Below are 144,179 nucleotides of genomic sequence, written 5' to 3'. Positions count from 1 at the left end.
GGGAATGTTTTCAGCCTCTCTCCACTAAGAATGATGTTGGCCATTTGTTTTGCATAGATGTCCCTTATTATGTTGAGAAATTTATCTTCTATACATATTTTATTAAGAGCTTTTATCAGGAATTGGTGTTGGACTTTGTCGAATGCCTTTTCTGCATTGATTGAGATGATCATGTGATTCTTCTCTTTAATTTATGTGGTAGATTACATTGATTGATTTTGTAATGGTGAACCATCCTTGCATACCTGGTATGAATCCTACTTAGTTGTGGTGTATTGTATTTTTTTAATATGATGCTGAATTCTATTGGCTAGAATTTTGTTGAGAATTTTTGCTTGTATATTCATGAGAGATATTGCTCCGTAATTTTCTTTTTTTGTGGTGTCCTTTGCCTGTTTTTGGTATGAGGGTTATGCTGGCTTCATAGAAAGAATTCGGAAGCATCACTTCCTTTTCTATGTTCTGAAATAGTTTGAGTAGTACTGGCGTAAGCTCTTCTCTGAATATGTGCTAGAATTCTCCAGTGGAACCATCTGGGCCAGGGCTTTTTCTTTGTTGGGAGTTTTTTTTTTTTTTTAATTACCTTTTCAAACTCTTCTCTTGTTATGGATCTTTTCAGGTTTTCAACATCATTTTGTGTTAGTTTGGGTAGGTACTGTGTTTCTAGAAATTTGTCCATTTCCTCTAGGTTTTCAAATTTGTTGGAGTATAGTTTTTCGTAATACTCTCTTATGATCCTTTTTATATCAGTTTGGTCTGTTGTAATGTCCCCCATTTCATTTCTTATTTGAGTTATTTGCACCCTCTCCTGTTTTTCTTTTTTCAGTTTGGCCAGTGGTTTGTCAATTTCGTTGATTCTCTCAAAGAACCAAATTTCGGTTTTGATGATTCTTTCTACTATTTTTCTATTCTCTATTTCATTTATTTCTACTTTGATCTTTATTTCCTTTCTTCTGGTGACTGTGAGCTTCTTTTGCTGTTCTCTTTCTATTTTTTCAAGTTGTGTAGCTAATCTTTTGGTATTGTCCTTTTCTTCTTTTTTAATGCGTGCATTTATGGCTATAAATTGACCTCTGAGCACTGACTTTGCTGTATCCCAAAGGTTTTGGCATGATATGTTTTCATTCTCATTTGATTCTAGGAATTTTTTTATTCCACCTCTGATTTCTTCTATTACTCAGTGGTTTTTAAGCAGAGTGTTATTGACTTGCCATGTAATTAATTTTTTTTTTTTTTTTTTTTTTGCTCTTCCTGTTGTTAATTTCTGCTTTGATGGTGTTGTGGTCAGAGAAGATACTTTGTATTATCTCAATGTTTTGGATTTTGTTGAGGGTGGCTCTGTGGCCTAAGATGTGGTCTATTCTGTAGAACGCTCCATGTGTGTTGGAAAAGAATGTGTACTTTGCAGCTGTTGGATGGAGTGTTCTGTATATGTCTATGAGGTCAAGTTGGCTGATTGTGCCTTTTAGCTCTTCTGTATCTTTGTTGAGTTTTTTTTCTAGATGTCCTGTCCTTTACCGAGAGTGGTATGTTGAAAAAAAAAAAAAAAGTTGAAGTCTCCTACTATTATTGTGGAACTGTCAATTTCTCTTTTCAGTGCTGTTTGTTTTATGTATTTTGGATCACCGTCATTGGGTGTGTAGATGTTTATTATGGTTAAGTCTTCATGATGGGTTGTCCTTTTAATCATTATATAGTGCCCTTATTTGTCTTTTATGGTAGATTTCATTTTAAAATTTATTTTATCTGAGATTAGAATTGCCACTCCTGCTCTTTTTTGTTTGCTCAATATATTTTTTTTCCATCCTTTGATTTTTAATAAATTTGCATCTTTGTTTCTAAGCTGTGTCTCTTGCAGATAGCATATCGATGGATCTTGTTTTGTTTTTTTTATCTATTCTGTCATTCTTTGTCTGTTTATGGGTGTGTTTAGGCCATTTACATTCAGTGTAATTATTGATAGGTGTGAGTTTATTGCTGTCATTTTGTGGTGCTTTTTTTGTGTGTGTGTTGCTGGCATTTCCTTTGTTCCTCTTACTCTCCTGTGCTAAATTCCTTTTGTTTGTGGATATCTTTTTCATTTCTTTTGTTTTTGTAGATTCTGTTTTCATTGAGACTTTATGTTTTTCTTCTTTATTTTGATAGGTAGATATGTTAGCTTTCTTTCTGGTTACCTCGAAATTTACCCTTATCTTCCTAGGTGAGAACCAGCCTATTATTGCTTGGTATCGCCTTGCCTTCCTCTCCATTAGAAAGTTCTATACCTACACTCTTTATTCCCTCTTTTATTCTTCTGACGTTTTTGTCATTTAGAGATTAACCTCTCTGGTTCCCTATTGCAATTCTTTTGGTTTTGGATAGTCTTTGAGAGTTCATTTCCTACTTTGGTATCTGGCTGATACAATCTTGCATCCTAGATTCAGGCTGTGACTTGATGTTGTTTGTTTTCAGACCAAAGGGCTCTCTTTAACAATTCTTATAAGTTTGGTTTGTTTTTTACCTATTCTCTTAACTTCTGTTTATCTGGAAAGATCTTAATTTTACCATCATATTTGAATGAGAGTTTTGCAAGATATAGTATTCTTGGTTTTTTTTTTTTTTTCTTTTAAGGTTTTATATACGTCATCCCATTGCCTTCTTGCCTGCATAGTTTCTGCCAAATAATCAGAGCTTAGTCTTATTGTTTCCCCTCCATATGTGGCTTTTTGTTTTTCTCAAGCTGCTCTCAGGATTTTTTTCTTTGTCTTTGATTTTAGCACATGTGCTTATGATATGCCTTGGTTATTTTCTTTTGAGGTTCTCATGGATTGAATTGTGTTCCCCCCAAAATATGTGTCGAGTTGGTTAGGCCATGATTCCCAGTATTGTGTGGTTGTCCTCCATTCTGTGATTGTAATTTTATGTTAAAGAGGATTAGGGTGGGATTGTAGCACCACCCTTACCCAGGTCACGCCCCTGATCCAATGTAAAGGGAGTTTCCCTGGGGCGTGGCCTGCACCACCTTTTATCTCTCAAGAGATAAAAAAGGAAAGGGAAGTGAGCAGAGGGCGGGACCTCATACCACCAAGAAAGAAGCACCAGGAGAAGAGTGCATCCTTTAGACCTGCAGTTCCTGTGCAGAGAAGCTCCTAGTCCGGGGGAACATTGATAAGAAGGCTAGCAGAGAAAGAATGTCTTTCCCCTGGAGCTGATGCCCTGAATTTGGACTTCTAGCCTACTTTATTATGAGGAAATAATTTTCTCTTTGTTAAAGTTGTCCACTTGTGGTATTTCTGTTATAGCAGCACCAGGTGACTAAGACAGGTCTATCCTATATGGGGTTTGATGAGCTTCTTGGATGGTCAGCTTTTCATCTTTCATAATATTAGGGAACTTTCCTGTCAGCAATTCTTCAATGATCCTCTCTGTGCTCTCTGCTTTCTCCCCCTGTTCTGAAACTCTGATCACTTGCAAGTTTTTTGCTTTTGATTGTATCCCACATAATTCTTAGGGCTTCTTCATTTTTTTTGTCATTCTTTTTTCTAATTTTTCCTTGGAGTTGTATCCAAGTGTTTGTCTCTAATTTCTAATTTCACTGATCCCGTCTTCCATCATTTCAAACCTGCTCCTCACCCCCTCTATGACACTGTCCATTTCTGAAATCTTGTTGTTTATTTTTGGATTTCTAACTGTTGTTTTTGTGGGATTTTTAGTTGTGATTTATTTTGACATTTTTTTTCCTTATTGGTTTCCTGAATTCTTCCATTTTTTTTGTCTGTATTTTCTATGCATTTGCCTGCTTTTTCCATGAATTTGTCTATTTTTTCCTCATTTTTGTCTGCTTTTTGCTTCAATTCTTGGATAGCTCTGAATATTAGAGACTTGAATTTCATATCAGGTAGCTCTAGTGCCTTTTATTCTACTGGAAAGTCATCTGGTGTTTTATTTTGGGCCCCTACTGGAACCATCCTTCTTTTTTTTTTTTTTTTTTTTAATATGTTTTGATATTGTCTGCTGTCTTCAGGACATTCAGTATTTATTTTCTTCATTTTTTGATTGTAGATCTTTTTGTTTCATTCTTTTTTTGTTTTATTTGCTTGTGTCTGAGCAGATGGTCTGTGCATTCTTTGTTTTTTAATTGTCTGTGGTCATGATACTTTTCACTTCTTTGGCCAATGAGCAGGGCCAGTCATTCAGCTAGGGTGCAGCAAGGCAGATCCAGCTGCAGGGGAGGGGCTGAGATGGGTTGTTTGTAGCATGTATTAAGGTAGACAGGGTGGACCAGGAATCAGTGCTGGGCAGGTTTTGGTATGCCATTCCTGTGCTGCTCAGGGGTGTGATGTTCAGCACACAGTGCAGGTAGGCAGAAAGGAGAGGAGAGGTTGTGATGTGTGGAGCTAATATGGGTATGGGAAAGAGGAGAGAGAGGAGAGAGAGAAGAGCCAAAAACAAACAAACGACAACAAAAAAAGAGTGCTGTTGGAGCTTGCCTTTGAAGTGGAGAGATGAGAAACTGAGAAATGAAGAAAAACAAAAAAAGAGGGAAAGAAAAAATAATAACTAGATAAAAATGTGGAAGAAAAAGAAAAGAAAAGCCCCCCAGGGGTCCCACTGGTGCAGCTGCAAAAACCATGGAAGTGGGTCCTAGGGTGCACAATATAGCCTGGCTAGAGGGGGAATAGATGTCACACAGCGCCAGGTATTCAGGAGACAGGAAAAGATGGTAAGCATAGAGAAACAAGAACTGAGAAATGAAGAAAGACAGAAAGGAAAAATAGGAAGAAAAAAAGAAATGCCCCTAGGCATCCCACCTACACAGATACACACAGGTTGGGGGAGTGGCTCCTAAGCTGTGCAGTGCAGCCTGGCTAGAAGGAGCACCCAAGACTCAAAAAGAAAAATAAAGCAAACAAATAAACAAAACAAAGTGAAAAAAAAAAAAAAGCGTCGAGGATCCCATCAGCATGGTGTTATGGGCTGGGCGAGTGGTTTCTCAGTTGAGCGGCACCTCACAGCCTTTCAAGAGGAAGCAGAGATGGCACACTGAACCAGGTGTTCAACAGAAAGGAGGGGGAGGTGGTGGGAGGCACAGGAGAAACCAAAAGAAATGGAAAAAAGCAACACCAGCAAGAGAAAAAAATGCACTCAGGGAGCCAAAACAGTTTCCTCCAGGCTGAGAGACTGTGGCTGGCAGAAAGCAGAGGAGGCTGAGTTGGTGGGGTGGGGGGGAAGAAGTGTGGGGGTCAAGAAAGTGTATATCGCTGGTTACCAGGTCCTCTTGTCTCCTGCTGGGAACTTCTTGAATCTGCTTTCCCATGCTCTGTCCACTGATCTCCAATGTGGGTGAGACAAATCCAAGCAGCATGGACGCTTCACTTCCCAGTTGGCCGAGCCACCACTGCCAGCCAGAAAGCATGGAGGTAGAGAAGCAGGGATAGGATGGGGGATGGGAAAGTGTGTATTGCTGGCTACCGGGTGCTCTGTCTCCTGCTGGGATCTCTGTGAATCTGCTTTCCAGTGCTCCCTGCCTGCTGATCTCTGACAGGAGTCCAAGATGGCAAATCTGTGCTGTATTAGCTGATACGGGACCTCCACACATTTCTCTCCTTGCTCTCTGTTCCCTGTCAGTTTCTTACTCCATTCTATACTTGGCTGAGTTCTTTATCTCTTCATTTCACACTTCAGGTTCCAGGACAGATATTTACCTCTGTTTTGTTTGTTTTTTTTGGTCTTTGGTGTGGAGCGACGGTGTGGTGCTTCTGTCTATGGTGCCATGTTGGCCAGAAGTCCCAAATCCAGTTATTTAGATCCAACAAACAATACAGCTTTTTTTTTTTTTTAAGTTGGGCTTCATGAATGTGGGAGTACAATACAGATGATCCCTGATACACTGATGTATGACATAATTCTATAGTACAATCCAATGCCTGCCAACAACTCTCATATCCTGGGTGCCAATTTGTCATTCCAAGCAAATATTTTTATCCCAGGAGAAGCAATATGAGTAGCAAGGCCACCCAAGCTACCTGAATTCCATTTAGTACTATGCTGTCCTCTCAGCAGAGCTGCATGAGAATGGCTTCTGAAATGCTCAAAGAAATTCTCCTAGCTTCCAGCAGCAGCAGCAACTGAGAACTTGGTAAAAATGCAGATTCTTAGGGCTCCACCCCAGACCTGTTGAATCAGAATCTGGGAGGGAGGTAAATAATCAAGCCCTCCAGTTGATTTGAATCACTGATTTAGGACACCGGGACTTAATTCTTTTAGAACCTGGTGAAAGAAGCTATGAAATTATAAAATGAGTGGATGGGGCTTTTCTACTGTATGTTCTTACAGGGCAAAAGGCTCAAATACACCATTGGCTTTGATGTATGTTCCACCAGGCGCTCCTTGGAAAGTCTTTGAGGCAGTTCTACTCTGACCTATAGGGTCATTATGAGTCGGAATCAACTCGACAGCACTGGGTTTGCTGGGTTTTGATGTATGTGTGTGTTTTTAATTGGCCATGTGTTTCCATATGTGCACTCTACTTGTGCCCAGGCAAGAAGTCATTGGTCAACATGTCCTTGTATCTGACGTCAGCCAAATAATAATAACCATAGTCGTGCAGATGATAGTAGGAAGACCTTATATTCCTGAAATTCTTTATTGAACCAACATACTCTATCATGAATCTGCCCATTGAAGAATACATCCTTGAAGAAGCATGAAATTCAGCTTTCACCCATGAGTTCTAAAATATTTTAAGCTAATTTGAAAATCATTCCTTTTCTTAAGAGAGTGATATAAACTAAATCAGAAGGGTGGCATTCATTCATTCAATCGGTATATATGCTAAGTGCCAAGTTCTAGCTATTAAAAAAAAAAGAAGAATTCTTCAGAGAAGTGTTTCCAAACTGTATTGGCTGATTAGGTCCAGTTACTAGGCATTTTCAAAACCCTCTGCCATGGTCCCACCCCAGCTCCTATACATTCTGTATGTTTAACCACATACAAGGTACCTACCACACGGGTAACAGGGAGTTACCTTTTTATAAGGCCATTTTTTATGACATTTATTATATTTGTAATTGTGCGTCTGTGCATGTGTGTGTGTTTATAAAATGATCATATCACTTACTGGGAATAGAGATAATAACTTGAGTTTACAACTTTTTCGGCCACATCTAGAACAATATCTAAAACTTAATATGTATTTAAATAAATAGGTTTTAATGAATGAATAAAGGAATAAACATAAACACTGAGAACCTCATAATCTAGGACTAGGGAATAGAGGAGACAAGCCACCTTCTATGTAAAGTGTTATCTGGCTCTGTTACTTATGAAGCTCTTTAGAGAGTTTTACTTCACCTCCCTGAGTCTCAGTTTCCCTTTACTTTGATATACCTAAGCCTAGGCCATATTAAGCTATCTTACATAGATATAAGCTATAACTGATGCCTTTGAACTAGGGTGTTGGCAAAGAATATTTAGTATACCATAGACTGCAAGAAGAGCGAAAATGTCTGTCTTGAAAGAAGTACAGCCAGGGAGCTCCTTAGAATCAAGGATGGCGAGACATTGTCTTACACACTTTGGACACGTTATTGGGAGGGATCAGTCCCTGGAGAGGGACGTCATGCTTGATAAAGCAGAGGGTCATTGAAAAAAGAGGAAGACCCTCAATGAGACGGATTGACACAGTGGCCGCAACAATGGGTCAAACATAACAACAATTGTGAAGATGGCACAGGACCGGGCAACGTTTCGTTTTGTTGTACATAGGGTTGCTTTGAGTCAGAGCCGACTCAATGGCACCTAATAACAACAACAACATGTAAATGTGCTTTTTATAACCTTCTGGGCATGTTCATTCAAAATCAGGATGTAACTTAAGAACACATAAATAGCATCAGTTAAGACTTTATTAGTAACAGAAAACTCAGCTAAGAGTGGCTTTAATCATAAGGGCCTTTATTGTTCGCTTAGTCAGAAATCCAGGAGTGGCAGTCTAAGTAACGATTCAGCATCTTGATGACATTCTAGAGGAGCACGTTACTTTTCATCCTTCTCCTCTGCTATCAAAGCCATGGTGGCACAGTGGTTAAGAGCTAAGCTGCTAACCAGAAAGTCGGCAGTTCAAATCCACCAGCCACTCCTTGGAAACCCTACGGAGCAGTTCTACTCTGTCCCATCAGGTTGCTATGAGTCAGAATCAACTCGACAGCAAGAAGTTTGGTTTTTTGGTTACTCTGCTATCAGAAGTCCTGCGGTGGCGAAAACAGTTAAGAGCTAGACTATTAGCTGAATGGTTGGTAGTTAGAAACCACCTAGAGGCACCTCAGAAGACAGGCCTGGTGATCTGTTTCCAAAAGTTCACAACCTTAAAAACCCTATGGAGCAGTTCTACTCTGCACACATAGGGTCACCGTGAGTTGAAATCTACTGGATGGCACCTAACAATAAGGATGATACTCTACTCTCCTCAGGTCCCTAGCTTTCCCTCTCAGGCGGCTTATGTCCTCATGGTTACAAAATGACTACCACAGTTCCAAGCTGCTTCTCCAGCCTTATTTATATTTTTCTTATGTTAAATATAATTTACACAGAAAAGAGCCCTGGTGGCACAGTGATTAAAGCACTCGGCTGCTAACCAAAAGGTCATTGGTTTGAACCCACCAGCTGCTCTTTGGGAGAAAGATGTTGCAGTCTGCTTCTGTAAAGACGATAGCCTTGAAAACTCTACAGGGCAGTTCTATTCTGCTCTATAGGGTCACCGTGAGTTGGAATCGACTGGACAGCAGTGGGTTTGAATTTTTTTTTTTTTTTAACACAGAAAAAGGGCAGAAAGGATAAAGAGCATGGTAAATATAAAACAAAGGCAAATCCACCAATGTAATCACCACCCACCTCAAGAAATACACATTGCCAAAACCCTCCTCATGAGTCTCTTTTCCTAATAACAACTTCCTCCTCTTCCGTAAGACATAATCATTTTATTTCCTTATAGATTTTCCACTTAGGTAGACAGATCTAAATAATATTGCTTAGTGTTTTCCCTTGGGTTTAAACCTCATATACATGGAATCACACATTATATATGTTTTTGTAAACTGCTTGGTTCATTCAACATTCGTTTAGTTGTGTTTACCCATGCTATTTTGTGTAGGGACCCTTGGGTAGCATAAAAGGTTAACGCATTCGGCTGCTAGTTGAAAGATTGGAGGTTGGAGTGCCCACCCAAAGGCACTTAAAAGAAAGGCCTGGCAATCTACTTCTGAAAAATTAGCCACTAGAAACCCTATGGAGCACAGTTCTATGCTGACACACATAGGGTTGTCATGAATTGGAATTCACTCATGGCAACTACGTTTACTGTTTGTGTGTGTGTGTGTGTGGCTGGAGGAAAATCCTTTTCATTGCTGTATAGAATTTTATTTTAAATATATCCCACAATCTGTGTGGATTTTGTCTTATTTGGGGATGTTATGAAAAATGCTATGGGCATTTATGTGAGTCCTGGCACATATATACAAGAGTTTCTCTCACAGATGGCTTCCTAAACCAAACCCACTGCCCACAAGTGGATTCTGACTCGTTGTGACCCTATAGGACCCTATAGGGTTCCCAAAGCTGTGAATCTTTACAGAAGCAGACTGCTACATCTTTCTTTGGTGGAGCAGCTGGTAGGTTCAAACCGCCAACCTTTTGGCTAGCAGCCAAGTGCTTTAACCACTGCATCACCTTAGATAGCTTCCTAGGAGTGGAAAAAAGGATGAAATGGATTAAATGAATATATAAACCCAGAAAATATATATATGTATATATTTTTACATTTTTACGGCAGTTTTTCCCAGAGGTTCTACGAATTTGCACTACCACCATCAACATTTGAGCAATCAATTGTTTCATACCTAAAACGTCATGTGATGTTTTTAGACTTCCTGAAGCAACTAGGTCTTAACTGTGGTTTTCATACACATTTCCCTGAAAAGTAAGGATGTTGAGCAATTTTTTATTTTTAATAGCTATTTGGCTTTCCCTTTATATGTGAAAATACCTGTTCAGGTATTTTGTTTGTTTGCTGGCTGCTCTTGTGGTTGTTTGCCTATTTTCCAAAGGGTTATACTTTTGTCAGTGATTTGTAGGAGATATTTATCTGTCTGGGTGCTTATTGTTTTTGGCTATGCAAACTACAGATACCGTTTCATACTTTGTGGCTGCACTTATCACTGTCTTTTTGGAGTCTTTGGATGAACAAAAATTCTGAATTTTAATGTAGTTGAAACTATTAGTTGTTTTTATGGTTTATGTTTTTCATATCATGTTTAAAATACCCTCTACTACCCCAAGCTCATGAAGACATTCTCACATAAGCTTTAAAAGCTATAGAGAGAGGGATGGGACAATGGCAAGCTAAAATGCCACAAACTCATATTTCTTACTGATATTCAGCTGTTGTTCTTGAATAAACAATCATCAGATGATTGCAAGCCTTGGATTAATCTCCAGATTCTAGAAAAGTTGATTTTTACAATTCTTGCCCAATTCCCATTGCCTTTATGGATAAGTAGATCTTCAGAGGCCCTTATTCTACCATTCTTAAAGTCCATCTCTTGTCCTATTTTTTTTCTTTGTCTTTTTTGTTTTGTTTTGAGGTAAGATTCACAAGACATAAAATTCACCATATTGCCTGTTTTGTTTCACTTTCTTTAAGGAATATTTTAAGTAATAATTCTTTAAGTACAAATTAAAAATTATTAGAGCCTTTAATATTTTATTATTATGAAATGACCCTCGGTACAACTAAGCTTATTTTTGCCTTGAAAAGCTCTAAATATAATATAGCTTTATACCAGCTTTCTTTTCATAACTATTTACATGATATATTTTTTTGTCATTTCACACCCAATTTTTCTTTGTATCTTCTAGCTTGCAAAGTGCCTATGCTCTGATAGTCTTTCTCTTTTAACTGGTTTGTTCAGCTCAGTTACATTTGGGTTTAAATTTTGTATGTTTTATCGCAATTTTGATTTCTCCTACGTAGACTATGTTTTATTATTTCCCTTCTTGTTTATTTTTGTACCATTTTTTATTTTTATGTTTTCCATAAAAAATTTTTTTTTAATCTATTATATAAAGTTTGCATTAGTCAATGATTAAAAGTTGATACAACTCCAATTAGCTTAATTTAATGTGAGTTTAATAAAGTAACTATTTAAAAAGCAGAGGCATGTTTAAGAGAAATGAAAAAAAAGTCATAACAGAGGCAACCTTTGAAGAGAACTTAAGCATTTTTCAGAACAAATGAGAAACATTAATCCACAATGTGATGTAAGCTTATAATGCAGTGATCCCAAGTCACATTTGTGAGGGGGATTGTAATCAAACGTATATTAGACCTTCTTATTCTATTTCTGGAAACCCTGATGGCATAGTGGTTAAGTGCTGCAAGTGCTAGCCAAAAAGGTCAGCAGTTCGAATCTACCAGGCGCTCCTTGGAAGCTCTATGGGGCAGGTCTATTCTGTCCTGTAGGATCGTTACGAGTTGGAATCAACTCGACAGCAACGGGTACTCTATATCTACGTTTCTTTTTCTTCTCCACATTTTTTTTTATCTTTATATGCTACATTCTAGAAAACATTAGATCTTTTAGTTCATGCTTCCTTGCTGTATCTAATCTGCATTTTATCTTTAAATTATGCTTATTATATATTTATTTCAAGGTATTCTAAATGGTTAACAAAGCTGCTGTATTATTTTTGTAGTTTCCTGTTCCCTGCAGATATTTCAAAGCTTATCTGTTACTTTTTTAAAAAGAGTAAACATGCTATTGTTTTGAGTTGCTACTGTTTTCTAAAGTCTGCTAAGTTCAACATCTGATGACTTTGCAGCTATTTTTCAATTATGTGCAAGATATAACACACCCACACCATTTTGTCTTCCAAGCAAGCATCTCTATTAGATCCGTAATTATTAGAACCAGGTAGAGAAAATGTTGGCTTCAACCAAATCCACTATCTGCTTCTGATTCAGCAAAGTAGCTCCTTAGAAATCAATAAAATATCATACAAGTTAAGTGTCCAGACAACAAAGATTGGAATGAATGAATGCAGATATACACGAATGGAAGAAACAAAAAGCCATCTTCAAGTAAACAAACTCGATTGATAATCCTAAAGTAAAAGACTCTTTTTATGGCAATGATGAGTGTTTTGCAAATTAGGTTAATATCTTACTCATCTAGTGCTGCTATAACAGAAATACCACAACTGGATGGCTTTAACAAAAAGAAATGTATTCTCTCACAGTCTAGGAAGCTAGAAGTCCAAATTTAGGGTGCCAGCTCCGGGGGAAGACTTGTTCTCCCTGTTGGCTCTGGGGGAATGTCCTTGTCATCAATCTTTCACTGATCAAAGAGCTTCTCAGTGCAGGAACTCCGGGGCCAAAGAACACGCTCTGCTCCCAGTGCTTCTTTCTTGGTGGTATGAGTTCCCCATGCCTCTCTGCTTGATCCTCTGTTTTATATCTCAAAAGAAATTGGTTTAAGACACAACCTAATCTTGGAGATTGAGTCCTGCCTCATTAATATAACTGCTTCTAATTCTGCCTCATTAACATCATAGAGGTAGGATTTACAACACTTGGGAAAACCATATCAGATGACAAAATGGTGGGTAATCACACAATACAGGGAATTATGGCCCAGCCAAGTTGGCACAGATTTTGGGGGGACACAATTCAATCCGTAACAGTTAATATTCACCAAATATCCAGTATGGGCTAGTCACTTTGGATAAAAAATTAAATTATTCATCACTTCTCTTCAAGTAGGGAATTTCTCTAGTTTATGAATACAAAACTGAGGTTCAAGTAATTGAGATGATTTGCCTAGGGGCCTGGGTGGTTTAAGCAGTTTGCAATCCATTGCTAACCCACCCAGCATCTCTGTGGAAGAAGAACTTGGTGACCTGCTTCCATAAAGATTGCAGCCAAGAAAACTCTATGGTGTAGTTCTATTCTTTAACAAACCAGGCCGCTCTGAGCTGGAACTGACTCTACGGGAGCTAACAACAGCCTAGGGTTGCACAGTAAGCCCCCAAATCTAAAAGGACAGTTTCCTGTTTACTATTCCAAAGTTAAAGTTAGATTAAGGTGAAACCAAAATTATGAATCACTTAAAGAAAATATAGAGATTAGAAGGGAAAGGTACGTTGCATAATTTAGGCAATTTCTTTGTTTGGCAAAGTCTTCACTTTGTTTCCAAGGAAAATGTAGTTCCTTTTGCCTCTGGCTGACTGCAGCATGCTTCAACAAGTTCCCGTGGCCTCTCTCTCCTCAGACTGGGTTTGGAAGAAAGATGAAAAATAATGAAGTCTTACGAATGAAAGAACGTAAAGCATTTTGACATATTACTCATTTGCTCTCTTCTATGGGTTAACATTTCAAAACAAACCATACAGTTTTCTGATCCTTTGAACCACTTCATACCAGGGCATCAAACCCTTTAGTTATGGTTGGAACCCCTGCTAAGAATTTGCATTTCTAACAAGTCCTCAGGCCATGCTAAAGCTGCTGATTGGGGACCAATTCTAAGAACCACTAGAAGAGCCCAATCAAACCAAACGCATTGCCCTTGAGTTGATACCGACTCAAAGTGACCTTATGGGACAGAGTAAAACTGCCCCATAGGGTTTCCGAGGCTGTAATCTTTACAGAAGCGGACTGCCACATCTTTCTCCCGAAGAGTGGCTGGTGTGTTCGAACTACTGACCTTTTGGTTAGCAGCTGAGCACTGTAGCCACTGCGCCACCAGGGCTTGTTACTACTAAACAGTGGGTCTCACAATTTATTATACTTAAGAATCACCTGGATATCTTGTTAAAATATAGATTCCGATTCAGTGTATCTAGGGTGGAAATGTTAATTTTTAGCAGGGGTTCAAACCGCACTGAACTGGTCCAAAGCCCTGCTTCATATTAAGTATTAAAAAAAAAAAAAAATTTTAAGTATTATAAACATGCAATTTCAGGATTATAGAGCATAAGGGATAATGCTTCCTATTTTATTGAGTGACAAGCAGACCCAGAGAGGTTTAATCACTTGTCGAAGTTGTCTGTCTAAGCATGTGTTTCTTTGTAGATCACATTCAGTGTAAAATGAAAAGAGTCCTTGATTCTACATTTTTGAATCTTTCAGAATTACACTGATTGCGATGGTTAATTTTATGTGTTAACGTGGCTAGGCTATGGTGCCCAGTCGTGTGGTCAACTACTTGTCTATCTGTTGCTGTGAAGGTCTTTTCTTTTTTTTTAATGTGATTAACTTTTAAATCAGCTGACACTAGATAAAGGAGTTTACCCTAAAAAATGTGGGTGAAGGCCTAAGGAGCAAAAATTGAATTTCTAACAGGAGAAGGGTTCTGCCTCAGCGTTGTAACATAGATACCCTGGTGGAGTTTCCTGACTGCCTGGCCTACAGATTTTGAACTTACCAGTATCCACAATTGTAAGAATCAATTCCTTAAAATATCTGTCTTCCTATCTACCTACCTACCTACCTACCTATCTATCATCTATCTATCCGTCTGTCTGTCTGTCTATCTATCTATATCTATCATCTATCTACCTAATCTACTGTCTAGAAGAGAAAAAGAGAGTATAGAAGCTGGGTCTTCTGCATGGAAGGTGAGAATTCTACCACTGAATCACCAATGCCCTCAAACACACACACACACACACACACGTGTATATATATATGAGGGCATTGGTGGTTTAGTGGTTGAATTCTCACCCTCCACAAAGGAAACCCCGGTTCAACTACTGTCCAATACACCTTGTGCACAGCCACCATCCATCCATCAGTGGAGGTTTGTATGTTGCTATGATGCTAAACAGATTTCAGTGGAGCTTTCAGACTAAGGTAGAATAAGAATAAAGGCCTGGCAGACTACTTCCAAAAATCAGCCAATGAAAACTCTGTGGGTCACAATGGACTGATCTGCAACTGATCATGCGGATGGCTCAGAACCATTGTGCATGGAGTTGCCATAACTCAAGGGTAGCTAACAACAGCTATAAACGCATACACGTGCACACGCACATACAAACACACACATATACATGCATTTGAGTTGATTTTGACTCATAGAGACCCTATAGATCAGAGCAGAACTATTTCATCGGGTTTCCAAGGCTGTAAATCTTTATGGAAGGAGACTGCCACATCTTTCTTCAGCAGAGCAGCTGGTGTGTTTGAACCGCCGACCCTGCAGTTAGCAGCCGAGCTCTTAACCACTGCACCACCAGAGCTCCATATATACTTATATTGAAAGAAACCCTATATATACCCATGTCCCTGGGTAGCACAGTTTATATATTTGGAAACCCTGGTGGGGTAGTTGTTAAGTGTTATGGCTGCTAACCAAGAGGTTGGCAGTTTGAATCCTCCAGGCACTCCTTGGAAACTCTATGGGACAGTTCTACTCTGTCCTATAGGGCCGCTACAAGTCAGAATTGACTCCACGGCAGTAGGTTTTTTGGTTTATACACATACATATATCTACATATAGCTTATGTTTCTCTGGAGAACCCTGGCTGATACAATTTTCAGTGTCACTTCCAGGTGAAGGGAATTTCCCACCCAAGGCCTGATGATTCCTATGGTCTCTGTTCTCAGAAGGTCAGGGCATAGAGTTAAAAAGCAATGTGCTTTGCTCTCTGGCTTCAGTTCTTTCACTAAACTCCTATGAAAATCAACCTTCAGTTTTCTCGTTTATAAAATGGCTACATGAAACCAGGTGATTCCAAAGACCCCTTATTTTCTGTGATGATTACAGGAGTTTGAGTTCATTTCAATTAAACACGTAGTTGACGGTATACATTGTAGTAGACTCTGTGATAAGCAGCGATGGCCCAGACATGAATGATGTACATTTCCTGCCTTTGAGGGACTTGAATTCAAGAGAGGAAGGGAAACCTGAAAACAGATCATTTTCGTATGCTAGATTCAATGTCTTTAGGTAGTAAAAACTGATGCAATTTCTCGGTATTTGTCCCTTTGAATGTTCTTATCTCTGATTAAAACGTAAGCCCTTAGAAAGTTCACTGGAGGCCAGGGCACCCTGTTTCAAAATATACCAGTCATAAAATGAAAAGTTTACCGTGAAACCCTCTTTTTTCAATGGGCTAAGACTTGCCAGCTCAGCGTAGGGCGTGGATTTCAGATAACAGGATGTTGCAAGTACTTTGTACACAATGCCTTTAATATACCAGCAGAATGATAGCTCCCCATTGGGAAACTTCTGCCGACCTTGCAGCTGCTCAGTGGCCAACTTCTCCACCAGCTCCTCACCATTAGTGTAGACCAAGTGATTGGAGAAACTTATTGTCTGGAAAGGATGAGCTCATACTTCAATGACTGAAATGAATCCCAGGCGGTTCTCAACCCGCACAAACAGGAGCACTTCTTGGGAGATGTTTATGTAATACCTATTGTCACACCTTGGCCGGATCTAGGAGTGAGGCTTAATATTTGTTTTGTGTATTTATGGTTCAACTCCAAGCGAGATCTAATATAGAATATATACATGTAAAAGATTTCATAACTAAAATAAATCCCTGCTATCGTTTGATTGGAAATCCTGGTGGCATAGTGGTTAAGTGCCAGGCACTCCTTGGAAACTCTATGGGGCAGCTCTACTCTGTCCTGTAGGGTCGCCATGAGTTGGAATCGACTCGACGGCACTGGCTTTATTTATTTATTTATTTATTTGGTTATCATTTGATTAGGTCCCTGGGTGTCAAAACATTTTCTCTCTGCTACCAACTAAGGTTGATGATTAGAACCCACCCTGGTAATCTGCTTCCAAGAGATTACACCTTCTTCCAACGACAACAAAAAACAAGCCTGTGGAGCACAGTTCTACTCTTGAAGCACATGGGATTGCCATGAGTTGCAATTGACTGGACAGCAATGGGTTTGGTTTTTTACTTCATCGTTTGATCCAAACTCTTTCATTCACAGGGGAAACCGAGGCTCTGAGAAGGTTCGTGAGTTCTAAAGTCACATATCAAGGTAGGACAGAGCCAAAACTAGAACCTCTGTGGTCTTGCTTAAATTTGAGTGCTCTTTCCAAAGCTCTCCAGTGAAACAGCTTCAAGAACATCCCCCTGGAATTCACTATTATTTTAAGGAAGAAGGCTTTTAACTGGAGCTTTTCTCAACCCTTCTGTCATAGATTGAATTTTGTTCCCCCAAAATATGTGTCAACTTGGATAGGCCGTGATTTCTAGTATTGTGTGGTTGCCCACCATTTTGTGATCTGATGTGATTTTTCTATGTGTTGTGGATTCTACCTCTAAGATGTTAATGAGGCAGAGTGAGAGGCAGTTATGTTAATGAGGCAGGACTCAAGCTACAACATTAGGCTGTGTCTTAAGCCAATCTCTTTTGAGATGTAAAAGAGAGAAGTGAGCAGAGAGACATGGGGGCCTCATACCACCAAGAAAGCAACACCAGGAGCAGATTTTGTCCTTTGGACCCAGGGCTTCTGTGCCTGAGAAGCTCCTAGACCAAGGGAAGATTGACAACAAGGACCTTCCCCCAGAACTGACAGAAAAAGCTTTCTCCCAGAGCTGATGCCCTGAATTCTGACTGCTAGCCTCCTACATTGTGAGAGAATAAATTCCTCTCTGTTAAAGCCTTTCACTTGTGGTATTTCTGTTATAGCAGCACTAGATAAGTAAGCCACCTTCCTTCTCCTTCTCAGTGTTTGCACTCTGAGGACCAGTGGAGCAGAGGAAGGCATATAGGGATGGGTGGGCAGGCAGGCCACTGCACTGGCCACTGGTTTGACCTCAATTTGCCTGAGTTCAGGGTACAGCCTTGGCAAACTCTCTGCCATCTCTACCTCTTCCGAGCCTGAGAGGGTTCAATAGCTTTGACTTTTAATCACTTCGTTGTCTGCTTCTGCCTTGAGAGTAGGGTCTGCGTCTTATTCCACTCCTTATTACTAGCCTACCAAAAAAAAAAAAAAAAAAAATCCATTGCTGTCCAGTCAATTCTGACTCATAGTGACCCTATAGGACAGAGTAGAACTTCTCCATAGGGTTTCCAAGGAGTGACTGGTGGATTCCAACTGTTGACCTTTGGTTAACAGACTTAATGCTTAACCACCGTGCCACCAGGAATTCAGTCTAATGATTAGTAAGCACTTAATATGTGAGCCAAATGCAGATCAGCAAACTCTTTTTGTAGAGGATCAGGAAGTAAATATTTTAGGATTTGTGAATCATATGGTGTCTCTCATAACTGCTTTGCCCTTGCAGAGTGAAAACAGTCATAGATAATAAATAAATAAGTAAACAGCATGACTGTGTTCCAATAAAACTTTATATATGGCCACTGAAACTTGAATTTCATACAATGTTCATGTGTCACAAAATATTATTCTCTTGATTTTTCTAACCATTAAAAAAGCATAAAAAATATTCTTAGCCCATGAGCCAGTTTACCAACCAATGAGTTAAACTAACAAATCTTGTACTGTCCACTCTCATTAAAATCACTGTTATTTTTCAGTCTGAATTTAAGCCATTATGTCACCTTTCCCATAAAGATTGGTAGTTCAATAAAATAAGAATGTCTAGAAAAGGGAAATAATTATGAAGTAAATGGTAACTTTCTATTAACAGGATACAAAGACCAGGCAAAGAGACATTCATTAAGGCAGAGCTTTGTTGGGAATTAGATTATTTTGTTGTGGAATTTGCTATTTTTTGGAAGGGGCTATTTATTTACTTATTTTGGTATAAAAGGAGCCCTGAAGGGGCAATGGTTAAGCGATCAGCTGCTAACTGAAAGGTCAGCGGTTCTAACCCAGAGGCCACTCCATGGCAATCTACTCCCATAAAGAAGCCCTAGGAAAATCTATGGGGCAGTTCTGCTCTCTCATATATGGTTCCTATGAGTTGGAATTGACTCTAGAGCACACAACAACACTTTGAGTTTTTTTGCAAGGATGACCTGCCAGAGCTAAGGAATTTCATGAATTCAATACATTTCTCCAGCAATTAAAATCAAAACTCATTACACAGGGTTTTATATTTTATGGAGGCCCTGGGTGGTGCTAATGGCTAAACGCTTGACTACGAACCAAAAGTTTGGTGGTTCAAACACACCCAGAAGTGCCTCAAAAGGAAGGCATGGTGATTTACTTATTAAAAGGTCACAGCCTTCAAAACCTCATGGGATCATGTGGTGGCCATGAGTCAGAATTGACTCAACAGGAATGCCTTTGTTTTTTTGTTTTTTAAATAGCTATAAAGTAAACAGTTTTTTCATTTAACCTTTCCAAAAAGCCCGCAAAGTAGCCAGAGCCAATGTTATCAGTAGTATATCTAAGTTATGGATGAGGTGTGGAGAGGTTTAAATAATTGATAAAACCCATAGAGCTAGCATAGCTTTGGGCTGGCATTCTGCCCCAGCCTTGCGGTTAAGAGTTTGGTGCTGTTGCCTCTGTGTGCCCTGGCCACACTCTGTGATAGGTACTGTGGAAGATACAGAGGTTGTGAGACAGGAGAGACACACAATCATACATACAACGTAAAAGACGCAACAACCAGTGAGCAATTGTGCCAACCCTGCGGTTTATGAGAATGTTGGCCTCCATGATGTATGTTGGTAGTTGTTTTTAGTTCCTGTCGATTCTGACTCATGGTGACCCCACATGGGCAGAGTAGAACTGATCTACAGGGTATTCAGGCTGTGGCCTTTCAGAAGCAGATCACCAGGCCTGTATTCCCAGGCACCTGAGTGGATTCAAACTGCCAACTTTTCAGCTAGTAGTTAAGAGCTTAACCATTTGCATCACCTGGGGGCTCCTCAGAGATGTATCATGGGGGCTAAACCTGTGGGAAGAGTTCCTGGTGGTCCACAGCCCACAGACATTTGCAGCACTGAAGTGATGTTGCCACAGTGTGGAAAATAATAGATGCAAAACACCCAGGTAGACAGAGTTCCTAAAACTTTTCGAGTCCCTCCTATTCCAAAGGATTGAACAGGCCAAAGAAAAAGTAGGCAAATGTTGTCTATAATGAGCAATATCTCCTACAACATTGACATAGCCAAGGGGAAACATTCTCCTAAAGCCTTCAGAAGTAGGACAACTTGTCCTTCAGGTGTGTGTGCATGTGTCTAACGGAGATCAAGGATATTCAGTGTGTAGTTGCAATGATAACTAGCTGTAAATGTTTATATTAAATGTTCCTTCCCCAAGGTTTCTAAACCCTTTGAACAGGAAAGCCAAAGGCATAACTTTTTTGATTCACATTTGCCTAGAGGAGAGTAAACCACTCGCTCCTTCCCATTTGACCCTGCAACTCCTAGTTGGTATAAACTAACATCATGTCATATTGAATATTTATTGTGCCAGCTCATCTGTATCTCTGAAAAGTAAGCAAGGGAGCCCAAAGTTGGAATTTTGTCATGCCATTCCAGAGGCTTTAATATTCTTCTGGTTTGAAACCCTGTCTTCTTATTATCTGGTGTCTGAATTCAATGGTGAAGATGATTTTTTTAGTCAGAAGTTGTGTTAACTAAAAGATTCATCAAAGTAAGCAAAGGCATCAGCTATCTGAAATTGGCTATGGATTCCACCATGGAATTTGAATTCCACATGTTAAATAAACAACCATCCTGAACTTGACTAATAATAGATGTAATAATAATAAAAGTTACAGTGTTTTAAGATCCTACTATGTGTCAGGCACAATTCTGGGTGTTGAGCATTGAGTCTATAACAATGAGTCTATAACAAAGCCAATGTTGTATAAAAGTTTAATTGCATAGACTCTGGAGCTAGACTGCCTGGGTTTGGATCCTGGCTCTTCAAATGAAGACAAGTAGAACTCATAATAGTAATAATCATTTACCCATTGTAATGGTTTGTACAGTGGCCCCCAAAAAGATATGTCCATATTAGATTCCTGGAATCTGTGAGTGTTATCTTATTTGGAAAACAAGCCTTCATAGATGTAATTAAGTTAAGGATCTTAAGTTAAAATCTTCTTGGATTATCCAAATCAAAAAAACCAAACCGTTGCCATTCAGTTGATTCTGACTCAGAGCAACCCTATAGACAGAATAGAACTGCCCCATAGGATTTCCAAGGAGAGGCTGGTGGATTTGAACTGTTGACCTTTTGGTTAGCAGTTGAATGCTTAACAAATACAATTACAAGTGTTCTTATGGGGAAAAGGCAGCGGAAGATTTGAGGAGGAGGCCATGTGACCAGAGAGGCTGCTAACTGAAAGGTTGGTGATTGGAATCCACCAGTTGCTCCATGTGAGACAGATGTGTCAGCCTGCTCCATAAAGACTGTGCAGCCTTGAAAACCCTATGGGGCAGTTCTACTCTGTCCTATGGGGTCTCTGTGAGTCAGAATTCAACTTGACAACTATGGGTTTTTTTTGGAACTATAGGCCAGAATTCAAGAAACACCCACAACCATCAGAAGCTGGAAGAAGCAAGGAAGAAAATACCCCCTAGAGCTTCTGGGGGGAGTGAGACTCCACTGACACCTTGATGAAACCCCTCTGGCCTCCAGAACTGGGAGAGAATACATTTCTGTTGTTTTAAGTCAACCCGGTTTGTGTTAGTTTGTTACGGCAGTCCTGGGAAATGAATACACTTCTAAAGTCATTGTGAATATTGCATGAGTTAATACATACAAAGCACTTAGACCAGAAACTGACACATAGAAAATACTAAGCAAAATTTAGCTATCGTGAATATCATCGATCTCTTTAAAAGACACAAATTACCAAAACTGAAGCAAAAAGAAATACTGCTCTACAGCTGGCAGTATTGTAGGGGTTGAAGGGATACACAGACAGTAAAACAGGGTGCTGAATGTAAGGGGCTCAAAATCTGGCAGGATAGAGACACAATTACAGTTGATTATATCATGGTACCTTGATTTATGATATTGTAGAGGGTAAAATACATCCGTTCTTGTTTCTGGGAGTTGGAAAAGACTGGCAAAGGAGAAATCGAGTGATGAAGATATTGCAGAATGCATGACACAAAACTGTGTGGAAGTAGAGTTCTTCCAGTGGGAGAGACTGTTTGCGAAAAAGAACAATTTAGAGGACACCTCATGTTGTTTAATAACTAATTAGAAAATATAATTGGAATATTTGGCAATGGGGATATTATTGCCTCCTAACTGGTCTTCTGCTTCCACTTGGGTTTCCTGTTGTAGTTGTTGACGGGTGCCATCATCAAGTGGGTTCTGAATCATAGTGACCCCATGTACAACAGAAGGAAGCATTGCCTGGTTTTCCTCCATCCTCACAATTGTTATGCTTGAGCCCGTTGTGTGTAGCCACTGTGTCAATCCATCTCATTGAAGGTCTTCCTTTTCTTCGCTGACTCTCTACCAGGCATGATGTCCTTCTCAAGGGACTGATCCATTCTGATAACATGTCCAAAGTAGGTGAGGTGAAATCTCACCATCCTTGCTTCTAAAGAGCATTTTGGTTGCACTTCTTCCTGCTCCTCCATATTTATTATTTATTTCTGTGTAACACACTACCTCAAAATTTACCAGCTTAAAAGAACACATACTTATTATCTCATAGATTCTGTGGACCAAGAATCCAGGTGCAGGTTAGCTAGGTGATTCTGACCTAGGGTCTCTAGCAAGGCTGAAATCAAGGTGTTGTCTAGGGCAACAGTCATCTCAAACATTAAATAGGGGAGGGTTCATTTCTAGCTCACTCATTGATAGTTGTCAGGCCTCAATTCCTCTCTATAGGGTGAGTCACAATATGGGAGCATTTTCCCTCAGAGGAAGGGGAGAAAGAGAGAGGAAAACATGGAAGTCACAGTCTTTTTGCAATGAACCACAGAAATTATATCTTATCACTTTGCTGAATTCTATTTCTTATAAGTGAGGCTTATAAGAGTAGATTTTAACATGCTAATGATCATGAAGATGGAGTAGAACCAGACAATATTTCATTCTGTTATACATAAGGTTGTCATCAGTTGGATCCAATTTGACACCAACTAGCAACAAATGTGGAGCCCTGGTGGTGAAGTGGTTAAGAGTTCAGCTGCTAACCAAAAGGTCAGCAGTTCAAATCTACCAGCCCTGTGGGGCAGTTCTACTCTGTCCTATAGGGTTGCTATGAGTCAGAATCAACTGAATGGCAACAGTTTGGTTTTTTGGGTTTTTTTTAAACAACAAATACTAACAACAACAACAGCACAAGTACAGTAGCTCCAGCTCTCATTCAACGGTTGAGATTACACAGGTGCATAAATACCAGGAAGCAGAGATAATTAAAAGCCATCTGAGAGGCTGCTTACAGTGATCTATGTCTTTCCCACATGCAAAATATCTTTTCTCAAGGTCCCCCAGAGTCTCATCTCTATTACATCATCATCTCAGAAATCCAGAATCTCATAATTTATATCAAGTTCAGTAATGGATGAAGATCCTCAGATATAGTTTATTATACACAGCTCTTCAAATACAGTTTTTCTCAAACTATGAAGAGGTAAGTTTTCTGCCCTGAAATACCCAACATTCAGTGATGAGACAGGCATAGAATAGCCCCGTAAACTTTTCTGCCTAAAGTAGGGGAAAATAGGAGGCACGAAGGTGGCACTGGTCCATAGAAATTATAAAATCCAGTTGAGTAAATGATAGAAGTTCTTTGATTAAATTGCAAGGCCTGGGAAATTTCTCCATGATTCTCAGCTCTTGAGAGTTGAGTCACCACTCTTTACAAATGAAATGTTCCAAGTGTTTGAAGCAGAGTACTTTTTTCAGGCTGCTTCATGCCAGTACTCTATTGGACTGAGTGGGGGTGAGATGAAGGATGGGGGGGCGGAGAGTTGAGCATCCAACAACTCCTTTTCATTTTGTGCTAGAAATACATTCTTTAGTCCAAGTTGATAGCGCTCATGTCAATACTTTATCTCAAATAACGTGTCAGCCTCCTGAGAATATCAAAAATATTAGACAAAAGTTATACCCACGAATCTCTTTACCTCAAAGATACACCTTATGCCTTTCTTTATCTTGGTCTTTTGCTGAGATGATGGATGGTCAATGCCTTTAAGCTTCCTAGAGACCAAATTGTTCAATTGAAAGGTTTTGTGAAACACAACCTTAATCTCATTAAAGGGCTTTTTGTGTGACTGAGTAATACTCTCAGGCACCACATTTAGTTTTCCTAAGGCCTTAACAAGAGGTCTGACAGTCACGCCCTCAGCTTTATCTGCAGGCCATATTTTTCTGGCAGAGCGACCAAAGTAAATTAAAAAAATAATAATAAATTATGTTACTTTAAAATTGAAAATTAAAACATGACTTCATGGTCCTCCAAACTTCCTTCTGTGACTTTAAGACACCACGTGATTGGACTTCTGCTTAACTCTTTCTCTTGCTGTATCACTAGCGTATCACCTTTTTTATTTTTCAATTCCTCAAACACATCAAATTCATTCACAACTCAGAGAACATGCCTTCACTTGTCTTTCTGCTTGAACAATCATCCCCAGATGTTCTCAGAGGTTGCCTCCCTTCTACCAGATCTCAATATCACCTCCTAAGAGTGACCTTCTGCAGATATTCCAAGACCGTTGTTGCTGCCACCCAACAGGGCACTTCTTATTATATTATTTATATTCTTAATAGCTCTTACTTGTTTGCTTGTTCATTGTTAGACACTCTCATATAACATATGTTCATGTATATTCAGTTGAACATCCTGGTACCAAAGGTTGTATCCTTTCACCTTACTTATTCAATCTGTATGATGAATAAATAATCGGAGAAACTGAACTATACAAACAACGCGGTATCAGGATTGGAGAAAGGCTCATTAGCAACCTGAGATATGTGGATAACACAACCTTGCATACCGAAAATGAAGACAACTTGAAACACTGACTGATGAATATCAAAGACTATAGCCTTCAATATTAATTACACCTAAACATAAAGAAAACAAAAATCCTCATGACTGGTCCAAAAAAACAACCTTGTGATAAATGAAGAAGAAATTAAAGTCATCAAGGATTTCATTCTACTTGGATCAACAATGAATGCCCATGGAAACAGCAGTCAAGGAATCAAACAACGCATTGCATTGGAAAATTTTGTCTCAAAACCTCTTTAAAGTACTGAAAATTAAAGATGTCATTTTGATGACTAGGTGCTCCTGACTCAGGTCATGGTCTTTTCAATTATATCATATGCATATGAAAGCTGGACAATGAAAAAGGAAGATTGAAGAATTGATGTACTTGAATTGAGATGCTGGTGAAGAATATTGAATATACAGTGGACTGCCAGAAGAACAAACCTGTTTTAAAAGAAGTACAACCACAATGGTCCTTAGAAGTAAGGATGGCAAGACTTCATCGCTCTTACTTTGGACTCCCCATCAGGAAAGATCAACCACTAGAAAAAGACATCTTTCTTGGTAAAGTAGAGGATAAAAGAAAATGAGAGAAACCCTCAATGGAATGGATTGACACAATGGCTGCAACTATGGGCTCAAACATAGCAACAATTGTGAGGATGGTGGAGGACTGGGCAACGTTTAGTTCTGTTACACATAAGGCCACCATGAATCAGAGCCAATTCCACAACAACTAATAACAACAACCTGGAGCAGTGCCTGACCATGCTAGCCATTCACCAAATATGTTTGAACACTGCATGGATAAACTGGGTCAGTTTAGAAGGATCTGAATGCCAACATGAGGAGCCAGTATATTGTAAGTTGTGGGGAGCCATAAGTCATATCCGAATAGAAATTCACATACATTTTAAAGAATGATCTAAAAGGATGTAGAAGCAGGTGAAAGTGGGGGAAGAGCCTGGAGAAAGCCCAAACACAGAAACAGGATGGGAGACAACTTGGGCAGTAGCAGTGGGAAGGATGGGGTCTATGGATTTTTGTCATTAAAAAAAAAATTGTGACAATATCCCTACATGTTTGTGCCTGAGTATACCTAGCAAGAATCAAAAAAATTTCCATTTTGAATATCACAGTGTTCATGCAGTTCTATTTCTAGCCAATTCTGACTCTTTTAAAGGAGAATGCCTATAGAGATTTGTCATGAAAATAGAAGGGGCTTTTGCCACAAAGAATAAATCAACTTTCTTTGTTTCAAGACACTTTTAGGTCTCCATGATTCCAATACATTTGATACCTGAAAAAAACAAAATCAAACCTGTTGCCATAGAGTTGATTCTGACTCCTAGTGACCCCGTAGGACAAAGTAGTGCTGCCCCATAGGGTTTCCAAAGAGCAGCTGATAGATTCAAACTGCCAACCTTTTGGTTAGAGGCCAAACTCTTAATGATTTTACTTATCAAGTCTCCTCACTATGTAGTGATTCATAGTGCCTTTCTATAGGCACATCAGCAAGAACATGAAAAAAAAAAAAAGGTATGAATGCCCTGACCCTGCCACTCATTTCTCTGTTTCCCATTTCTCCGTTTCCCATTTCTCCCAGTCAGAGAGAAAGAGAGAAGTGCAGATCCTCTCTCTGCTGTGTTTCTGGCAACTGGAGATGAGAACTTCTCCTGGAATGGCATTATGAACAGGAAGCTTAAGCTGCATAGCTGTGGTTTTCAGCCTAGAATTGGGCCAACATTTCCTTCCTTTTGGTGGCTCAGATCATATACTGTTAGAACTAGAAAGAAACCCACTTCGGCCTCAGTTTCCTGATCTGAATAAGGAAGTGGTTGAAGCTTTAAGCAACCAAGACCTTAAAAGCCCTATAAAAAACACACACACAAATAAATTAATTAAGCAAGTTTCTGCTGCTGGGAACCCTTGGGCATTGCATACACTCAATAAGCATTTGTTGACTTGATGCTGTTTGATCTTATCTAATCCAGCGTCATCTGCTTTCCATTCTCAAAAGGATGTGGATAGTCAAGTTCAGTTTCCTATCCTTGTTAATTATTTCAATTCCTCCCTTTCGTGTATAAAACATTGTGAATGCACAGAGGAGGGAGGAATGACTATAGTAGGGGCAGCTAAAAGAGAAGCTTCACAGAAAAAGATATAGCTGGGTCTTGAGGCATAAGCAGGAGCTTGTCAAGCGAAGAGGGATGAAGAAAAGCATCTGAGGCCAAGAGAACAATGTGTGCGAAAACTAGAGATCCAAAAATCTGGTGTACTAGAGAAGCCTGAGTGTTGGTTAACTAAAGTGATCATGATCATCAGGAAATGAGACCATACAGAGAGTGGACATATATTGTTTTTGTCTACCCACCCCCCCTCCCCGATCTGTTCCCCACTCTGGTTACAGCACTTCAGTTGTACTTTGGGAATCCCGTCCTTCTCAGCTCCCATGGGTTTGGAGGGGTTGGCTCTAAGGGAGATTGCTTTCCAGACACAGTCAGTAAAAGTACTATATCCTCTCCATCCACTATGGTTTTCTAACCAAAGATGAACAAGTAACTCAAGTTGGGCCAATCCTACTCAATGGAATCAGAGCGAAAGGGAGAGGCTGTGATTCAGCTGGCATTGCTAAATGGTTAGCCTGAGGTTGTAGATGGCTATTTTACCAATGCCTGCAGTGATCCCATCCGAGAATGAAGCCACCATATGAACAAGCAGAGCTAAGAGACAGAGACTCTTAGGTGGAACTTTTTGTTCATCTGAGTCAGAGTTTCTCTACTAAATCATGTATTGCTCGTGAGTGCTTTTGTGTGAATGAATTATTTCAGAGGAAAGCAACTAACTGAAGGCATTTTGGGTAAGACAGTTTCTCCTTGGATGGAATGATCTGCCCATTGCAGGACATTCTGCCTTCATGTCCCCCAGGCACTAAACAGCACCCCCCAACCCCTACTGGGTTAGGAAAATTCCCCCATATATTTCCAAATGCCCCGTTATGAAATAGTATTGCCTCAGGAGAGAAACCTGATCTGGGTGCAGTCATGCGTGCCTACCTTTGGAGTTCCAAAATCCATTTTTGTTTCATTTTTAGTTTGGTAGTTTGGATGGGTTCCTATAAATTTCAAGTAAAACAACTACTTCAAAGAAAAAAAAAAAGCAGGGGTTAAATGGTGACGGTTTTCTGTACTTGTATCATGTACCATCTGTTAATGATTGTGTACGTGTGTGTGTGCGTGTGTGTGCGCGCGCTCACATGTCGGTTGTTTTGTGGTATCAAAGAGAGATTGATAGCAGATATCTTGCTTTGATTTTGGGATTCTCTGAGTCACGAAACCAAATATTCACTCTAAAGAAATTCCTGACCCAAATTAATCCTGCCAGTGGTTTTTCTCTCACTAAAACCCACCCAGTGCTGTCCAGCCGATTTCACTGAAAGTTGCAAATCCTTTCTTTCCTGTTGGAAGCCAGGCTTGCTGAATTTGAATTTCAAAAGACATGGCTGAGTGGAGGGCCAGAGGCCAGCCTGTGACCCGACACCAGTTGATTCAGTAAAAGGAGGGCAAGGCCCAGTCAATCATGTTAAGATTAGCCAATGGTTGACCTTCTATATTTCTCCCTTCTCTTCACTTTATAGGCCTCATTGTACCTAGCGTCTTTGTTTTTTCTGGAATCAAATTGGACTCCCTATATGCACATGGAGCCCTGGTGGTGCAGTGGTTAAGTGCTATGGCTGCTAACCAAAAGGTCAGGAGTTTGAATCCACCAGCGCTCCTTAGAAACCCTGATGGGCAGTTTTATTCTGTCCCATAGGGTCGCTATGAGTCAGAATCGACTTGACAGCAACGGGGTTATATGCACCTGGAATATCTGCTGAGAACAAACCCTATGTTCAAATTTCGTTGAGTTTTGATCTTTTTTTTCTCTCTTTTTATTTTTTTATTGTGCTTTAAGTGAAAGTTTGTAAATCAAGTCAGTCTCTCATACAAAAACTTACATACATCTTGCTATGTACTCCTAGCTGCTCTCCCCCTAATGAGGCAGCACAATCCTCCTCTCCTCACTGTATTCCCCACATTCATTCAACCAGCTCCTGTCCCCCTCTGCCTTTTCATTTCACCTTCAGACAGGAGTTGCCCGCATAATCTCATGTGTCTACTTGAGCCAAGAAACTCACTCCTCACCAGTATCATTTTCTATCTTATAGAGTTGCCTTTGGGAATGGTTCCAGTCTTGGGCTAACAAAGGGTCTGGGGACCATGACCTCCAGGGTCCCTCTAGTCTCAGTCAGATCATTAAGCCTGGTCTTTTTATGAGAATTTGAGATCTGCATCCCACTGTTCTCCTGCTCCATCAGGGATTCTCTGTTGGGTTCTCTGTCAGGTAACTGGGCACCATCTAGTTCTTCTGATCTCAGGCTAATGTAGTTTTTAGTTTATGTGGCCCAAGTTTTGATCATTTTTAAAAGGTGAGATAGGAAAATTACCACTTATGTTGAAGCTAAATATGAGGACTGCGAGCTGTCACTTTAGGTGACAGGACCAGAAGAAGTGTGGATATAAGGAAAAGTAAAAAAAAAAATAAGGAAAAGTAGGGAGGGCCAAATAAGAGGCAACTTAAGAAACTGCACTTTAGCATAAAATAAGCTTTAATAAACAGACATCCAGGCAGGATGATATTTAAAATATTCAACAATTGGTTTAGCAAGGGCATTGAAACTAAAAATGAACTCAATCGATCAGAATGGATGCCAGCTGGAAAGAAACAGTTGTACATTAGCCCGACACCCATGAAGTCTCAATATCCTTACAATCACTTAATTATTATAGTATATCTCTGCTTTTATAACTCTGGTTTTGACAATACTATCTATTAGGTTTTGTTGTTGTTGTTTCCTTCACTTTTCCTAAGCTACAAAATCCTTTATATTTTAGGCCAGAACCAACTGAGTGGATCCTGGGTTCCAGGCCAGGGTGATGGAAAATTCACTTCCATCTTTTCTCACTGCCTTTGCATGTGGGTTTTACTCTACTAGCACAGAGAGCTTAATAAAGAAACTGAGGGTGGGGAGGATAGATTTGATGATGATTAAATATATATATGTGTATATATATGCCATTTCTCTATCTTGTTTTCTATTTTCTTTCCTCTTTCTTTCTTGTTCCTCTGCATTCTTATAAAGAAAACACAAAGACCTCTATTTGCCTGGGAAGCACTAAACCCTGTAATCTCTTGTTTCCCCTCATTTAAAAATGTGTCTTACTACTTTCTCAAAGGAGAAAAAAATAACTATCTTTCCAGTTAGTAGCTTTCCCCTAAAATAATCCATTCACACAAAAGCACTCATGAGCAATATATAATTTGCTAAAGATTGCCTAGAGCCAGCAGAGGGTTTATGTTGGCCCAGTCAGCAAAAAAAAAAAAAAAAAGAAAAGAAATCTCCCTTAGACATCTCTGTACTGCCACAAATTTTCCATTGTGGAGTTTGAGTGGTGATTCCCTCCTGTTGTTTACCTCTCACCCTGCCTCTCTAGCTCTTTTTACTCTATCTCTAGTTTTCATATGATCCTCCATATTCCCTTCTCATGTAACAAAAAAACCAAACTTGTTGCCATCAAGTCGATTCCGGCTCACAGTGACCCTGTCGGACAGGGTAGAACTGCCCCCATAGGGTTTCCAAGGAGTGACTGGTAGATTTGAACTGCGGACCTTTTCGTTAGCAGCTAAGCTCTTAAACACTTTGTCATCAGGCCCCTTTCCTGCATTAGGCAAAGCTATCCTGTTTTGAATCGCCTTTACCTTGAAACTTGACTATCCATGCATGACATCACTTGCCAAAACAAAGACCCTTCCACTTATTAGGACCCATTCTATTTAGAAATGAAGGGCTGTAAGTAGTGAAGCACACTATCTTCTCTTATGCTGGACCTTGAAGTTTTCCTATTTATTACCTCAGACATTGGACAATGACACTCCATTAAACAGAGACTTTAAAGTATCACTATAATATACTTTTAAGCATACTTTTTATTGAGAGATAAGTAAAACTATTATCCATGACCTTGCCCTTCAATATAATATTTGCAATGCTTTCTACTTCTGCCTTTATTTTCTAGGAAAGGTGGTACAGACATTTTATCTTAGTGTTTAAGACAATCTCACTACTCCCCCCTGACTATAGCCTCCTACCAGACTCAACTGCTCTCTGTCCATGGAAGGAAATTTAAAAGGAATTCCATTTGTAAAACAGAAACGCAACAGAATTTCCTGTTTGATTCCCACAGGCAGTGGCCTTTGAGAACAGAGACGTATGTCTACTTTCCTGGTAATAAATTGTAGGTTATGTAAGAGAACAAAATATTTGGGTTAAAGGAGAATTAACTGTATCCCTGACTTCCTTCTTAAGCCCATCATTTGATTCCAACTAACTTTATAGAAAGCTCTATCTCAGCAGCATTCAGTTATTCATTTTTTTTTTTTTTTTTCATTCAGTCAGATATACAGAGAGAGTGTCTGTGCTGTTCTAGGCATTGTGCTAGGTGTCAGGGATACCAGAATGAATGTCCCAACTCGATTCAGCCATAAATGAAAAAATATGAGCAAAGCTCATCTACAGTAATTACAGGCCATAATTACTGTGATGATGATGATGATGGCTAACATTCATTGAGCACTTAATATACACCAGGCAGCATGCTAAGCAATTGACCCACATTATATCATGTAATCTTCACAACCATCCCTTGGTATATGTACGATATGTGTTACTGTCATTCTCATTTTATAAGCAAGGTAACTGGAGTTAAAAGAGCCGAATTAACTTGCCCAAAGTTGTAAAGCTAATATGTGGTAAAGCCAGGATTGAATCCAGGTCTGTCTGAGACTATGGTCCATGCTACTAACTCTTATAGTACTATACACAGCTATACACTACAAGGAAGGCCAAGGGGCTGAATCAGAATAGAGAGGGTAATACCTGCCTCTGCTGAGGTATAGTCAGGTAAAACTTCTCAGAGTTGACGGAATTTTTGCTACTTCTGAGGCTGACCACTCTGGAGCAGGATCTGTGTAAAAAGTGGGGAGGGCATTTCAGGTACAGGGAATAGTATGCCCAAAAACTATTCTAAAGTAATGTGCAAAGATGTATTTAGTTCAGGTCGTTGTTGTCAGGTGCTGTGGAGTAGGTTCTGACTCATAAAGCCCCTTTGTACAACAGGATGAAACACTGCCCAGTCCTGTGCCATCCTTATAATCGTTGTTATGCTGGAGCCTATTATTGCAGCCACTGTGTCAATCCATTTCAAGAGGATCTTCCTCTTTTTCACTGGCCGTCTTTTTACCAAACATAATGTCTTTCTCCAGGAACTGGCCCCTCCTGATTAACATGTTCAAAGTATGTGAGAAGTCTTACCATTTTTACTTCTAAGGAGCATTCTGGCTATCTTTGTTCAGAAATAGTGAATGTGGCAAGGGCTCAGAATGTTTAATATAAGTTTTCAGGAAAATTGTCCTGAAGGTGGTTTGGAATCAGGTGATAGAAGGCTATAGACAGCATAGCCGTGGTGATGCAGTGGTCCAGAACTTGGCTTCTGTGATGGTTAAGATTGTATGTCAATTTCGCTGGGCCATGATTCTCCGTGTTCATATGTGATCACTCCCATGATTGAATCTGCTGTGTGTAGCCTATCAGTTGAAAGGGATTTTCCTTGAGGGTGTGGCCTGCATCCGAATATAAGCAGACGTCCTGGTTTTTTGCTCACTGGTTCCTGCGGCTCCCTCTTGTTCACTTGACCTCCAGCTCTTGGGACTCGAGCTATCAGCTTATCCGCAGATCTTGGGATTCATCGATCTTAACAATCTGAGAGTGGGAGCCTTGCTCTCCGAACTGCTGATCTTGGGTTCACCAGCCCCTGCAGCTACCTGAATTGAGAGATACCTCTAACCTGATCAAAGGGCTTGCAAAGCTCCAGCCTCAACAATTGCATGAGCCATTTCCTTGATGTAAATCTCTCTCTATGTATATTTGTACTGGTTTTGCTTCTCTAGAGAACCCAGCCTAAGACAGCTCCTAACTGAAAGGTCGGCATTTTGAATCTACAAGCCCCTCCTTGGAAACCCTATGTGGCAGTTCTACTCTGTCCTATAGGGTTGTTATGAGTTGGAATTGCCTTGACAGCAGTAGGTTTTGGGTTTACTTAATTTTATCTATAAAAGTGTGTTTAATAATATCACATACCTCACAGGACTATGATGGAGGTAAAGCAGTAAAATACACTGACGCTCTTGAAACTTCCTCTCCATCACTCATTTATATTCATCACTAAGCCCTGACATTTTTAGCTCCAAAATACATCTCAAATACACTTAGTTTCCCTCAATCCATTTCCTGGCTCTCCCCCACAGTCAAAGTACCCTCATTTCTTATCGAGGCTGACATGATAGTTACCAAAGTGGTGACCTTGCTCCTAATCTCACCCTCCAGTACAACCTCTGCCACACCAGAATCAGGGCAAACTTTCCTAATACAATAATGTTATTACACCATTCCTCTGATTAAGACCTTTGCATTTAAGATAAAATTCAAAAGCATTAAAATGGATGCAGTGCCCTGAGAGGAGGGGCCAGCCCTAACTCTGCAGTCTCCTCCAGCACCACTCTTCCCCTTGATGTCCTCTCCACTCAAGCCTTGCCCCCTTTCTCTCAGTGCCCTGAGTATGCCAGGTCCCCTCCCACCACTGGCCTTCACCCACACTGTTACTTCGGGCCCTCCTATTCCTCCCAGACTCCACCTATTCAGTCTTCTCGGATTTGGCATCCCCTCCTGACAGAGGCCATCTTTCCTCTCCCATCTAGATTTAATCTCTCTCATAGTCTTTCACCAAAAGAGCCTATGTGGTGCAAGCAGTTTGAGATCCCCAGCTAACATAAAGGTTAACAGGGTGGCCAGCAGCTCTACAGAAAAGTCTGGGGGCCTGCTTCTATAAAGATTACAGCCCAGAAGAAAACCCCATGGAGCCGTCCTCCTCTGTAACACATGGAATCACCATGAGTTGAGAATCAACTCGATGGCAATGGGTTTGAGGGGTTATTTTTGTTTGTTTTTGTTTTGGTTCATAGACACTGGGTGTCACAAACAGTTAAATGCTTGGCTAGAAACAGAAAAGTTGGGGGTTCAGACCCTCCTAGAGGTGCCTCAGAAAAAGGCCTGGTGATCTGCTTCTGAAAGGTCACAGCCTTGAAACCCTATAAAAGCATAGTCGGAAACACATGGGATCACCATGAGTTGGAATGGACTGGATGGCAACTGATTCATAATCTGTCACATATTTTCTGTATTTTTCCTTTTTATATCACTTAGCACAGTATGAACTCACATTCATTTGAGTAGCTATCTGTACAATAACTCCCTCCTTTATCATAATCAGGGAAGAGTCTTTGTCTGATTTGGGTTCTTGCTGTGTCCTCAGAGCTTCTCCAGCACCTGGTACAGCACCTGGTACATGGGGAATGCTCAGTAAAGAGTTTTGAGTACATATCGATTGACTAAATGAATAAATAAATAAACTCTGGCGTTCTTGTTTGAAAAACGCATAGGATACAGTACCCTAAAGCCATTGTTACCACCTGCAACTAAGGGAGTTAACAGTAATCCTAGTCCCCTGAAGTGGATTTGGCTTTAGAAAAAAGCCAGGAGTCATCAGGAGGCAAGGCTGGAAAGCAAAGCAGTTGACCAGACCAAAGGAGGAAACCCTGGTGACATAGTGGTTAAGTGCTGCGGCTCCTGACGTCAGCAGTTCAAATCCACCAGGTGCTCCTTGGAAACCCTACGGGGCAGTTCTACTCTGTCCTATAGGGTCGCTATGAGTCGGAATTGACTTGAAGGCAATAGGAAGGCCAAAGGAGGTCACTGGACCTGCCAGTCAAGGGGCCGATGAACCAAGGGAAGGGTTAACCTGTGACAGTCCTAACTGTGATCTGGCACTGGACAGACCCAGAAGAGGAACTCTGGAAATATTTCTCCAGTGACTTCCCTACAAAATCATTTCAAAGCGTGGCCTCCATCTGCACATACGACAACCTGCCACAGTGAGTAAAGCATCAGGCTCATGATTTTTATCATTAGGTTGCCTTTCACATAGCCTGCAATTCTGTGACTTTTAATCCTACATTGTATTAGTTGCTATAGGGTGCTGTGCTCCATCTGCCTCTTCCCATCCAAATAAACGTGTTACCCAAGGTGCACATGTACAGGAAGTGCCTGAGAGCCTGCATTTGGGTAGGAAGTGAAGAACTATAAAGAGCAACTTGCAGTGGTGTTTCTGGCATTGTGTGCAAGGACTTGCTCCCTGGAGATGAATCAGTAATTTCCCTACATTTGATTCCTGATGTTTTTGCTATAGGCTGCTGCCATGACTGCCAACCGGCAGTTCCTGGAAGCCTTGTCCTTACCCAGAGACAGAACAATCCCTGTCACATGCAGCCAGCTTTGGGTGCACACTCCCTATCCATTGCCTGATCAGAGCAGATGAAACAAAGACAGCCTCTGTCAGAGGGCACATCTGTAACGTGAAAATATAACCCTTTCTTAGATTTTCTCTGTCTGTTCTGGAAAATCACCTCAATATTCCAAGTGATAGAGTGCCATAAACAAGGAAAAACAGCATCTGTTTTAGAATTGAAATAAGCTATGTTCCTCTGCTTTTATAATGGGAGACAGGGAAGAAACATCAAAGTATATGGGATCCAGTATTAGGAGACCTGGGTTCCCGAACAAGCATCTCTGGTAATGGCCTAAATCTCCCCATAGGCACAATGTCAGTTAGAGAGGATCTTGCCATGATCCCTCTCATTTGTAATAACAAAACAATAGAATAATGGCCCAGTCAGATATATTTTAAATTATGCTCCATGGAAAAAACAAGTGGGGGCATTTTTTTGAACCCTTGATTTCCCTCAAAACAAAGGAAGCAGTGTAACAAAAGTAGAAGAGAAATATAAATGACAGTCACACAAAAAGTATGTGAACCAATGTCAACATATGAAATTTGTCACAAGGCTTCAGCTTGTAGAATCTCTCCATGCAGCCAGGGAAGAACTCTGTCCCTCACTAATGCCCACTGCCACCCTCTTCTCTGCCTGAGACCAGGCCCTCGATGCTCACTTGATAGAAGACATTTTCAGTTCTGTTTCTTTGCTTGTGTTTCTGCCTCTTCTTGGAATGTCTCCTTCCCTGTCACCTCACCTCCATATCCCTCAAAGCCAATCTCAGGCAGCTTCACTTCCAAAGCTTTACTTGTTCCCCTTTCAACCTCTTCCTCCATCCAAGTAGGATTTCTACCATTTACTGAATCTTGGACCACCCTGTTTACACTACTGTTGGAAGAAATATGGTCAAGGAAAGATGTGGGCATCTGAAGACTCCAGCTTTAAAACCCAGCTCCAGTGGTTCTTGGCTACTTGGCACAAGTTACTTTGCTTCTTTGAGTCCCATTTTCCCCTTGTGTAAAATGGGGGTAACAATAGTTATCTTAATGGATGCCATGCAGTTTAAATGGAACAACATATACAAATTCCCTGATACATGAAAACACTCAATATATGGTGGTTTCTTTTCCCCTCCTCCTTTTGTAACATATTCCTTATTTTCTCTTGCATTATAATTGTGTCTTGTCTTTTTTCCCCCCCATACTAGATTGTCAGCTCCTTGAGATCCAGAAAACTGTTTTACTCAACCTAATAACTGCATAGTACATTATAACTAGAAATAGATTAATAATGTATAAACTGAATGAAACAATTTTAGTGCAAATTGCCAGTTAGAGACACTGACTTAAAAGGGGATCAAAACCTGAGGTTCTCAAGAGAGCCAGCTTCCCCCAATGATAATGGAGGAGTGGTAAGTCAAAAGAAAAAGGCCCATACTTCTGTCACCCACACTAAACACAAACATTCCACCCATTTTAATCAGGGCCTTAGCTAATGCATTATATACATATCTTTCATTCTCAGCCTCCTTCGAAAGTAGTCACAATAGCCCACTATAAAGCACCATTCACACATCCCACTCATTCCTTCCTCTCCTCATACCATGCAAACACATGAAGCCAAAAATGCCAACCCTGCAGGAGCTTACACAGTGACCTTTACTATTAAGTGACGGTGTTTCTTCTCACACATCCTCCCCTCCACCCCAAAGTCTTTGACTTATACCTGAGCCCTTTTGCACAGAACTATGGTGTTTTCTAACACATCCAGCATCTCTCCTCCGTACCTTTAGTGTCTTATCTATATGTTTAATTGAGAAGACAGACCCATGCTCCTTTGTAGAGGGAAACATGAATCCTGGCACAGGAAAACCAATTGCCTTCGAGAAGGTTCCAACTCATAGTGACCCCATGTGTGTCAGAGTGAAACCACGCTCCACGGGGTTTCCAAGGGCTGATTCTTTGGGAGTAGATCGCCAGGCCTTTGTTCCAAGTCCTCCCTGGGTGGACACAAACATTCAGCCTTTCAGTTAACAGTGAGCTTGTTTACCATGTGCGCTGCCCAGGGACTGCAGCACAGCAAAAGACCCCTCATATATTAAGTTGAGAGCTTTTAAACACTAGGCCCTAGATTTGTGGTTGGGCCAAGGTAGTAGAAGGCAGTAATGGTAACTGGTAATAGCAATCAGACGTATCTCTGCTTATTTATCTTAATTTCTTCAAAACAGGTTTTTAAGTACCTACTCCCTAGGTAATCGATGGGAGAAAAATAATACTGAAGTTAAATTGACATACCCAGTGAAAGAGGGAGGGGGTAGGCAAATAATTAAAAACTAGAAGACTTCTCCTTGGCTCTGATTTTGCTAGTATGTGTTTACACCTTTTAAGATGAGCTCCTCTTGTGATTTTAAGAAATAAATAATAAGATTCAATTTTTGATTGGGTAGGAGCTACGGAAGCTAAGAAAAGAGCAAAGAACTCAGTATCAGATGAAACGGTGAGTGACAACCCAGTTTTCCACTTAAGTTTTGCTTGACCTTGGAGAAGTTACTTAACTTCTCTGAGTCATAGTTTTCTATAAAGTGGGGATTAAAAAACGCCTACCTTGGCTGTATTGTTAGAAAGATTTGAGATGATGAATGTAAAATGGCTGACATGGCACCTGGAGTCGTAGGCCCTCAGGCAGTGGTGGCTACTACCTTTTTTTTTTAATTAGTTGCTCTTGACTCTGAGTCTAAAGAAATATAGATTAAAGGGGAGAAACCTATGCATTCTTCCTCTAAGTTGCTGAGCCAAGTAATTATTTGTTTGTGGACTGTAAGTGTCATTCTCTCTATTCCATGTTTTCCTATGCATTGCAGAGAGCTGTAAGTCTGCAAATTACAACCCCCAGGCTCCCCTTCAAAAGCCCTGGTGGCACAACGGTTAAAGGGCTTGACTACCAACTGAAAGGTCAATGGTTCAAACCCACCAGTGGCTCAGTGGGAGAAAAGACCTGGCAATCTACTCCCATAAAGATTTACAGCCTAGGAAACACTATGGGGCAGTTCTACTCTGTTCTATGGGGTTGCTATGAGTCAGAATCCACCTGATGGCACACAACCAGCCTCCCCCTCCAGCTGGTTTTTGGTTAGTTTCTGCCAAGGGGGAGCATTGCTGGAAGATTAGAAGAGATGGGAAGGCAGCACTTTTTTTGTTGTTGTTGTTCTCCTTTCTTTCTGGCTGACAGTGATACCTCTGGCGATGGAGGCATCAATAGTGGCTGCAATAACAGCCCCCAGTGAATGCCGTCCCCTGCATTCCTGCTCCTGCAGTGGCCTACTGATAATAGCCACATCTAACTCTCCAGCTGCTTGGGCACCACAGGGCTAGTGGGCTCTGGGATCTTGTGGTCTTTGTGGATGTGGGCTCCTGCAAAGTGCCTCATCAGTGGTGGTGATTCCAGCAGCAGAATGGCAGGAGCTGCAGCAGCCTCATTGGCACAGTGAGTTTGGGCTCTGGGTAAATTTTTTTCTATCTACTTCACCTCCCACTTTTTTTTCTCCTTACAACCCCGAGATGGTAGCATCTTCTTAGTGTTACTAATTTGAGGTGTTATTGTTGTTAGTTGCCATCGAGTCAGCTCAGACAAATGGCAATCTCATGTATAACTGAACTAAATGTTGCTCACTCCTGTACCATCTTCATTATTGGTGTTCGAGTCCACTGTTGTGGCCATTGCATATTTTGTATGTCTTCCAACCAAGGAGGCCTATCTTTCAGCACTGTATCAGACTATATACTGTTGAAAGTTTCATAAGGTTTTCATTAGCTAATTTTCAGAAGTAGAGCCTCAGGCCTTTCTCTCTAGTCTGCCTTAGCCCGGAAGTTCTGCTGCAGCCTGTCTACCATGGATTACCCTGCTGGTATTTGAAATACTGGTGGCATAGCTTCCAGCACCCTAGCAACAAAAAGCCACCACAATACAACACACTGACAGATGGGTGATGGAATTTTGGCTACTCGTCCCCTTTTTATTCCTTCAGTCCTTCCATTACTTTTGTAACCAATTCTCTACATTGATTTCCTATTTTTGAAGTAACTAGAGCAGTGTCTAGTTTCTGATTGGACAATGATTGAGACATTTACCACATGCTCTAATTATGGTGATTTTTAAATCGAAAATTTTTCCAAGGAGTCTTGAAATGTAGAGAAAGAGAGCTAGCTGTAAGATGTTTCTCAGAAGGATAAACCCTGTAAGTTACGAAATTAGAAATCATGATTTAAAAAAAAAAAATGAATGAATAGAAAAAAATCTTAGAGCTTTTTGGGGGGGACTAAATGGAACTTTCCTGAATTGTTAAGTTTCAATGAATTCACTTACTTGGAATTCACTTACTTGTACTCATTCTTTCATGGATTATTTTAAAAAGAGACTTGAATTTTTATTCCCACACCCCAAGGAGGAAGGATAATTTTATTTGCTTAAGTAAATTTTTTTCATTTATGTGTAACACAAACTGCTCTTGTTGTTTTGTTGTTGTTCCAGAGATATTCAGAGACCTAATGAGTACATTATGAAATGTACAGACAGATTTTTCTGAGCAATTGGGTCAAAATTCATATTCACTAAATTAAAAAAAAAAAAAAAAAAACCTGTTGCCATCGACTCGATTCAGACTGATAGCAACCTTATAGGACAGAGTAGAACTTGCCCCGTAGGGCATCCAATGAGTGGCTGGTGGATTTGAACTACCAACCTCCTGGTTAGCAGCTGAGCTCTTAATCATTGTACCACCAGGGCTCCATATTCACAAATATAGACCATTAATATGACATATAGGTCACTAGTAGATCACTACTGTACTCACTGATAGAGATTAGAGTTTTTTTTTTTTTGAGGGGGGGACTACATGGAACTTTCACTGATACAGCAGAGTGACAGGAAGCTGTGTGTCCTCTTCACCTCCGTAGATGTCTGCAGAGTTACTGTCACACACACAGCTCTGGTCTGGCCTGAACTGCTGTACCACAAATTTTCATCTGCCTTCATTTATTCCTTCTTTATAATACACTGTCCCCTCTTGTTCCTCCCCTTAGCTGTGGAGAAAACCATAAAAAGATCACATTCAGATACGATGGGCTTATATCCTAACAAACATCCACTCTGACCTCAAAAGCAAATTCCCAATGTTAGAAATGTAAGAAAATCCTTCTAGTGGCGATTCCTTAGCTAATTTCTAAGCCGTGAGTTTTTCTTATCTGGACCTCAAGTCTTTTTAGTTAATGTGTTCCCTTCTGTTGGCACAGAGAAAATCAAGTGAACGGAGGTGTCTTTTTTTTTTATTTTCAAGAGGGAGACAGAATTGACTTATTTCACTTACCAAGCAGTTTCAATTAACTGTGCTGAATTCTGTACTTCTCAGCAAAAAACAAAAAAGATGCCAGCTATTTTCCTGGCATCTTTATTATGTGTCATCAAACAACAGGCCTAATTATCTTTTCCATTGAAAATGTGATCATTTTCTGGAGAGTCTTGCTTACATGCCTAGATCTATATGCCAAGTCTCTTTTAAAGCCCACTGCTCCTTTTTATTCTTAGAGCCAACACCCTGCTTTCAGCTGTCATCTCTCATCTTAGAACAGGGTAGTAGCTACCCGATTGCTTTCTTGTCTCTCACTCTTACTTCCATAATCCCTTCCTGCACAGTTCTGACCAGGTCAGCATGGCGCTATCACTTCCCCGCCAGTGCCCTCGGGATAAAACCCAGACTCCTTAACTTGGCACACAGGCCTTTCATCTTCTGATCCTTCCCAGCTTTCAAACCTCATTTTTTATCACTTCCTTACGTTCACCCTGGTGGCATAGTGGTTAAGTGCTATGGTTGCTAACCAAAAGGTCAGCAGTTCAAATCCTTAAAAACTCCATGGGGTAGTTCTACTCCGTCCTGTAGGGTGGCTATGAGTCGTGATGGAACCTATACCAAAGAGTTTTGTTTTGGCTTTATGTTCACCCAAGTTACCCATCGTTAACTGGGGCAGGCCATGCCACAATTTCTCTTTTCTGGCTACCTCTCATTCATCTGTAAAGATTATGCTTGAACTTTGTTTCTGCTGTAAATCCTTAGATGACGTGTGCCCCCACACCCCAGAGATACCAGCTCTGCCCTCTTTGTGCTTCTAATACTCTGCACATTCGCAGGTTATAATACTTGTCTCATTGCATCATAAACTTTTGTTTGTGTATCTATGTTCCTATTAACCTGTGAGCCCCTTAAGAATAGGACCCATATACTTGACTCATCTCTGTAGCCCTAAAAACTAGCAAAGTCCCCCTTATGTAGGAGGAGAACTTCAAGGCTGAGTTTGCAAAGTCAATTTTTTATATGAATTGTCTTTTAGTTGTTGAAAGGCCAGATTTTAAGCAGGAATAAAAAATCTGAGAGATATTCTTTCTGCTATTAAATATCATATGATACAGAGAAAGGGAGAAAGGATAAGATACACAACCAAACACCTTCAATAGAAGACTGCATGGGGGAAGGAGCAAAAGTAGAGGCTGAGGCAACCCCAAAACTGACCAGAACTATTAGCCAAGAGACCAAGGGTATAGTTTCAATCCCAGGAACGGACAGTAATATTTCCAGAAAGACAACATGTCTTAGATCCCTTGGATCCCACTGCAGTGGAGGCAGGGATAACATTTTTCATTGAAAAGTATAGTAGAGCCATCCTATAATTGATTGTACAGCTGCAGATTCCCAAAATGCAAATAGCTTTGGGCTGAAAGGTGCTGGATAGTGATATTTCTTGGGAAATCCCTGTAGATTTTCGGTGAAAATTAAAGTGTCCAATTTTCTTCAGGTAGCATACATTAGGTATCTTATTATCCCTCCTCAGTAATTTGCAGCCTTTGGGCTTTTTAAGCTAAAATTACAGAAAAGTAAAATGGAATCTTAGCATTGTGTTACTGCGAGGAAATTAGAGAAGACCCCGTGGCATTTCATTGGCTGCATTTAAATTTAAGAAAGTAGTGGAGAGATACTTACACCTCAAAGGATAAGCATTAGTTTTCTATTGTTGCCGTAACATGCTACCACAAATGTAGTGGCTTAAACAACACACATTACCTGACAGTTCTATAGGTCAGAAGTTCGGATACAGTGTGGCTTAGTTGGGTCTTCAGCTTAGAGTCTAACTAGGCCTAAATCAAAGTGTTGGCAGGGTTGCGTTCCTTTCTGTAACTCTGAGGAAGATTCTGCCTCTAAGCTCATTCCTACTGTTGGCCAAATTCAGTTTCTTGCAGTTGTAAAATAGGTCCTTGTTATATCACTATCAGCCTGGGCTGGCCTTTGCTTCTAGTGGCCTTCTCCTGCTTTCCATGTGGCTTCCTTCCCACCCACATTTTGAATCTCTCTGACTTCTTCTGCCATATCTCTCTGACTCCAGCTGGAGAAAGAACTCTGCTTTTAAACTCATGTGATTAAAAAGTCCACCCATATAATTCAGGATATTCTCCCTATTTTAATGTCCATATTACATCTACAAATTCCCTTTTGCTATGTAACATAATTTACTCACACCTTCCAGGGATTAAATATTAGGTTGTGGACATCTTTGGGGTCTATTATTCTATGTAGCTCTCTCTCTTTCTCTACGTGTATATATATATATTTATACGTATATTTATGCATATATATGTATATATAAGTGTTATATAGTTTGTCATATTGTTAGTTAACATGTGGAGATTAGTTATTCAGGTAATCAATTAGCTTTTTATTTATGTATGGAGATCATTCCTACAGGCCAAGGATTCCCGGCTATAAATTACTACCTGTGTGAAAAAAAGGCAAAGTATTTAGTCTCTCTGATTCTTGGTTTTCTCATTAGTACAATGGGATATGTTTTACTTTGAAAAAAGTTTAAAGGAATAAAACAGGTAATGAATAAAGTAGATATGGGTGTAAAATAGTTGTTCAATAAATAGAATATTTAAGGATACCTGTATGACCATATGTCTGTCAGTCTGTCGTACCGTGGGGGCTTGCGTATTGCTGTGATGCTGGAAGCTATACCATCAGTATTCACATACCAGCAGGGTCACCCATGGAGGACAGGTTTCAGCTGAGCTTCCAGGCTAAGACAGAGTAGGAAGAAGGAGCTGACAGTCTACTTCTAAAAAGAATTAGCAAGTGAAAACCTTATGAATGGCAGCAAGCGGAAAAGAAGAAGACCCTCAACGAAATGGATTGACACAGTGTCTGCAACAATGGACTCAAGCATAACAATGATTCTAAGGATGGTACAGGACAGGGCAGTGTTTCATTCTGTTGTGCATAGAGTTGCTATGAGTCAGAACTGACTTGACAACACCTAACAACAACAACAACAATGTGTGACCATAAACCTCCAGAGGTAGTCAATGAACCTAATTAAGAGGTACACCGGCACTAATGCACAGTAACTGACTGTACTCCCTGTTTCTGATGTTTCCCAAGGTCTATTTTCATAAAGACTCCAGGTCAAGCGAATGTCCAAACATCCAAAATGAGTCAGATTTCTTTTTTTCTTCCATTGACTTCTGATAAACTATTCTATCAACAATTGGGGGGAGGGGTTATTTTAAAAAAAATTTTGCAAATATTCTTAACAGACAACTTTTTTTTTACCCTCAGTGATATGCATTTTTAAGCCCTCTGATTTCTAAAATCATTCCAGAGATTCTGAACAACAAACACTCCATCTCTCTAGAGCAAGTTAAAAATGATTTAATAAAGCCATTGATATCACTGGAGTGTGCTGTTAGCAATCAAGCTTATATCTTATGAGTGGCCATCCAGGATATAATTGGTTTCTATTCACCTAGAGCAACAGAGGAAGAAGGAGATCCAGGAATCAGAGAAGAAGGAAATGGTTTCAGGAACTACTATCTCCCTGCCATGGGAAAAGAAGAAATAGTTTCCAGCTACCACTGAACATTTTATTCAAAGACCCAATAGATCCTTGATCAAAAGGAGGAAAATTATGGAATGGAACTTCAAATTCTCATTGGAAACCAGATCTACTGGACACATTGAGACTGGAGGGGGCCCTGAATCTATTGCCTGGAAACAGGTTTTGCAACTTGAACTGAAACTATCCCATGAAGTCATCTTTAAAGTCAATGACAATTTAACTCAATAAATAATGTCTGCCTTAAGCATTGCACCCTATCAAAGAATTACCAGTATGAGCTTGAAATGGCAACAGTGAGTAACTCTGTGTAAATCTGTGCTTCAGAGATGAGAACTTTAAGGGGCAGTGGGTGGGGGGCAGAGAGCATAAATCAACGATAGTGAAACAATAGGGGCAGAGACTATAAGAATTGGGACACAGTGTAAAGTATTTAACCATTGTCAGTGACATATACATGTAAAAATTGTTGAATGGGTGGGTGTTTGGTTGCATGTATTTTTATTAAAAATAAAGTGAAACAAAAAAGAAATTAAGCTTATCAAACATGATGACAAAATTTGTAATGGGTTCCTTCTCTGTGCCTAGCACTGTATAACAATAAACAAATGTAATTGTCTTTATTATATTTTAACAATAATTGATTTTTGTTACAATGTCCTCAGGTTACTGTATTTTTACAAAAATAATGCATGCATTATACATTTTTTTGCCAAATGCACAACGCCTTTGTATAGTACTTTCCTAGGTGTGCTATGTGTGTGGTATGTGCGGGCACATTATTTACATGGCTGTGTTATTTGTGAAAAAATACAACATTACAAATGCAAGATTTCAAGGCCCACAACTTGCTAAAAAGCCTTTCTATTTGTCTGTGCTTCTTTCTCTCCCTGAACGAAGAACAGAGTTGCCACCCACATGTATGGTGGTGACTAGCTCACACTTATTTAGAGGCTGGGTGGGAGGAAGCATGGAAGGAAAGCAGGCCGCTTTTTCTCTGCCTTCATAAACAATATACACAGCCAAGGAGGTTTCCAAGGCAGTTATTTAAATAAAATAAACGATTGAAGGCTTTTCCCCTAGAGTTCAGATGTATAATATAATAATATTATACAGACCCAAATTTGTTTTGTTTTACCAAAAACATCAAAAAGTGATAAACACAAACCTCACATTTCTGTTCTCCCAGATTGACTGGTTCAGGAATTTGGTGAATCACACTGTATGAAAAACAAGCCCACTCCATTCATACCAGCAAATTGTTTTTACTTCTACTTTATCACTTTGTATGAAAAATAGGGACAGCCAGGTTGATAATTCAATTCTCTTTAATTCACTGCAAATTTCTTAAACTGATTTCTTGATATTGTTGTTGTTAAGTGCATTTGAGTCTGTTCCCATGCATAATGACCCTATGTGACAGAAGGAAACACTGTCCAGTCCTTCGCCATCTTCACAATCATTGTTATGCTTGAGCTCATTGTTGCAGCCACTGTGTCAATCCATCTTGTTGAGGGTCTTCTTTTTCAATGACTCTCTACTTTAGCAAGCACGATGTCCTTCTCCAGGGACTGGACTCCCTGATAACATGTCCAAAATATGTGAGACAAAGTCTCACCATCCTTGCTTCTAAGGAGCATTCTGGCTGCACTTCGTCCAAGACAGATTTGTTTGTTCCTCTGTAAGTCCATGGTATATTCAATATTTTCCACCAACAGTATAATTCAAAGGCATCAATTCTTCTTCGGTCTTTCTTTTTCCCTGTCCAGCTTTCACAATCATATGAGGCTATTGTATAATCCATGGCTTGGCTCAGGAGCAATAAGTCATCTGTTTTCTTTTTCTTTCTTGCTTGCTTGCTTTCTCTTTCTGTCTTCCTTTTTTAAGTGTTATTTAGGTGAAAGTTTGCAGAGCAAATTAGTTTCTCATTGAACAGTTAATATACAAATTGTTTTATGACACTGGTTGCCAACCCCTTGATGTGTCAACACCCTCCCCTTCTCCAACCAGATTCCCTGTTTCCATTTGCCCAGTTTTCCTGTCTCTTCCTGCCTTCTCATCTTTGCTTTTGGGCTGGCGTGCCCATTATCCTCATACACATGATTGAACTGTGAAGCACATGCCTCCTGTGTGTTATTGTTGGCCCCACAGAAGTGTCTAATCTTTGGTTGAAGGGTGAACCTCAGGAGTGACTTCAGTACTGAGTTAAAAGTGTATCCAGGGGCCATACTCTTGGGGCTTTTCCCCTCTATGTCAGACCAGAAGCCTTTTGTGTGTGTGTGTGTGTGTGAATTTGAATTTTGTTTTACGTTTTTCTTTCGTTCTGTCTGGGTTAAGTTGTCTGATTTCTTGACTGCTGCTTCCATGGGCATTGACTGTGGATTCAAGTAAAATGAAATCCTTGACAATATTGTCTCAGCTTATCATGGTGTTGCTTACAGGTCCAGCTGTGAGGATTTTTGTTTTCCTTATGTTGAGAAGTCATCCATACTGAAGGCTGTGGTCTTTGATCTCCATCAGTAAGTGCTTCAAGTCCTCTTCACTTTTAGCAAGCAAGGTTGTATCATTTGCATATCACAGGTGGTTAATGGGTTTTGCTCTAATCCTGATGCCCCATTCTTCTTCATATAGTCCAGCTTCTTGGATTGTTTGCTCAGCATACAAACTGAACAAGTATAGTGAAGGGACACAACTCTGATACACACCTTTTCTGACTTTAAACCACTCAGTATTCTCTTGTCGTTTGAAAGGCTGCCTCTTAGTCTATGTACAGGTTCAGCATGAGCACAATTAAGTGTTCTGGAATTCCCATTCTTCTCAATGTTATCTATAATTCTTTATGATCCACACTGTTCAATGCCTTTGCATAGTCAATAAAACACAAGTAAACATATTTCCGGTATTCTCTGCTTTCAACCGAGATCCATCTGACATCAGCAATGATATCCCTCTTTCCATGATGTCCTCTATTTGTACAACACTTTGTAATTTATAAAGCATTTTCATACATATGGAATCATCACAATACATCATATGATGCATGTTCTATTATTTCAATTTTACAGGTGACAAAATTGAGACATACAGGTTGTCTTGCAGGATTTTTATCTTTAGAATAAAAAAAGAAATGCTCAGGTTTGTCATGCATAAACTTGTCTAGTTTATTGCAAGACAGTCATGGCAAGGTACTCAAGCAAGACCTCAAGACATTCATTGAGAACTGGAGAATCAGAATTAACAATTACAGTGTAGTTTCAGTGATTAGAGTCGAATCTTTAGCCTTCAGGCTTTTACCTTTAACAAGTGATCCTGGGAGAAACACTTAACCACAGCTCAAGCTTGGAGGCGGTCCCCCGTAGCTAGGATCTGAGGTTGGATGTAGCAGGCAGCATTTGAGCAGATGCTCCATTGTTGTATGATATATTTATGTCTTAAGTTTCAATGACAAAGATTTGATTAATTAGAAATTAAGGGGATTGTTGCATGACATACTTATGTCTCAAGGCCAATTACAGAGATTTGATTAAGGTTACATTTCTTTATCACAGCATCCAAGTGCACAGATAGGTTACAGCAGTTATTTACAGCATACTTCTCATAGTTCCTTTATCTGTTTCCAAGATTAGAACAACTTTCTAATGATGTCTATTTATAGTTCTAATGCCTTACAGTTAATGACTAGAGAGCATCGTAGAAGTATACGTGCTTCCGTTTCTATGTTCAAAAATTCCCTATTTCTCACTTCCCATTATCATTGACTTATGCAAAGGTGTGTAAAAGCATTACAAAAAGCATAATAACGGTGTATACCTAATATACAGAAGTATACCTAATAGTACCTTATACCCAGGTAATTTGAAACCGTCACTAAAAGCAAACATAACAGTTGGCCTCTGCATGACAAGATTCAAATTGAGCTTTGTAGGAGGCAAAGCTTGAAGTCTCAATCATTCTGGTGTACTGGCTTCTAGAAGGAATTTTCTCTTTTTTCTCCTGGGTCTTCTTGCTTGTTTTCTTCCCTCCCACCTCCTGAGAGGAAGAAGCGAAGCATCCCTTTTCATTACCAAATGATCGGTGACATCCCATCTTTCCCAAGTCCATGTCCCTTCACCCTTACTCACTCTCATTCATGCTTCTGCTACCTCGTTGTGTTTCCTTGAGTGGGACTCATAGAGTCATGGGAAGACTTTCAAGAATGATTTAGACCGGAGCCCTGGTGGCACAGTGGTTAAGAGCTCGGCTGCTAGCCAAAAGGTCAGCAGTACAAATCCACCAGCCACTCTTTGGAAAGCCTATGGGGCTGTTCTACTCAGTCCTGTAGGGTGGCTATGAGTTGGAATCAACTCTGGATTTGGATTGGTTTTCTGCCAAAAATAAAAGAATACATTCCTTGAAATTATCTTCCCTTCAGCTATTCTAAATGCATTAGTCTTCTAGTTCCTATGGCTATGTAACAAGCTATCCCAAAACATAGTGGCCTCAAACAACCATTTCCTATGCTCACTGTTTCTGTGGGTCAGGAATTCAGACAGGGCACTTAGGGGAGGACTTGTCTTTGTTCTACAATGTATACGGCCTTAGCTGGAAAGACTTGAATTTTTTTTTTTTTTTTTTTCTGTTTGCTTGTTTTTTGTTGTAGGGGGTGACTTCATGGCTGGGGACATGATCACCTGGGGGTGTTTAATCACACGCCTGTGGGCTGGGACCTCAGCTTGGCTGCAGCTGAAACTCCCATATGTGACACCTCCATGCTTTCTCTCCAAATAGGCAAGTCTGGTCTTCCTCTCAGCATGACCTTGGGGTTTCAAAGAGCAAAGGTCCCAGAAGAACCATGTGAAAGCTGTATGGCATCATGTGATCCAGACTCAGAAGGCACACGTTGTCGTGTTAGAAATCTGTCTAAATTCAAAAGTATGGAGCGTGGACTCCACCTGTCAAATGGGGAAAGTGTCAAAGTCACTGCCTAAGAAGAGTATGTAGGATGGGCTATGTTGTTATGCTCCTTTTTGAAAATATAATCTGCTGCTGTTTTTACTGGAAAAGTGACCCACTAGCTACATCTATTTCTTCCCTAGAAATTCATACATTTACTCTGTGTCATCTGACTTTCATCTTTATCACTCTCTATTGAAATTCTTCTTTCAAAAGTCGAATGCTTTCTTTGTCTTCTAGTTCTTTGTTTTTGTTTTGTTTTTTTTCTCTGACAGTTGATACTTCCACTGCATATTCCCTCGTTGCACCTCTGGATCCACTCTCTAATCTTCCCAGCAGCTCTGACTTAAGGGTGGAAGCAGCTTCACAGTTTTCCCTGCTTAACCCTGTCCATAACTTTGTAAATAGTCCTTTTATTAAACTCGGTTCAGCTACTCCATCTGACAGTGTTATCTGTATTCTGCATTCAGGGTCCCGAATAATTCAATACTCTACATCACTTTGGTTTTCTTTAGATTACTTCTTTGTGGATTCTGTAATGAGGCATTATCATGGGTTTCCCTCCACTTGGACCACATTTTCTCCAATTAATAAGATCTTCTTATTGGAAATAGCCATCTATGTTGTCAAGAGGTGTTAGGCAACATTCCTCATTCTGCTCACTACTTTCTCAACTGTTCATGCCCTCCCGCCCTACCCCACTTAGGTGAATGCTCTGGAATGACAAGATATCTGGGGTGGAATGGTCATGTACGTATGTCTGTTACCAGCACCTAACTTTCTTTCATGGCACTGATACATGGGTTCTAACTGCCAACCGTTAGGTTGGTAGTCAAGTGCAAACCATTTGTGCCACCTAGCACTTGAGAGAACGTTAAACCCATTGCTGTTGAGTTGATTCTGACTCATTGTGACCCTATAGGCCAGAGTAGAACTACCCCTTAGGACTTCCAAGGCTGTAATCTTTATGAAAGCAGACTACTGCATCTTTTTTCCATGGAGCACTGGTGAGTTCAGACCACCGAACTTTTGGTTGGTAGCCAAGTACTTAAAGATTGTACCACCAGGACATTAGAGAAAGGTATTTAAGAGTTTACCACCACTCCAGCCCCATTTACAAGAGCTCTCTGAGTCACATTGATGGAGGGACTTAAAACTTGCATATAATTGGGGCGCTAGCATATCCAGACACATCGATGGAGGAGGGAGGGCAGACAGAAGCCAGATTGCAGAGAGGTGTCTGAAGCAAAAATAAGTAATAGCATAAGTGAGAACAGAGTGGGGACAGTAATGAGATTGGAGAATCACAAGAGTAAAAAAGTGGTCAGTCATGTTTGATACAATATGAGAGCCTACTTACACTCCCATCACCCAAACTCAGGCCCTCCTCTCCTCCAAAGAACATCTGTGTACCACTGGATCAAAGAGAGATAAAAGGTCAAACTCACTAGCAACCCTAGCTCCCTTCTGTGGGACTCTCTCTAAAAGAGGTAACCTGAAGAAGGGGAAAGTGTTTCTCTAAAAGTAAGAAAGGTAAGACACTGAGGTCCTTGGGCACAGGGAGGAGCTTCAAACAGGCAGCGGCAAGAAGAGCAGCAACTCTATGGAAATAGAATATTAAAGGAAATCGGGTGCTAGCAACAGATCTCCTGGGTAACACTGAGAAAATGTCAGTGCTCTGTCTCAGTAGCCCAAAGATAGTGTCTTCAGGATAGTGAACAGGGAAGGAAGCAATAAAGTTGTTTAGCAGAGGGACGGAGGGTAAAACAGAATACAAAAAAAAAGAAAAAGAAAACTTGTTGCCATCAAGTCAATTCTGACTCATAGAAACCCTATAGGACAGAGTTAAACTGCCCCATATGGTTTCCAAGAAGCCCCTGATGGATTCGAACTGCTGACCTTTTGATTAGCAGCCATAGCTGTTAACCACTACAGAATAATAATGTTAAAACAACATAGTATCAGACTTGCAGGCAGTAGATCATATTTACATAAGACACCCCCAACCCCATCTTTGAACAGTCTTAGAACACTCAAGAGAGGATGTTCTGCCATTAGGCAGATAGGGGTAATTTATCCCGTGATGGGGTGGAAACTGTTAAGATGACCTTACCTAAGTTTGCAAATAGGCAGAACATAGGAGACCTTGAATTCCATTTATGTTTTTCTCTTATTTCTTCTTCCCCTTAAATATCTCTCCCTAATATCCTTTCAGGTACCTAGGTGGCACACATGGTTTGCACTCCACTACTAATGTAATGGTTGGCAGTTAGAGGTCACCCAGCGGTTCCATGGAAGAAAGGCCTGGTAGTCTGCTTCTGTAAAGATCACAGTCAAGAAAATCCTGTGAAGCAATTCTACTCTGCAACACATGGGCTCACTATGAGTCAGAATGAACTCAATGGCAATGGGCTTGGTTTTGCTTTAATGTTCTTTCGTTAGCCTCTATGATCTTTTTCCATCAATCCATATCAAATTGTTTCCAACTGCATTTTTTTTTTCTGACACCCAGAATCCTAATTCAAACTCTCAGTTGAACACCTCAGTTGAATGTCCCACTATCACCTCAAACTCAGCTCTTCAGAGTAAAATTGATTGGCTTTACAAATTGGCTGTCCCTTCCAACTGTCCCCATCTCTCACTCTCCGTCATAATCTAGCCAAAAAAAAAAAAAAATCCTTCCCTTTTCTTCTACCACATCAAAGTAACTACCAAATCCTAGGAAACTGAACTTTATTATGCCTCTCTCACTGTATTGGGTTGAATAGCATTCCCCAAAATTGAACCTGCAATGGGACCGTATTTGGAAATGGGAACTTTGTAGATGTAATTAAGCTAAGATGAGGTCACACTGGATTAGGGTAGGCCTTCATTCCAGTATAACTTGTGTCCTTATAAAAACAAAAAAAATTTCAACGCAACACACGAGGGAGAACACTATGTGACAGTGGAGGCAGAGATTGGAGTAATGTGTCTACAAGCCAAGAAACACCAAGAATTGCTGGCAACCATCAGAAACCAGGAAGAGCCTAAGAATTTTCCTCCCCTAGAGTCTTCAGAGAGAGCCTGGCCCTGCTGACACCTTGATTTCATAACTCTAGCCTCCAGAACTGTGAGAGAATAAATTTATGATATTTTAAGCCATTGTACCCATTGCCATCAAATCGATTCCTACTTATGGCGACCCTATAGGACAGAGTTGAACTGCCCCATAGGGTTTCCAAGGAGTGGCTGGTGGATTCAAAGTGTTGACCTTTTGGTTTGCAGCCATAGCTCTTAACCACTGTGCCACGAGGGCTCCTTTAAGCTACCAGTTTGTGGTTATTTATAACAGCAGCCCTGGGAAACATATGTCCAACCATCCACTCGTCCATTATTTTATATTTTATTACCTTATCCATCAGCTTAGCCTGGGTCCTCTAGAAAACAGAATCAAAAGCAAAGATTAAAATGCTAACACTTTATTTGGAACATTCATACCCAGAGTGGTGAGGTAAGGAAAAAACAGATGTGACGCAAGAAAAGATGTCCAGTTGAAGCCCAACAAGTCACTTAGTAGTGTTTGCTTGGTGGATGGGACTTCCTCTGAAATGAGAAATTTCACCTCCCAGCAGTCGATTCCAGGGAGTAAGGAAGAGGAAATTATCTGCTCCCCACTGTCTCCTGCTTCTCTTTGGTCCAAGTTTATCCTTCATAGGGTTGTCATCCTCCACAATTCAGTTTGTATCATCCAGTCCATTAGTATCTGCTCAGGAAGCTAAATTCCATGTCACATGACTTGCCTTTCCATTCAAATCTGAAAGTGGAGGGAAAATTCGGGGCAGGTAGAGCTTGGTATGTGGGGTGTGAGAGCTATGAAGGCCGGGGTCTTCAACGATTGTCCAGACAAGTTGGGGAGCTTGGCAAGGGTGCCAGCAAAGCCACTGGAGGCAGCATGTTGAGAAGTCAAGAGGGTCTTTGGAAAGAAAAGAGTAGCTGAGGACATCTAAAAAGTAGTGCAAACTTTTTTCTTAATACACTCCCCTTTGGACCTTTGTCATTTGATCCTGGACCCTTGCCACCTTTTTAACTAATCGCTCTCCCTCCCTCAAGCCATTTTCCACATTGATGTTAGATGATCTTTCCAAAGCAAAAATCTGGCCACATCATCTGTTTAAAATCATTCAGCAGCTCCATTTTTGCCTATAAGAAACAGTCTGCAACCTTTGCTTTGATATACATAGGATGAGCAATAATTTATTGACCGAAACTCCTGAAAGTGAACAGAGGACCTGTCTGATAATCACACAGGGACAATAGTCATAAACCCAGACTATCCCAAGCCAACTACAGTAAATCTATAAGGTCCTTTGTTATCTAGCACCTGCTTACATCTGTTTATTCCTCTCATCTGCTGGTAGAAAAAAACATTAGTATCTGACAATCTGACTTCCAAAAATAAATCTTAGAAATACTGGCCCTGCCATGTAGCCCAGCCCAGGATTTGCGTTCATTTTGAAGTCTTTACCCCTGATTGTCTGAAAGAGCTTGGTCGGCATCCCCCTCATGAAGCCTTGGGTTTTTCCTCTATAAAATGAGATCAGTAGTTTCCAAAGCACATTTTGGGAAGCCCCCAGCTTTCTCTGGGTTTTCTTGGAGGCTGCAGTGGGTACAGAGGCTCTGGGCCTCCACCTCCATTTCAACAGGACCAACACTGCCTTTTCCATTTTATTGAGCGGGGAACAAAAAATATTGAACTGGCAAAAAAAATTCTATAAATTAAAATAGTCTCTCTTCTATTATGGATTTCCTTGTTAACAAGCGAGGAAGCACAAGCCCTAAATAGGCAAATGATTCACTCTGGAGTATACAGGCTATAGCAGAGACTCTGAAATAGATAAAGTGAAGAGTATTATAACTATGTGAAAAAAAAAAAAAAAAAGAGAGAAAAAGCCAAGGCTCAGAATAATTGTGACTTAAGCTCACTTACCTAGATAGTGGGCTGAGTCTAGGACTGTCTTCTAATTTCCAGTCCAGTGATCTTTCCAAATGAAAAGCATTTGGTGGTTCCCCACAGCTTTTGGGAAAATGTCACTCTTTAACTCAGTAGATAAAGCCCTTAATTACAAGGACTTTAGTCTATAAGTTCTCATCTACTTCCCCTACCACCCCAGTCTATAACCACGGCTACATCCTTTGGCCCAGTCCTACTAAGATATTTGCCTTTCCTCCCCGAATCCTCTGCTCTTTCATACCCCCTTAGGGTATTCTGTTGAGTCTACTCTACCCTAGTGGTGTAGTGGTTAAGAGCTATGGCTGCTAACCAAAAGGTCAGCAGTTCAAATCCCCCAGGAGTTCTTTGGAAACCCTATGGGGCAGTTCTATTCTGTCCTATAGGGTCACTATGAGTTGGAATTGACTTGATGACAGTGAGTTTGGTTTTTGGGGAGTTCTACTCACAGAAGAAGCAAAATCAACCCAGTCATCAACACTCCTCAGAAATGCACTGTCCCATATAGTAGCCAACAGCCGCACCTGAGTATTTAAATTAACTATAATCAAATACCACAAAAAATTCTGTTTCTCATTACCCTAGCTACATTTGGATTACTCAATTGCCACATGTGACTGGTTGCTACCATATTAAAAAAAAAAACCACTGCCATCGAGTCGATTCCAACTCATAGCAACCCTAGAGGACAGAGTATAACTGCCCCATAGATTTCCAAGGAGCGCCTGGTGGATTTGAACTGCCAACCTCTTGGTTAGCAGCCGTAGCATTTAACCACTATTCCACCAGGGTTTCCAGCTACCATATTAGACAGCACAAAACATTTCCATCATCACTGGAAAGTTCTATTGGCAGTGATACCTAGAAACCTTTAGGAAAGTGATTTTTTCAAAGCTTTAACATAATGAAATGGTATATGGAAGCATATCATGTGAAAGAGATATATATGGGCCAGAGGTTAAACTGAGAATGGAGGCACTTGGAGACCTTGCCACATAAAAAAAAACACATACAACCCCTGAAATCCCCCTTCGAAAAGGTAGAGTTTCACAGAGAACAATGAGAAAACCAATAAAGAGACCCAGCCCAGACAACTCAGCCATGCCCACAGGCATGTAGATCAAATATAATCAAAACAAAAATGACTCATATCAAATTAAGATCCTGCTCATGTTTTACCCAACTTATCTCTGACACATCTGCTTGTATTCACTTCAAATACAGCAAGATGGAAACAGTCTAAGTCAAAGGATTTGTCAATGGGACAAAAAAACACTTCTTTAAACTCAATCTCATTCACATTTCATTTCGCATTTGTGTTCGCAAAGCATTAGTTACAGAAACATCACATTTTCCTTTTCTAAAGTTAAATCCATTAAAGCTCTTATTTTCTTTTTGTTATTTTTATGCTCCCTAAATCAATTGAAATATGATTCCAAAGGCTACTGTTCCTTTCAGGTGACTGTAGAAGGTAAGCGGCCACATCGTCCTGAACATTTTCATCCCAGCCCTACTCCTACCAGGAAACCTGCCTTCCTGTCCCGCAAGGCTGCTTCTCCTGGAAGCCATGTTCCTAACAGAAGAGCCTTGTCCAGTTCCTAATAGGTGGAGCAGCTAAACCAGCTTGATTGATAAGATCATAAAATCACACACTTTTCTCACAGAAACTGCTGAGTGGCATGGAATCACTGGGGCCTTGGGAAAAAAAAATACATAAAAAGAGTTGCTGGCAACTCTGACTCATGGTGACCTCATACGTGTCAGGGTAGAACTGTGCACCATACAGTTTTCAATTGCTGATTTTTGGAAGCTGATCACCAGGCCTTTCTTCTGAGGTACCACTGTGTGGACTTCAACAGCCAAACTTTGGGTTAGCAGCGAGTGTGTTAACAGTTGGTACCATCCAGGGACTCCTTGGAAAGAAATATGTAATCAAATATCTGTTGAGGAGCTGACCTTTTTAGTTATAATTTTATCCTGGGCCTTGAAAAACAGGTGTAAAACTTTCATTAAAATCATAAGCACACTAGCGAGTTCTCTTTAACTGAATTTTTGGCTTTCTTGCTATCTCATCTCTTTCAAGGGTCACTTCTGATGTGCTTCCTTAGGATTCAGCTTGTCTTCCATCCTTTTGTGGTGTTGGCATCTCACATCCTTAATCATGGTACCCCTCCCTTTGTCCTACTAGCTAAACTATTATCTTAAAGCCAGTCGCCTTTTTAGGGCTCCGTGTGTCCCAGTCCAACATTTCAGGCTCTCCCCAGTGATGGCCTACTCTCCAACTCCCCGAATCCTAGAGAAGCTGAAGGTTGGAAATTGAAAGGTAAAAACACGTAGGGAGACATGACCACAGGACCATTTATTGCCCCATAAAGATTTCTAAATACTCATTCTTTTTCTCAAGGTACTCAATTTTTTTTTTTTAACTCAAATATTCATTGAGCAGTATTTTGTCAAGCACCTTGCATATGTTACATTTACATATTTTACCCTTAAATAGTACTTTCAATTCTATTTTACGGCTGTGTAAACTAAGACTCCTAAAAGTCCAACGGCTTGTCCCAGGGTTACCTAGCCAGTAAGGGGGAAATCAGGATAACAACTCATACCTGATTACAAATCTCATGACTTTCTCAACGTACCACCATCACTTTCATAAACCAAAAAACACTTCCCCATTTGGATATACTGATTAATCTTCATAATATCTTGCATTTGATCAGCTATCTTGGCAAGCATCTTACTGAAAGAAGGTGATTTCCAGAACTAGGCCATCCCTACTCTTTGAAGAATATCTGTGTTGCTTCATCAGCCATTTTAAAAAATGCCTTTAATGTGAGATGATTTCCAAGTTCTGGCTTTCAGGAAACTGGCTTATGATGAGGCTTATAGTACCCCCAGGTAAGCGGCAGTGAAGGGCGTTAGTCTGTTCTGGAACAGGACAATTCACACTCTCAGAGGGCGATCTTCCTTCTTCCTTTGCTCTTACCTTTGAAGCCAAAGAGATAAAAGCCTTAGGCATATTTGCTTTGGCAACTGGCTATTCTAGTCAAGATGAGCTAAATAATATCCTCACCTTGGGACTAGAAAAGAGCTTCAAAGTCATTTAATTCAACCTCCACCTTTTACAGAAGTTAAGAGGGGGGCTCAGTGGCTTGTCTAAGGTCATGGACCAAATTAGCAACGGAGTTAGTTCTAGAAATCTGGTCTGTGACTCCTAAAGAAAGTGTGTTTTCTACCATTTCAGACCACCTTCACAGATACCACAAAAAGGCTGTACTGAAAACTGGGGTCTTTTCTGACACGATCCCTCCATCTAGCCGGCATTCTGAGGCCAGCAAAAATCATTTTGAGTAACACTCTGTCATACAAAAGAGCATGTGCACTGAAGTCAGACAGACATGACTTAAATCAAACATGGCTGAAATCCTAAAGATGTCATCACTGGATGTGTGAATTGAAAGCTGGATTTCCTCATCGATAAAAGGGAAATGATAATAACCTCCTAATAAGTGTGTTGTGAGGATTTAAAAATCAGTATAGACAAAAATCCTTTTCATGTAGTAAGGTGTTCAATAAATATTTATGTTCCCACCACTTCAATCTGATTCTGAGATCCACAAAAGACTTAAAATGCTTCTTCACTGAGACATGTCTTGATTTATTTTCAAGTATTTTTTTAAATATTTGCTTCTACTGTACCTGTAGATTCATTTAGTCGTTGAACACATTTTTGTTTAGATCTTACCACGTGCTAAGGGCTCGCCTAGGCACTAGGGATAGAGCAGTGAACAAGGTAGATGATAATTCCTGCCACCATAGAGCTTTCATACTATTAAGGGAAAACAGATAATAAAGAAAATAATAAAGTAAACCAAGAGTATATTAGAAGAGAATGGTGATGGAGAAAAATAAAGCAAGGTAGGGGGAGTGGTAAGTGTGGTTGGAGGTCAGGATTTCAAATAGAGTAATCAGACTATGTCTCCCAGAGCCCGACTTGGAGAGGATGAGGAACGAGCCGTGTCAATATTTGGGTAAAGAGAATTTTAGGCAGAGGTTGCAGCCAGTGTAAACGTTGGGAGGCAGAAACATGACTGGTCTGTTTTAAGCGTAGAAGCCAAATGTGGTGGAGTCACACTGTGAATCATTATTTAATTCTTACTAATTCAGCCTCACTGAGTATTAAAATCTCATGCAATTTTAATATTTAGTATCACTATATATTAAAATCAGAAAAATTCTTAGAGGGCCTCTAGTCCAACTTCTATAGAATCTGAGACTCCAAGAATTGAAAGGCAGTTTGTCATTGGCAGAGCCAGAACTAGAATCTAGGCCTTTTTGAATCCCAGTCAATTCATTATTTGTCTTGCCTAGACATGGAATCACCATTTGTCTGTCAGTTGGCCGTACTGTGGTGGTTTACATGTTACTATAATGTTGGAAGCAGGGTAGTCCATAGCAGACAGGTTTCAGAGGAACTTTGGACTAAGATAGACTAGAAAGAAAGGCCTGATGATCTACTTTCAAAAATAAGCCAGTGAAAATCTTACGGATCCCAACAGAACATCGTCTAACTCTCTTGCTTTGGACACATCACCAGGAGGGATCAGTCACTGGTGAAGTAGAGGGCCAGTGAGGTCGAGGGAGACCCTCAATGAGCTAGATTGACACAATACCCACAATGGTGGACTCAGACATGCTGGCAATAGTAAGGAAGATGCACAACTGGACAATGCTTCATTCTACTGTGCATAAGGCCGCCATGAGCCTGAATCGACTCAAAGGCAGCTATCTATCGATCTATGTAGACATGGAAAGGCTGACATAAGAAATCGGTGCTTGGGGGTCAGTACATTCTAGCACAGCAATCTGTGGACATTTTTTTCTTGCTTGGTATTTGCCTGAAGCTACCAGTTTTCAATGCCAGTCTTTATCAATGTACCTACCACTTATGCTAGGAAATGAAGATATAGAGAAGATGTGGTCCACACACCTTTGAGCTCATTGATACTGGAGAAAGTGGTTGAAAATATTTGCTGAGCACATATTTACTGAACATTTACTATCCACCAGACACTGTACTAGGTCTTTACTCAACAGTGAATACAACAGACACAGCCCTTGAATTCAGGGAGTTAATTATCAAAAATCAAACCAAACCAGTTGCCATCAAGTAAATTCCGACTCATGGTGACCCCATGTACGTCAGAGCAGAAACGTGCTCTATAGGGTTTTCAGTAGCTCATTTGTCAGGAGTAGATCCCCAGGCCTTTCTGCCAAGAAGCAAGGCAGATTAAAACAGACATTCTGAAGTTATTATAAGGATGGAAGGAGATAACATAGCACACAGTGATGCTCACTCAGTAAATAATGGCCCCACTGTCATCTCTAACAGGTTGGCCAGCTACAGACCAATTTGAATACACCAATTTCAGATTGCTGTCTCGTGCCGTCAAGCTGATGCCAACTCATGATGATTAGAAAACATATATGTAATTCCTCCTGAGGAAAAAAATTAAACCATAGAATATATCACTGGTGCTGCTTATGTTTTTTTAAGTTGCAATGATAGAAATTAAAACATTAGCAACCAGTTTGGAAGCCTCTACTTTGTGCCTCTGGTGCTAGGTAATATATATGTTATTACTTCCTGCAAAAAACAATCTTGCAAGGGAACTATGCTTATCTTTCTGCATAAAAGGGGCACTAAGATTGAAGATTATGTAACTGGTCCAAGGATACATGATTTCACATGTTCCATTTGTGTGATATACATCCCATCAACACTGATTCTCTTTCACATGGTTGCAGCCCAGGCACACCCGGACACACAATTAAGCACATGCAAGTTCAAGTTCAAATTTAATGCACAGTAAAAAAACAAAAAGAAGGGAGAGAAAGAAAAGAAACTAACTACTCCTCGGAAGCTGAGAAGGGTAGAAACTACTGATGAATCACTAAGATCTTTTTCCCTTTTTATAGGAAACCCCATTTGTCAGAGAAGAAAAGGTAGAGAAGCATTTAGCTGTCTCCCCTCACCCCAATGAAGTCTGAGGAAATAGCTTCTAGAACTGCAAATTTGGCCTAAAAGCCCATGGCCTGACAAGAAAAGCTGTTTAGACTAGAGTAGAAAGCTCTGTTGCCTATTGTGTTGGTGTGAAAGTAAGATTAAGAAGAGATACTTAGGATTTCTATATATTGACTCTTTAACAACTCAGAATAAGTGAGAAGGTGGTTGAATGACCTCTTAATGCCCTGTTATTATTCCCTGTTCCGAAAAGCTAAGACTCCAGACTCCACCTGGGAACCTGGGCTACAGAGGTCCTGCTCCAGACTTGCACATGGTGCTTTTATAAGAGTCACTGCTATGGATTGAATTATGTCCCCCACCCCCAAATATGTGCTATAAATCCTTACCCCTATACCTGTGGCTAGAAGCTCTGGTGGTGCAGTGGCTAAGAGCTACGGCTGCTAACCAAAAGGTCAGCCGTTCGAATCCATCAGCCCATTCTTGGAAACCCTGTGAGGCACTTCTATTCTGTCCTATAGGGTTGGAATCAACTGAACAACAAGGGGTTTGTTTTTTTGGTTATACCTGTGGTTATAATCCCATTTGGGAATAGGCTTCCTTTGTCATGTTAATGAGGCAGCATTAGTGTAGGATATGTTTGAGTCAATCTCTTTTGATATATAAAAGGACCAGATTAAGAGAGCAGAGATGGGGAAAGACAGATAGATGCCATGCCACATAAAGATCACCAAGGAACCAAGGGATAGCAGCTAAAGAGACAAGGACCTTCCTCCAAAGCTGACAGAGAAAACCTTTGCCTAGAGCCGGTGCCCTGATTTCAGACTTCTAGCCTTGTAAACTGTGACAAAATAAATTTCTGTTTGTTAAAGCCACCCACTTGTGGTATTTCTGTTATAGCAGCATTAAACAACTAAAATAATCCTGAAAACGGAGTACTAGTTTATTAAAACCAGATCTGACTGAGTTCAACCTTACCTCTGCCCATGAGCAAGTGGGATGGTCTGGTGTACAAGGCACATCTTGCAGCCTCAATTTTGTCATCAACACATTTCCTTATCATCTATAAGGTTTGCCTGTTCATATTTTTTGAATTGGTAAGTAATATACATAGGGCTCTTCAAAGGAGCATAATATGTACTCGATACATGCAGCCATTATTAACTTTTCCCCCATTTGCCTGGAATGCCTTCACCATGAAGCTCCCTAGATACCATCCACCTCCCCAGAAACATGTCCGTGGAATAGGGCTCTTCTGCTTCTGAGTTCCAACAAAATTGTTTTGATTCTCCTGGAATCCAAATTTCTGGGTCCATGGAGTTAGGGTGACTTACCCAAACCATGCTCCCTTAGGTGTCCTTCAGAAACTGGAGTCTTTAAGGAACTGTGCCCTAAAGTCACCTTCAAGTCAAACAATAGCCTAAGCCTAGTAAGCAGCTTAGCCAAAATCGTTTTGCCTTCGGCATTGGGTTCTTTTAGAAGATTATCTATGTGCAGGCAGCTTTGAGAAGCAGGAACTCCAGGGTCTGGATAGAGGCTGTGTTTTAGGATGCATGGTGTGTCCCTAGTGTCTCTGTAACCCACAGACCTTGAAACCCTGCTCTTGCTTTGATGTTATTTCCTGAGAAATTAACAAAACAGTGACCTATATAACCCACTCTCACTGGCCCCTCCTTGGAGCATCCTCCAACAAGGGTCACTGCTGCCCCGTTCAAACTGTATCTACCTACAACGGATATATTTTGTAACACTAATGTTGGTGTTTCTCTAAGCTTTTGACAGTCCTATAGCATCTTATCTGTTCCTTTTCTATGATATTAACAGTTTCTCTCCTGTAATAGGGAGTCCCTGGGTGGTATAAACAGTTAAATTCCTTGGGTGCTAACTGAAAGACTGACAGTTTGAGTCCACCCAGAGGCACCTTGGAAGAAAGCCCTGGTGATCTATTTCCAAAAAATCAGCTACTGAAAACCCTAAGAAGCACAGTTCTACTCTGACACACTTGGGGTCACCGTGAGTGGGAATCGACTTGACAGTAACTGGAAATCCTGTAATATAGATATTTGGGTATGTCTCCTCTCTCCTAAGAGAAGAAAAACACACCTCAGGATTGTGAGCCCCTAGACCAGAATTAGAAACTCTGGTGGTGTAGTGGTAAGAGCTACGGCTGCTAACCAAAAGGTCGGCAGTTCAAATCCACCAGGCGCTCCTTGGAAGCATTATGGGGCAGTTCTACTCTGCTCTATAAGGTCGCTATGAGTCGAAATCAACTTGACTGCAATGGGTTTAGACCAGAAATGAAAGGTCCTGAAAGATGCTTGGTAAGTGAATATTGAATACAGCAAGGAGTTCACTAATAAATATTGCTCCCAAAAGTTAATATTTGTTTGCTTTAGATGGATATCACCTTTTTTTGTGATAACCTCGCTAATTCTCCTTAATGTAGTGTGTCAGGTATGTATTATTTCTGCAAACGTCAGCCTCCATCCAGAAGGATTAAACACAGTAACATATAGGCAGTAACTAGAGCAGTGCCTGGAACTCTGTTAATACACGACTGTTGAAAGAGCATTATAATAATTTCATATAATCACCTAGAGGCTGGAGAAAATTGTATTCGCTGGAATTTCTAGATTGATAAGGAAGGCACAGGGCCTGGCAAGCAGTGGAGACTTCCTGGGGAGCTGGACACAGTCAAAAAGTGTCCAGGCATTGGAAAACTGTAGGGCTGGAGGGGAGTGTCTGCAAAGAGTTGAAAAGCCACACAGGGGGTGATGAGATTGCCTGAATCCTCAGAACCATTTATTGGACTCATCATAGGCTTAGCTCAAGTGGATTTATTTTATTTTATTTTCCATGAAGATCAGTTAAGGGGTAGAACTATGTACGCAAGCCGGGGCACATAGAACCGAGAAAGTTGGTGTAGTACTGGAGGAGAAATAGAGGTGAACAGTAGGAAGAGAGGCCAGAATTATTGGCAAGAGTCTGGACTCATACTAGTCATGAAACTGGATGCTTAAGCCAAGTTTGCCCTGAGAAATGAGGTGATTTCCAGTCACATCTGGGATGCACATTTATAGAGCTCTCTACAGTGTGCAAATACTTTTCTTCAGTAAACACTGTTGGGCTCCTACTCAGTACCAGGGCCCCAGCTAGTGCTGGCAGTAAAGATCAGACACAGCCCAGTCCGGGAGGGTTTGACAGGGCGATCAGGCAGATGGCATTAGTGCATTCACACTATCATCCATTTTAATGTAAAAGAACTATTTGCATTATCACCACAGCACCGGACAGGGAGTGGATCAGGGCTCTAGGAGAAGTGTAGGCAAAGGGCACAGAAGAGGAGGAGGGTAGCACCACCTTCATCAAAAACCTGGGTGGGAGATAGCATCAGCATCATCAGCTCTATAATGGCCTAATAATAAAGGTAAGAAAACGAAGAACCAGGGGATGGAAGTGACTTGCCCAAGACCACACACCTTACCACCACCACTACCAGTTGCCATTAAGTCCTTTTCAACTCACAGCAAGCCCCTGTGTGTCAGAGTAGAACTGTGCTTCCTCTGGTGTTCAGCAAAGGCTGAGTTTTTGGAAGTAGACCACGAGGCCTTTCTTTCAAGGTGCTTCTGAGTGGATTCAAATGGCAACTTTTCAGTTGATAGTTCAGCACTTAACAGTATGCGCCATCTAGGGACACCCCACACACCTTCCAACCCCCAGTGGTAGCAATATTGAGATTAGAGGCTGCATCTCCAGACTGCTAAGTAATAGGATCTGATGGAGAGAACAGAGACCCTGATTCTACTACTAGTATTACCACTGTGAAGGCTAATGTTATATGTTGCCTTGGCTAGGCCATGATTCTCAGGGATTTGGCAGACACTGGACTGGTTGCTCTTCCGTAATGTAATATAATGTAATCACTTTCCATGATGCGATCTGATGTGATCAATCAATCAGTTGAAAGAGGAGTTTCCTTGGGGGTATAGCCTGCATCCAGCATATAAGTGGATGTTCTGCCAAAGCTCACTTGCTCTCTTTCCCTACCCTGCACTTTTCTGGTTGCCTGGCCTCCAGCTCCTGGGAGAAAATCTGCAGAAGTCTCTGGCGTACACCCTCATCTCCAGTTTTTAGATTTGCCAGCCTCTGCAACCCCATGAGCCAGCAGAAGTCTCCACCCTGCCACTTGACCTATGGATTTGGGGCTTGCCAGCCCCCACAATTGTGTGAGCCATTTCCTTGAAGTAATTCTCTCTCCCTATGTATTTGTTTTTTTTTTTTTTTTTTTTATGTATTTGTATATATACCCCGCTTTTTCTCCTCTGGAGATCCCAGACTAAGACAACCATTAAGTCACAGTCACATCTTTGCAAATCCCAAAATCATAGGAAAACAAGGAGTAAGGAAGTAACTTTTCTAGGACACCCAATATATGTCGAAATTGTCCATTCTTTATTAGTAGTTTTAAGGACACAGACATAACCACAATATATTCCAATGTAATCCTACTATCATGCTATTTTTAATGAAGTTTTTGTTTTTGATACTTGATTTGGCTTCCTTTCTTAATACTTTCCACCTCACCTTGCCACTTCCGTATTTTCCTTCATTTTCATAGGCATTCATTCACTTCATTCATTCACTCAGTTCATACTTTATTTACTAAGCATCAATTATGTGCCAAATACTATATTAGGTACTGGGGGAAGAGCAGTGAAGTAAAAGAAAAAAAAAATTGTTACCTCATGAAACTTGAATTCTAATGGAAGGAAATGAACAATAAATAAGTGAAATATATAATATATCAAAGGATAATAAGTGATGTGGGAAAAAATAAGGCAGGGGAGTTGGATAAGAAATATGGGGTAGAAGTGGGCAGGAGCAGACACGTGGTGTGCAATTTTAAATAGGGCATCCTGTGAATACATATACATACACGTGTAGAGAGCTTTGGGCACTGTTTTTCAAAAATGGGATAGTATTATACATATGGAAACCCTGGTGGCGTAGTGGTTAAGTGCTACGGCTGCTAACCAAAGGGTCAGGAGTTCAAATCCACCAGGCGTTCCTTGGAAACTCTATGGGGCAGTTCTACTCTGTCTTATAGGGTTGCTATGAGTCAGAATCGACTTGACGGCACTGGGTTTGGTTTTTTTTTTTTTTTTTTTTTGATTATACATACTTGTTCTACTCCTTTCTTTCCTCGATCAGTAATACCTCCCAAGTCAATTCGTATAGTATGTAATATTCTAAAGCTTAAGTGAACCAAATATTATTCAATTATTGATGGGCACTCTTGGCATTATCTCATTTAATTCTTACAAAAGTCTAGGGTAATGGATGAAAAACTTGTGAAGCTTGTGGTTAACGTTCGCATTTTCTTAAAATACAGATGAACACTTTTAATGTGACAGTCATGTAGACAAGGCTTGGAGCAGTGGGGAAAGTGGTCACTGCTTTTTGCTTCATGTGTTCCCTCCACTTTTGCCCCCATGAACTTGAGGCTTCCCTTGTTCATTGTTCTTGGGTAGAGTTCTTGGGTGGGCTAGAAGCATTAAGAGCATAGACTCAAGTAATATAAACATAAATAGCAGAAAAGATCTTAAAAGTTGGCTCATCCAGTTCTCTCAGTTTCTTAAAAGGTCTTAAAAGTTGTTTCATCCAGTTCCTTTGCTTTCTAGTTGGGCAAACCAGGGACCTACAAACAAATGATTCCCTAAGGCATTTTGTAACAGAGTCTAGGGTATACACACAAGTCTGTTGAATTCCTTTCTAGAGCTCTGTCCCCTATACCCTTGATGCTCAAAGAGTGTTCGTCAGGCGTTTACCACCTACATCAGGTTGGAGTTTGTTCGAACCCGAGGTCTCACCCTAGACCCGCTGAATCAGAATCTGCACTTTAACAAGATTCTCAGGTGATCCAAAGAAACACAACAGTATAAGTCCTTCCTAGAAGAAAGGGGAAAAGAGGGGCCGTTAGATCTCTTTGGGAATGGACCAGGAGCAAGCCAGGAGTGTGTGGGTGTGCGTGTGTGCGTGTGTGTGTGCACATGCACTTGCATGTGTGCACACACACAGGGGCCAGGTACAAAGCATAAGTGGAGGATCCTCAATCTGGTGTCATCTGGGAAGATGTAGGAATATAATAATAATAACTAGCTTTGACTCCTCTCCCATCCTTCAAGCCAAGGTCCTAAATAATACCAAGAGGCATAAACATTCCAGATGAATCTCTTGGATGAGATTTGAAATCTAAGCATGAACTCAGTCACACATGTATATGCTCTTAACCAAATCATCAGCCTATCAAAAGAAGAAAGAAGGAGCAAATTTCATTTCCTGTTAATAAAACTGGACTTTGCACCTTTGCTTTCCGAGTATCACAATGGACAAGAAATTGGAAGAAAATGCAGAGGAGGAGGCAGGAGATCCATGTTTCAGAGTAAATGCATTCCATTTCCTGAAGGAAGCAAGTTCCTGGTTTCCTCAGAAGGGAGATACTCAATGGCTGGGAGGCAAAAGTAAACACATTTTTCTCTTCTTTCAAATTGCCTGTCATGTGCCTTTTAGTATTAAACTTTCCCAAGGAGATTTTTCACTAAAGACGTGGAAATCTATTATTTTCTCTACATGAAAAAAAAAATTAAAAATCCACATTTTGTCGTGATTTGTGTCCTGTAGCAAAGCATTACTGCTAATAACATCTCCAATAACTCTTACCTCTTATGACTTGTATGTAGCTGAAATAATCAAGTCAAACCTAGCCTTATTAAAGGTATTTTAGCAAGTTTGGGCAAAATTAAGATTTGCAGTTTTGAAGCCTTCCTTTTGATTCCCATACAAATGGTAGGCTGAAAAACTGTTAATGGTGGGGCAGCCGGGGAGCAGAAAAAAAGCAACAACCCTACCGAAAAAAAAAAGAAAATGATGTATTTAAATTCACTCTCACCTGCTTTGTGCCAGCTCCTTTAGATTTAATGCAAATAATACTGTCTCGAGGAAATGTTCTTTTCATTCTGGGGGATAAAGAATTAAAGCTCAAAATGGTCAAATAACTTGTCAGGCAACCAACTCTGGAATAGAATAAAAAGCGGCCTATATGCAAGGTTCAGCCTCTCTCCACCTACAACATGCTGCTGGTGAAAAAGGAAGCATTTTGGAAATGGCACAATTTAAAGCTGGGTCCTGGGCACCTGACTTCCAACAGCACACCATCGAAAACCATAAAGGAAATGTAATCTTCTTGGGATGGAGCAGATGATAAGGCAAGGGAACATGGGCGTTTTCCTGGATGGGCCCCCTGGGGTTCTGGGAACCCATGACCACAAATCAGAGGGTCTGCCCAGCATTGTGTAACCTCAGTTCAGAAAAAGAAAGTTCTCTCCTTTCCCTAGTAAGGGCTGCAGGCAGGCCTCTGATGCAAAAGCACTCTTCTGACACGGTTTCTTGGGCTCAAGTTGTAGGGGAGAAGGGAACTTAGAGATCCCAGCTAGTTGGAGACAAGGATGGCCAGCAGGTTTTGAACAAAGCAATCCCACTTCCTCTCTTTAGAGTCAATTTGAACTAGACACAATGCTCATTTTGCCAGAGATTACTCCCTTGTCTAAGCTGGCTGTTTGGAAAAGCTCTCCCAGACAGCAGCTGTAAATCACTGGGCAACCTCTCTCTTTGCAAGTCCCACAGCTGCCAAGGTGCAAAGAGTGATTTCTCAGGCAGTTTCCAACACAGCTTAATTTCTGGAGGCAGGAAAAAGATGCCAAAGGCTTTAAAAGCTGATCTAAAAAAAAAAAAGTTGCCTGAAAAGAGGGAAGCAGGAGATCGTTCTTTATGCGGGAGACCCTTCTTTGAGGAGTGGTCCAACCAACTGCTGCAACATCTGTGGCTGTATGTTAGTCCTCCAGGGGACAAGGGGCCAGCATTATGCAAGCTTTCTTCCCTCTCTCCTGCTTCTGTATTCAGAAATGGAACTTCATGGAGAGGTCCTATCGCAAGACAAGAATGTTCCCTCTTTTTGTCCTCCCTACCACTGCCCCCACCACACACACACATGCTTCCTTAGACAGGAAGCTTTAAATTGCTGGGATGGGCCACTCTAATTGCTACTCTTTTAATAACTCGGTTCACTCCTTGAACTCTCCGTAAACACTTTGGAAGTTGTGTAGTATGGAAAGGAAAGGAAACATTATGACTCACAGAATGGCCTGCTTCTCCTACGATGGACTGGCTTCAGAGGAATCAGGGAAGAATGAGTCAATCAGCATAGCCCCCTTAACCTTCCTCTCCACAGCCCTGCAAAAGTCTCTATCACTTATGCTCACAGGTGTCCATTTAATCCCCTCCTACCACCATCACCTAGGAGATTATTTGTTGCCTTTCCCCTCATTACCACCAGAATGAGACATCGTATGGTAATGACAGACTTCTATACCCATGCTAGCAGACAGCTGCAAATGGAGCCCAGTACTTGAGCTTGTTCTTTACATTCATAATCCTGGAAAGGACCTATAGAAGGTATTTCATTTTATACATACGGATGCTGAGAGGACCCAGAAAGGTAAAATAATTTTCTCAAGACAATTCAATAAGGCAGTGTCAGAACAAAGACCCCAGCACCCACCTCCTGTTTGTCTAGCTGGGGCTGTCCCCACTACACCTGCCGCTCTCCCAGAAAACCCATGGTTTACCCGTAACAATCACCAGGCATAGGATCTGAGACTTTCAGAGCTAGTCTTTTTGTACAACATCAAGGAATTTCTTTTATATTTTTCCTAGCCTTTCTGAATGGAGTAAATAGGGAAAAGGATTATTTAAATGCTCGAATGGCCAATGTCAGGGAATAGGTTCTGGGGTGGCCAATGCCAGGGAATGAGTTCTTTCATAGCACTACCTGAGGCCTAGACAACAAGAGAGACATGCTTCCCATCCAAACACAGGAGTCAAGTTTGAAAAGATTGCAAGTCATGACCACAGAATCAGATAGACCTGGATTTGGAATGGAAGTACAACAGGAACTAGAGACAGGAGTTGTATGCTGGTCCTGAGCACCAATAGGTGCCTGAAGTTACCTTCAAGGGCTGATAGGTACCATATTTTTACACTAATAATGTGTGCCTTCTATGTTTGTTTGCCAAGTGCCCCCCCTTGAGAGGTATTTTTGTAGGCACCACTATGCCAATTTTTTTTTACATGTTGCTGTAAAAAAAAAAATAGCACAGCATGCTTACAAAAATACCTGGGGAGGCAAGGATGACAAATAAATGTAGAAGGCACATTGTTTACGTAAAAATACAGCAAATCAGATGCCTTCCCTGGCCAATGGCAGGGTGGATCAACTCAAGAAGGTAGCTTTTCAGTGAAGCAGTGTGCTATGCGGGAAGATAGTTAATATTGTTTTAATATAGAGGTTGTCTCCTGAGCATATTTAACTCTGAGAGGCTTGGGCACAGGGATTCTGAAATTTCAACCATGAAACCTAGAACTGGGTTATAAGGAAAGAGAATGAAGTTTTAGAAAGACTCAATGAAGGAAGATGGCAGGTGAGGAAGCTAAGCTTTTCATGAGAGTCAACCCCAGTAGAGCAGCCGGGGAAGTCCAGTGCCTCATCAACAAAAGATGTGGATTAGACAGATGTCAGTCTTAGATGGGTAGAGGAGGTGACAGTAAGGAGTGACAAGCCACAAGGCATAACATGAAAAGGAGCTGGTGGGCATGTGATTTGGGGCAAGTTATCTAAACTCTCCAAGTCTCAGTTGTCTCATCTGGAAAGGGAGGGTCCTTTCTATCTCCTAGTGTTGGTTTGAGGATTGGTCATGGTGGTGTTAGGGTTGAATATACTGGCGATGAAGCGTTAAAAGGAAAAGGAAGAGGAGGAAGACTATGATGACTGTGGCAGTGCTGGTGTGCACCTCAGAAGCTACATGGATTCTAAGGTCCATCATGATGAACACAGCGCGTGTCAGCAGGAGTAATTTCAGGTCACATCATCACACCAAAACCAAACCCATTGCTGTCAAGTTGATTTCAACTCACAGCGACCAAATAGCACAGAGTGGAACTGCCCCATAGAGTTTCCAAGGAGCCCCTGGTGGATTTGAACTGCTGACCTTTTGGTTAGCAGCTGTAGCACTTAACCACTATGCCACCAGGGTTTCCCACCTCAGGATAGGACTTCTAAAAACCCTTCCACTCTAGCTCAGCATAGGCTCAGGAGCTCTGTGCAGGAACGAATGGAAGAATCTGGGGAAGGGTAGAAGCTGACAATGTTTATCACGGAGATATTTGGTTGATGAATGCCACTGAGGAGTGATTAACCTCCATTTAATATTCAAGAAATGTGTGCATTTATACAATGTTTGAAGAACACATTGAAAAAATAGAAGCTTTCCTACAAGTGTTAAATGCTAGCCATATTTAGGGAGGAGGTTGGCTCCATGTTGTTATATAGAACTCATCTACTTTATAAATATTGGTTCTACACTTTATTTGATCATTACCACAAGGGGTAATGAAAAAGTACATATTTTTTGGAAGGAAAATCAGGGCTTTCATATGTACCTAGGAGAGTCCCTGGCACATAACCAAGAGAGAGTCTGGTAAAGAGAGAAAAGGCTTGGAAGTCAGACAAACCTGAATTTTGATCCTGATTGGCCAACTTAGTATTTGTATCATTTTATTAGTTGCTTAACCTCTCTGAACTTTATTTTTATCATATTTAAAATAAAACCAAAAAAACAAAAACAAATCCATTGCTGTCAAGTCGATTCCGACTCATGGCAACCCTATACGACAGAGTAGAACTGCCCCTTAGAGGTTCCAAGGAGCACCTGGTGGATTTGAACTGCCAAACTTTTGGTTAGCAGCCATAGCACTTAACCACTAAGCCACCAAGGCTTCTGTATTTAAAATAAGACATAAAATTTCCTAAGACTTTGTGAAATGTGAGTTATTTTGCTTAAAACACCTACCATAAAAAACCATAGAGCCTGGCAAATAATAAATATTCAGCAAATGTTTTGTCACTCAATGAGAGCTTCTTTGAGTAAACCAGATATATTTTCTAGATAACTAATGCTGACCCCTTTAAGCAGCAAAAGAATGTTTTCAAGAGAATTTCCCCATTCAATTATAACAGTTTCTAAGTGGTATCATGCATTTTTCTTAAATTACACAATGTTTCCTTTATGACTCAGGGTCATCTTATAAAATGACACATGCTTATTTAGGGTTCCAGAGCCCCTGGGCGGTGCGATCAGTTAAGCGATCGACTACTAACTGAAAGCTTGGTGGTTTGAATTCACCCTGAGGCAACTCAGAAAAAAGGTTTGCGATCTGCTCCTGAGAGGTCACAGCCATGAAAACCCTACAGAGCACAGTTCTACCCTGGCACACCTGGGTTCGCCATGTGTCAAAACCGATTTGATGGCAAATGTAATTGTAAACATTTAGGATTTCTCTAGAAATATAAATGTTCTCATGTTTTGTACATGTTTAGTTCGGGGACTTTGTGAGAGCTTAACTGTACCATTTATACCTTTACGGCCATACAAGAATTTCTTCTTTAAAAAGAAGACAGGAAGCACAATGCATTAGTGGAAAACGGGACCAGGAGAAGAGCTTGCTGGGCTCTAGAATCAGCAGTTCTATTGCAACAAGCTGCTGTGCAACTCTGGGCCAGTCACTTGGCCTCTCTGGATGTCACAGCCTTCACCTCGGAACATCTACCACAAAAACAGAAATGTTTCTGAGAGCCCTTTCTATATTCTGTTTTATTTAAGCTTTCTCTCTGAAAGCTTTTCACCAACCATATTGAGGATTTCGGAGTCAGTGTTCCAAAGGAAACCAAACTGTAGTTCAGTGTGTGTGTGTGTGTGTGTGTGTGTGTGTGTGTATGAGTAGCAGTTGTTTGTCAAGTGCATTTAGAGGGGTGTGATTTGGGCATTTGTAGAGAAAGGAGGGGTACAACAGGCAATTTGCCCTTCTCATTATCAAGACTATCCACCAGCTTGCTGCATATTAAATCATTGAGCCCTTTCTGTTTAACCTCCAATCTAAAAGCTTTCCAGCATGCAAAACTGCCACACAGACTTGTTACTAGTTTCTTCTTTTAAGGGGACTGGCTCAAGGCATTTTCCCACAACACAAAATCAATACCAAGGTTTGAATGAAAAACAAGGAGACATGTTAAAGTCAATACGAAAGAAAGAGAAGAGAAACAGAGAGATTTGGAGAAAAAGACCAAGTCACAGAAAGAGACAGAGGGGCAGAAAAGAGACAGATCCCTCCTGCTCCCCTCCCCCGCCCCACAAAAAAAGAAAGAGAACCAGAGTACAAACTGAAAGAGACCTTGACTATTTTGAAATTAAGCCTGTCTTTTTTCCCATATAATAACAGTTACTTCATATCCTCCCAAAGTTGGCATGTTTCTCTTGGGAAGATAAATCCTTTCTGGCAAGCTCACCACATTTGAGTTGAAACAGGAAGCCCCAGTCTTCATTGCATTATGCAATCGTGCGTCCGGCCAATTATTGCCTATCTGACATGCTAACCTCCCACATTCCTGAGATTCATCTAGAACAGCCAGAAGATTAGATTAGTGTGTATTTTCAGCTAGACGCCATCACTCTTAGCTGGTGTGTCTCCTCCTGTCAGCTGAACCAAGGGAGACTGTGAAGGGCAGGGAGGCTTCTGCCAGCTGAGCCAGTCCTGCATTGCCCTGTCCTGTCAAAGATGAGCCTTGGGCAGCAAGTTCTTCCTGCAGAAAGAAGGGTGGACAGAACTCCAGGAGAATTGGTTTTATCCTCAGCCCCTGTTACCAAAAGACGTTGTATGATGGAACTCCATGCACAAAACAACCAGAACGAACAGAACAACCAAGACGACCAAATCATTATTCCAGCTTAATAATACTAGTGACAGTTGCCATTGAGTTGATTCTGACTCACGGCGACCTCTTATGGATCAGAAGTAGAACTGGGCTCCACAGGGTTTTCGATGACTGATTTTTCAGAAGTACATTGCCAAGCCTTTCTTCGGAGGTGCCTCTGGGTGCACTCAAACCTCCCTCCAGTTGGCAGCCGAGCTCATTAACTATTTGCACTACCCAGGGTCTCCTAGTTACACAGACAATATCGTGTAACACAAAAAACACAAGTGAAGATTTAGAGAAGTAGGCTACATCCCTGTCTTTGCCACTTATTAGGTGTGTGATTATGGATGTTTCTTCATCTTTCTAAGTATCAGTCTCTTCATCTGTAAAATGCACACGATAATAAGGAGTTCATCAGGTTGTTGAAATGATTAATGAGATAATGTGCTTAAAAACTCTTGGACGCCATTTGCCCTTCAGTAAATGCTAACATCATGAATTTTTGTTAAGCGTTGCATCAATGCTGGCATTTCCATTCCTGTGTTCCCCAGAGCATCTATCATAGCATTTACCATGTTGTACTGTCATTGCATATACGAGCTCCTCAAAAAAAGCCACCATGTTGTATCCCTTTATCTGAGAGCCTATCAGAAAGTCTAGCATCTAGGGACCAGTCCCTAGAGAAGGACCTCATTCTTGGTAAGGCAGAAAGTCAATGAAAAACAAGAAGACCCTCTACAGGATGGATTGACACAGTGGGTGCAACAATGGGCTCGAACATAGCAACGATTGTGAAGATGGTGCAGGACTGGGCATTGTTTCTTTCTGTTGCACATAGGGTCACTATGAGTGGGAACTGACTCGATGGCACCTAACAACAACAACAACAAAGCACCTAGGTAAGCACTGCATTTTGTTCAATGATGAAGGAAAGAAGGAAAAAGGGAAAAATGGAGAATAAAACAAAAAAGGACGGAGAGAGGGAGGAAGGGAGGGAAAGACAGAAAGAAAGACAGAAACAGAGACAGAAAGAGAGAGAGAGAGAAAGAAGGAAGGAAGGAAGGGAGGGAGGGAAAGAGGGAGGGAGGAGGGAGGGAGGGAGGGAGGGAGGGAGGGAGGGAGGGAGAGAGGGAAGGAAGGAAGGAAGGAAGGAAGGAAGGAAGGAAGGAAGGAAGGAAGGGAGGGAGGGAGGGAGGGAGGGAGGGAGGGAGGGAGGGAGGGAGGAAGGAAGGGAGGAAGGGAGGAAGAGAGGCGAGAAGGAAGAAAATGGAAGGAAAGAAAATAAAGAAAGAAAGAAAAGTACCTGGAATACAGATACCCTGTTCATCTGTTAAGAAGCCCTCATGGCACAGTGGTTAAGCACTAGGCTGCTAACCACAGAAGGTTGGCAGTTTGAACCCACCAGCTGCTCCACAGAAGAAATGTGGCAGTCTGCTTCCATAAAGATCACTACCTTGGAAACCCTACGAGGTAGTTCTAATCTGCCCTATAGGGTTGTTACGAGTCAGAGTCAACTTGACAGCAATGGGTATGGGTGCATCTGTTATGAGCAATCTCATATGATTTAAGAGTCAGACAACCTATGGTAGAGTAAATGTCTTAGCCTTCAAAACTTAATTTTTTCCTACTCCCTATAACCTACCACTTGAGCCAGACAGAGCAGACTCGCTTCCTCACTGAGCCACATCTGCCATTCTTCTTTCTGCCTCCATGCTTTCACTCACGTGGCCTCCATACCTGAAATATTCTCTGTCCTCATCTCCAACTTATCAAAATTTCCTCACCTTTCAATAATTAGTGCTATTGCTTCTTTAATGGAGTCTTTCCTGAGTACTCTAGGCCACACAATGACTAACTTCAATGTTTCAACTTTTTTGTCTATCTCATGGCATCTGCCCAGGACATTATTCTGTAAGTCCCATAGCTACAATTCTTACAAGAATGTCCTTGGAATGATCTTTAGTCTTGTGACTCTGGGGTCCTTGTTTGCCGGTAGTTCATAGAATTTGGGCCTCTGATAACTGTCAGACACTCCAGGTGTTTACCCATGGGAGACAGTTTTTTCAGTCAATATAATCAACAGTCAACACCTGCACCAACTTACAGTGTTACAAGCTGTGCCTCTGATAAAGATGGGAGAATTTTAAATGACACCTGAACTTTAGACTGGGCTGCGGTGCCAGTACTGCCCTTGCCTCAGTCCCAGCCTTAGGCAGTAGCCTTCCTGCTATAACCTTGCATTGTCTAGCAAAGCCCAGAAGGTCAGGAGACAGGAAAATGTACATCAGAACAAGAAGAAAGGATAGGGGTTTGAGTAGAGTCAAAGCCACCAAGAACTTACTGTGAAAGGTCCTTGGGACAATTTTTATTAGCGTCCAGCTAAGTGGTTGGTAAGGTCTCACCTAATTGAAAGGAACAGCATGGGAGTACACATGAAGCTTCTTTTAATAAGCAAGAGCCTGTTGAAAGCAGATACACAAGACTAAATGGGTAGCTCCTCTCCGAAGGCAGAAAGGGACAAGAGCTGGTTGGATGCACAAGGGGAACCCCGGGTGAAAAGGGAAAGTGTGCTGTTACATTATAGGGCTGCAACTAGAGCCACATAACAATATGTGTATAAGTTTTTGTATGACAAATTAACTTGGGCTGTAAACTTTCACCTAAAGCACAATAAAAAATAAATAGAAAAAGCCTGTTGAAGGCCTTCTTTGAGCTACACACTGTGGCCAAACCTACCTGGCAGTATAAGCTACATAGGACCAAAGCCTGGGAGGACATGCAGAAAAGGGAGGACAGTGGATGGAGAGATGATGATTAACTCTCTTGAGTCCTGAGGGAGGAGGGAACTAAAAAGATCGTCTCGTATGTGTAATAAATTTAGAAAATTAAATGCACCCAACCACCCTTTATAAAATAATTTATTAATTACCTTGCCTTTAGAGTCTTACCTTACTGAGTCCTGCAATTTGCAAATTAACTATTGGCCCAACTCAGTCTATTGGAGGCATAATGAGTATTAAAGAGAACTTGGTCTCTGAAGTTGACTTATGAATCATGATCATTATTAATGGCTCACACTCTTTGTATCTTCAAAGGGCTTTCCCCTGATGTGCCGGCAGAGGACTCCATCCTGGGTTTTCCCAAGAGGTGCTTGGCCATGAAGGTGAGGACACAGGGCTCCCATGGGGCTGCTTAGGGAGGAGGGTCTTGGGTAACTCTGATGGAAGGGGTATAGAAGTCACATCTTCGGTTTGGTACATTTGTGATTTGTTCGGCATAACTTGAGGAAAGGTGTCCTTGGAATGTTCTCCTAGCACCAAGAAGAGGCTCAGTTGGAGGCCTTTAAAATGTGTTCCTTTAACTGCCTTGCCTTAGGCCAAGAGCCTGTGTCAGGATTTAACAGCACTTTGATCACAGTTCTGTGTTCAAAACATTCAGGGACATCAAGTTTCTTCCATAAGTGAGATATTCCAGGGACTAAACCTCATCATGGAAACCCTGGTGGTGTACTGGTTAAGAGCTACGTCTGCTAACCAAAAGGTAAGCAGCTTGAATCTACCAGGTACTCCTTGGAAACTCTGTGGGGCAGTTCCCACTCTATCCTATCGGGTCACTCTGAGTTGGAATTGACTCGATGGCAATGGGTTTGGATTTTGGTCTTTAAACCTTCTGAACTGCAGTTCTCAGAATGGAACAGTAAGCAGAATTCCTTCTTCCTTCCTCTAATAAAAACCACTAGGAGAGTCTTAGGGGGAGGGGATGGTCTTTGGAAGTAAAAGGGGAGATTTCCCTAAAAAGTATAACTACAAATGCAACTAAAATCTGCATTTATGGATATTAACAGAAAAGTGCTTTTTTTTTTTTGTATCATAGGCATATTTCAGGAACAAAATAATAAAAGTTGCTATTTATTGAGCACCTAACATGTGTCAAGCTTTGTGTTAGATATTTTACAGACCCAAATCTGGTGGTGCAGTGGTTAAGAACTATGGCTGCTAACCAAAAAGTCAGCAGTTCAAATCTACCAGCTGCTCCTTGGAAACCATATGGTGTAGTTCTACTCTGTTCTGTAGGGTTGCGATGAGTTGGAATTGACTTAACAGGAACAGGTTTGGATTTTTTTTTTTCTTTTGAACTCTGAAAGATTGATTTTTTTTTTTTTATTGCTGTTCATATTTATTGTTGCAGAATGAGGCATGTCTTCAAAAACTATGTGTTGAAATTCTAGCCCCTGTATCTATAAATATGATCCTGTTGGGAAGCAATTTTTCATTTTTAACTTTAATAAAGTCATACCAAAGTAGGGTGGGTCCTAAACGTAATCACTTTTGAGTTATAGAAGGACCAGGAGAAGCACAGAGAGGCACACAGAAGAAAGGCTCCATATGAAGACAGACATACACGACAGAAGTACCTACAAGCCCAAGAACACCGAGGATTGCTGGCAGCTACTAGAAGCTGAAACAGACAAAGAAGGACCTCTCCCTAGAACCACAACCTGAATTTGGACTTCTACCCTCCTGAACTGTGAGAAAATAAATTTCTGTTTTTAAAGCCACCCACTTATGGCTTTCTTTCTTTTTGTTACAGCAGCACTGGATAACTAAGATTAAAAAAAAAAACATTGCCCTTGAGTTGACTCCGACTCATAGCAACCCTGTAGGATAGAGTAGAACTTCCCCATAGGGTTTCCAATGAGTGGCTGGTGGCTTCAAACTGCTGACCTTTTGATTAGCAGCCTGAGCTCTTAACTACAGTACCACCAGGGCTCCAGGTAATTAAGATAGTTATCTTCAATTTTTAGTCATATTACACATGAGGATTCTGGGGCTTATACCAGTGATATAACTGGCCCAAAGTCACACTCAGAACAATTGCTGGAGCTGGGATTTGAACTCACCTATATCACTCCCAGGAGCCCTGGTGGTTCAGTGGTTAAAAGCTTGGCTGCTAGCGAAAAAGGTTGGCAGTTCAAATCCACCAACTGCTCCTTGGAAACCCTACGGGGAAGTTCTACTCTGTCCTCTAGGGTCACTATGAGTTGGAATCGACTGGACGGCAACAGGTTTGGTTTCGGTTTTGACATGACTCCCAAGCCTGTGATACGATGGAAAGAAATTGGACTTTGAGTTTTACTAATATGGATTAGAGTATGGCTTCACACATAGCAAGTTCTCAGCATATGTTCATTGAAAATTGAATGACCCAACTTGCAGACAGGTAATAGTGCTAAGTAGTAGGAGTTTCTAAAAACAAGGATAAGAAGCAGCCCAGAGAGGGAAAGTGAAATGAAGGTAAAGGCACTCTGTTGATATTTTTTTCTTAGTGCGGGCCAATGATTTGTTTATTTAACAATCAAAGGTGATATTTATCCTCTTTAAGCTAGACACAGTACTAAGGGGCAAGAATGCTGCACTTGAAGAGCTCACGCTGAAGGACATGTCGGGGAAGCACAGGATCATCAGGAACACACAGCAAGTCTTTCCTTAGAAATTTGCAGTGGCACCTAACTTAGTCATGGGGGCGCTCTCCAGGAGACAGAGGGCTGGCTAATCTGAGATTAGGAGTTAGAGAGAGAGAAGAAAGAAGAGAGTTTGACTGATGGGTTGATGGTTTGACTTGTGTTATAGAAAGTTCTTTCTTATCACATGGTATCCCCAGTGCTCCCTCAGTTCTGGAAACATCCCTCATGTGGCTGCTTTCCAATTTCACACACCATCTCCAATTACAATTCCCATTTTAGAAGAGGTTATTGAAGGGAGTGTATGAACACATCTATATGGCTGAGCAGATAGGTGTTTGGGGTGAGGACTTTTTGGCCAGCAAGGTGCCCTTAGTCTTAACTCTGAGAGATCCCCTATTATAAATGAAAACCATGATAAAAGGTTTCATGTCTCATCGTAGAAGATGGAGAAGAATGGAGAGAGGTGGTGAGAGGAGAAATAATTTTCATAGAATCCTCCATAGAAATAAAAATGCACACCTGACTAACGTGAAGGTAAAGCATTTGGACATTATAGCCAGAGAGACTCCTTTTGAACCCAATATGAATTGAGTATTTATGCACTGCGACTTTGCCCAAAATACTTAATCTAAGCCTTAGTTTTCCTGTCTAGAAAACAAATAAACCTAAAATGATCCCTACCCTGCTGGAAGATTGTGAAGATTAGAGATAAACACCTAGCACAAGGCCGGGCAGATAATAAGCTCTTCATGGACCATTTCTGTTAGAATCAAAAGCGTTAAGGAAAATCCCGTAAAAAATTGATCCTGTGACCATAGGCAATCCCTTCCCATACTGGACCTCTCCTACCTCATCAGCATGAGATGTGGGAGGAGAAGGTAGGTAAATACATGGTTTGGTTTATATGGGTCAGTCGGAAGAGTGAGTAGGGAGTAGAGATGAAAGTTAGAATAAAAATCTATTACAATAAAATAATAAAATAAAGCTAGAAGGGGGCTTGCTAAGACTCTGAATGACAGTGTGCCATGATCTGCAGAGTACGATTATTTCAACACTCCACATCTTAGGCCCATAAGGAAAAAGAAAAGTCCACATGTGGTTCACAGGATGGGACCATTTCTAGCCAAGTGTCTTTGGAGGGACACATGGCTGTCTGTTCCCCAGTGTACCCTTCATGCCCAGAGCTGCCTCCTCACACATTTCACAAGGCTTCCCAGATCCAGGAGGCTATCCTGCTGTAAACCTACAACTGGCTTACCCCTTCTAATTAGGAGTGCCGAGTCGAGAGCTCAAGTTTATGTAATGACCATTGTTAATACATGGGCTTTGCACTCCTACAGTGTTTTTCATCTTCAAAGTGCTTTATGAACATTATCTAATTAATCTGGGCTACAGATTGTGCCAAAGCCCAGAGAGTTTCAACTGCTCAGATCTGTGATGGTCTGGGTTGATGGCTGTAATTACAGGGCAATGCAGTGAGCACCCTTTCACTTGCTTACTGGTGAGTGGAGCACTTCCCCACAGGGCCATGGGCACCATGCAAGGCCGACTCAGCTCCGAGCTGATCCAGTGTTCTGGGCCTGTTCTTTGGGCTACAAAGAAGTGGAAGCCAGAGGTCCTTGGTGCAAGCAAGCAATGCAGTGACAGCTTGCTTGACCATAAAAAATATTCACTTTGATTTGTTCAAATGGGTGGCATTCAAATTTATATTTCACAAATAAAGAAATAGGCTCAGAGAAGAAAAGTAACCATTCAAGCGTAGTCACGGTTTAGGTCAGAGCTTTATTCCCTAACTCCCAAGCAGTATTTTTATTTTGTTAAGAACAATAACCGAAATTATTTACATAACCCAAAACTTGATATACGAATGGGGCATAACAAATTTGGAGGCAGGAGATAAAATTTCCTTTCAGTAGGTGAGGAAGGCTTTCTTGGTAATCACATTTATGTTGGGCCTAGAAAGGTATAAACCAAAAACCAAAACCAAACCCAGTGCCATTGAGTCGATTCCGGCTCATAGTGACCCTACAGGACAGAGTAGAACTGCCCCATAGAGTTTCCAAGGAGTGCCTGGCGGATTTGAACTGCCAACCTTTTGATTAGCAGCCGTAGCACTTAATCACTACGCCACCAGGGTTTAAAGGTATGGAGGTAGGTAAGTTTATTTACTCATTTATTTTAACAACTTTATTGAGGTATAATTTGCATACAACTAGCTACACATTACTGAAGTATACAATTCAATACCTTTTGATGTAAGTATACACTCATGACAGAAACCATCACCACAATGAAAATAATAAACAAATCCACCTTTTTTAAAAGTTTCTTGTGTCCCTTTATCAGTCCTTCTTAATACACTTTCCTGACACCCATTACTGGGCAATTACTAATCTGTTTTCTATCACTATAGATTAGTTAGCATTTTCTAGAATATAGTATAAATGGTATCAAATAGTATATTTGTCTGGACTCTTTCACTCAGCATAATAATTTTTAGATTTATCCATATTGTGCATATCAATACCTTTTCCTTTTTGTTGCCATATAGTAAGTATCCCATCTTACGGGTATGTCATAATTTGTTTATGCCACTTACGTGTTGATGGGCATTTGGATAACTTCTCATTTGGGGCTATTACAAAGCAAGCTGCCGTGAACATTCATATACAAGTCTTTGTATGGGCATGTGCTTTCGTTTTTCTTGAGAAAATACCCAGGAGTGAAATTGCTGGATCATATGGTAGCTTTATGTTTAACTATTTAAGGAACCGCCAGATTGTTTTCCAAAGCAGCTGTTCCATTTTACACTCCAAGAGCAGTGTATGGAAGTTCCAGTTGTTTCTTATCCTTGCCAGCCCTTAGTATGGTCAGTCATTTTAATTTTAAACATTCTTACAAGTGTATAGTAGTGTCTCATTGTGATTTTAAGTTACATTTGGTGTGTTTATTTGCTAGCCATGTATGTTCCATGATGAAGTGTCTGTTCAAAGTGTTTGATCATTTTTTAAAATTGGGTTGTTTGTTTTTTTTATTATTGAGTTTTGATTGTATGTGTATAAAATTCTGGATACAAGTCTGCTATCAGATGCGCAATTTTCAAATATTTTTTCCTGACCTGTGCTTGTCTTTTTGTTCTTTTAAAAGTTGATGTATGTAAATGGTGTGAGGTATGAATCCAAGGTCATATATGTATATATATGTGTGTGTGTGTGTGTATGTATATATATTTTTTTTTTCATTTTACATATGGATATCCATTTGTTCCAGCAGTTTTCATTAAAAAGACTCTCTATTCTCACTGAATTGCTTTGTATCTTTGTTAAAAGTTAATTGACTGTATATCTGGGGCTTTATTTCTGGACCCTCTATTCTGCTCTATTGATCTATTTGCCTCTATTAACACCAGTACCACGCTATCTTGATTATTGTAGTTTTATAATCAATGTTGAAATCAGGTGGAGTAATTCCGCCAACTTTGCTCTTCTTTTGCACACTTGTTTTGGCTAGTCTAGGTCCTCTGCATACAAACTTTCAAATCTTCTTGTCAATTTCTACAACAAAGCATACTGGAATTTTGATTGAAATCATATTGCATCTGTAGACCAATATGGGAAAAATTCACATCTTAATATTGGGTGGTCAGTTTCATGAACATAGGGTACCTCTTCACTTGTTTAGGTCTTGTTTAGTTTCTCTCTGCAGTGTTTTCTAGTTTTCAATGTACGACTCATACACATCTCCTGACAGATGTATACCTAAGTATTTCATATTTTTTGATGTTATTGTAAATGGGATTGATTTTTAATGTCAGTATTTGATTATTCATTGGTAATATATAGAAATATAATATGCAATTTGTATTAATATTATATCCTGCAACTTTGCTAAACTCCTTTATTAGTTCTAGTAGCTTTTTGTTTAACTCATTGATTTTCTAATTAGATGTTTATGTCACTTACACATAAAGACAGTTTTACTTCCTCTTTTGTAATTTGGGCGCCCCTTTTTTCTTTTCTTTTTTCAGTCTTATTGCACTGGCTAGAACCTCCAGTACAATGCTGAGTAGAACTGGAGAGAGCAAACATCCTTGTCTTGGTCCCAATCTTAGGAAAAAAAGCATTCAGTTTTTCTTTTTATATAATGTTAGCTGTAGGTATTTCAATATTTTCCTTTCTCAGGTTGAAAAACCCCCTTTCTATTCCTTGGTAGCTGTGAGTATTTTTATCAGGAATAGATGTTGAATTTTGTCAAGTGCTATTGAGATTAGATGGCCATACCTTTTTTAGTATCTGTTATTTAGGTGTGTTACACTGATTTGCAAATATTAAACCAACCTTTCATTCAGGAATTTTGCAAACTGGTGTTAAACAGTCATTATTAAAAATTAAATTATATGAATTTACAATTAAGTCATATTAAAAACAAAGGTAATAAATATTCTAAACTCATTATTTTCTAATTATTTGTGCTCTTGAGATTATTATCTATTGAATGATGTAAATATTATACAATGGCGTTCTGTGCAGAATCTCTTCCCAATATCAAGTCAGTAGTTTGAAATCAGCCATGGAGTGTGTATTTACTCCAGGGAAATTGACAAATGCTATAATACCCAGGGAGTCCCTGGGTGGTGCAAATGATTAACTCACTTGGTACTAACAGGAAGGCTGGAGGTTTCGGTCCACTCAGAAGCACCCAGAAGAAATGCCTGGTGACCTACTTGCAAAAAAGTCAGCAGTATGAAGCACAGTTCTCCTCTGACACACATGGTCGCTATGAGTCAGAGTCAACTTGATGGCAACTGATTTTATAATACAGGGCTTAAATTATTGTTTTGTTAATTGTCTAAGTTTTAGAAAATTATGGAGAAAGTGTTAATAGTGCAGATTAAACTTAAATGTGTGTCATACCTGTAGCAGAAACATTGTGACTAAATATTATGAATATTCTTCTAGTGTTTGAAACCTCTTAGCCAATTCAGCAAAGAAGTTGCTCATTTCACTGACAAATGAGTGAAATCCAGGCATATTTCTTTTTATTCCACTTTTACCCTACTTGTTGAGATAATTGAAAATATCAACTAATATTCATGCTGGAACTATACTTGTCTGTCAGCTGAAATCATATTTTGTCTATGGATAAAAGTTTGGCAAAAATCCATGAACGCATTCTGGGAAAATCCATTGTTTATATGGAATTTACAGAAGATTATTGTCTATTTCATTATTACATATTATACAATTGTTATATTGTTACTATATTGTGTTGAATACTTTATTATTATTCTTAAAATATGTGCTATATATACTTCATATCATCAAAATTATACTTTTATTTTTGAAGGGGTAGTTGTTAAACATTAATCAGCATACCACTGCCTAAAATTCTAAAATTCATGGGCTACTCTTTGTGCATAGACCTTGCCTTTACCTTATCCTGTGGTGATCTGGGTGATCTCTGAGCTCTCAGATGTCAAAAGAATGAGAGACAAAATGAGGGAAAGTTATTCTGTTTTTCTGGTTTATAATGTCTGAACTAATGCAGGTACTTTAAATTATTGCCTTAGATGAGCTAGTGAGCCTGACAAGACCAGTTTAATTCCACAAGGAAGGAAAGTCACCCTGAATCACAGGGCTCATTCATTTACCAAACAAGTATTGACCTTCTAATCATCATTATCCTCTGAGCATATCCAGGGGCAAGGACACTACTATATTTTGCATTCTCTTCAGTCAGAGATTAGTTGTTGCTTCAAAAATCATGATCAACGTGCATAAAACATTGAAATCTTGGCAAGTTTTGCCATTAAAGAACCACAGTGATTCTTGATTTATGTTCATTTCATGCCACTTTGCTTGCTACTAAGACAGCAAAGCCATTTTTTTTTTAACTTCCAAACGTGAAAAGATGTATGTTTCCATGGATTTCAGTTGTCATTTAAAAATGTAAACCCTGTGCCCAAACATGCAGAGTGAAGGGGAGAACTCAGTTCTATGATCTGAGCAAGAAGCAGATAGGCTGTGCCCCTCCTTGAGGAAGAGGACTTTTAAAACATCAAGGAATTAGAGAAAATAGAACCCTGTCATTGTATTTTCAGAGCCTCACTTGGGGAAGCACCTTTGCTGATTAGTCATAGCTGTGTTTATAACCAGTTCTTTAAGTGACTTTTCATATAACTCCTTGTAAAGTTTCATGGAGGTCTTTCCTAGGGTTGTAATCTATATGCTAGCGTCCCTGGGTGGTACAAACAGTTAATGTCCCAGCTGCTAATGGAAAGCTAGGAGGATTGCGTCCACCCAGAGGCACCTTGGAAGAAATGCCCAGTGATCTACTTCTGAAAAATCAAGTCATCGAAAAGCCTATGGAGTACAGCTCTACACTGACACACACGGCGTCACCATGACTCTGAATTGACTCCAAAGCAACTGGTTTTTAATCTACATACTGAAAAGATGAGTGGGGTCAGAAATACAGGATTTCCTTGTCTTTTTGTTTTGTTTTCTCTTACGCTTTTTGGGGTATAGTTTAATGTCACTGGTCTGCACAAACGGTTAAGCACTCAACTACAAGCCAAAAGGTTTCTGGCTCCAACACACCCAGAGGCACCTTGGAAGACAGACCTGGAGATCCACTTCCAAAAGGTCACAGTTATTGAAAACCCTATGGAACAGTTCTACTCTGCTCACATTGGGATTACGATAAGTTTGAAAATACTTCATGGTAACTAACAACAACCACCACCAGCAGATAAATTACCTCTTCTACAGATACGATTTGGGGGAATTATTGTCCTAACTGAGCAGTATTCTTCTGAATATTGAATCAGAGGTAATAAAATATCCCTTGGGGTTTTGTGAAAGTGTCTGGTCCGGAGCTATCACAAAGTAAGTTATTAAAAGAACTTTCTATCTTGCTTTCTTTCTTCCTCTTTACCTCCTAGAATTTCTGCTTACTCTCTTTCCTTAATATGTACTTTCCTTCCTAAGTTCCTTACTATATAAATTACTATGTCGTAATAATTAATACAAGCTTTTTCAGGCCAAGTTTCATTTTTTTCTCCTAAGGAATATATGACTAAATAGCTAACTGACCACTGGGAAGACTACCTCATCATAGGACCTAGGCCAGTAGGGAAGAGTTAGGGCCAGTAGAGAGGGCTACCTCATGGAACTCCACACCCATCACTAAGGTGAGGTGTGGGTGAGGACAGGAAGCCAAACCCAGCTTCAAAGCTATAGAGGAAGCAGTAAGAGCCAAGATAAACACAGAATCCCAAAGAATCCAGCAAACAGAACTGAGAACATGCAATGTGTCTTATCCTGTGCTAGCCCTGGAGAGTAAGACATCAGTCAGGCCTTCTCCCTGTCCTCAAGGAGCTCACTGTTTGAAGGAGGAAACAGACACATAAATAACATTGACACACAAAGTGATGAGTTGTTAAACCGGAGCTGGGCCTTGAGTAAGGTACTTTCTACTGAGTACTGTGACAGAGTAAGAAGGTAAAAAACTAGGACAGTGAATTAGTCTTCAGACCAGTTAGCAGAGAGAGTAAGGAGAGTGAAAGTTAGGAGCATGCCAAAGTTGAACATCCAGGGATGAGATGAGGGAAAAGATCTCATAGCCTGGGATCTGGCACTTTCCATGAAAGAGTATTGAGCCAAGTCAGGACAATAATAGCAGTATCAATCATGATAATACTCACAAATAACATTGAAATAGCACCTTTGATATACCAAGCACTATTGTAGGTGATTTAGGTTTTTAACCTCTAATCCTTACAGCAAACTTGTAAGTTATCTTGTATTTCGAGAAGAAAATTGAAATCTAGCATAGCTTATACAGCTCCTTTGTAGAAAAACTGGAAATCACAACCAAATTTGCCTGGCTCCAAAGCCATTGTTCTGTCTCCTAAGCAGCTCTTAAGTATTTCTACCCCTAAATCTATAGATATCACAAGATAGGGTAAGGATATCTTAATATAGGAATGAAAACCAAACCTATTGCCATTGAGTCAATTCTGATTCATAGCAACCCTATAAGACAGAGTAGAACTGCCCCATGGGGTTTTCAAAGAGCTACTGGTGGATTCAAACTGCTGATCTTTGGGTTAGCAGCCAATCTCTTAACCACGGTGCCACCAAGGCTGCAATATAGGAATAAAGAAAGGAAAAAAACTGAGAAAAGAAAGTTGATGTTCAAATTTGTTTCTTTTTCTGGGTAAAAGGTTGGATTCATTCAATCCTGCCCACCCCCTCTCCTACAATCCTTTCTCCTTTCCCCACCCTGGAGATTCTAAGAAGAGTATTTATTGTCCAAATAGTTTCTGCCTTGGTCAGAAAAGGGATGTGGGTATTGAGGATTGAAGAGCCTTCCAAAGAATTAATGATGTTTGCAAAAATGCCCAAGGGACTACAGGGAAAGTCATAGAAGCCTGCTATGTCTACAAGCCAATAGTTACCATTCAAAGGCTTCTCTAAGACAAACTCGCTTGTCTAGGGTAGCTGTGAGCACATCTGCCATGTGCTTATTTTTAGCATTCTTTCGTGTTTTCAGATGAACGCAGCTCTCAGCTCCAAAGGCTGACCCATTTCAGTGACATTTCAACGAGGATGTCACAACATTGTGTTTGTCTTCCCTTCACCCCAGATAGAGCCCCAGTGTTCTGAATTAAAGGAAACATTTTTTCCCTTTAGGCAGATAAATGGAAGGGCAGGCTTGTGAGTAGGCTTAATAATGCGTCACTGCTACAGTCATACTTTCCACCTGAAGAGCCTCACTCACCTTTAAAGTGTCCAAGTGCATCAAAAGCAAGTATATTCCTGTATTCTCCATTTTCAAGGACAAACGTTCAACTCAAGAGGAGAAATAGAATGCATAATCATTGATGAAGCCAGAGTCAAACTGGACAGAGTTAAATATGAGCATTTCTCACATATCATCACTGGATTTTTTTTGTTTTTGGAGCCCTGTTGGTGCAGTGGTAAAGAGGTTGGCTGCTAACCAAGAGGTGAGCAGTTCGAATCCACCAACTGCTCCTTGGAAACCCTAAGGGGCAGTTCTAATCTGTCCTATAGGGGCGATATGAGTTGGAATCGACTTGATGGCTATAGGTTTGGTTTTTGAGTTGTTTGTTTTTATACAGATGACAAAGAAAGTTCAGAAGCCTTAAGTCAATTTCCCAAGCCGCCAAAGCAAATAAGTAGTAGAGCCACATTTTCTCAGCATTCAATGACTAGAGAGGTATTTGCAAGATCTGAATGTTGAACTTTCAGGTAATAGACAAGCCAGTTTTATTTCTTAACTTCCTTAATAGACAAACTACACAGTTTTCCTTTCTTTTCTTCAGTTTTTCCCTGCAAAAAAAAGTATAAATATACGAGCATTTCTTTGCATCTCCAGGGACACAATGGAAGACTTTTCTGCCTTCAAGGGGGTGGAGGGGAGGAGGAAAATACTAGCCTTGAGATAAGGAGTCCTGGTGGTGCAATGGTTAAGCACTAGGCTGCTAACTGAAAGGTTAGTGGTTAGAACCCACCCAGAGGCTCTGCAGGAGAAAAAACTGGCAATCCACTCATGTAAAGATTACAGCCTAGGAAACCCTGTGGGGCAGTTCTACTGTGACACACTGGGCCACTATGAGTCGGAATCAACTCAACAGCACCTAACAACAGTCTTGAGTTTGTTAATGGGTCTGGTTGTGTCTCTAATCTTGGTTGCCAATGACTAACTTACCCCTGACAGAGAGCTGGTTGAATGCATGGATGGATTCCTCTTTCCTGCTGATATTTCCTAGATGCGGATGCTTTCCTGAACTTCCTTGTTTGTATCGGGCCACAATATTCTGGCTGTAATCCTGCTTGCCTAGATGTTTTCACTCATGCTTCTAGATAGACATCTGCCGACCCCCTCCAACAGACACACACACACACACACACACACACCTGTTCTCCCAACCCCAAAAGAAGTTTGGATCTACCACTCCCTCAGCGAGATAAGCTGCTTGATTTTTAGCCTTTGGCAAGGAAGGGGAGGAAACACTGATTTGTTCTAAGCTTCCAGTAACTTTGACTACCACACAGACCATTCACTTGTCTAAGCATTCTGGGAGCTCGCACAGACTAAGAGCTGAAAGCAACCTTAGAAGCATCTAACTAATCCCTCTCTTTATATAGATATGGAAGGAGATGGACGAAAAGTAAGACACAATGTCTTGCCCAACCTTGCACAGTCTGGAATAGAAAACTTATTTTCTGATACAGTGCTACCTTTGACCTAAAGCCCTAGCAGTATAGTGGTTGAGAACTACATCTGCTAACCAAAAGGTTGGCAGTTCAGATCCGTCAGCCACTCCTTGGAAACCCTATGCGGCAGTTCTATTCTGTTCTATAGGGTCGCTACGAGTTGGAATCAACTCAAAGGCAACAGATTTGTCTACCTTTGACCAGAGTAAGAACTTCTCCATGGTAGATTAATCTTTTTGATTCCTTCACCTCAACAGCTCTGTCACAGATCCAGACTCATCAGGGTGATGTTGAAAATCAAATTTGCATGTAAAGTACTCCAAAGTTCTAGCTCTTATGTATTGCGAACATAGTCTGTCTGAGCTAATGTACCAGTACCACATGGTTTCAAATCCCTAAAACAATCCTGCTGAGTGAGTACTCATATTCCCATTTTAAAGTCAGAGATGCTGGTTTAGAGAGGTTAAGTCATTCTCCCAAGGTGATAACACTAAGTAGGGGTGGAGCTGGGACTGTGAAGTGGGATTTGCCTTTACTCTTTCCAGTACGCCCAGATATCGTTCCAGCACAGGAACACAATTAGTTCCTTCTCTGTAGACTGACTTCATTTCCGGTGCTGCAATGGAGTGGGAGCTGAGCTAGCAGATTGGAAACATCAGCCGGGAACCAGAGTGGAAGAATTATCTTACTTTTCCTCTATAGCAAGGCTGAGAGGTGGACAATAGATGTAGATAAGGTAAGCATTCATAGGAAATTATTTTCTGGCTCAAAAAAATAAAATAAAATAAAAAAGAGCTGTAACAGCCACATGAGGTCAAATTTTCCTGATTTTTTATTGAACGTGCTTTGGTTCACTCTTTCTTAGGGCTTCAAACTGGTTCGGGTTGGTTCAGTCATGACAGATGAAATGAAACCAGAATAGACCGGAATTTTTTTAATTTAGGTGATCCAGGACCATAACCCGAACATGAAATATTATGGGTCAAAGCCCTGGAATGGGAGACTTGGAAGAGGTGTGGTGAGCACTTTCAGGAGTCTGAGGCAGGAAATTGGATTATTGCCAGGACTGAGGAGTGTGACACACATTCAAACCAGCTCAGTCAGCCGCCATCTTTGAGCCAGGAACTGCTGTTTCTGACTGCACAGAATCTGAGGCGCAAGAGATTTGGTTGCTTTGCAAAGCATTCGTTGCCCTAGTTTTCTAAGAGGGAGATTAAGTTTTTAGTAGGGCTTCAACTGGTAATTTTTCCCATTCTGGTTATGGCTTTGTGTCACCCGAATTTTAAAAAATCACATGTGTTCTTGTGTCCTTGGCCATGACTGAACTTGGAAGAACTGGTTTGAAGCCCTACTCTTTCTGCATTCTTCATGACACATTGGCATATTCTGCATATTGCTATGGTGGACACTGGATAACTAAAAATCACCATGGGTCAGCATCAGAACCAGGAAGAATGTTTGATTAATAAATTTACTGTATAAATGGCTCGGGAGAAAGTAGGCAAAACCCTGCAGGTGATGTGCAGAACTGAAAATCTTTTAAGTCTAGGCACCCCACACCAGGAGAGATTGTCAGAGCATAAATGCTCTTGTTTCTGAAAGTCCTCTAAAGGAAACTCAGGGGCAAAAAAGTGTACGAAGATAGCACCGTATCTGGGCCCAAGTCTTTACATTATCCCTAACTAGCTCTGAGTACTTGGGCCAGGTGGTTACCTCTCTGTGCCTCAGCTGCCTAGAATAAAATTTCTAGGAACTAGAATGAGCCTTTGGAATCATTTGATCCAAGTTTCCTATTTTAGATGAGAGGAAACTGAAGCTCAGCCAGATGAAAACTTAGCAAAACTCCCATAGCTGGCTGGCTAGTGTGACAGCTCCATGAGAGGCCGGATTTCTGCCTCATACCTCAATGCCTTTTCTACTAAACTATGCTGCTGTTCACAACATTGGCGATGTCTGGATTCATTTTTTTCTGGGGAAACAGAATGAAATTTTCTAGCCTATTCCATGATGATTCGAAGTCTATTTTGCTGCTTTCTTGAAATAAACAAAGGCCTGGGGTTGCTTTATATATGTATGTATATATACACACGCATATATGTAAGCCTGTTGCCGTTGAGTCGATTCCAACTCATAGCGACCTTATAAGACAGAGTAGAACTGCTCCATATGGCTTCCAAGGAGTGGCTGATGAATTCGAACTGCCAACCTGCTGGTTAGCTCTCTGTAGCTCTTAACTGCTGCACCACCAAGATTCCAATACATATATATATATAAGATACATAAGGTAAACCATTTAGGTTTTAAGCACCAGAAAATAACCCAAGATATACTGAAAAAGGGAATTACAGGATAATTATGGAAGTGGGCAGAGGTCAAAAGAAAGAAATAAAAAAATCATTTATCAGAAAGGCATGAACCAATTTGGCTTCAGGAAACTTCAGGAAGAATAAATTGTGAATCTCTTCCTCCAATTGTTTTCCCAGAAGAAAGAATATGACAGGCGCAGTGGTTAAGGGCTTGGCTGCTAACTGAAAGGTCGGCGGTTCAAACCCACCAGCCGCTCAGCAGGAGAATGATATGGCAGTCTGCTTCCATAGGGGTTGTTGTTCTACCACGGCCTCCACCAGACTGAGTCCAGTACTAGATGGTGCCCGGCTGCCACCACTGATGGCTCTGACAGGGATCACAGTAGAGAGTCCTGGACAGAGCCAGATAAAAATGTAGAACAGAATTCTAACTCACAAAAAAAGACCAGACTTACTGGCCTGACAGAGACTGGAGAAACCCCGAGAATATGGCCTCCAGACACCATTTTAGCTCCAGTAATGAAGTCACTCCTGACTTTCACCCTTTAGTAAAAGATTAGACAAGCCCATAAAGCAAAACAAGGTTAAAGGGGCACACCAGCCCAGGGGCAAGGACTAGAAGGCAGGAGGGGACAGGAAAGCTGGTAATAGGGATCCCAAGGTTGAGAAGGGAGAGTGTTGACATGTCGTGGGGTTGTTAATCAATATCATAAAACAATATGTGTACTAACTGTTTAATGAGAAGCTTGTTTGTTCTGTAAACCTTCATCTAAATTACATTAAAAATGATAATAATAATAATAAGCAAAATAAAATTTAAAAAAGATTGTTGTTGTTAGGTACTGTCAAGTCAGTTCTGACTCATAGCAACCCTATGTACAGCAGAAGAAAACACTGGTCCTGTACCATCCTCACAGTTGTTGTTATGCTCGAGCCCATTATTTCAGCCACTGTGTCAATCCATCTCATTGATAGTCTTCCCCTTTTTCCCTTACCGTCCACTTTATCAAGCATGATATCCTTCCCAGGGACTGGTCCCTCCTAATAATAAAGTATGTGAGACTAAGTGGTGCCATAAAGATTACAGCCTTGGAAACTCTATGGGGCAATTCTACTTTGTCCTATAGGGTTATTATGAGTCAAAATTGGCATGATGGCAGTGGGTTTGGTTTTTTTTTTTTTCTTTTTGACCTCTGAGTCAATAAAGTACAGCCACAAGGACAAGGATGTAGCTCAAATGAAGCTATTGGACGCTTTGAGGGGAGTTGAACTAACCACCCTAGTTGAACTACTCTGTCAACATTTTTGTTTGTCTGGCACTGGGGAAATCCTTCAGGGGATCACTCACTCTCCCCACATCCCTCCGGTGCAGGCATCAATGAGGTGCCTGGATCCTAAGATTCCAGAATTCTCAGGAAGCTGCAGAGAAAGAAGTGTCCTACCATGCATTCCAAATTAACACTCCATCAAGAATCTAGGAACACTCTAGAACCTTCATGTATTCTGCTACCATAGAGAATGGAGAAGCTAAGAAAGGAATGATTAGAAAAAGGCAGACATGAAATCATGGCTTTGGATAGAATGAGAAGGAATTCTAAAGGTCGTCTAGGCTGGTAACCCGTTCAGAGTTTGAATTGTCTTTAGAAATAGCTCTGCTGAGAGTTACTAAGCTTTCTCTTACACATCCCAAGTGATGATGAGATCACTGCCTTTCAAAATATCCCATCCTATTGTCATATAGGAAATCCTGGTGGCGTAGTGGTTAAGTGCTACGGCTGCTAACCAAAGGGTCAGCAGTCCGAATCCGCCAGGCGCTCCTTGGAAACTCTGTAGGACAGCTCTGCTCTGTCCTATAGGGTCGCTATGAGTCGGAATCTACTTGACAGCACTGGGTTTGGTCTTTCTTTTTTTTATTATTATTATTATTGTTATATAATAAAGTTTGAAAGTGACTATCTTAATTTAGGCTAACAATAGTCTTCATGTAACATTTATTCTTTGATCCTAATTCCCTCTTTCTTGGGCTGTATAGGGCATCTGATCCTTTTTTCCAGAAGAATCTCTTCCCTGATACTACTTGTAAAGAGTGAGGTATTTGTGGCTAGTGTCATGAATGTGCAAGCAGTCTATTAAGCACCTGTGGTTCTTATTTTTCTTTCACTTAAAAATAATAAAATAATTTCATATCATTCAGTTTAAACTGACTTCTGAGCATGAGCATTATCTCAGCTATTATTCCATTCTATTAACTTTGAAGTTATCAAAATATTGCAAATTAAACAATTCCAAAGAGAGTTTCAAAATGATACACAAGACAGAAGAAAAGGGAGATTCAAACCTCTAGTTGTTAAAAGCCAAGATTACAACCACACACTACCAGTTTTTTACTAGTTGCCCTCAAGTCAATTCCAACTCATAACGACCCCACATGTGTCAGGGTAGAACTTTGCTCCATACGTTTTTCAGTGGCTGATTTTTCAAGAAGTTTAGATTGCCAGGCCTTTCCTCTGAGGCACCTCAGGGTAGACTCAAACCTCTGGCTTTTCAGTTAGCAGCCCAGCACATTAACAGTTTGTACCACCCAGGGACTTCATTTAATAGCTTCATCTTAAAAGAAGTTCTGGGTATTAGCAACCTAATCAAAAGACCTTGCAATCAGAACGGTATAGTCTCCTCCTCAACATATTCTTAACTTCGCATGTTCAGTAGAGGGACTGAGAAATAACTAGGCACTTCTTTTAAATGTAACTTAATGAAGACACTATAGCAAATTTCTGTTGAGCAAAAACTGGACCTTATAATTCCACTTTTTACTATTAAAAAAAATTTGTGGGAAAAAATACTAAAAGACAAATAAGCAGATTTTTATCAAACACCTACCAAATTTCTATTTTGCAGAGATCATATTTCTTTCCAATTTAAGATGAAGGACTACAAACTATTCAAATTCAGCACTAATAAAAAGTTTAATAATATAAAATATGCCTGAATGATGTTATCTTAAAATTGAAAAGTTACTTTGTTATCAAAGTATCTTAATTGATTGTTCACTTTATTTTTATGTACCATTAATTAATACAGAATAAAGGTCCCTGGGTGGTAAAAAGGTTTGCACTCAAATACAAACCTAAAGGTTGGCGGTTCAAACCCACCCAGAGGTGCCACGGAAGAAAAGCCTGGTGATCTGTTTCTGTAAAGATTCCAACCAAGAAAACCCTATGGAGCAGTTCTACTCTGTAATTCATGGGGTAGCCATGAGTTGGTATCGACTTGTCAGCAACGAGTTCGATTTTTTTTTTTTGGTGGGTGGGTTTAATACTGAATAACCATCCAGAAATCATTTTCTTGGAACAGTGACTCTAGTCTCTATTTTGTTATTTTCAAGTTTATTTCAAAACCCACCTTTCCAATGTCTTGCTTTGCTATGTGCTTTGATTTTTTTGATTAGTCCTTTCTGACCCCTGCTCTGAGAGAATGGAGCTACTTTCTGCCTCTCCCTGTCACTCCTCTTGGTGGACTGCTCTGTTAGAGTGTGAACATTCTGGCCAGAAGTGTCTCATAAACAGAGGTCAAAACCTCAAGTATTCTTGACTGTTTATAGCCTCCCTCTGGACAGGTGTGTGTGTTTTTGTTTTGTTTTTTTTTTTGTTTTTTACTACCTTGAGGTCCTGGTGGGGAAAAAACAGATAACTTCCTTCAAAACTGTCCACGGTGCCTGCTACAGAATACATAATTAGTAAATGCTCAAGTAATGGATTCCTGCAATAGGGAGTGAAAGGATTGTGACTTTACCTAACAGAGCTGACCACCTATCAGGTGGCATTCCTGCTCCTTTGTGGGGATATCTTATATCCATCATCTCTGCTTCTTGAGAATCCATCCAAACCAAAAACCAAACCTGTTGCCGTTGAGTTGATTCTGACTCATAGTGACCCTGTAGGACAGAGTAGAGCTGCCCCATAGGGTTTCCAAGGAGCAGCTGGTGGATTTGAACTGCCAACCTTTTGGTTTGTAGCTGTAGTTTTTAACTACTGTACCACTAGGGCTCTGAGAATCCATCCAGGAAATAAAATCAGCTCTATTCAGAGGTCTTGCTGAAGAAAGTCCTTGGGTAGACCAAAAGAGTTCTGATTACACATGTATACATAAAAAAAAAGTACATTAATTATGGTTAAACATCATATAAGAGATCAGTTATAGACGTTTGAAGAATCAGAACACAAAATAAGTTATTGTTAAATCGATTGTGCCTCCTTTACTTAAAATGTGAATTTCAATGTGAATTTGAGGAAGAACTGTCTTATCAGTTTTTTTTTTTTCAAAATTTGAATATATCTTGGAATTTCTTCATTTAAAATATCTCTTAAAAAAAAAAAAAGCAGGCAGGTTAAATTGCTCCCTGCTAATGGACTTGTTGACGAGATGTTTTATAGTTCAACTAAGGACCCTTTCTGTATTTCTGCAGTAAAACAGTCACTGATTGAAAAAGGTAAGAATGCTTTCCTTGGTTTGTAAATTAGTGACTGTCACTCTAGGAAGGTATGGTCTGGCAGATTTACAGACACAGAGAGTGTTCATTACCCCAAAGACGACAAGACAGAACACCTTCTGCTGATCTGTAGGTAGTAGATTTCTAAAATAATATCATAAAGAATACTTCATGATGAAATTAATGTACCATGTCCAAGAAGGAAAACAGGTGTTGTATGTAACTTTTTTTTTTTCAAATATACACGTGGATGTTACAACATCGATGTCCTCGGCTTTCCACGACTGCTGCTAAAGGGTTAATGCAAATAGCCAGACATGGTCTTATTTCACTTGACGAAATACAAATAAAATGAACCACCTAATTCTCTTGGGTTGAAATTCTTGTTACTCAGGTCACATTTCTCTGTTTATTTTCAGGGTACTTCAAGTTTGACCACTTCAAATTATGTTCAGAATATGTTAGGGAAAAAGAGAAACAACAACAACAAAAAACCAATAACAACAGCAACTCTAAACAAAAATTCTTGATTGGATTCTGTGGTGAGGAATGCAATTCAGATTATATATTATATATATAGAATTGACTCTAAGGCAATGGGTTTTTATATATGCGTGTGTGTGTGTATGTATGTATATATATACACACACATAAATTCAGTATGTGTATACATATGTATATAGATATGTATATATATATAAAATATCATTCCCTTGGTGCAAACAGTTTGCACTTACTATTAACCAAAAGGTTGGTGGTTTGTATCCACCCAGAGGCACCACGGAGGAAAGGCCTGATGATGTGTGCTTCTGTAAGGGTTACAGCCGAAAAAAACTCTATGGAGCAGTTGTACTCTCTAACACCTGGGTCAGCCATGAACTGGAATCGCCCTAACAGCGGTTGAGTTTGGTTACACACACACACATATCTTGAAGAAACCCAGCTTCAACATCTACTCAGTATTTAATGTCAAATATAGTTCATGAAGTATTAGTTATTCCGGAGACGTAAAATCTCCAAATTTGTTTCCTAGGCTAGAAATATCATTTGTAAATTGTCTCTGTTTACTATGTTCAGGGTCTTTTTGTTCTCCTTGTGAGGTGGGCAGGCAGTCAAGGGAGTCTCAGTGGGAGGCTCGTGATGGTCTACCAGTGAGGCGATTAGAAAGTAAAACTGCAGAAAATGTCTGTGTTGTGGGCTCACAGGCAGTCCCTTGCAGGAGACACCTCATTGTATTTCATAGTCCAGATGCTGTCTTTTAAATCAGACTATTCCAAGATGACCTTCATTCTTTCTTAGGAAAGCTCGTGGTCGGTCAGAATCTATTTTCTGTTAACTTTGCAGCCTCATCTCCTGCCCCTCCCCACCTCATAATCTACACCCTGAGTTAATTGAAGCTCCCCAAATTCCTTTGCGTATATGCTGTTCTCTCAACTTGGAGTTCTCCTTCCACTCCCCGTGTCTTTGAGAGAATTCCTACTTATTCTTCAGAGCTTAGTATAGGTGTCGCCTCTTGTAGAAAGTCTTTCCTAATCCTATAAAGTGTGTAATGGTTATGATAGTGTGTCAGCTTGGCTGGGCCATGATTCTCAGTGTTTTGGCAGTTGTATAATGTTGTGATCACTTTCCTGTTGAAATTTTATATGTGATCACCGCATGATAGAATCTGCGGAATGGTACTGGTTGGGGTGGGGCCTGTAGCAGCTCACTACTGCCTCAGCCTTCTGCATCTCTCTGCTTTCTGCCGTCTACTTCCTTCTTTCCTGCTCACCTTGCAAAGGTTGTGGGCTTGCCCTGGATCCAGCAGCTGTCTCTTGTCTGACCTCTGGTTCTTGGGACTTGAGCTAGCAGCTTACCTGTCCACCTTGGGATTCGTTGATCTTCATGGCCTGCGAGCAAGAGTCCTGCTCCCTGGCCTGCCTGTCTTGGGTTTGCCAGCCTCTGAAGCTGACTCAGGAGAAACCTTGCAGTTTTGCCTGCCGACCTTGGAGATCCCTCAGCGGTCACAACCTGTGAGTATGATCCTTGGTCTCCAACCTGCTCATCTTGGGTTCACCAGCTTCTGCAGCTCCATGAATTGGGAAAGGACTCTATCCTGATCCAAGGACTTGGACATTCCAACCCCTACAATTGTGTGAGCTGTTTCCTTAATATAAATCTCTCTATATGTATTTATACCCATTACTGGTTTTGCTTCTCTAGAGAACACACCCTAAGACAAAGTGTGTTTTCTTCTTTGCTTCTATAGCAAGGATTGGAGTAAACAGGGTACAAAGGACTCCAGTGGTGTTCCCAGACCTAGTTATTATTGACTGCCAACCTGTAGCCTAGTATAAGGATTGGGTAGGTTTAAATGCATGGGGACAGGACCCTGGAATATGTCACTGTCCTGTGGTTCGGACTTACTTTTTCTGAAAGAAGAGTGTTGTGCCTTATTCTTCAGTTATACCAAATTGGTGGTAAGATATAAGCCACGGCAATGTAAGAACCAGTAACAAAGCCTACTTGCTTGTTTGCTCATGTACAAGTGTGGGTATAATCAGAGATCTTCCCTTCAACCATAGTAAGTTAATTGTTGTTGGCAATGGCCGTCTTTATGGAACTATGTATTGGACCTGACTTATCTGTCTAGTCTATATTCGACCTCTTCTCCATGTCATACTTACACTTTTGCAGCTTGATGCCTGAAATGGCAGGCCATCAAAAGCAAAGACTACAAATGCTGCTCCATTACAATTCAGCTAAGCTGAACAGTTATTTACTTAGTGCAAGTGATACAGAGGTGAACAAGACTCTGCCATATTGTGGCACCTTTCTACTCAAACTGTGGCCGCTGAGTCATCACAATTGACATCACTCGTTAGAAATGAAGCATCTCAGACCCAACTTCAGACTTACTGAATCAGAATTTTCATTTTAACAGGGTCCTCAGTGGATTCCTATAATCCTCATAGGAAATGTGGACAGTCATCAATTTCATGAAACAGCTGTCTAGGCAGGAACTAGTCTATGGTGGACCAGAACAATTATTTTTGGACCCATATCTTACTTCACCAATACTGGCCATAAATGCTTACCCTACCTTCTCCATGCCTAATTCCTGGCTTTATTCTGACTGTTGATACTAGACGCCTCTATAGTGATAGTGACCTCTCCTCTGATACCTGACTGGTCTATAGAAGATACCTAAGTGAGACATATTAGCAACTGAAAGTCATCATACCAATTGGCCTGTGGAAAGTTAATAAAGATGAGCACAATGAAGGTGACACTGTCCTCAAAAGTGCTAGCACACAGTAAGTTTATTGGATGGATTAGCAGATACTATTATAACATAAGCTGGTTGGGTAACATTCTAGCTGGCTACTAAAAAAATATAGTTGATGTCTTAGTTATCTAGTGTTGCCATAATACAAATAGTGCAAATGGGTGGCTTTAAAGAACATAAATTTATTTTCTCACAGTTCTAGAGGCTAAAAGTCCAAATCGGGGTCTCAGCCATGTAAATTCCTTTTGTGAGCCTTTCTCCTAGTTTCTGGTGTCTGCTGGTGATCCTTGGTGTTTCTTTGCTTGTAGATAATCCTCATATGGTGTCTATCTTCCATTGTGTGCGTTTGTGTATGTCTGTGTGTATTCTGGTCTTTTTATTTATAACTCAGAAGAAGTAATTAGGTTTAGGATCCATCCTATACTGGTATGGCCTCATTGATTGATTGCATTACATTAGATTGCATTATAGAAAGTGATTGCATTACGTTATATTATACCACAGGTAGTCCTTGGCTTACAATGTATTCGAGTTTAAAAGAGGGATAATTTCTTTTATAAGGATCAGCACAAAGTTGGTTTCTGTGAGTTGGAGGTTAAGATGTCCTAAATGTCCAACTTTTTCAAACCGCTGTAACACTCCATCATCTCTAACATCAACTATTCCCTTTTCCCTCAGTACTCTCCCTCCCGTTTTCCGATAATTCACTACAACATCTCACAGAACTCATGAACCATATAAAGGAAATGGCTCATATGGTTGTGGAGGCTGGCAAGGCCCAAGTCTGTGGGTCAGGTGTAGGTTTCTGGCAAACCCAAACCGGCAGTTCAGACCACAGGCTGCTGGCTCACGAGGCTGCAGAAACTGGCAAATCAGGTCACATGATAGGCTGCCAACCCAAGGGGCTGTGGAGGCTGGTGAATCCCAGAATTGGAAGGTCAGACAGCAGGTCTCTGGGAAGGCCAATTGATCATAAACTAGACACAGGATTCAGGTGTAGAGAGAGAGAGCCTCACCAGGACACACACAGGAAAGGGCATAACTTTATTAAGGGTAGGGCTTGAGTCACACTCTTCTGCTAGGCTTCCACCCAAGACACACCTTATACAAATCCTGCCTCATCAACATGTAGAGGTCAGGATCCACAAAGCAGAAAACGGAGGACAACCACACAATACTGGGAATCACGGCCTAGCCAAATTGACACATAACCCCAGCCATCGCAGGTTCCATATACCTTATTTTCAGAGTTCCACTTGATCACTGTGTGTGAGTCCCAAAGAGTATGGTTAGAAGTGCCATTAAGTAATTCATTGCATCACAGAGTTACAACCTATTCAAGTTTTGACGAACTGCACTTATGACTGTTTGTTTTTTTGTTTTGTTTTTGTTTTTTTTCTGTTTTTTCTTATCATTAGTAATATGTGCTATATACAATATCACAGTGGGTAATTTCCTGATTTTATCTTTCTCAAATGTTCACTCGAAGATGTTCAATTTTATCATTTACTGTTCAAAACACTGCCATTTAGCAGGCTGTGGCCTGGCCTACAATGAAGTCACTGTCAAAAATAAGCTGCCACTCTACTACAGGAGTAACTCCAAGGCCTGGATGACAGTTGTGTTATTCGAAAATTGTTTTTTAAATTGTTTCACCTCAGATTATATTCTTCAGTGTACCTAGAACATTGCATCTTCCTGGGAAGGAAGTTACTGGAAAATGCATGCAGGAGATATGGAAAAAATTGCTGAGTTATATGAACATACTCCAAGCATTTGATCAGGGTAATATGGTGGAAGAGATTGGTGAAAAATCATCCCTATGGCAAGAACACTGAATTTATAACTCAATATCAACAATGTGGAACAGTTCATAGATCACAAAGAAGGAGAATTGAAAGATCAGACTTTATAGATTTTGAAGAAGAAATAAATGCTAAAGAACAGAGAAATAATGAGGAAGAGCAAGGAGAGAAGTGGTCAAAAATTTTTACAGTAAAAGGATTAGTTGAAGTTTTTTCTCTGATCTAAATCAGGGCCTTCAGTTGCTTGAAAACATGGACCTAAATGCTGATCACTTTGCTAAAGTTGATAGGCAGATTCAGGAAGCAGTGAGATGTTACAGCCAAATATATGAAGAAAAAAAGAAAAGGACAACATAAGCAACTGTCACTAATTTTCTGACTAGAAATACCATCTCCTTTCCCAAGGATAGTCCAGATGATCCAGGACCTTCCACAAGTGGAGTTATTATGACAATTGACAAAATGGCAACCTCATCCAACTCTTCATCATTGGAGTATTTATGACTCATGTATTTTTTTATGTATGTATGTATTAAAATATATCTGTAAGTTTATATGTGGTGTTTCCAACCCCCAAAGACAAATAAAGATCAGATTTACAAAGATACTGATAATAAAATACAATAAAAATGAAAACTAAAAAGAAAAAATGAGGTATTAAGCTTACAGCAGAATTGACTTAAGACAGCATCGTAGGAACGGAACCCCGTGATAGGTTGGGGGCTACCTTTATGTTATGAAAGGTTATTACATTACATGACATTACTTTACATTGTGGAAGGTAATCTGCTCTACAAGAGAACAGCTGATTTAATTACATGACACTCCATGACAGCACCTAGGCTAGTGTTCGGCCAAACAATATGAAACTATAGCCTAGTCAGGTCAACATATAAATTAGCCATCACACTAGACAGCCAATAAATGTTATTTGAACATATTACAAGAATTAGGAAGCTAATGTCACAATCATTTTGTAATTGCTTAGGAAACTGAGCTCCTGCAAGTTCCTCTGGAATGTTCTCCTTCCTGCTCTGCTACTTTCTCTTTCTCTGTCCTGTACCCCCATCATCTCTAGCAAGACAGTTAACTTAAAATATACTACATATAGTTCTATCTTACAGTAGGATTTTTGCTTCAAAAACTGGGGCCATTTCTATTGTTGAATGGCTTGGACAAGTTCTGTCGTTTTTCAGAAGAATACTCTTCTTAATTTCATTACCCTAATCTCAGTTTCTTCAATTTAAAATATTTTCCAAGTAAATAATCTGTTTTCTTCAAAGCTCTTTTCAGCCTAGTAAGAAACTCTTTTAGTCTCAGTGTGACTCTTTTACTTAGGGAGGTGGGAAGCATCATTGATTTTGTTTTGTTGAATGCTGTTGAAATGAGGTATAATGGGTTATTTGGAGGTTTAATGGGACAAATCAAAGAATGACCATGGTACAAAGACTGGGCATAGTCACAAGGTGGACACATAAAGTAAGTCCAGAAGTATCCAGTAGGGCATCATTCTTGTGGGATGGGTGGTCAGAGAAATTCCCTGGAAAGGAGTTGGAAATAAGAGAGTTTTAACGACTTATTATGAGTTTATGTAAAAACCTGGCTGTGCTGTGGCAAAAATAGCAGTCAGATAAACCAATTTTTATGCAAAATGTGGCTAAAACAGATGATTCTTTTCCTGGAGATTGCAATTCTCTCTATTAAAGTAGTTATTTCCATGTTAGGGTGTGGGAGTCTTTCTTCTTAGATTAATGAACAAAGTAAAATATATGAGCCTATTCTTGGAAAAGGGATTTATATATAAACATAGCTAACGTGACCTGAAACTCACTGTCCATAATTTCCTTCTACAATTGGAACCAAGGATCTTTTGCACTTAACTTACCCACCCTGTAGGTCATTTTCATCTCCTATTGCTTCCCAAGGGTCAAATCTTGCCTCTTCCACCTCCTCCTTTCTCTCTCATGAATAATTTCCTCCTTGTAGGGAAACCATGCCAAAAAGCCTTCATTATATCCATGACATTGTTTCTTCATGTTCTATTGTAGTTTTCATTTTGCCCTGGGGACTGCAACACCCAATTCCTAAGCTGTTTGTGTTTTTCAGTGAAGGAGAAGTTAAAGCTTTACTTTTAAATCAACAAACTAGCATTGGCTGGTTCAAAAAGCTTGATAAACTCCAGGTACATTTTACCTAGGATCTAATCATGTACAGCAATACTGGGCTTTGTTCATTAACATTCTGGAAATACGTTTAGACAGAAAGAGCAAAAATTTGTTGTAATGATCCAGGACTTCAACTCTGGTTTCAAAGCAGATTCTGATTCCGATCCTGGATCCATCAATTTCTACTTAATATTTAAGCCTAAGGCTTATCATCTGGAGATATATACAAGAATAGAACTCACTTAATGGGTTGCCATGAAGATTTAATGAGATAAATCTCCTACAAAATTGTTAGCATTGATTGAAATTTAGAATGCATTCAACATATGTATGTGAACTGTTAATATAAAAATGGTACTGATAGATGACAGAAGCCATACAGTAAGATCCTATGTGTCAATTTTACAATCAAACAGATTTAATTCCCTGCTTTGTGTCCTTTGATAGTTCTCTCTGAACTTCAGTTTTTTTTTTTTTTATTATGACAAAAAGGATATAAAAATAACTATCTTTTTTTTAAGCTTAATCAAGAGACGCACCTTTAGGTTTTGCCATGTATCAGGTGTTTAAATCATTCATGGTCCCCTTATGCTTTGTGATATGTCCTGAATCATTCAGCAGAGGATGTGAAATGATCTAAAAAATATATATATATACAAAACAAAAAAGATAAAGGTAATAATTGTTGGTCACGGGATATATTAAAATTTGGGGTGGGCAAATAGTAAATGTTATAGTACTTCCTACAGAAATGTGTGACATGTTTTTGCAAACTATGGTTAGATGAGGACAAAAATTTGATATTAAACTTCTTAATGTGCAAAGAAAAAAGAGAAGTGTCATCAGTTCTAGGATCAGCAAATTTAGGGAAGTAGTACATTCTTCCCAATATGTGGGGTAACTGTCTTTGTTTGTTTATTTTGTTTTGCTTTCATTTTGAGACCATTACTAGGTCAGCATGATGTTATATGATACTGCCGGAATTCTGCTGGTCCCTTAAGGTGAAGGGTAATTCAGAGTCTCCCCAGCAGAAGTAAATTATTCTCATAACGGAGAGGAGCTTCATTTTCCAGCTGGCGGGCAGCTGGTGTGCCTGCTCAACTTTTTGATGAATGGAGTCATTACATTATCTGTCTCCTGTGTTCTAGACCACCCAGCACCTTCTTGGCGTTGTCTGTAGATGAGAATAATGGCCCCTTTGTTAGGCTCGCCAAAGCAGTGCTTTTGCAATGTGACCCACTTAAGAACAGTTTCTGGGCTGAGCAATTTCCTCTCTGAGAGAATATGGCCTTTTTTGAGCATGGAAGTGTTCTCTGGAACCTAAAATAAGACCCTGCTCACCAAAGGCACTCAATAAAAGTTTAGATCCTTACACTGCCATCGCTGCTGCCATGGCCCCTGCCACCATCACCACCACCACCACCACCGTCGTCATCATTACCATCATCATCACAGCGACCATATTTTGAGAACTTCCTATAATTTACATGCACTATCTCAGTTAATATGATCAACAAGTCTAACAGGTCTAATTCTTATTTTATAGATGAGAATGCAGAAGGCCGTTAGAAAAAATCATTTCACCTCAATCACACAGCAAGAAAGTTGCACAGTGGGAATTCCCACGCTAATTCCAAAATCTAAGCTTTTCCTAGTACACAATAATAATCCCATAGAATAATGATGCAGAAAGGACCTCAGAGAGCAAATGTGTTAATCTCTTTACTCATTTATTCAACAAATATTTATATGCATTGTACAATGGATCAATGGATCCAATACTAATAGATCAAATACCATGGATCAAATACCAATCTAGGCACTGGAGTAAGCAAGACACAGAAAGTCCTGTCTTTTGGAATTTATATCCTAGAGGTGAAGACAGACTAATTCATTTGGTTTGAGGTCAGTTAAATTTTGTCCTTCATTTTGTCTCATAGTTCAGGGTTTTCTTCAGTACGGTCTACCTCAGACCATAGCTATAGTAATAATAGATGCACTAGAAAATGTATTCCATGCTAATGCTACATTGTAAAGAATATCAACGAAGTTGACAACTTTAAACAAGTCTTTAAGAAATATTTTCATGTCTTCTGTTATTTTTCAAAAACATAACTACGTCATTTTCTAGTAGTACGTGGTTAAACATTCTAGACTGCAGAGAGTGCTAAAAACATAGCCTTTATATCTTCTTTTCAGGTTCATCAAACTGGGATTGAAAGTTGTTCATGTAATTTTAATACATAAATCCATAGGGAAAAAATAAAAGTTCTCTTTAACTAATTCAGAATCTTTCCATGCTGATTTTCGTGAGCCACCGTGAACTAAATATATAATGATTAATTATATATGTTTCAAAAGTGGTAGGATTCTTTGATTTGCTAAAATCAAGAAATGACAATCTGTTGAGTTCCAGCCACATTGTTGCTTGTGATATTTTTCTTTGGGATTTTTGTTTCCTGGTGTTTTATGCTGTACTTTTTGTGCCCTTATTTTGGTAGGTAATAATTTGTAATTTGGACCTGTTATGTCTAATTACAGTATACAGTTTTTCTCCAATCAAGATTTCTCTATTGAAAAAAAAAATCATTCTCTTTATAAATGTTTGAATAGGTTAATTGGACCAATAGATATTATGAAGTTTTTTAATATCCTGCAAAAGTACTGGAAGAAAACTTTGGTGAATATTTTTATTATCAGAGCATGGGAGACATTTCTAAACTACATGAAACCCAGAAACTATATACTGTTTGGTAGGAAACCCTGGTGGTGTAGTTTTTACAAGCTAAGGCTGCTAACCAAAAGGTCTGCAGTTCAAATTCACCAAGCACTCCTTGGAAAACATGGAGCAGTTCTACTCTGTCTTATAGGGTTGCTATGAGTCAGTAGATTTGAGCATATTAAAATTTCAAACACACTGAACACCAGGCTATCCCAGTCAAATTAGTGCTTTCCAATAGTAGTTAATGTTTGAAATGATAGAAATAATAAATATTATGAAGTTTTTCTCAAAATTTAAGCCATCACACACTGTCTATTAAACTCAAAGTGGGCCTGTCTTTGGATATAGTCCCAAGTGTGGCTGGCTGGTTGACTTTCTTTCTTTCCTTTCTCTCTTCCTTCCTTTCTTCCTTCTTTCCTTCTTCTTTCTTTTTTTCCCTTCTTTCAATTCACTAATTAATGTTCCCCATTTTCTTTTTGTGCCAAAGAGGTAATCATGATTTAGTCTCTATCATTTTCACATTCAATTTCTTTGTTGTTGTTTTTGTTAGGTGTCCTGGAGTCTACTCTAACTCATAGCGACACCATGTGCAACAGAATGAAATGCCATGTATCCCTCTGCCATCTTCACAATCTTTGTTATGTTTGAAACCATCGATTTCTTTAGAGAACATCAAAGCACTTATAAAGCAATCTTTGAACAGGCTACTTCAAGATTTACTTTTTTTTTTATTCCCTTCTAAACTTTTACAGTTGTCTTTCTCCAATATTTTTTTCTGATCTCGCCTTCTATTTATTTATTTTTTATTGTGTTCTAAGTGAAAGTTTATAGCTCAAGTTAGTTTTCATACGAAAATGTATATAATACATTGTTATGTGACCCTAGTTGCTGTCTCTATAATGTGACAGCACACTCTTTCTTTCCACCCCAGATTTCCCCTGTCCATTCAACCAGCTTCCGTCTCTTTCTGCCTTCTCATCCTGTGTCTTGACATGAGCTGCCCATTAGTCTTATGTATCTACTTGAGCTAAAAAACACCCTCTTCACAAGTATCATTTTATGTCTTATAGTATGGCAGCCAAATCTTTGTCTTAAGACTTGGCTGTTGGAATGGTTTTAGTTCTGGGCTAACAGAGAGTCCAGGGGCCATGTCTTCTGGGGTTCCTCCAGCCTCAATCAGACCGTTAAGTCTGGTCTTTTTACTAGAATTTGAATTCTGTACCCCACTTTTCTTCTGCTCTGTCAGGGGCTCTCTGTTGTGTTCCCTGTCAGGACGGTCATCAGTGGTAGCCAGGTACCATCTAGTTCTTCTGGTTTCAGGCTGACGGAGTCTGGTTTATGTGGTCTTTTCTGTCTCTTGGGTTCATATTTTCCTTGTGTCTTTGGTGTTCTTCATTCTTCAACTGATGCATCTTAGGTCGCCACTCACTAGCTTTTAAAACCCCGGGTGCCACTCACCACAGTGAGATGTGGAGTTTTTTTTTTACTAAACTTTGTTATGCAAATAGACCTAGATGTCCCCAGAAACCATGGCCCCCAGTCCCCCGCCCCTGCTACTCTGTCCCTCGAAGTGTTTGGTTGTATTCAGGAAACTTCTTAGCTTTTGGTTTAGTCCAGTTGTGCTGACTTCTCCTGTATTGTGTGTTGTCCTTCCCTTCACCTAAGATAATTCTTGTCTACTATCTAGTTAGTGAATACTCTTCTCCCTCTCTTCCTCCCTCCCCACCCTTGAAACCATCAAAGAATGTTTCTACTGTGTTTAAACCTTTTTCTGAGTTCTTATAATAGTGGTCTCATACAATATTTGTCTTGTTATGACCGACTAACTTCACTCAGCATAATGCCTTCCAGATTGATCCATGTTATAAGATGTTTTACAGATCCATCATTGTTTATAGCTGTGTAGTATTCTATTGTGTGAATATATGATAATTTGTTTATCCTTTTGTCTGTTGATGGGCACCTAGGTTGTTTCCATCTTTTTGCTATTGTGAACAGTGCTGCAATGAACTTGGATGTGCGTTTGTGTGACTACTCTTATTTCTCTAAGATATATTACAAAGAGTGAGATTGTTGGATTGTATAACCCAGTAAAAACCCAGTGTCGTCAAGTCAATTCCGACTCATTTGGATTGTTGGTACTTCTAAATCTAGTTTTTTAAGAGATGGTATCTCATTGTAGTTTTGATTTGCATATCTAATGATTGTGAGCATTTCCTCAAGTATCTGTTAGCCACCTGAATGTCTTCTTTGGTGAAGTGCCTGTTCAAATTATTTGCCCATTTTTAATTGGGTCATTTGTCTTTTTGTTGGTTTTCACTGGTTCTGGAGGCTTAAGTAGACTTTCCACTGTTTGGTCTCTCCCAATGTGGAAAACATGTCCCAAGCACCACTGCTTGCTTCACCCCTCAAGTGCCAGTCAGTCCAGCCTGCAGGGTGCCAGTTCCTGCCGGGTTAGTTCTGGTACCTCCTCACTGCTTCTGAACTGTCTCTCCCTCCCCCTGCTGCTCAGTTTGACTCCTCAACTTTGCCTTTGACTTTCAGCATTTCTAGGTTATCATATATAATCAATTCACTTGCTATTTTGGGTCTTTGTGGTCAGAGGGACCATAGGAGGTGTCTGACTATTCCGTCACCTTGGCCCCACCTCCTCTAATCCAACCTTTATAGTATAATTTTCACAAATAAACTTAGTTAAATTTTGAAATTGCCTTATAAGTGCTTCATATAATGCCATTGCAACTAGAAGATCTTGGTGTTGACATAGACATTCATCAGCTTAATAAAAGAAAATAGAGAGCTCAGAAATCTGTACATGTGCATGATGAGATTGAGTATGACATAAAGGTGGTACTATAAAAAATGAAAAAAAAAATCATGGGCTAAAAAAAAAAAAAAAAACTCGTTGTTGAGTCAATTCTGACTCATAGCGACCCTATAGGATAGAGTGTAATTACCCCATAGGGTTTCCAAGGAATGCCTGGTGGATTTGAACTGCCAACCTTTTGGTTAGCAGCCATAGCACTTAACCACTATGCCACCAGTCTTTCCAGTCACAGCCTAGTGAGTAAATATTTTTAAGCCAGCTAGCCTTGGGAAGGGAGAGAGAGACTTTTGTCTTTAACTCACCGTCTGAGAATAATGATAAATTAGCCCCCTACTTATCCATATTCATAACATTTAATTCTGTCTATTTAATTCTGTTATTTTGCATTTGCTTCATTTTGAAAGCTGCAGATAAAGGAAAGGAAAGATAAATGAGTAAGACATAATCAGGAATAATAAAGAAGATATGAAGAATAGCCAGTGCAGATCCAATATATTGTTATCTGATATCTGAAGGAGACAACAAATGGGGAAAAGTTATTCTAAATATGTAAGAAAATATTCACTGAAATAAAAGAAGACTTAAATCTGAAGACCTAGTAGAGCCATGCTATGGTAAATGGTAATGTCTGTCTGCAATCCTTCCCCCACACTGTCCTGTAGGCTGAGAATATTACCCTATCCCATTGACTTGAGGTTGACCATATGACTTACTTTGACCAATGTCATGAGGCAGAAGTAACAGTATGGCATGCCCAGCCAATGTCTGAAGGTGCATTGGATGTTTCTATTCACATCCTTGCACTTCTGACCTCTGCCATGAGAAAGACTTGCTTCAGGTACTAAGGCTCCTTCAGCCTGAACTTTAGAATGAAGACATATGGAGCACCTGACCCAAGCCAAACAGGCCTAAGCCAGCAGAGTTCAGCTGACCCACAAACCTATGAACTGACCAGAGATAAGAAATGAATATTTTTTTTGGTTGGATTTTATTATAGCATTAGAGTAAAAACTAATATACCTGGTATTGCAGGAAAAGTAGCAAAGAAAGCAGATAGAGGCATAGTTTGATGAAACCGGTCAATTTCAAGAATAAAGAATCACACAAAAAAATCAGATTTTAGGCTGAGATTACTAAAAAAGGAAAATAAATTATGCTGATTTCAGACATTGCTTCAGCAATATTAGACATGTATATATTATTTATATATAATACACAAACATGTAAAATATATGTAATACATTAAGTATAACATATATTAATATAGTACTTAATATATTATGCTATATATTATTTATATATAATGCATATAAATATATAAATATAATAAATAAATATAATACATACTATATATCAAATATAATATATATTATATGTATTATACCAGTTTCTAATGTTGCTGAAGCAATGTCTGACTATATATATATATACATACACACAGATTTGAAAGGAAAATTGTGTGACTCCAAATTTTTCTAACCAGAAAATTCACTATACATTAAAGCAACAACAATGAAAATATTCTCTTTAAAAAAGATCTTAAAAACCAGGACATCTGTGATCCTGAAAAATGTGCTTAAAATAAGAATCAAAATAAAGATGTCATAAGAGAAGAATGTTCAGTTTATAAGGAGAGGTAGTGAATATGGAATCAATTTAAACATGTGTCAAGACAGAACAGATATTTTCAAAAGAAAAACTACTTAAGATAAAGCAACAGTATTGGTAGTCCCTGACTCAACGACAGGTTTCCCTTCTGTTGACTCCCTCGTAAGTCCATCTGACCTAAGTCGAATATCTCATTATTATTATTATTATTTTTAGTTTTCATTATTGTTGCCTTTTATTATCAGTGTCTTTATAAATCCGATCTTTATTTGTCTTTAGGGGTTGGAAATATTACATATAAACTTACAGATGTTTTTTAATATACACATACATACATAAAAAATACACAAATCATAAAAATTTACTCTGACAAAGAAGAATTGGATGATGTTGGCATTTTGTCAATTGCTGTACTAACTCCACTTGTGGAAGATTCTGGATCATCTGGATTGTCCCTGGAAATGGGGATGGTGTTTCTAGTCAGGAAATTAGTGAGAGTTGTCTGTACGGTCCTTTTCTCTTTTTCTTCCTATATTTTGTGGTAACATCTCACTGCTTCCTAAATCTGCCTATTGCCCTTAGCAACATGATCAACATTTGGGTCCATGTTTTCAAGCAAATGAAGCCCGTGATTTAGTTCAGAAAAAACTTTAGCTAATCATTTCACTGTAAAATTTTTTGACCACTTCTCTCCTTCCTTTTCCTCATTCTATCTTTGTTCTTTAACATTTCTTTCCTCTTCAAAATTCATTAAGTCCTGATCTGTCAATTCCACTTCTTCATGGTCTATACGCTGTATTACTTAAAAAGCAAAACAAAACATTGCCATCGAGGAGATTCCAACTCATAGTGACCTTATAGGACAGAGTAGAACTGCCCCACAGGGTTTCCAAGGAGTGGCTGGTGGATCCCAGCTGCTGACCTTTTGGTTAGCAGCCATAGCTCTTAATCACTGAACCACCGGGGCTCTGTATTACTAAGATCTACCAAAAAAAAAAAAAAAATTGGAGGTCATAAGTGCAGTTCATGTAATTCGAATACATAGTAAGTCAAGAACTACCTGTATGTTGTTAGTTGCCCTGGAGTTGATTCTGACTCATGGCAACCCCATATGTTGCAGAGTAGAACTACTCCATGGAGTTTTCAAGGCTGCGACTTTTCAGAAGCAGATAGCCAGGCCTGTCCTCCAAGGCTCTTCTCGGTGCATTCGAACTGCCAACTTTTCGATTAGTAGTCAAGTGGTTAACCATTTGCACCGTCCAGTGACTCTGCATCTAGTCCAGTGTCCAGCAAATAGCACCACCCAAGAGATCTGTGCTGGATGAATGTAGACGGAAAGGGACTTAAAGGACCCCCTCCACACAACTTCGGGGAATGGGCTTACTTAGAAAATATATTTCTAGTTGACATTTGTTTCAAATTAGTTTTTCACCACCGTTCCAAGTGGGAACATGGAAGGTTAAGTCCTTCCTATTGTTCACTAACTGGTCTGACCAACAATTCCCGTCATAATGGTCTTTCCTGGAAAATAGGAAGATTCGAGTTTTTCTTAGTCATCTAAGTAAACACATTCTGAATATTTAATATGTAACTGACACTATGCTACACATTTTCATAATTATTTCATTTAATTTTCATCACAATTTTTAATCTGGGTATCATTAACCATATTTATAGATGAGAAATGGAGATTTAAATATAGTAAGTGATTTGCCCACAGCTTATAAATATTTTTTTTTATAAATATTGGAGCTTAGTTTTTGAACTCCAGTCTCTCAGGCTCCACATTTAGCTCTAATTCCACTATATAATGAATGCCTATCAAAGAACAACTTAGGAAAACCCAGGCTTGCTATTTCCCTTTCTCTCTTTTTCCTTTCTCCAAACATTGCTCATACAATGGAATAGAATTTTAAGGAATTCTTTTTTTCTGGAACTCCTTTTCCTTTGGAGTTGTTCCCAGTTCTTGTGTGAGCTATAGATCAACTTCTACATCCTCTCTTTGACCCTAATATCCTCTCAGATCACTTTTCCAAGAATCCTCCCCATCCCATATGATGAATCACCTGGTTTGCCTCAAGACAGAAAACAATAGAACCCAAACACCTCATCATTGCACACAGTAAAATTCTCCAAGCTATCCATATATTTAGCTCAGCATATCTTATTTGAACGGATGTATCTAGGAAAGAGAGGAGCCCTGGTGGCACAAGGGTTAGAGTGATTGGCTGCTAACTGAAAGGTCAGCAGTTCGAACCCACCAGCCACTCCAAAGGAAAAAGATGTGGCAACCTGCTTCCATAAAGATTTATAGCCTGGGAAGCCCTATGGGGCAGTTTAACTCTGTCCTATAGGGTCGCTGTGAGTCAGAATCGACTCAATGGCAATGGGTTTTTATCTAGGAAAGGGATGGGTTCTCAATTTTTTTTTTTTTATATATGTAAAGAAAAAGCATTCAATGCAGGTTTGAATAAAGAGATCATGCTAACTTTTATTCATTCATTCAGTCAGTCATTTGTTTACTATACAAGGCATTGTACACAAAGGTAAGTAATTTACATTCTCCGCGTTTGACAAGACCAAAGTCTTGTAGGGGAAGTAAATAAGTAAGTACTGTATTATGAAATAATATGATAAATTATGTAAGAGGTAGAAGTGTGTAGTGGTGTAAGGAATACAGGCTTTGAAAAACTGACCTGCATCTGAAGCCTGCCTTTCACATTTACTGGTTGTATGCTCTCATGCAAGATCCATAGTCTTTCTGAGTCCCATTTCTCTAACCTGTAAAACTAGGAAAATAAAGTCTACCCATATTGTCATTATGGAGATTAAATTAAACCATATACAACACATGGTTTGAAAAATAATATGAGCCCAATACAGGCCACATCTTATGTGATAAGTGAGGAGGTGAGATATTAATAAAGTCTTTTTTCTCAAAATAAAGCCCAGGTTAAGAAAGCAAGGAGGACTTAAAGCAATTACTTACAAAGATCAAAGACTACAGCCTTCACTATGGATTAAAACACAACATAAAAAAACAAAAATCCTCACAACTGGACCAATAAGCAACATCAGTATAAATGGAAAAAAGATTGATGTTGTCAAGGATTTCATTTTACTTGGATGCACAATCGACACCCACGGAAACGGCAGTCATGAAATCAAACAACGTATTGCATTGTACAAATCTGCTGCAAAAGACCTCTTTAAAGTGTTCAAAAGCAAAGATATCACCTTAAGGACTAAGGTGCACCTGACCTAAAAAAAACAAATCTGCTGCAAAAGACCTCTTTAAAGTGTTCAAAAGCAAAGATATCACCTTAAGGACTAAGGTGCACCTGACCTAAGCCATGGTATTTTCAATTGCTTCATATGCACGTGAAAGTTAGACAATGAATAAGGAAGATCAAAGACGAATTGATGCATTTGAATTACGGTGTTGGAGAATAATATTGAATATACTATGGACTACCAGAAGAATGAACAAATCTGTCTCAGAAGAAGTACAACCAGAGTGCTCCTTGGAAGTGAGGATGGCAAGACTGTCTCGCACACATGGGACATATTATCTGGAGGAACCAGTCCCTGGAGAAGGACATCATGCTTGGTACAGGGTCATCAAAAAAGAGGAACACCAAAGAAGATAAGGATTTTCTCCCAGAGCAGAGGGAGAGAGCCTTCCCCTAGACTCAGTGCCCTGAATTTGGACTTTTAGCCTCCTAAACAAGGAGAAAATAAATTTCTATTTGTTAAAGCCACCCACTCGTGGCATTTCAGCATACACCAGCAGGAAGAAACGAAGACACTTATGGAGTTGTTAGAGTTAAATAAGTTTACCCATGTGAAATTCCTAACATAGCACATGGCACCTAAAGGCTCAGGAAAGTTGGCTATCGATACTATTCTTTATTACAGACATAACAAAGCTCTTCAAGCCTTCTGGTCCCACTCTCACAGTCACAGTCACATCCTTGTCCTGCCCAAGGACTAATCTAAATTGATCACTATACTCATCTCTTTTCCACTTGCTCCCAATGCTAATGTCCAGCTTCTGCTGCCATAGTTTCTCTTCCCATTGCATTCTTAAATTTATCCTTCTATCTATTGCTCAGCATCATGGCTCCAACTTCACGATTTGAGCATGAGTTTGGCCCAGAGTTCAGCTGGCCCTCAGCCACCTTGGATAATATCTATCCAGTGGTTCTTAGTCATTTCTGTGCCACAAACTCCTTTTGGCAGTCTGATGAAGCTTATAAGGCCATTATCAAGATATTGTAAATGCATAAAAATGATAGATTTGAAAGGAAATCAGTTATACTGGGATACAGTTATTCATGTCCCTGGATAGTACAGAGTTAAGCACTCAACTACCAATTGAAAGGTTGGCAGTTCAAACTCACTCAGAGGTACCTCAGAAGACAGGCCTGGCTATCTGCTTCTAAAAGGTCACAACCTTGAAAAACATATGGAGCAGTTCTACTCTGCACACATGTGGTGACCATGAGTCAGAATCAACTTGATGGCAACTAACAACAACATAGTCATTCATATTAAAAAAAATTTATAATAGAGCAATATATGTGTTTCTTTATTAAAACATTATATAAAAAGATCTACAGTGGATTAAATAAATCTCATATTTTTGATGTAGTGATGAGTGTATACAATATTTTGAGATATCTGAAACAACTGTAAGGAGATATGAAAATATCTGTGATATCCGTTGATTCCCCTGGCACTGTGAACATGAGGGTGATTTGTCATCTACATTTATAATTAAAGAGTTTGCTAAATTTCAGCTGTAGGTTAGTGAAAACAAACATGTATTTTTTTTCCTTACCCATGGCTATAAGCCCCTGAATTCTATTCACAGACCACTTGGAGGACACATGAAGCCCAAATTAAGAAACTTTGGTCTAGCCAAGGTCCCTGAGTGGTGCACAAAAGATTTGCTCTTGGCTGCTAACCTGAAGGTTGGTGGCTCGAAATTACTTAAGGGTGCCACGGCCTAAAGATCTGTTTCCATAAAAATTATAGCCAAGAAAATCCTACGGAGCAGTTCTTCTCTATAATGCATGGGGTCACCATGAGTCAGAATCCACTTGATGGCAATGGGTTTTGTGTGAGTGTTTTTGTGGTTGTTGTTGTTGCTGTTGTTTTCTGGCCTAGCACAGCACCAGGGAATAGACAACTTCCAGAGGCTCCTGCAGCCAGCATCCCTGGTCAGTTCACTCTAGATTCTGTCCTAGATGCTTGGATATCCTTTCTTTGCAGGTACCATCTCTTCACTATAGACTGAAATCTCCATGCTTCAGGGCTCAGATCAGTCTCAGACTTTCTCAGGAAGCCTTCCCTTCCCACAGTGTTCTCTCTTCACTCAACCACAGTTCAAATGCCTCTGCCCACCATTTGTTCTAACCCCGGGAGACCGCTAGTGGTATCAGCTATGTTTGAGGTTCTATTGTTTTCTGGCTGTTTTTTTAGTAACTGCTCAGGAAGTTTCACCTTGTTTTATGACTACATTTCTTAAACCTGAGCAGCAGATGTCAATTGAATTATCATCCCAATAGAGTCGCTTTGAATTACAGAAAGCTTATCAGTGATGTTATTTGATTCACATAACAAGTCCCCATGGGTAGGTAGAGCAGTATCATAGTCTATATCTTACATACAAGGAAGAGCCAAGCGGCATTCTAAAAAAAAAAAAAAAAAAAATGGGCATTCTAAAGGGAGGGACTAATAATTGACAATATAGGAATGGAATCTTCTTTTTCCTGCCTCTCACCATCGGCATCCCCTCGAGCCACATAGAGCTTGGCAATCACAGCAGTTTAGTGCATGTCTGTGGCTGACTCCTTTAAGACATCTCTTCATAAACCCCATGAACTCTTGTTGCAGAGATAAGGTCAAGAAATCATTAATCTAAAATAGGAGTCTTCCAGAGAAACTAAACTTCAGACCATTTCTCTCATTGTACGTGCAACTCTACTTCTTAAAATGTTGCAAGGCCAAGTCTGGGTGTCTAGTTAAGGCAAAACATGTAACCACTACCAAAGAATTTGGAAGTTGTTTCACACAACATTCTTACATTATGGAGGAAGACATGGAATCCGGGAAAGGGGATGTGAGTCGCCAAGGGCACGTTGACTAGTAGCAGAGCAAGACAGGACCCACGTCTTCAGAGTCTCACTGAGATTTTGAGGTTTATCTGTCCCAGAAGCAAATGACACCGTAACAAATCCAGCTCATTTTGGAAGATATAACCAACAGGGATATTTCATGAGTTCCTACTATGTGCAAAGTACCTCCCAGACACTCTTGGAGATTAAAAAAAAAAAAAGCTTAACAGTTTCGAATTTTCTCCTTAATATGTTTCCCTACAAAAATAACCATATTATATATTTTAAACCTAGGACTTGATAAGGCTATATGCAAGACTATGTGTCTATTTATTGCATATATAGAAAAACATTTATGCACTCTTATACAGATAACTCGAAATGATTTGAGCCAGAATCGGCTTGATGGCGATGGGTTTGGTTTTTCTGGTTTTAGTAGAGGTGGTTATATTGTACATATATATCCACACAGATAACTTCACCAAAAAAAAAAAGAAAACCATTGCCATTGAGTCAATTCCTACTCATAGCGACCACATAGGACAGGGTAGAACTGCCTCATAGGGTTTCCAAGGAGCACCTGGTGAACTGAAACTGTCAGCCTTTTGTTTAACAGTCATAACTCTTAACCACTATGCCACCAGGGTGTCCAGATAACTTCACAAACATATAAAATAGTACAGTATATGTTAATTCATAGAGACATGTATGTACATGCACAGATATGAATGAGCATTGCTATTTCTCTCTAGAAAGTTCATCAGAGTTATACATTGCATAACAGTGCATGATATACATGTGATATTCATGTTAACATACATGTACAAGTACACCTTTCTACACATATTCAGATGGATAGGTTTATACAGACAGATATACCCCCCAAAAAAGAAAACCAAACCCAGTGCCGTCGAGTCGATTCTGACTCATAGCGACCCTGTAGGACAGAGTGGAACTGCCCCATAGAGTTTCCAAGGAGAGCCTGGAGGATTTGAACCGCCAACCTCTTGGTTAGCAGCCATAGCACTTAACCACTGCACCACCAGTGTTTCCCAGACAGATATACAGACATACATATACACAAAGCTAAAAAAAAAGTGTACTCTTAAATATATATTTATATATTGAAATATGTAAACTTTTTTCACATTTTGATTATTTTACTCTTATCTGTGTTCTTTTTTTCCCCAGATTTATTAGAAAGTGTTTCCATTAAAGCAAGACAAGATGCTAGTTTTGCCATTTTTCCATATATCTAATTATAGGTTTTTTTTCTTTTAATTATTGTATTTTAGATGAAGTTTTGCAGAACAAACTAGATTCTCATTAAACAATTAGTACACATATTGTTTTGTGACATTGGTTACCAACCCCACGACATGTCAACACACTCTCCTTTCTTGATCTTGGGTTCCCTATTACCAGCTTTCCTGTCCCTTTCTGTCTTCTACTCCTTGCTGCTGGTCCAGTGTGCCCCTTTGGTCTCGCTTTGTTTTTTGGACCTGTCTAATCTTTAGCTGAAGGGTGAACCTCAGGAGTGACTTCATTACTAAGCTAAAAGAGTGTCTGGGGAAAAAAATATGTAAACATTTTGACATACATACCCATGCTATACTTAATATACTTATACCAAACATACTTATACTTAAATAATAATATATGTGCATATATCTACATATATATATATTTTTTTTTAACTCAGTATTTATTCCTTTGGTTTTCCTTCCTTGTAGTCTTGGCACCCTTCACTCTACGCTGTCTGTTTGATAACCCTCCGGGCTGGGACTATTTTTTGAAATTGCCTGAACACACCCTCATCGTTAAACCACACGCTCTGCTTGAGTGCTGATTGCACTACAGAATGGAAACCAGTAACCCACGTGTTCAGATAGACGCAGGAGACGGGGCAATCACGGTGAAGCTGAAGCTGAAAAAGCAACTCTAGGGACAGCTTATAAAGCTGGTGCCATTGAGCTCCAACTATATATCCAAACAACACATTTGCAAATGTGACTTCATGCCTCTCCCTACCTAGTAATGGAATCTATTTCTCTTCCCTTGAGTCTTCACCTTGTGTTGGCCAATAGAAGGAGGTAGCTGTGGCAGTGTGCCAGTTCCAAGGCTAGGCCTTGTGCATTTATGATCTTGCTCATGGACTCCTGCCATTCAGAGAGAACAAGCCCAGGCTAGCCTGCTGAAGGCTAAGAGACCATGAGGCAGAGGAAGGAGCTGTCCCAGCTGAGACCATCCTAGAGGAGCCTACCCCAACCAACCCGGTGTTTAACTGAAGACATATTAATGGGCCCAGCCAGGATCAGCAGACTCTGGCCCCAGTTGAACTTCCCTAATTCGCAAACTAGTGAGCAAAAATGAATGCTTATTGCTGTTTACCACTGAGGTTTTGCAGTTGTTTATCATGCATTATTGCTGTGGCACTGGATACTTGAAAAAGATTTAGAATCCAAATGACTGACTTACATCCTAGTGCCTTCCCTTCTGAGCTCTGTGTTCTTGTGCAAGTCACTTCATCTTTCTGAGCCTTGGTTTTCTTCTCTGTAAGATGGGGATAATCATACCCACATTGTGGGCTCTTGTAAGGACTAGAGCAACGCGTGTAAAGTGCTGGCATTTAATGAGCACTCAGCAACTGGAAGCTTTAATTATTCTTTCCCCTGCATCTATGTGGGAGTCCTTACCTCATGCTTCTAACAGCACAGACCTTTAAAAGATACACTCTCTATTGAGGCCAACAAACCAACACCCTGTGAGGTGCCAGTGGTTTGGGGAATTTGAGCACCTCTTCTTTAATCCCAAATTGTAAAACCACCAGCTAATTTAAAACAGGCCCTGAGGACAACAGACGTCTCCACAACCATAATGACAGCAGCGCTGGGAGCCTAGCTGTCCCATTTGAATGGTAGGACCCTTCTCTCCCTGGCTGGGCTTGACCACCGTTTTGCATGCTGGGGACCTCCGCTCGGAGCTGCAGCAATGGTTAGCCACTGGAGAGTTGCTCTCAGACCACCCAGCCGCCTTAGCTGATGCACTTGGCTGCTTAATTAGGAACATGAAGTGATGGGAGCGCTGTGTTCCAGCAGCCTTGGCTTGCTGGCTGTCCTGACTTTGGCTCTCTAGGTCACTCCATGGGGGAGGCAATGCCTTTGATCTACAAAGCCCACGTCCACTTTGATCCTGGTCACCTTTGAGGTCAATCTTGCAGCAGCTGGCCCTGCCCACCATGTCAGTCGCCTGTGCCCCGAGACAGACTTGTTTAATATTTCCAGATGGAGAGAAACTGGGGGAGGAGAGATTCTGGCTGCTCCTATGGCGCAGCACAAACATGGTCTGAAAGAGATCTGAGATGCTCCAAGCAATTTGTTTTATCCTTTGGAATCCCATTAGCAACAAGAAACGGAGGGTTTAGATTCATTGCTATTCTGCCAGGTATAGACATTGTTGCGTACCTTGTCTCAAATAACCCAGAATCCAAGTTGAACTCCATTACTTCCTATCTAAGCAACCGTAGGGAAGTCGTTTACACTCTCCAAACCTCAGTGTTCTCATCAAGGGAAGAACACAGATTTCCTTATTAATAATAATAATATATGTAAATTATCCAACATTTAATTTTTTTTTTTTTGTAACATTATTCTCATAACAACTGCCTAATCAGGGTGTCATCTGAGATTTTAGTGGTAAAAAAACAGGGATTCAAGGGCCCAAGGTGAGTGAGGGCTGGAGATGAGACTTGAGCCCAGGTCTAAAAACCTAGAACCAAACCCATTGCCACTGAGTAGATTCCGACTCATAGTGACCCTGTAGAGCTGCCCCATAGAATTTCCGGGTTGTAGCTGGGTGAACTCAAACTGCTGACCTTTTGGTTAGCAGCTGCAGCTCTTAACCACTGTACCACCAGGCCCTCCAAATACCCCTCAGTTTCCATTCCGTAACACTGCCTGTTGTAAACCAAACACATTTATTCATTCGTTGTTTTGTTCTGGACTTTTTCTCTGACTGGCTCGGTCTATGAGGCCAATTGATAAGCATGGTAAGGGCAAAAATAGACTCCCTAAAATAAGCATAGTATCTATGCTAATATACTGTGAAGTTCACCTGTAAACTTTTCTAGATGGGTTAGTGTTCCAAATAACTCATTTGTTTAGCTTTTAAAATTTTAACTTTTCCATTTTGGACCGAAATTGTCCTGATTTTTTTTATATACTATTTCTTCCTAAAGAGAGGTTACTGACTAAAACTAAAAAAACTAAAAAACCCACTGCCATCGAGTCAATTTCGACTCATAGCGACCCTGTAGGACAGAGTAGAACTGCCCCATAGAGTTTCAAAGGAGTGCCTGGTGGATTTGAACTGCTGACCTCTTGGTTAGCAGCTGTAGCACTTAACCACTACGCCACCAGGGTTGCCTGGTTACTGACTACAAGTTTAAGTTTAAATGTTGCTTGGTGACCCAGTATCATTATTCTAACTATCAGAAAGCTCTGTTTCTGATAATAAAATGCTTCTGTTTCTGCCCCCTCTCCCCTCATTCACCTGTCAGGCTCTCAGCTCTTAAAAGTTTATCCTAGAAGCTTTTCCTTCTTTTTTCTGCTAGAGCAGTGATTCTCAACATCAGCATGCCTGTAATTACCTGGGAAGCATGTTAGCAATGTAGACACCAGGGCCCCACCCAAGAGATGCTGTAGGTCTAGGGTGAGGCTCAGAACTTTCCAGTTTTAACAGGCTCCCCAAGGGGATGCTGATGCAGGTGGTCTGAAGACCTCACTATGAAAAATATGCTATGGGCTGAAAACCAAGCTATCAATCATCTATCTATTCAATAAATATTTTCCAGGCTGGACACTAGGTTCTGGGTACACAGAGAAGAAATACATTGGCCTCACTACCCTAGAAGGTTCACAGTCTAATGAGTCAACGACTGTAAAACAAACAGCTGCCCATGCTGTGCCAAGGGCAGGAACAAGTGTGCACTTAAAAGGGCTCCTAGCTTATCAGGGGAGTCTCACTATGATACAAACCACAGAGCCAAGTATTAAAAGATGAATTCCTCTTCCGGTGGAGCAGGAAGGTCTTTCCTAGACAGGGAACAGAATGTACAAAGTCAGGTGTTGACAGGAAACCTGGAGACTGTGGAGAAATGCAAGTAGCATGATATTGAGGGCATGTGGAATGAGTCGAGGGTGAGACTGAACAGGAGCTAGATCCTGAATATCACTGTAGCCTCTGAGAGGAAGCTGAGGTTTTATTCTCAAGATAATGAGGACTAAGTGAACAATTTTCATCAGGACAGAGGTATGATTAAGAGCAGCTTTAGAAAAATAAAGTGTCTGTGACTTTCTCAGTCTTCTTCACCTAGCTCTGTGTTCTTGAACTCATGTTCCTTAGAGGTACAGACCATTTGTTACGTTTTTTACCTATCAAAAGTACAATAAAGTCCATGACTTATGGGTATACCAAAACCAAACCAAATCCATTGCCATCAAGTTGATTCTGGCTCACTGTCACCCTTTAGGACTGAGTAGAACCGCCCATATGGTTTCCAAGGAGCGCCTGGTGGATTTGAACTGCCAGCCTTTTGGTTAGGAGCTGTAGCTCTTTACTACACCACCAGGTTTCCTTATGGGTAAAGTCAGCCACAAAAACTTTAAGAGCTAACTAAATGGAGTCCCCTTCCATTACTGTTTACTACTTATTGTTCTAAACATGTGATATTATATAGATGATTTACAATCCCCCATCCTATAAATTAGGGACTGTTAGGACTATTCTAACACACACACACATACAAAAAAAAAAAAAAACAGAACTCCAGAAAGGAGAAGAAACTCCTCCTGGTCACATAGGTAATAAGTGTTGGAGTCAGAATTCAGTGCCACATTGTTTAATTCCAAAGCCAATGCTCTTCCTTCTTTGCAACTGCATCTCTCAGCACCCAATCATCTACTTCTGTGTATCAAAAAAGACAAGGGATTTTTGAGATTAGGTGAGTGCAAAAACTCACTTCTTTGTCCCTGACTATACAGTAATGACTATTTTCCAGCGAGTGAGAGTCTGGAGGAAAAGCTGTTGGTGTAGTGGTTAAGTGCTACAGCTGCTAAAAAAAATGGTCAGCCGTTCGAACCCACCAGGTGCTCCTTGGAAACCCTATGGGGCAGTTCTACTCTGTCCTATAGGGTAGCTATGAGTTGGAATTGACTTGACGGCAACAGGTTTGGTTTGGTTTTTTGGCTGGGAATCTGGAGACAGGAGTGCCTCCTAAGTCTCTCCCTCACTCTGTTTTTTTCTAGGAAAGGTAGGAAATGGAGTCATATAGCTCATATCAGTGTAATCCTTCCTTGACCCCAACTCCCATTGTCACATGGCATCAAGGTCACCATGACCATTTGGGTAAAATTATTCACGAAGGACTTCCTAGCATAAATTGCAGGCAGACAGCAGACATGCTCAGAGAATCCAGCATCTGCCCAGGCACGTGAATGAAGCCACTCTCCCATAGATTCATTTAGTCACCCCTTGGCCTTTTGGACAGGCCTGCCTCAAGGCAGGTGCTCTCCAAGGGTCTGGCGCTCCCCCAGTGTTTTCGCTCTGGTTTCTTCTTCCATCCCATTTCCTGTGTTTGAGTTTTCTGGAATTAAGTCCTAGCCTGGGAAACTTTGAGACTGCTTAATTGGGACTTCGGGACATTAGCAGCCTATGTGTCTCGACCTCTGTCACTTCTGTGTCCTTTTACCCTCCAAGTACTTCCTTTTCCTCTTTTTCTTTCTGTAACTGTGAATACTATTCTTTAATCATTAATAATTACTATTATTTATTAAACAATGTCTATGTGCAAATCATTTTAAATACACTATCTCATTTAAATCTCTCTGCACTTTACAAGGAAACGTTTTATAGCTGAGAAAACTGAGGCAGAACGATTAAACAGTTTGCTGGAAATCACATGCATAAGTAGCCTGCAGAGTATCTGGGATTCACATGAAAGGTTGTAATGCACAGGTAGCCTGTAGTATATCTGGGATTCGCATGAAAGGTTGTAAGCTAGCATTCATCGTACCACTGTCCTAGTTCATCTTGCCTTTTTTCCAAAAGAATATTTGCAGTTTTATTTCCTGTGCTCATGTACTGACCTTAAAGTTTCAATCCAATCTCTGGACTCATACTCCTAGAATAATAATCACTACCCCAATAGTACTGGAGTACTGATAGAAATTTAAACAAACAAAAGTACACATATCTGAACCCAGAGGCATGTGAACCCACTTTAATCCCTGGTGTACCATAAGAAATATTTTCTGTAATGACAACGACGAGGACCTAACAACAATGGAAAGGATGTAGAAATGTCAAGTTAAGGTTTTGAAGTTTAAATGTTTATTAATACCATTTGGGAACTGGCTGTTAAATGTGGCCATGAAGGAAGAAAAAAAAAATCCCCTTGTCTTTCCTGCCTTCAAAGTCCTTCTGTGTCACAGCTGTGAAATTTCAAGGGGTGGGGGAGTTCTATACAGTAGACATTTCAAAGATGGAATCTCCTGCAGAAACGAGGCAGTGTGGTCCCAAGGGAGTGATACTGGGGCTTTTTTCCTAATTGAATCCTCCTGTTTCTTCATGTTCAGCCTCCCTGTATTGCTTTTGGTCCCTTTCCTTCTCAAGGATGCAAAATGCACACACACACAAACACACACGTATACACACACATGCACTTAGAGCACTTGATAAAGTACATATTGGGTGGGATTCTTCCAGTGTTTCATAATTAGGGAATCTGTAGAAGTAGCTTTTAAATCAATAGGCTTAGGCTCAGAGATGGTTTAGCCTGGTGGATATCCTTGGGGGTGGGTGTGATTTAAAGCAACGTATATTCCCTGGTCACCAATCTCTCAAAATCACTCTACCACCCCCATGTTTTTCAAAGCATCTTTTCACATTTCCTGAGGAATCCATAACTTAGAAGAATGTCAGTTGGGTTTACTTAATGCTCTCTTCCACAAGGCAAACGCCCCAGGAAATGTGTGGAGGCTTTCATTCACCAACTCTTCCGTGCAAATTTATTTAATCAGCTTACTTTCTTGCTAATAACTGGTTCTAAGCAATCTGTTCAAACCAGGGCTTCTAGCAGGTTCGTTGGTTCGACCCCCTGCTGAGATTTTGCATTTCCACCCCAGATGTACTGAATCCGAATCAGTGTACATGGGTGGAAACACAACTTCTCAGCAGAGGGTTAAACCAGCTAAGCTGCTAGAAGCACTGGTTCAAACAACAGAATTTTGATGTAGAGTTGAAGGGGGGAAGGAGATACAGGGGAGGAATAAGAGCTAAGAAAATCAGGAGAACAAAATATTCCTGAGAGTCAAAACAGTCTGTGAAGATAAGCATTTCTCTGTAAGTCAGAATATAACCCTTCCACTTTTGCTCTAATTTTCCCCCTTTGTCACCTCCTCATGAATAGTGCTTTACCATCCCACTAGGTTCTCCTGTTCAGTATATAAACCCCAGCATTGCATTCCTCTCTGTTTACAACATTGCTTTCTTCCTTTTCGAAACACTTTCTGATGCCACTTCTTCATTGCACATTCACTAACAGGGCATGATAATTCAACTTTTATCCCCACAACTTCATTGAACTTGTCCTTTCTGAAGTTACCAATGACTGCTTTACTGGATCATCCACATCATTTGACACTTTTGGCCATTCCCTCCACTCCCTGTTCTTCCATGATCAAAGTCTCCCCTGGTTCTCCCCCTACCTCCATGTCTGCACCCTCTGCATCTTTTGTAGAAAACCCTGCCCCCTCTTCTTTAGGCCACCTTTGAATTATTCCTTTTACGTGACTTTGAAAACTTGCCCACTTGAAAATGGATAGAGACCAGTTTATTAGCGGTTACCAGGGGCAGCAGGAACGGGGAGAGGAGGAGTCACTGTTTAGGAAGCGATGAGTTTCTGTTTATGGTGATGGAAAATTTGGCAATGAATATTGATGATGGCGGCACAACATGAATAATATAATTAGTGTCACTAAATCACACATGTGAGAAACCTTGAAGTAGCAAATGTGTTATATACCTTTTTGTAACAATAAAAGAACAACTTGCCCATTGGTGAAGGATTGGGCCATCACCCACATCTAATCCATCAGAACGTATTATAAAATCTCTTGCTGAAATACATCCTAAAGCCTTCCAAATCTCTACTTCTCTTCCACTCCTGACCAAGCTGCCATCATCTCTTGCCTGTTCTACCGCAATAAACTCCTAAACGATATTTCTACTTCCTCCCTTGTTCCTACAGTCCATTCTCCACATGGTAACCAGAGTGGTATCTCCAAAAACAAAACAAAAATTATATTACTTACTTCCCTGGAGAAAAACCTTTACCATCCCATTACATTTAGAATAAAATTTAAGATCATTACTCAACAGCAGCTAATAGCAACAACGATGACTCTGTACACAAGGTCCACATGACCTTTTCAACTTCATCTTATTGCTCCCTCTTGATCATTCATGAAGGTCCAGCAACACTAAATTCTTTTCCTCTGAGCAAGCCAAGCTCATTACCATCTCAGGGCCTTGCCTCAAGTCATTCTCATTTCTTTGACCACAGTTCCCAGTCTCTTCTGATAGCCGCCACTTCTCACCCTTCAACTCTCAGCTCAGTTGCTATCTCTCAGAAAGACATTTTCTAAGCAAGCTATTTAAGATAGCTCCCCCTCATTCCAATATTATTGTGGCTCGTGTCTCCCCATTTATTTCTCTGATATTGTAATCTGAAATCATTTGTTTAATTATTTACTTGTTTATATTCTGTCTCTGTCAAACTCCCACTACATCGTAAATTCATGATGTGAAAGAATTTTGTCTTTTTTACTTTTTTTATCCCAAGTTCCTAAATTCTGTCTGACACAAGTAAGGCCTAAATAAATTCAAATGAATAAATGTACAAAAAGGTAAGATGATTACCTAAAGGTGGAGTCTGTGAATAAAGCAGAAACTCCAGACTTCCCTTTTTTGACAGTCAGGTACATACCAAGAGGGAGCACGCAGTGTAGCCTAAAGGAGTCCAGTCATTGTAGGCATTGAGTTAAAGACAGAACTACTCGAATATAGGGATAGGAATAGTCTTTACATTAAACTGAAACTTTGAGCTCTTGGCTCAGGGATGAGAAAGGCTAGATTTGAGTACTTGCTCATTTTTATAATAGATCTGTGGTACAGTCACGTGTCACTTAACATCTATGATATGTTCTATGAAATAGGACATTATGTGATTTGGTTGTTATGCAAACACCATATTATTTTCTTATGGAGACTTCGAGATGGTGGAAGTGTTCCATAACAGGATGGGCCCGGAGTTCTGCTCTGTGCTGTCCAGGCCCAGGTCCATGGCTGCATCCCAGGGGAGAGGTGGTTATGGTGGGTGAACACTGAGCTGAGGGAGCCCAGGGAATAGGCCTTTAGGTGAGGCCCTGGGGCACTCAGGAAGGCATTAGGCCCTTTGGAGGTCCAGACAGCCCTGTAGGTCCAGTTTGCTGAGGATGAGGTCTAGGGTCAAAGGGCAAGCTCAGGGTAGGTTCTCCAAGCACCAGCTAGTCTAAGGTGAGAAGGCTGCAGCTCTCTCCTTGCTAGCATGATTTACGTCCACTACATCCTGTTCTCCAATCAGGATTTCTAAACTTATGGGGCCACGGACGTACATGTGGTCGAACATTGCCCAAATGAACGTTATGTGGTGCATGACTGTGTTACCATGTTTTTAGGCAAATAACTCACTCCTTCAATTTTGTTTACTAACTGTTCCCTCCTCCACTGAGGTCTTTTCAAAAGTGCTCTACGCTAATTTTTTTTACAACAACATGTAAAAAAATTGGCATAGTGACCCTTATGAAAACACGTTGTAGGGGAAAGGGAGCCATTGGCAAACGAAGAAGATCAGTGTTATTTGGGTATAAAATATAGTAAGCAAAAGATAACTGCAAACAGAAATTTTCAAACATGGAGGAACTCATCTCAGGATAGGAATGGTGGGATCAACATGTGTTCCCAGGAAGCACAAGGTCAGGGTGTAAACAATCTGGTCCTGGGAAGAACGTATCAGGATATAAACAATTTGCTCCTAGGAAGAACGTGTATGACCTAGTCGGCTGGTGCCACTCACCCAGGGAGTAAAACTCACTCCCCCCAGCCCAGTGGCCAACCTTTACGTTTCAAAGGACTCAAAAGCTGAAGCTGAATCCATCATTAACCCCTTATTTTTCCTTTGTTGTCTGTGCATGAAAGCCTCTAAATCTATAGAAACAGTACAGTGCTTTGTATTTTTGCTGAGTGTTGCACAGCTCGAATTGTATTATACCTCAATAAAACTCCTTTGCTTTCACTTCTAACAGAGTACAAGAGTTTCTTCTTTGACATAACTCTATACCTCGGTTTTCTCATCTACACAAATTGGAATAATATGATCTGCTTCACAGGGCTATGTAATTAGTCTAAGGTCACACTGCAAGATCATGGCAGAGGTAGAATGAGAAATCTGATCTCCCTCATTCCCAGACTGTTGTGTATTCTCTCTGTGTATGAAAGCATGTGTAGATCTGCGTCGGAATTTGTGATACCACCTGCAAACAATTCTATGTTAAACAACAGCTTATCATGACAGCATGAAGTATGAGAGTTTTGTCTTCCAAATCTCTCGATTTCTGCCTGGATACCTGAAGCAAGTAACTATAAAATTTCTTATCACTAAAAACTCTTTTCTAACTCTTGAGACTATGGCCAGATGGTATGAACAGCTGATTCTCCTTAGAAAAATTAGTCAAAAAAAAAAAAAAAAAGGCGAGAGGTATAAGAATACAAACTTTAAAACTTTTAAAGGAGGAAACAAAAATTGTGCATTAAGAAAACAAATTATAGAGGCGGAGCCAAGATGGCGGACTAGGCAGACGCTAACTCGGATCCCTCTTATAACAAAGACACGGAAAAACAAGTGAATCGATCACATACATAACAATCTATGAACCCTGAACAACAAACACAGATTTAGAGACGGAGAACGAACTAATACGGGGAAGCAGTGATTGTTCCCAGAGCCTGGAGCCAGCGTACCAGTCAGGTACGGCACAAGCACAGAGAGCTGCTCCACCCCCCTGAACTAACCCCGGGAGGGGTACCAGCCATTCCGCGGGTGGCGTGGGATGCAGCCGGTAGGAGAAGTCCCTGGGAGGCAGTGACTGGTCTTGGAGCAGGAAGAGCAGCGTCCCAGCTGGAGAACCATCCCGCCAGGATTTCGACTGGACGCAGCGGATTTTCTGGAAAAACTAGTTTCCCAGTGATGGCTCGGAGACAACAATCCATATCAAACCACTTAAAGAAGCAGACCATGACAGCTTCTTCAACCCTCCAAACAAAAGAATCAAAATCTTTCCCAAATGAAGATACAATCATGGAATTATCAGATACAGAATATAAAAAACTAATTTACAGAATGCTTAAAGATATCACAAATGAAATTAGGATAACTGCAGAAAAAGCCAAGGAACACACCGATAAAACTGTTGAAGAACTCAAAAAAATTATTCAAGAACATAGTGGAAAAATTAATAAGTTGCAAGAATCCATAGAGAGACAGCATGTAGAAATCCAAAAGATTAACAATAAAATTACAGAATTAGACAATGCAATAGGAAGTCAGAGGAGCAGACTCAAGCAATAAGAATGCAGACTGGGACATCTGGAGGACCAGGGAATCAACACCAACATAGCTGAAAAAAAATCAGATAAAAGAATTAAAAAAAATGAAGAAACCCTAAGAATTATGTGGGACTCTATCAAGAAGGATAACCTGCGGGTGATTGGAGTCCCAGAACAGGGAGGAGGGATAGAAAACACAGAGAAAATAGTTGAAGAACTCCTGACACAAAACTTCCCTGAAATCATGAAAAACGAAAGGATGTCTATCCAAGATGCTCATCGAACCCCATTTAAGATTGATCGAAAAAGAAAAACACCAAGACATATTGTCATCAAACTCACCAAAACCAAAGATAAACAGAAAATTTTAAAAGCAGCCAGGGAGAAAAGAAAGGTTTCCTTCAAGGGAGAATCAATAAGAATATATTCTGACTACTCAGCAGAAACCATGCAGGCAAGAAGGGAATGGGACGACATATACAGAACACTGAAGGAGAAAAACTACCAGCCAAGGATCATATATCCAGCAAAACTCTCTCTGAAATATGAAGGCGAAATTAAGATATTTACAGACAAACACAAGTTTAGAGAATTTGCAAAAACCAAACCAAGGCTACAAGAAATACTAAAGGATATTGTTTGGTCAGAGAACCAATAATATCAGATATCAGCACAACACAAGGTCACAAAACAGAACGTCCTGATATCAACTCAAATAGGGAAATCACAAAAACAAACAAATTAAGATTAATTAAAAAAAAAATACACATAACAGGGAATCATGGAAGTCAATAGGTAAAAGATCACAGTAATCAAAAAGAGGGACTAAATACAGGAGGCATTGAACTGCCATATGGAGAGTGATACAAGGCGATATAGAACAATACAAGTTAGGTTTTTATTTAGAAAAATAGGGGTAAATAAGAAGGTAACCACAAAAAGGTATAACAACTCTATAACTCAAGATAAAAGCCAAGAAAAATGTAACGACTCAACTAACATAAAGTCAAACACTATGAAAATGAGGATCTCACAATTTACTAAGAAAAACGCCTCAGCACAAAAAAGTATGTGGAAAAATGAAATTGTCAACAACACACATAAAAAGGCATCAAAATGACAGCACTAAAAACTTATTTATCTATAATTACCCTGAATGTAAATGGACTAAATGCACCAATAAAGAGACAGAGAGTCACAGACTGGATAAAGAAACACGATCCATCTATATGCGGCCTACAAGAGACACACCTTAGACTTAGAGACACAAACAAACTAAAACTCAAAGGATGGAAAAAAGTATATCAAGCAAACAATAAGCAAAAAAGAGGAGGAGTAGCAATATTAATTTCTGACAAAATAGACTTTAGACTTAAATCCACCACAAAGGATAAAGAAGGACACTATATAATGATAAAAGGGACAATTGATCAGGAAGACATAACCATATTAAATATTTATGCACCCAATGACAGGGCTGCAAGATACATAAATCAAATTTTAACAGAATTGAAAAGTGAGATAGATACCTCCACAATTATAGTAGGAGACTTCAACACACCACTTTCAGAGAAGGACAGGACATCCAGTAAGAAGCTCAATAGAGACACGGAAGATCTAATTACAACAATCAACCAACTTGACCTCATTGACTTATACAGAACTCTCCACCCAACTGCTGCAAAATATACTTTTTTTTCTAGCGCACATGGAACATTCTCTAGAATAGACCACATATTAGGTCATAAAACAAACCTTTGCAGAGTCCAAAACATCGAAATATTACAAAGCATCTTCTCAGACCACAAGGCAATAAAACTAGAGATCAATAACAGAAAAACTAGGGAAAAGAAATCAAATACTTGGAAAATGAACAATACCCTCCTGAAAAAAGACTGGGTTTTAGAAGACATCAAGGAGGGAATAAGGAAATTCATAGAAAGCAACGAGAATGAAAATACTTCCTATCAAAACCTCTGGGACACAGCAAAAGCAGTGCTCAGAGGCCAATTTATATCCATAAATGCACACATACAAAAAGAAGAAAGAGCCAAAATCAGAGAACTGTCCCAACAACTTGAACAAATAGAAACTGAGCAACAAAAGAACCCATCAGGCACCAGCAGAAAACAAATAATAAAAATTAGAGCTGAACTAAATGAATTAGAGAACAGAAAAACAATTGAAAGAATTAACAAAGCCAAAAGCTGGTTCTTTGAAAAAATTAACAAAATTGATAAAACATTAGCTAGACTGACTAAAGAAATACAGGAAAGGAAACAAACAACCGGAATAAGAAACGAGAAGGACCACATCACAACAGAACCAAATGAAATTAAAAGAATCATTTCAGATTATTATGAAAAATTGTACTCTAACAAATTTGAAAACCTAGAAGAAATGGATGAATTCCTGGAAAAACACTACCTACCTAAACTAACACATTCAGAAGTAGAACAACTAAATAGACCCATAACAAAAAAAGAGATTGAAACGGTAATCAAAAAACTCCCAACAAAAAAAAGCCCTGGCCCGGACGGCTTCACTGCAGAGTTCTACCAAACTTTCAGAGAAGAGTTAACACCACTACTTCTGAAGGTATTCCAAAGCAAAGAAAATGACGGAATACTACCCAACTCATTCTATGAAGCCACCATCTCCCTGATACCAAAACCAGGTAAAGACATTACAAAAAAAGAAAATTATAGACCTATATCCCTCATGAACATTGATGCAAAAATCCTCAACAAAATTCTAGCCAATAGAATCCAACAACACATCAAAAAGATAATTCACCCTGATCAAGTGGGATTTATACCAGGTATGCAAGGCTGGTTTAATATCAGAAAAACCATTAATGTAATCCATCACATAAATAAAACAAAAGACAAAAACCACATGATCTTATCAATTGATGCAGAAAAGGCATTTGACAAAGTCCAACACCCATTTATAATAAAAACTCTTACCAAAATAGGAATTGAAGGAAAATTCCTCAGCATAATAAAGGCCATCTATGCAAAGCCAACAGCCAATATCACTCTAAATGGAGAGAACCTGAAAGCATTTCCCTTGAGAACGGGAACCAGACAAGGATGCCCTTTATCACCGCTCTTCTTCAACATCGTGCTGGAAGTCCTAGCCAGGGCAATTAGGCTAGACAAAGAAATAAAAGGTATCCAGATTGGCAAGGAAGAAGTAAAGTTATCACTATTTGCAGATGACATGATTATATACACAGAAAACCCTAAGGAATCCTCCAGAAAACTACTGAAACTAATAGAAGAGTTTGGCAGAGTCTCAGGTTATAAAATAAACATACAAAAATCACTTGGATTCCTCTGAATCAACAAAAAGAACACCGAAGAGGAAATAACCAAATCAATACCATTCACAGTAGCCCCCAAGAAGATAAGATACTTAGGAATAAATCTTACCAAGGATGTAAAAGACCTATACAAAGAAAACTACAAAGCTCTACTACAAGAAATTCAAAAGGACATACTTAAGTGGAAAAACATACCCTGCTCATGGATAGGAAGACTTAACATAGCAAAGATGTCTATTCTACCAAAAGCCATCTATACATTTAACGCACTTCCGATCCAAATTCCAATGTCATATTTTAAGGGGATAGAGAAACAAATCACCAATTTCATATGGAAGGGAAAGAAGCCCCGGATAAGCAAAGCACTACTGAAAAAGAAGAAGAAAGTGGGAGGCCTCACTTTACCTGACTTCAGAACCTATTATACAGCCACAGTAGTCAAAACAGCCTGGTACTGGTACAACAACAGGCACATAGACCAATGGAACAGAATTGAGAACCCAGATATAAATCCATCCACGTATGAGCAGCTGATATTTGACAAAGGCCCAGTGTCAGTTAATTGGGGAAAAGATAGTCTTTTTAACAAATGGTGCTGGCATGACTGGATATTCATTTGCAAAAGAGTGAAACAGGACCCATACCTCACACCATGCACAAAAACCAACTCCAAGTGGATCAAAGACCTAAACATAAAGACTAAAACGATAAAGATCATGGAAGAAAAAATGGGGACAACCCTAGGAGCCCTAATACAAGGTATAAACAGAATACAAAACATTACCAAAAATGATGAAGAGAAACCCGATAACTGGGAGCTCCTAAAAATCAAACACCTATGCTCATCTAAAGACTTCCCCAAAAGAGTAAAAAGACCACCTACAGACTGGGAAAGATTTTCAGCTATGACATCTCCGACCAGCGCCTGATCTCTAAAATCTACATGATTCTGTCAAAACTCAACCACAAAAAGACAAACAACCCAATCAAAAAGTGGGCAAAGGATATGAACACACATTTCACTAAAGAAGATATTCAGGCAGCCAACAGATACATGAGAAAATGCTCCCGATCATTAGCCATTAGAGAAATGCAAATTAAAACTACGATGATATTTTATCTCACACCAACTAGACTGGCATTAATCCAAAAAACACAAAATAATAAATGTTGGAGAGGCTGCGGAGAGATTGGAACTCTCATACACTGCTGGTGGGATTGTAAAATGGTACAACCACTTTGGAAATCCATCTGGCGTTATCTTAAACAGTTAGAAATAGAACTACCATACAACCCAGAAATCCCACTCCTCGGAATATACCCTAGAGATACAAGAGCCTTCACACAAACAGATATATGCACACCCATGTTTATTGCAGCTCTGTTTACAATAGCAAAAAGCTGGAAGCAACCAAGGTGTCCGTCAATGGATGAATGGGTAAATAAATTGTAGTATATTCACACAATGGAATACTACGCATCGATAAAGAACAGTGACGAATCTCTGAAACATTTCATAACATGGAGGAACCTGGAAGGCATTATGCTGAGCGAAATGAGTCAGAGGCAAAAGGACAAATATTGTATAAGACCTCTATTATAAGATCTTGAGAAATAGAAAAAACGGAGAAGAACACATACTTTTGTGGTTACAAAGGGGGGAGGGAGGGAGGGAGGGAGAGGGTTTTTTATTGATCAATCAGTAGATAAGAACTGCTTTAGGTGAAGGGAAAGACAACACACAATACAAGGAAGGTCAGCCTAATTGGACTGGACTAAAAGCAAAGAGGTTTCCGGGATAAAATGAAAGCTTCAAAGGTCAGTGGAGCAGGGGCCGGGGTCTGGGAAACATGGTTTGAGGAGACTTCTAAGTCAACGGGCAAAATAATTCTATTCTGAAAACATTCTGCATCCCACTTTGAATTGTGGCGCCTGGGGTCCTAAATGCCAACAAGCGGCCATCTAAGATACATCAATTAGTCTCAGCCCACCTGGAGCAAAGGCAAAGGAAGAACACCAAGGCCACACAACAACTAAGAACCCAAGAGACAGAAAGGGCCACATGAACCAGAGACCTATATTATCCTGAGACCAGAAGAACTAGTTGGTGCCCGGCCACAATCGATGTCTGCCCTATCAGGGAGCACAACAGACAACTCCTGAGGGAGCAGGAGACCAATGGGATACAGACCCCAAATTCTCATGAAAAGACCATACCTAATGATATGACTGCGACTAGAGGAATCCCAGAGACAATGCTCCCCAGAACTTCTGATGGCACAGGACAGGAACCATCCCCGAAGACAAATCATCAGGCATGAAAAGGACTGGTCAGTGGGGGGGAGAGAGATGCTGATGAAGAGTGAGCTAATTAAATCAGGTGGACACTGGAGAGTGTGTTGGCAACTCTTGTCTGGAGGGGGGATGGGAAGATAGAGAGAGAGTGAAGATGGCAAAATTGGCACGAAATGAGAGACTGAAAGGGCTGACTCAATAGGGGGAGAGCAAGTGGGAGAAGGGAGTAAGATGTATGTAAACCTACATGTGACAGACTGATTGGAATGGTAAATGTTCACTTGAAGCTTAATAAAAATTAATTAAAAAAAAAAAAAAGTTAGCAGATGGAATCCACCAGCTGCTCCTTGGAAACCCTATGGGGACAGTTCTACTCTGTCTTATAGGGTCTCTACGAGTTAGAATCAACTCAACAGCAATGGGTATACCTTTCCACAGAGCCCCTGAATGGTCAAACAGTTAACATGCTGAGCTGCTAACCAAAAGTTTGGCAATTCAGATTCACCCGAGTTGCCTTAGAAGAAAGACCTGATGATCTACTTCTGAAAATCACCCGTTGAATACTCTGACATGCACATGGGTCCACCATGAGTCAATGGCAACTAGTCTTGGTATAACCTTCTCCACGAGTTACTCTTTCTCCCTACATCCTTTCCTTCCTTCTTTCCTTTTTTTCTTGACTTCTTTCTTTTTTTTCTTCTTCCTTTAAATTCTTTTCTTTCTTCCTTCCTCTCCCTCCCTTCGTTCTTTCATTCCTTCCTTTCTTCCTGACTTTTTTACTTTTTCCTTTCTGAGGTCCCATAACCTGAGCGCTCTGCAGGACATGCACTCTCCAGTTTTGCAGAAACAGAGAGAGAATGCCTACACACACACACACACATATATGTATATATTTTAAGATTCTAAAGAGCTTGATTTCCTGGAAGTCATGCCTTATCTCTTCTATATCTCTTTCTTCTAGTAGTGGAAAAGATTTATGTCTCTCAATCTTAGAATTATGGAGAATCTCAGAGACCGCTTAGTTCAATTCCCAGCTGGCGTAGGATTCACCTTTGTAACATACCTAACAGGTATTCTCCAAAGAGTAGGCAAGTAGGTTCAGATGTGGTGAAGATTTACAGCCTAGGTATCCTTATGAAGTGGTTCTACTCCGTCCTATAGGGTTGCTATGAGTCAGAATTGACTCAGTGGCATACAGCAACAACAACAGAGAAACGCTGAGGAGTAGGGGAGCCAGGCAGCTTATCACACACTCAGGTCACCTGTGAAGAGCGATGATGCTGTTGAAAGTAGCCAGCTCTATGATGGACACCTTTTGTTGAAAATCACTTGGGACCTTAGAGAAAGCTAAGAGATACAAAAAACACCATGGCAAAGTGAGCTGTAGACAAGAAGCAGTCCTGGGTTTTCTGTATGGATACCAGGGAAAAATGAGCAGAATTGTGGAATAGTATCATTGAAAAGGAAAGTCCCCTGCATACTGTTTTTATAGAGGTAAGGGAAAAATATACTACAGTTAGTGGGAGAACCAGGACTATAACTCATGTCCCTTGACAATAATTACTATCTGAGTCCATTACACTCATTTACCTCCCTAAATAAAGCACTCTGGTTTTGCCAAGAGATGTGGCTGAAGACCTGCAGCACAGAAAGTTGTAGGCGACTGTCATCGGCAACCTCACACTGCTTTGTCTCCTCTTTCATTCTCCTCACTTTTCCTCTTATCTGATCTTCATTGACCTATTATCCCCCCTTATCCTTGCTGCCTAAGATCTACCACTGACATATGGTGTCCTTCCCAGTCTAGTGGCCATCAGCATTTAACCTGGTTTTTACCTTGGATACAAAGAATTTTTAGTTTCTTAATGCTGCTATAACAGAAATACCACAAGTGTGTGGCTTTAACAAGCAGAAATTTATTTTCTCACAGGTTAGGAGGCTAGAAGTCCAAATTCAGGACACCAGCTCTAGGGAAGGAGCCCAGGAAGGCAAAGTGGTTAGAGTGCTTGCCTGCTAACTAAAAGGTCATAGTTCTAAACCACCAGCTGCTCCATGGGAGAAAAGACCTTGCAATCTGCTCCCCTAAAGATTACAGCCTAGGAAACCCTATGGAGCAGTTCTACTCTGCCCTATAGGGATGCTATGAGTCAGAATTGACTTGACAGCACACAACAACAGTAACAATCTTTACAGTACCAGACCACCAGGTATTTTCTCCCATGGAACCACTAGGTGGGTTCAAACCACTAACTCTTTGGTTAGCAGCTGAGTGTTTAACCATTGTGCCAGCAGGGCTCCTTATCTACAAGTATAAAACCAAAACAAAAAAACAAAAACCCATTGCCATCAAATGGATTCCAACTCATAGTGACCCTATAAGACAGCACAGAACTGCCCCATAGAGTTTCCAAGGAGCACCTGGTGGATTCGAACTGCTGACCTTGTGGTTAGCAGCTGTAGCACTTACCCACTATGCCACCAGGGTTTCATATCTAAGAGTATAGGAGTTAGGATTTATAATACATATGTTTGGGAGAAAAAATTCTGTCCATAACAAATACCCTACTAGAATGAAGAAATAAGAGTCATTCCTTCTTCACCACCAGTGCTGAAATCCAGAGCACACATTCCTCCCGAGACTCCAGCTGCCCTTGTGTAAGATCATGAGGTGTTGGGTACTGTTACGGATTTCATTATATCTCCCAAAAAGATATGTCAAAGTCCTAACCCCCAGTATCAGTGATACTGACATTGTGTGGAAATATGGTCTTTGAAGATGTTGTCACTTAAGTTAATATGATGTCATATCTGAGTAGGGTCGGTACTAATCTAACCATTGTTGTTGTTGTTGTTAGCTGTTTTCAAGTCAGCACTCAGCTCATGGAGATCCCATGCACAATGAGATCGAACCACTGTGATTCTTAGGGTTTTCATGGGCTCATTTTTGGGAAGTAGATCACCAGGGCTTTCTTCCTAGTCTTCTTAGTCTGGAAGCTTCACAGAAACCAGTTCAGCATCATAGCAACACCCAAGCTTCCACTAATAGACAGGTGGTGGCTATGTTTGAGGTGCACTGGCTAGGAATTGAACCCAGGGTTTTTTAATCCCACATAGAAGGCAACAGTTCTACCAGTGAATCACCACTGCCCCAATCTAGTCACAGTGATGTCATTATAAAAGAGGAGAAAAGAACCACCAGAGTCTAGGAGAGAGGTATGGAACAGGTTCTCCCTCAAAGTCTCAAAAGGCATCAACACGGCTGACACCCTGATCTGGAGCTCCTAGCCTCCAGACCTGCAAGACAATTTCTGTCCTTATACACCACTCAGTTTGTAGTATTGTGTTATGGCAGGCCTGGAAAACAAATACAGTGCCTTGCCTTTCTTAATTCAACATTAGTTCTGGAGGAAGCACTGGTTTATTACGGCTGTACATCTCTAGACGCATAGGCCTGAGTGGGAGTTCAGAGATCATCAGCCATAGCCTTTTTGGAACAGAAAACCAAAGTCCAGAGAAGGAAATGACTTGCCAAAAGTCACACATCATTTAATGACAAACTTGAACAAAAACGAAAGTCTGTCTCTCATTCCTGTCTCAAGGCAACCACCATTGTATGAGACACATGCAAGTATTCAGGAAATGCTGCTTCCTTTCTTCTTCTGATTTTTTTTCCTCATTCTCCCCTTTTTATTCTCTCTTTTCCTTCCTTCTCATCAAATTAAAGTAATTTATAAGCACTTAGTATTTATTTTCCTGGGATTTTTCCAAATTTGGTTAGATTTCCAAAACCAAACCAAACCGTTGCCTTTGAGTCGATTCCGCCTCACAGCAACTGTATAGGACAGAGTAGAACTGCCCCACAGAGTTTCCAAGGAGCGCCTAGTAGATTTTAACTGCTAACATTTTGGTTAATAGCCATAGCACTTAACCATTGCGCCACCAGGGTTTCCTGGTAAGATTTATAAACCCTTAATTTCCTCCTTTCATTCATGTCTGAAAGTGTGCTCTAAGGGCTTCTGAGATCCTTTCTCTGACCTTCTTTTCTTCCCATTCTAGACAAGTGTGGGACCTAACTAAAACAAGCGACCTCCCAAATCTTCTTCAAACCTAACTGGGCTTCCACAGAATTCCCCTCTGGGTAGAAGGAACACCAAGAAGCCAGACGCACCCCCAGTCATGTGGCAGACTCATCACGCTGTTGGCATTGCCTGGATGTACTCATGAGGAAGAACAGGACGGGCAGAGAAAGAGCTGAGGAAGTTGAAGGTGGCAGGAGGAGGAGTTCCCAATTCTCAGTGTCTCAGTCAGGCTTTGTGAATATGAAATGTGCGTCGCATTTGCCAAAGAAAAAGGGTAACATTTGTCTATAGATTCCAGTGGATTGAAGCCATATAAAATACCAGTGCCTGGCCCACAAGAACAACAATCTTCTTGACTTTCCCTAGAGGTGACTTCCAGGTATTCTGCACCCTCCCCCCTCCAAAACACACAAAGGGAGCAGGAGGAGATGGCAGGTGGAGGGTTCAAGGTGTGAAAGACAGCTTGGCTGGGCTTCAAAGTCAGACAAACCTGTTTTCAACTGCATCTCCATCACCCACTGGCTTAGTTACCCCAGCATAGGGATTCGGCTGACTAACTTTTGTGCCCCAAATCTACTACTCACAAGGTGGGTGACCTTGAGCAAATCACTTAACCTTGTGATCTTCTATTTCCTCACGGATATAATGGATATGATAACATCTACTTACATGGATAATTATAAAGATTAGAAATGATTAGCACAGGCAAAAAAAAAAAAAAAAAGCATTGCCGTGGGGTCAATTCCAACTCATAGCAACCCTAAAGGACAGAGTAGAACTGCCCCATAGAGTTTCCATGGAAAAGTTGGTGGATTCCAACTGCTGACCTTTTGGTTAGCAGCCGAGCTCTTAACTACTACACCTTCAGGGCTCCGATTAGCATAGAGTACAGCTGTCCTGATTATTATTATGATTTATGATAATTATAGAAGAGAAAGGGAAGCCCATTGTAGTTGGTCCTCCATTTTGAATGGGATCATTTTGGACAGGACACTTTTTGCAGGCAATTCAGCAATGGCAGAGTGGGCCCTTTGCTCCAGCATAAGAACTTGCTGTATTTGAGTTGTGTGTCTGACGGGAAGCACCCAGAATGTTCACCAGATGGATGTTGTATAAATAGCATCTTTGCCACACTGTTGTTAACTGCCTGACTTTCCTCACCAAGAACTAGATTGTGTCTGCACTTCTGGGCACCCCAGCCTCACCCTGGCTGGCTGTGGCCCCTGGTCACCCTAGAGGTGACACTACTTGAAAGATCCAGGGATTCCATGAGCTGCGAGTGGCTCCCTTGCTGCTGCCACCTTCACCATCTACTCAGTCAAAAGAGAGCAGCACTAGGGGATCCGGCAACAGCAGGAGCCAGATCCAAGTTTACAGGCACATCTCCATCTGGCCAAGTGTCTTCTGTCTGGGATGCGACCACCCACGCCATTCTCTTTTGATCAAACAGTCGGGCTAACAATGATTCAGCTCTCATTTCAGTTCTGTGAGACCCACTCTCCTCTGAATGACTCGAAGGCCTGTCTAATGAGTGAGTTGGAAATGTAGGCTGTGCTCCCATCTGAGACTTGGGGAGAACCTACTGACTTCCGAGATTTTGATGAAACTTTTTTCTTGTCATTATTTTTAGCCTTATTAGATTTGCATTATATTGCGAAGTGAAGCACAAGGGGAGGCATAGAGAGGAACAATCAGACACGCTTGGGTTCAAGTTCTGATTTTGCCACTAGTAACCATGTGACCTTGGACAATTATTTTTACTTCTCTGAGACTCAGTCTCTTCATCTGCACAATGAAAATAGTGCTGCCTGCCCATCTTCCTACAGAGGGTTGTTGCTGGACTCAAAAGAGATGGTAATGGAAGCGAAAGAGCTTTGTCAACAGTCAAACACCAACATTTAATTATTACAAATTTACTGCTCTCCTGTGAAAAGATACTTCTTTTTTAACTCCTAAAACTGCTTCTTTTAAATCTCCTGTGTATGTAAGGGGGAAGAAAGGGTTGTGAGGAGGGCTTGGAAGGGTGGAAGGAAAGTGAAAGCTAATGGTCTAGGGTAATTGGGGGATAAATTCTAGATTTCTGGAGTATCTTAAACTAAATCCCCCTTTTTCCCATTTTTCCTTCTCCCTGCTCTCACAACATTCCTCTTTGTTGCACCAATGTTTTTTGAGAGTCTCCTTTTTGCCAGACACTGATGCAGGTGCTAGAGACACAGTGATGGAAAATCTCCAAGAAGCCAAGAGTGTAAAATGGGAGACAGAAGCAAAAAAGAAACTTAAATATGGTGTGTGAGGCTATAACAGGACAAGTGCGAGATGACTCAGGAAGCCCTAGAAGAAAGTGAATTAAGCAGCTTCACATGAAAGATTTCACTGACGCTTTCTGAGAGAGGTACTGTTACCTCTATTATACAGATCAGGGAACTGACACCCTGGAAGGTTGAATGACTTGCCAGATCTAGTCAGAGGCATGAACTAAACTCAATTGTGTTTGCTTCACAAGACCATTCTCTTTCCATTGCACCAATTTGAACAAACTTGGCTGTTTTGGGGGAAGTACAATGCTATTAAAAAAAAAAAAAAAAAGATACATCCTGCTTCAAGATTACTGGAATATGGAGATCATAATCCTCATGATAACCCTTTAATTCACTTTTGTTGTTGTTAGCTGCTGCTGGGTAGACTACTTACTGACTCACAGTGACCTCATGCACAATGGGCTCAGGCTGTTGTGATCTGTAGGGTTTTCCTCTACTAATTATCTGAACTAGATCACCAGGCATCTCTCCCTAGTCCATCTTGGTCTGGAAGCTCCCCTGAAACCTGTTCAACACTAACAGATGAGTGGAGGTTGCTCTTGAGGCACATTGGCCAGAACTCAAACCAAGGTATCCAGCATGGAAAGTAAGAATTCTACCACTGAATTACCACCGCCCTCAATTCACTTTCAATGGCCTTTTATTCCGGACCTCCTCCCTAATCCAAGTCTTACCCTGTTACATAAAGTTTCCAGAGGCTACTGAGATGGCTGTCCTAAAATAAGCCTGTCCTCTTCTCTATCCATATGCATTCTAAAGACTCTATCAGGTCAGCACCTAAAAGATACAGTGCTAATTCTTAAGTCCCTCCAAGGCTCTACTGCTCTCACTGGCTCAACCTAACCTTCCCCAACTTCCCCCAAACCAACCAACCAAACTGGATCTTTGTTCTTATTTACCTGAAGTTCTAGTAGTTGTTGGGGGCAAGGAGCAAAAAGCACACGGAGTACCCATCTCAGCCATCAATATGATGTAAAGTTGAGCAAAGTTACTGAAGTCTTTGAGCTTTTTTTTTTTTTTTTTGTCTTCAAAACGAGAACAATAACACTGACCCCATAGACTTGATGAGAGATTTAAGTGATGAAAATGTTGTCGTTACCAGTAAGCCAAACCCATTGCCATCAAGTTGCTTCCAACTCATAGCGACCCTATAGGACTGAGTAGAATTGCCCCATAGGGTTTCCAAGGGGTGGTTGGCGAATTCAAACTGCTGACCTTTTGGTTAGCAACTGAGTTCTTAACCACTGCACCACCAGGGTTGCTATTGTTAGGTGCCGTTAAGTTGGCTCTGACTCATAGTGACCCTACATGACAGAGTAGAACTGCCCCGTAGGGTTTCCTAGACTGATATCTTCATGGGAGCAGATCACCAGATCTTTTCTCTCACAGAGTCACTGGGTGAGTTTGAACCACCAACCTTTCAGTTAGCAGCTGAGCCCTTAACCATTAAGCCACCAGGACTCCTTACTAAAAGCCTAAAACAATAAAAACAAACCTGTTGCTACTGAGTTGATTCCAACTGATAGCAACCCTGTAGGACAGAGTAGAATTGCCCCATAGAGCTTTGAAGGAGCACCTGGTGGACTTGAACTGCCAGCCTTTTGGTTAGCAGCCATATATCTTAACCACTGTGCCACTAGGGCTTCCACTGAGAGCCTAGTGAAATGTAATGTATGTGATTGATATCAACCTAGGCAACGATTTTCAGATATGCTCTGATCTGGGCTAGCTCTTTTTTCTTTAAAGGAAGAACAGTGTTGAACGCCTTCAATTCCATAGCGTTCGCATCATCTCCTTTGAATTGACAATCTTTCTGGCAGATCCCCCTCACCACTTACCTTCTGAATGTATGAAGCAATTCGATCTCAGACCTGTCTGTTTGAGATCAATGCCTGATTTTTCTTCTTCTTCTTTTTTTTTTTTCATTCCTCCTGCAAAACGTGTTCCTCTTTTCTAATGAAGATTTCTTTTTGATATTAGCTGTTTGAAGCCCAAGACTACAGCACTTGGAATGAGGTTCTATGAATACATGCTGGGAAATTTGGGCCCAATATCAAGAATGATTGCCTCCAGCACAGTCTAGACTGTAGACCAAGGGGAAGTGATGGTAGCGGTGCTGCCTGAGTCATTAAGCAATTGGGCCGGGACCCAGGCTTGGAGCAAGCAGTTCGCACGTTGTCAGGAGCTCTCTCCAGCTGGCAGGGCCAGGCGCAGGATGATCTTTACCAAGACAGGCTTCCAGCTCCCATTTCTTCCAATCTTCCAATTGTGTGACATTGCAGCTAGCTGTGATTTTCTCTGTGCAGTTTCCTGGAAGATTTAGGCAAAAGGGGGGAGTCATTCCTTGCCACATTCTTCATTTTCCTTGCCTTTTGAGCTGTAGGCTTATATCGAAACCCAGGAAAAGGGAAGCACACAACTCTATCCACCTAGAAAGCATTGCCTGATGTTTGTCATAGCTCAATGAACCTATTCCAGCTCCACTGTGTGTCTTCAGAAGAAAGTCCATGCAATTTCCTTTCAGTATGAGGATAGTGGAAAGATGTTTATGGCCAGGAAGCCACCTTAGGCTGGAGACCAGACTTTTCTGAGCCTCTTTCCTCAGCTGCAGAATGTAGAAAACAGTATTGCATTTTATTGAATCCAAGATGCCATTATTTCCTGCACCACTAAGAAAGAAAAAAAAATTGTCACCAATTAGACTGACACACTATTGATGATAAAATACATTCCGAAATCAGAGATGTTAAAACGCTAAAAAAAAAAAAAAGGCATAAAGTGTCTTAGAACAAATGTGGTACCTACCTCAGAGGGTTCCTGTGAAGATTAATTAAGATCATACTTCTGAATGTGTTTTAAAAACTGTCAAGTACTATAGATGTGTTGTTATATTTAATAGGTGCAGCACATTGCCAGGGAAAAAGCCTGGACCTTGAGGTTATCCAACCTCGGTCCAAATTCCAGTGGTATCAATTCCTAGCTGCCTTAACTTTGGGCAGTTTCTTTAACCCACATGATCTCAGTTTTCTACTCTGAAAAATGAAAATAGGAATTCCTGCTCAGCTTCTCTCACATGGGTAGGATTACAAGGCCTACAGCATGAGACAGTAATGCTGCAATTTACTTACATGAAATTCACTTTTAACTGGCTATTCTGTATTTTTATTTGCTATGTAGACTAGAACCAAAAAACAAAAAACCTAGAACCAAAAAAAACCAAGCCCAGTGCCGTCGAATCGATTCCGACTCATAGCAACCCTATAGGACAGGGTAGAACTGCCCCACAGAGTTTCCAAGGAGGGCC

This window comes from Loxodonta africana, chromosome 12 (genome assembly GCF_030014295.1).
Source record: "Loxodonta africana isolate mLoxAfr1 chromosome 12, mLoxAfr1.hap2, whole genome shotgun sequence".
In the NCBI taxonomy this organism is placed as follows: domain Eukaryota; kingdom Metazoa; phylum Chordata; class Mammalia; order Proboscidea; family Elephantidae; genus Loxodonta; species Loxodonta africana.
This window is presented reverse-complemented; position numbering follows the sequence as displayed.